Source organism: Perissodus microlepis, chromosome 8 (genome assembly GCF_051167445.1).
Source record: "Perissodus microlepis isolate ML-2025 ecotype Zambia chromosome 8, ASM5116744v1, whole genome shotgun sequence".
Lineage (NCBI taxonomy): Eukaryota > Metazoa > Chordata > Actinopteri > Cichliformes > Cichlidae > Perissodus > Perissodus microlepis.
Window position 1 is genome coordinate 8,684,621 of NC_140468.1, and position 115,710 is coordinate 8,800,330.

Genomic DNA, 115,710 nt, shown 5'->3' on the forward strand with positions numbered 1-115,710 from the left:
TGACAGGAAGTTCACTGTACTCAAATGGCCACCATAGTCACCAGATCTCAATTCAATAAAACAGCTTTGGGATATGATGGAATGGGAGATTCTCATCATGAAAATGCAAGAACTGTGTGATGCTTTCATGTCAGCTGGATCAAAATATTTAAGGAATCTTTTCAGCACTTTGTTTAATCTATGTCATAAATAATTAAGGCCATTCTGAAGCAAAAAAGGGCGTCCAACCTGGCACTAGCTTAACTAATAACAAACAAAAAAGCTCTTGCTGTTAAGCTGTACCACATCAGCTTCATCTTCATTTAAAAAAAGGAAAAGGAGAGAAAAAAAAAGTCATCTAATTTGAATTGGACTACCACATTTTTGTTTCCAGGTAATAACTCTCACTGGGATTATATGCTGGTGAAGTCTGACAAATTACATCTTTGGCCATGCCTGTGGTATGCTCCTCCAAGGCGACTTCCATTTAGACTGAGGCAGTCAGATGGAGATGTGAAGTTATAAATGTGTTTTCCCCCCTCAAAGCATGACAGATAGCTGCAAGAGATTTGAAAAACACAAGAGTACAAGGGAGGTACACATGTGTGTGCTTATCAGCACGTGTGATTAGTTCTGTGTAAATAAAGAGAGCCTTTCTCAATATAGATACACCCACCAGAGCTATCATGGTTAATAATGTGTCAGGGAAGATTGATGGTCAGCTAAACAGATGGGACGGGCTTGTTCATGTCTGTGCCTGTGTCAGTGCTCATGGTGGCGAATAAGTATGTAAAAACGACAGTTACATTTTATTCTTCCCTGTCGTCTGCCTGTTAATTATTCCTTATCCTCTTTCATCTCAATTCTAAATACGTACCATGTACTTACATCCATCTATAAATGGCAAATGGACTTTAAATGAAATCAGAGGACATATTAAATGCTAATTATAATGTAGTCCAATCCCAGTGCACTTCAATGGGGAACCCACTGAATACGTCTGAATGGGGTTTTCAAAGTGTTGCAGCACAATTACGCAGAGTTTGAATACATAATCAAGACACATGTCAGCTTTTGTAAGAAGTGATTGTGAACACATTTTGCTGACTGTACTCTGAATGCAGTTTTCTTTATCCCCATTTGTTCTTAGTATTTTCTGTCTTCACCAAAAATGGCCCTCCCCTCCTCACTTCTCCTGGATTACATCTCTCTTCTTTGTGTGCTTTGTCAATAACCGCTTTCAGCATCGTCAAATAAACACAGACAACACACTGCTGGTCACTTTTCCCACAAGTCCTCAGCCAATAAAAGCTGACCACGAGTGGCTGAGTGAATAAAAATAACTGCAAAGCAAATACAGATGACAATTGTTTGGTTATTTGAAGTGGCATCAAATCCAGTTTTCAGTCCAAACACAGTCTAAATATTCAACACCGCTGGTCACACAGATGCCCAAAGTGACCTTGTTGTGTCTGTGTATACATCAGATAATGTTTGTGTCTCAGTGTGAGTGTGTGCCTTGTGGAGGGAATTTTGTTTATTTCCAGGTTGGATGTGCTGGGATGAAAAAGACGACTGTATATTTAATGAAATCAAGCCAGGTCACCTTTATTTATATAAGACAACCACAATTAAAGTAAGGGATATATAAAATATATAACATGAACACATAAAAGTGAAATCAATGCACAACTGGTTTTAACCTGGATTCTTTCTAGTTGCAAAAAAGGTCTAAATGACTCTGCTTACTTGATGCATGATCTCAGTAAGGATTTCTGATGGTGGTCTCATTCACCAGTTTCAAATCTTACATGCAGCATAATGGACAACAAAGCTAAACATACTTTGCATGTGGCTAATTTTTGATTGTCAAGTTGCTGCCATATAAGTGTGCAGTGTCATTAGTTTCTCCGTCTTAAAAATGTATATTTCTTTCTGGAGATATTTCAAAGTTTTTCTTTCTGCTTTTTCATTCATTTTCAATCCAGTTCTTGAGCCCGAACATTTTCAGAGGAATGTTTTCTCTACTTGTTAATCCACTTAACGCTAATCTATGAATCATTCATGCATAACGATTTGTTTTTCTACATAGCATAGCATAATCCCAAAGCATCCCTGGATAGTAAAACACACACGGGCATTCTGTACTTAAGCACAAGTAAAGATACTAGTCTTAAAAATGCTCCAGTAAAAGTTCAACTTCTTTACGCAAGTGAAAGTGAAAAAGTACCAGCTATGAAATGTACTCAGAGTAAGAAAGTCCTAGAAGAACATTTCTACCATCAGTTTTAATGCAAAGCTAACTGAAACTTGTGCTACATTAATGTAATAATAAAATAATATTAGTAGGAATACAAACTTGTTTCAGTCTAAATATTAATTCTAACAAATGTACTCAGGTAGAATCAGTTAAGTAGAGCAGAGAAAAAGAAGGTTTGTTTTCTGTTGCCTACATTGTAGAGGGTGACTTTGCCTCTAAACAGGAAAATGAGCACAGCAAATGGGGTAACCCTAAAAACAGTTGTAGTGGCTCAGTGCGGGAAAAGAAAAAGAATCACAACTCAACAATATTTGAGTGTCTGCATTTGGGTTCATTCTCCTGGTCTGGTCACTCTACTGTTAACACCGGCCTACTTTAATCCCTGACTATGGCACACTTCCCTCCCCCCTCTTTAATTTATTTTTATGCAACATCCCCTGATGATTAATACATGAGCAGGATTGACTTTCACGTGTTACTGTTTAGGACCAAATGGGCTTGATGTTTGAAGGCTCGCAGTGACATGAAATAGTAACTCCCCCTCAAACGTAACGAGTCTGATTTGAAAATGTAAGGAGCAGAGAGTACAGATATTTGTTTTAAAATGTAGGGAGTAAAAAAAACTACTCAAGTAAAGTATAGATACCTGAACTACCTAAGTACAGCACCTGCCTTAAAAATTGATCTTTCAATAAACAACCTCAATGTTTCAGCAGCACTTGAAGTGGCCACACTCAGTCAAGAGCTAGCTAACGAGTGAGTGCCTGTGCTGTGACAATGTGTCAATGACGTCGCATTGTCCTACCAAATTCTTAAAGAAAGCAGGTAATCCATGCTAACTGGTCAGGGTTGCACAAAATTGTGCTGCTGAAGGGCAAATTCCAAGTTCCCGTTGAAACTTAATGCATCTGTATAAGGGAGTCAAAATATAATACAAGAATTTAACGCATAATGTAATGAAGTTTGACCACAAAAACAATTTTAGCAGGCCACACATGTTGTATGAGCAAACTGCACGTATTTGTAATATATATTGAAATTAATTGTTTTGCGGTATTTTTATGAGAGTCACGCCCTGTATTGCACGCTTAAATAAACTGCTCCACCTATTTTACATTTTTCTCGCGAAACATTAAGAAATGAGATGTGGCTCAAGACTTTTGCACAGCACTGCGTCACAGTACACTCGCACAACCAACAATTCAGTTGGGTTCATTTGTAAACATATTCTGACTCATGTTTGTCTAATGAGAACAAATGTAATTGCCTTGCACTCGTTACTGCGATAGCGTTTACTTTTGTATGCAAGTCATACACTGAAGTATCACTACATGCAGCCAGGAAGGATGACAATAAAAAACTTTAGCTTGTCACTGTTGACTCTATCATTTCTTGGTGTTCATATCACAAAGACTAAATTAAACATTGCCAAAAGTGAACTGCATCAATGTAAGAGGGAAAATTAATCGGTTTTATAGGAATACCTTGTTTGTATTGCATCAGTAGAATTCTCTATACAGATGTTTCCTCTTCAACACAGTATTATTACTGACATCTGAAATACATTTACTATTGTATCTGACTTAAATCAATCCCACTGACCAATTTGTTGATGTGATTTTGATGCTATAACCCAAAGACAACTTTTGTTTTGTCCTTTGAGATACGGACACTCTCACCTCTTCCCTGTTGTCTGTCTCCACCTCTCTCCCCATTTGAGGGGAGGATCTGTCCTTGTTACATGGTGGCATATTGACTTTTGCTGGAAAATAGACATCATGTATCCTTGGGGTCGCATTTGTCTTCATAGATACCGTGTTGAGACACCGAAAGAGGGTACGAGACAGAGTGACACAGAGATGGTCAATAAGCAATGAATGGAGACGACTACAAGATGGAAACAGAGTGAAGGACGGGAAAAGAAAGAGACATACAGGGAAACAGGACACAGAAGGACAAGAGAAAATGGAGGGAAAGCTGGAGAGATAAAAAAATGATCTTCAGATGTTGGCCGGCTGCTTTGGGCATCTGGGATAGGAAGAGAGTGTGAGAGTGTGAGTTGATTAAAGTATTGTGTTAGCCCCATGAGTACTGACAGCCATCTCTTCTGTGATCATATTTTCCTCACCGAGGAAATGCCATCCCACCTCTCCTCTAGATTTAATCACACGAGAATTTGTAGAAACAGCTGGCCTCAATGTCAGCGCAGGGCTGCTTCTCTGGGATCTGTGGAGGGATGCATTGGGGAGACAGATGCCGATAACTAATGGCCATCGCTACACACCCGTCATCCCCCAAAGCTGTGCATGTAGGGAGAGAAAGACTAGAAAAAGTTTTGCGAATTCCTAAAAATAACCATTTAAAGGTCAAATCATGTGCTTGTTTCTATGAATAGATGCCACATTGCAAAAAAGGTTATTTTAATGTGACATTTTGTTGATTCCACCAGTATCAGCCTATTTCTTTCACACCATTTAAACCTTTAAACTGTCCCAAGAGTATTCAGTGTAGCATCTTTACTAAATGAACTTCAGTATATTGTTTACATGATCAAAATAAATTAATAAACAACAAAAACAAACAAACTGAAGCTTGCCTAGTGTTTCTAGTCTCATTTTTCCAAGTTATGGACCCAAAATTCCACGTCCTCCAGGTTCCCAGATAAGGCCCTCATTCAGACCTGCTACAATCCCACCTACAGCTACTGTGTATCGATTCTTGACCCCTCTGGCTTCACCTCTGAGACAGTTACTACACACTTCAAGTTTCAGTAAACATTGGTAAACACTGACTGACAGTTTGGGTAATCAGTAAGGTTAAGAACCCCATCTCTTCCATGTTTGCTAACATGGTTTCTGCTCCATTATATCACAGGGGTCGACAGGCCATGGTACTACTAGTCTCAGTCCAGAGCCTGGATAAATTGGGAGAGTTGTGTCAGTAAGGGCATTTAGCGTAAAATCTTTCCCATAACAAACATGTGGATCCTCACTAAGAAGGAGGAGGATGATCTTTTCTAAAAAGAGAAAAGAAGAAGAAGAAGGAAAAGAAGAGCTTCTGTCATAGCACGTACTGTTCTTATCAATTCTGGTTTAATAAAGAAAGCATGTATAAGAACATCAAAAGCAGGACCACAATGACAGTCACTGCTGAGCAGACTCTGGTGGATGACACGACTGGCACAAGATGGCAGCAGTTTCTGCTCTCGCTTACGTAGGTGGAGGAGGTGGGAGCACATTGCACATCTCTTCTTCTTCTTTTTAAGACCAGGGTTGCATCAAATGAACAAACAGGTCTACACAATGTCTTGCTTCAATACACATGCAGTAAATGTCAGATTGTGTTCAGGGACAAATGAGCAACATACAAAATTTGAGTGTGTGTGTGTGAGAGAGAGTGCAAGCGCGAGAGCGAGTGAGTGCGCGTGTGTGCGCGCGCGTGTGTGTGTGTGTGTGTGTGTGTGTGTGTGTGTATGTATTCTCTGCATGGCAGGGCAATTCATTCTGTTGTGACAGTAATTCTGAGAGATTGTATTGATTGGTCCTGATGGAGGATGAGATATCAAGCAGAAGGACACTTGTCTCTGTCTGTCGTTTCACTCTCTCTTTGTCTGACACACACACACACTCACTCAGGCACCCGTCTAGAGAGGCCGCATGAGTGGATAGAAATGGAAAGTAATCACACAGTTAAGTGATTACACAACAATTTTAGTTTCGCAGTCTTCGCTCTATGAGTCGTTCTTTTTCGTGCCCTTCTGAAGTCCACCGTATTTTAACGACAGAAAAGGGAATTCAGTGGCAGCTCACTTCATCACTGCTCTGCACGACACTGTTTTTCTTCATTCCCTGGATGTGCTCCACTGCAACTGTGGTTTACTTTATGTCACAAGAACGCCTTCATTTAAGGTTTATTTTCTGGCAGATCTGCTTCGCCTGTGTGTGTGCGCGGGTTCGGGTTGGTGGGAGGTTTAGCTTATAAAAGAGAATTAGTAGAAATAGATATCATAATAAGCTGCAACCCTTTGTATTGTCATTGTGCCCTGTCAGTACAACCTCAGTGGCTGAGCAACATGTGGCTGTCCTATAAAACAGCAGTGCTCACATGATGCGTCTGCTTTATCTCTATTGATTCTGGCTGGTTCAGACCTAACAGGTATCATTCCTCTCATTACTCAGTAATAGTCCTTTAATTGGTCTATTATTGGCACTTTTTTTTAAGAACCTAATTGGTGTTTTGCAGCGTAGCCAGCAGTTCCTTCTGGCTGCCAGCGAGAGTGAGGGTCCTCAGGGCGCTCTCAGGTGTCTGAGCTGATTGCCTGCCTGGCTGTTTGCTCTCAATCTGTCAGGGCTGTGGCCATTCTGGCAAAAAAGGAAGTGAAATTGCCAGACAACATTGTGAAAGTGTGTGTGAATGTGTGTGTGTTACCTGGGAAGGCGTCGGCATGGCACACCATCCTTCAGGCGGCACCATGACAAGACCCATCTGCCAGCCAAAACAGGGGGACTGGTCGGAGCGGTTCTGGCACAGAGTGGCACAAAAACAGCTCCTCTCCACCTTCCGTTAATAAGCCTCATCTTCTCTCTGTCATCCTCGCCTGCTTTCGCCCCGTTATGATTCTCCTTTATTACCTTTATCCGACCCTGTGCTGTCTTCGATTCGTCCCCTTTCTTTGAGAGCCGAGTTATCCAGCTCTCTTTAAGCCTCACCTTGTCTCAGTTAAACTGATGAGCTTTTTCTACTGACTATATAAAATGTATATTAATCACACTTTCAACAGAAATCTGTCTTATATTTAATTTTTGTATTAAATCCTGTCTCATATCTATCCCACCTACACCCTGTACGAAATAGGTGGGTGGATTAACAGAGTATTCCTATTGATTTATCTCACTGAAAAAGAGACTGCCATAGATATTTTCGCTCACCGCTTGGTATTACATTATACCTGCAGATTTAAAGTCTTTCCACTGCATATTCTAACCCTGCAGGATACTAATTTGACCTCTGCTGCACAAATTAAGACGTGCCAATAGCAGGGAAAGGTCATTTGGATGCAACAATATTAAAAAAAGCTTTGATTAAGCCCAATATGTGGTTGTTTTGTGTTTGTATGCATGTTTCTTGGTTTGCCCGACCTCAGACTTGGTAATTGGAAGATGTTTATCAGCCTGTTGCTGCTGCTGGAGTGTGACTGACACCAGGTCGCAGTGAGTCATTCACACAACAACAAACACAAACATGTAGTAACAGAGAACACAGCCAGATCCCATCAAAAGAAACAAACACACAAGCTAATATACACACAGGCCACACATGCTGCCATGCTCAGATACATTATTCTGCTTGTGTGTGTGTGCTTCCTGTGACTTTTCTCTATGAATTTTCAGCCATGCTGAAAGTCATTTTCTTGCAGAGGCTAAGTTCATTGAGGGTGAGGATGTCCAGACTTTGCAGGATATGTTGACAGCAGCCGCAAGGGCCAACATACACACAGACCATGTTGCTTTCAGCAGGACTGTCCACCTGGGAACGCCGTAGGGACTTTTCACTGACTTCACTTTCTTCATTTAGCTGCTGTGACATTATGACTGTGCCACAGAACACTGTCAGGTCTGGTTTGGGAGAACCAGGCCCCTGTCCAGTAATTAGCAAGCTGCTATAGAAGCACGGTGTCGGGACAGGGCTGCCAAAGTGACACAGCAAAAATTCAGGGAAAACTAATTTGTTGGGCTGCTGGTGTTTGTTTTGAGCCTTGAGTAATACACGGCAGCTGTAGCAGCAAATTTAAAGAGTGGCACTAGAGGGGAGAGTATGCATGCCTTTACGCTTACATTTATATTTACATTTTTGAAATCCTTTCACATCCTTTCTTGTATCTATTGCTTATTTTTTTTAACTTAATCTTTTTTTATTTGATATCTTTGGACAGTAGGGAGTTTTAAAATTCAGATTATCTTATTAAACACAAATCAGTCCAATTGTTCCCAGTGCAGCAGCACACTCAAAACGATCCTGTCTTATCTATGAAGCGCCTTGAGGCGACTTTTGTTGTGATTTGGCGCTATATAAATAAAATTGAATTGAATTGAATTATACACCACAGCCAGATGGTATGAGATGACACAACACATCAAAGGCTCTGATTGACAGTGAGAAGGTTAATAAGAGGGAAAACAGATCACAGAAAAGAACATGTAAGCATCAGTGCAGACGACCCATCGCCTCAAGCAAACAAGGAAAATGAACGTGAGGCAGTATTGCAAAAGCTACAGGTTTTATGGCTTCAGCTTTACCTGAGATGTCTGAAGCTGTCAGGTTGGGAGAATATGGTACCAAGCAAGCTAAGAAGGCATTCGAAAACCAAACATCACTTTTGGAAGAATATGTGCTTCAAAAGAGTTCTAGATCTCAACCAGAGACTGGAAAATTGTCTGCTAGGACCAGGTAAGTCAAAGCTAAAACAATTGCAGGTGTCCTGGTAGGTTCAGAAAATAGAAATGTGTTGTCAAAATGACTTTCTCTGACTATAATATCAAAGAACTGTCAGTATGCCACATGACAGTGAGGCTATTTTGTAAAGATATGATTACATGTGTGTCCTCACATTTTATGTCACCCTTTGGTGTCACATAATGATTTCACACAGGAAGTAATTAAATAAAAATACATTTAAAAGAAGAAGAAGGCAGAAAGGCAAAGCAGTTTTTCAACTAACAGCAATAACAGGTGAAAGACAGGTGAGTACTATATGCTCTATTTTTGGTTGGACAAACACTACGCCCACACATGCATATCCACTCAATCCACAGGTGATAAAAGGGTCGTCTTCATTAAAATGTCACTCTCCATAAATTAATGCCCATATGTTTCTGTGACATACAGGGTCAAATGCATATATGAGGTCAGCGTGGCCTCCTAATGAAGGCTGACACAAAGCAGACGTATGGACACATCATGCACAAACAATTAAAGCAAAACGCTGCAAAAATGGTTCGCAATGGTTTATGGGAGCTAGATGACACTGATTCATCTGGCTTCTAATTGATTTGAAAATCACCAGTGGTAATTCCACATCAGTCTTAGTGAAATATATAGTGTATGCTATTACCTTTATACTGATATTATGCACTGGCTAAATGTGATGATATGGTGGGTTCATTATATCTTGCTGTGGCTAAGACTGCAGGCAAAGCTACTTTGCTGAAGTTTCAGGTATTAGCAATTCTGTAATTATCATTAGCATCATTATGTCCCTTCCTTTCCTCTCTTCCTCCTCTCACCCATCCTGCTCTTCCCCCATCTCCCATTGGCAAAGTGTAATCATCTGAGTTATCAATCACAGTGGACTGCCTAAGGCATAGAAACATAATACCTGCAATGACTGAAATAACTCATATCTATAGTATGACTGAGAGAATGTGTGTTTTTTGAGCCAATGAAACGTGTCTGTGTTTGTGGAACGAGAAGAGTTGGATTCTGATTTGCAAATGTGTCTTTTTTTTAATCTAAATCTGAGGCAGTGGGGATAAAACATTGCAGTGAGTACTGCGACAAACCAGACTGGCTAGCTAATACATATTTATACTCTGAATATTATTGTGTGATATTTGTGATTTTTATATGTTGTTGAGAAACACATTTTTCAAATATTAATGCTCAATTTTTTCCCAGTTGTTTTTTTAAAGTGTGCTTGGAAAAAAATGCATTCAGAAGATCAAGCTTTAGAGTTTACCAAGAAACAATCAATAATGTGTAACTCTCTGAGAGAAATTTAGTCAGCATGGTTTCTGAAAAGGAGTAATTTCAGTGTAAAATTGCTTTGGAACAACTGATCAAAGAAATTCAGAACTTTTAGCAACTTTTATGGGAATGTGTTTGTGTGTGTGTACACGCTGGGGAGGGATGTGCTATGTTGCATTAATAATAGCAATGATACATGTAAAAAATAAATAAATCTGTTTTTAAAGCTGCTCAACACAACGCAAAGCTCACCTGAGGCAGATGCAAATCTCTAACAACAGCACATTATTAATGGCGAAGAGAAAACACGTTCCTTTGTGCAGTCTTAAGCATATGTTGGGTGTAGAATATTCATGTGGAAAAAGCATTATGCAACAGTGCCATACCCTACGGTGATGTTATAGCCATATGCAGAATACTAGTGGGTATGTACTGTAGACATGCAGCAGCAGCAGCTTGTGCACATTAACAGTAAGACCAAGAGCAAGTTAACAGCAGCATCTCTGCTGTAACTTTCAGATTGTGTTTGTCATGTACCGCTTACGGGAATAGATGGGGAGGGGAGTTTGAAAGTTGGACTAAGAGGTAAACAGCACTTCAAATGTCTGTAACATCTGGTGGTGAAATAAGTGTTTAGAAAGCTTCCTCGTAATTGTCACGGGCTGCGATGGCAGACCGTGGAGTTGCAGTGAAAGTAGGGCCCAAACGCGAGACTCTTAGTGAAGGACAGTGGATTTATTGACAGCGGGTGGAAAACACACAACTATATACAAAATCCCGGCACTGTGGTCCTGTGGCAATTCTCCCTGAATCCCACACAGTGCAGATGTTCGTGAAAGGCGAAACAGTGGCGACTCCAAAAACTCCCACACCGTGACTTCCAAAACACACTCCGCTCCAGATTCTTGGTAACACAAACATATTCAGGTTAGCAGGGAATCTACTTTCTCAAAGGTTTATACCAAGTCCACGGCTGTACTGACGGGTTCTGACTCAAGGATCCGGCGTCGGCCTCAGCTCAGCTACAGTCTTAAATGCCGCTCCCTTGACGAGCGTAATCTGCTGCAGCTGGCAGAGGACGACGAGCGGCAGGTGTGGCTGTCTCTAGAGCAGAAACGCTTCCGGGTTTGCAGTCTCCTCAGCGCACCAAAACCTCTGGAAGCTCACACGGAGAAACATGGAGAAAAAGGAGAGAAAACCAAAATACCACACGGAAAATATAAACATAAACATACACTAAAATACATGAGCCCTGGGTCCCTAGACTGCTCATTTTTGAGCATTTTGTTATGTAAACCTTAAAGTGGACATGAAACACTACATTGTGATGCCATCACATCAATATGGACTAAAATCACAAAAGTATGTTTCCAGCAGCTTGTTTAATCTATGCCATGAGAAATTAAGACTCTTCTAAATACAAAGATGGTTCAACTTAATACAAGCAGTGTGTACCGAATGAATGGGAGTGTATGTGACAAAACATAACACTCAAAAATAACAAAAGAAATACTCTTAAGTCAGTAGCTTCAACATAATCTTTTTTTTTCTGCAGGTTTATGTTTCCTCATGGTATCCTGTAGCTTATCAGTGTAAACTGATCAAACTCTTATCAATCCTTAATCCAGCAGCAGCAAGCAGCTGTATCTGTCACGGTTTGCAGGTTAAGGACCCAAACACGGGCTCAAAAGGCAGGCAGGATTAAACAGAAAGTAAACTCTTTAATGTGGCTGTTTGCAGAGTCTATAACACACAAAGTCAAAAAGGTAAAAAAAGAAAAGAAGCCACATGAACACAGAGGAAGGACCATACACAAGCTAACCAAAAATCAAAGATGGGCGGGTAACACACTGATAAATTTAAAAGAAAGTGAGAAAGGAAATCATCAGAGGGTAATTGGAGAAATTGGGAACAGGATGGTAACGAGGCACAAGGTGAAACCAATAAGACTAATGACCCATAGGAAGTAAAACTAAACACACAGGAGACAAATTAAATGAAAAAGGAAGAAACATTTAAATGCAGAAGTTCAACACACATATACAAAGCAATTTTACACTAAGGGACACTCTGGGAAAGGTGAGAACACTTATATGAGAAAGTCTTGAAAGACTAAGATCGCGAAAAAAATACCTAACAGCAATTTAATATCTAATAGCTCTAAATAATCCCAAAATCAAACAAAAACACAAAGCACAATTTCCTGCAGCCCAGTCTACGATCTTTACACGACCAAGCAGGTGATGCTCAAAGTTGTAGAATAACATTGTGTTGAACATAATTGAGCATTTAGCTACTAAAGATGGTGTTATTTTCCTCTGTAGTTGGTAAAGCATAAAAAACTCAAAGAATGATCGATATTCAACTGACAGTGCTGAGGAATGCGACTCATATTGAATGCTAATGTTGCTCCCTACCTGCTGCGTGTGTTACCGAGCATGTTGATCATAACATCTCTATATAAGTCCGGATTTGAAAGAAGCTGTGTACATGTCAGCTTCTGGTCAAAAGTCAAATAATGATGCTTTAAATATTTAATGTCACAGCTTCCATGAATACGGCAAAGAAACAGCCCTGCCTGAAATTGGATTTTCACAACATTACTAGAGCAGAAGAAGAAATAATACTATATAATAATAATAATGCAAGGTGACCTCTAAAGTAGCTTTCAGATCAAGCTGATGTTCACGCTGGTGTGAAGTGCTTAGAAGGTAAATTTCATAAAAAGCCAAAAGTATGCTCTAAATTATGCAAACATGCTTCTTCTTTCTTTACTGCTTTGCCACTCCATCACTGGAGTCCACCTCTGCCCGTTTCTGTCTGTAGACGTCTGATATAGTGACTCATCAGGTGAACTGCACCCTGAAGTTTATCTGTTAGAGTTGCTGTTATGCACTAAAACCAGGGTTGTGTCACCGCTGAAATTACAGGTTGCAAAGAAAGCCTCCAATCCTCCCAGTCCCTTTCACAAGGAGCTTTTTTTATGATTAGCTTTTCAGTTTTCACTCTGTGCATCAGCTTTTAAACGTCAGCCCACAAATAAAACCCCAGAGCCTTTAAGACTTCACACAAGTGCTAAACAGACATGCACCACAGAGCCCTGCTGGACTTGAATCCATATTTGAAATATTTCGTATTCTCAGCCCTTGCTGAGATGCTATCGTTTCCTTGTTTCTTAGGCCGTTTGCTGTACATTTACACTGCTGGCCAATAAAAACATACAAGCTGCTTTTTATAGGAAATCTGGACACATGACACCTGCACAGCTCAGGGTTTTCATTTTCAGCCATTCTGATGTAGAGTTGCTGCTCTGCTTGGGATCCTGTTTCATGACCTAGTTTCATCCAAGCTTTAGTTGTTGGACAGATGGCTTCACATTTGACTCTAGAATACTTTGGTATACAGATGAGTTCATGGTTGACTCAGTGACTGCAAGTTGCCCAGATCCTGTGGCTGACAACTGAGACAAAATCATCATCCCACCATCAACTTTGGTCTCGTCTCTTCACTGGACATTGTTCCAGAGGTGATGGGGTTTGCTCAGATGCAACTATTCTAACCTAAGCTGTGCTGCCATGTTCTTTTTAATGAGCTAAGACTTTCTCCCAGCAGCCCTTCTAAACCAATCGTACTTGTTCATTCCTTTCTTAATAATGCTGCCACAAACTTTAACATGTTAACTGAAGGTTTTTGCATTGCACAGCCTGACCTTGGGGTAAATGGGCTAGGACACCCCCTTCTGGGAAGATAGTGACAACGGTCTGAATGCTCCAGACCAGCAAAACTGCCAAAACTTATTTTTCTACAAAGGGAGGAAAACCTGCCTTTTTAAAAAGGAATCAATTTTTTAAATTCCTACTGAGGGAATAAGGGTGCACTTAATCTTACTTTCTTTTTCACATGACTGACAGGTAAAAAAGGCCTGATAATAAAATGATGAAATATTTCATCATTTTATTAGTTTTTTTTCTCTTGTTGCAAAGACTTTATTCATTGGCACTTACGTTTATATTTATTGTAAAGGGGAGAGAAGGATAGCTTTACTTTATCTGTGTCTGCGCAGCCATTCCTCAAGTGGGACAGGCAGGGTCAGGAAAAGATTTACTGTGTCCATTCTGGGTCACACTCACTGCAGAATTCAGTGTTGGTGGATAACACATGCTGGATGTCACGTCTCAGTAGTAGCAGAGATTGTAAAGATAGTTAAAGGAGCCGGCAAACTGATGTGCAATTGAAATCTAAAGATCAAATGAAAGAATCATTTTATTTGAAGTGACATCAGTTGGCTCGAGTGATGTCGATGAACCAGACAAGAATGTCTCAACAATTGGACAGAAAAAATTTGGTACAAGCATTCATGATCCCCAGAAGAATCCTACTGACTGTGACGATCCCCAGCCTAGTCCCTAAGCCCCAATAGCATCTAAAACTGTTTACATCTACTAGACTGGCAGTTAAAAAAGACTTTTTCCAAGAGTCCTAATGATTTGGTTGATCAAGTGACTGAACCTCAAACTTAGGCTTAAATTTCTATAAACTACACTGGACTTCTAAAGGAAACACATGTAGATAAACCAGTTCATGTTAAACTAAAATGCATAACCTGCAAGTGCCATCTATCTATATATATATGTATTTTTGGAAGGCTTCAATTTTTTTGCACTTATTTCTTGTAATACTGTAGTTTGTTAATTAATATTAAATCTAGAAAATTGATCCAGATTTTCAAATTATAAAAAAGAGAAGCTTCCTCACTTTTAAAAACTCTGGAATAATTCTCATGCTGGCTGTTACCTGTAATGCCACAGAAAGCCTGGAAGAAGTCATTGTGCTATTTGTGATTATTGAGCTAAAACTTACTAAAAGAGCAGTATGATCATCTAAAACTCCCCCATCTGCTTCAATCAGTCAACAGCTCTGTGGTGGACTCCAGGTTGGAGGTCATGTCTCCGGACAGGTGGGAGGATTTTGTTTTTGGAAGACCCCCCCTTCTGGGTTCCCATCTGTCTGGCAGTGAATGGAATTAATGTGTCCCATAATCTGTAAACATAACCTAAAATCTGATTCAGGCCATAGAAAGCAAAAAGTCTGCGCGGTAATCTGTCCCATGATCTGCAAAACAAGCTACATATCCTCTTTTGTAACATGCTTCTTTTTCCACCAAAGAATTCTGACGTCTAAGTCGGCCTCAGAGAGCTTTCCAGCATAAAACTGCAATTTCAGAGCTTCAGTTTGATTGTAATGGAGTGCAGAAATCTCTCCAAACTGTACAGTGATTTCAGAGATGAAATGTTAAGTTACTTCATGCTGCAAGAAGGAAAAATGTAGAGGGGGGAAAAAGCTGAAATAGCTGAATGACTTTAAAGCATCAGAGGCTGAGATGTGCTGCGATAGATAAAACCCGTGTAGCAAACTGAAACTCTTTATATTACTAAGTGAACGATGTGTTCAGTGGATGTGAGTTCCCTAATTTTTTAATTAAATTTCATAATATTGTTAAGAGAAGTAAATGCACTGGGGAAAAAATGACATAACTACTCATCACCCTGAAAATGAGAAAAAACCTAAAGAATATATTTATTCTCATGTTAGACAAGCTACAGTTCTATTTATCAGTTTGTAAAGTTGCTGACTTTAAAATGACAGTTTTTTAGAAGATCGTGAGTGAACAGAGAGTGAATGCAGAGAACGTCTGAGATGAGGCCACTGTGGGGCAGGCCTGTAAAAAATGAACTGCCTGTGACTATGTTTGTGTGTGTGTGAGAGAGAGTCTGAGTAGTCAAGCCCGCTATGTAGATCTTCCAGTTCTGCTTTGTGTTTGCTATGATGTGTTTTTACATGGACGAAAAACACTCAAGGGTCATCTGGGCGAGAGGAGCTACTGTTTAACACTCCTGCTATGTTATTAGATATTTTATTTTATTTTATTTTATGCAATTTCTGATGTAGTTTTCGGATGCCTGTCAGTCATTTTGGCTATTTGTTGGCTGTTTGTTGTCCCCCAGTTAGAGAACGCTGTGTCTTCAGTGGCAAAATTTCTACCTAAAGCAGAGACAATGTGAATATTCTTCTCCCCAAAATGTGCCTTTTTTACATTCTGACTATTTTTGTTTTTTTCTTTTTCCTTCTTAAATACAAATATTTCATGTGACATTTTCAGAATATTTGTTGAGATTAAAGGGAACCTTTAGACGTTTTTACCATGAACCAGTTGTGTTTGTTTGTCTGACTGAGAGCAGGTGAAGTTACACTGTCCAGAAAACTGATCAGCCACCACAGTCTGAAGGCAGTTAATGGAAACGCACAACAATTTTTTGGACAGTTACACAGCTTTAGTATTTTTTTCTCTCTTTCAAATAAATCAGTGACCATGTGAATACAGAAGAAGATTTCAAGATTAATCCCCCCATTTTCAGAGGTTTTAAAAGTAATCGGACAGTTGACTAGTTTGATTATTAGTCCTATGCACATGTGAGTCTGTTTCCTGATTATTCCATAACAGATTCAATAAATAAAAGACTTGGAGTGTTTCTAAGTTTTTAGCTTGTGTTTTATAGCTTTTGATTACAAAAACTTTATGAGTGCATTCTTAAAAGAGAAGAATTACAGCTCAGGGCTCTGGGCAGCTCAGTAACTCAGTAAAGACCCCAGAAGACAGTTAATGTGGATGATGACAGAATTATTTCCATGGTTAAGAAAACCAACTTTACAACATCCATTTCTTTAAGTCTAAACACTCTTTCGGATTCATTTACAAGCCCAGTTTTCTTCCCTGCTGGGTGAAGCATTGCCTTCAGAGAATCTCAGAAACATAAATGATAAATAAAAGAAACTTTCTACATTGAAATTAATGAATGAATTCTCTTTCTTTCTTTCTAACCAGGCTGAATCAGCAGGTACAGTAGTGAAGATCAAGAACGCCCTTCGTCACATTCATGCTGCGATGTAAAGTCACACTTCTGCATCTTATGTTGCAGGAACTTTTACAGTGGCAGTTTCTCCAAACTTCCAGCAGATAAAGTCACCTCAGCTGTTGATAAGCTGACTTCTCTCACCTCGAGGGAATACTGACGCCGTTCCACACATATTTGTGCGAGTGTGTGATCAGGCTCAGAGTTCTAATATTTGACAGTTTTGGAAATGTTTTGGCTGCGAGCAGCCCGAAGAAAGCAGAACTGCCACAGATAAGCAGCTGAATACACTGCCACATCTCAGCTGGCTTCGGCAGCATGGTGAAGATGGTGTTATTTGTACCCTTGTGTGCAAACACTTCATGTTCTAAAAAGGGAAAAAAGGAACTTGAAACTTGCACAAGCATGAAAAGCTTGTCTGTGGTGCTGTATGAGTATCACATACTAAGTCAGTTAATGTCAGCTGCATATGTACATAACCACTTTTTGCATTAAATACATTGTCAGAGTACTAGCGATCTAAATGATAAGCTATTTATCCCCCAGCGTTTACTTTTAGAGCTCACCAGGGGTTTTAATGATAGTTCAATATTAATATTTAAGTTGACACAAGTAACACTGTCACAGTGTTTGCCTTTTTTATTTAATATCTATTGAATAAAAAGCAGCTGAATCAGTTTGGTCTAAAAGTCTATTTTCACTCCAATCCCCTACCCTGCAGCTTTTCCTCTGCTCCACTCTCACATCCCCCTTGCCAGCCTGTGATCACCCTGTGATCTCGCTTGACTCCTGTTCCTGCAAATATAGCCAGTGTCCCAGTAGTGCTGCTCTGTGGCAGCTCATCCACACATTACAAATGTGTTTGACCCTCTGTGTAGCCTTAAACAACACCCTTCAATTGTATCGCTGTGGCATTTTTACCAATGCAAATGCTTTAGTCTTAGTTTGTTCCTGTTTCAAGCCCCTTTTATACTGTAGTGTTTTCAAGGTAGCAGCTTGTTAGTACATATACACACAGTGTGGAGGAGAGAGAGTGCTACATGTTTTCCTTTTGGGAATTGATGGTATTGTGGTGTTTTCACATGAGTAAGTATGCTAGAAAAACGTACAACTAAAATAGCTCAGGTGGTAGAAAAAAACAAGAATTACTTGTTTCATAAATTAAATTGTGTGATAACAACGTGAACAATGCAGAAACACCTCTAACATTTCCCTGAATGTAACACTGGCACCAGCTTTAACAGAAACTCTACAACTCTTACTACTGTTTAAACAAGGCTGTACTATGACAACACATAATTGGCCTCAGTTTGCCTGTATCAACAATATAAAGTGCAAGTTGTAGTACCAGATTAAGCTCGTGAAAATGTTACTGACCTTTTCTTCTCCCTCATGTTTTATTCTGAAATGAAAACTTTAATTTAATAAAACAGACAAGGTCGATTCTCCCCTTCTACACAGCACAGTACTGCACTGACCTGTCATATCCTCTCATACCACTCCTGTCACACACACACACACACACACACACACACACACACACACACACACACACACACACACACACACACACACACACACACACACACACACAGTCTCGCGGACACAAAAAGTCTCTTCTAACCTCTCATGTATTCCGCTCACTCTACAGACATGCAGCATTTGTTTCAAGGTTAAATTGTCCCCGGACAGTGGGTAACAGGAGGCAACAAGAAAACATTTGCTTTCCCACTTATTTTCTGCTTTCCTTCATTTTGCTGTTTTTGTCATTTATGCAGACGATCCCATTTCAGTCAGTTTCTGCATTTACAACTTTTTCCATGCGCACTTAATACAAAAGGTCTTTATATCATTTAATTATAGCAAGTAGTCTTTTTCTAAAAAATAAGTGTTACTATTGAGAATAATATATATAATTTAAGGGGTCATCCATTGAAGCAAAATACCTCCACAAATTCCAGATGTTTCTGCATTCATGGTTTATAGCAAAAGGCCTACAGATGTCATGCGCTGAACTACAAAAACTACCATAGGTCAGTTTTGGCATGCTACTATGTTCAAGGACAAAAACAGTGAACATTTGAAAAGGCAGACATCTAGGCACTGCTTCAAAGCAGATAACTACTGTTAGTAGTTATGTTTCCAATATATAACAAGTTCACTGTGTTAGCAAGCACCGGACATTGGGGTAGAGTATTGCATTGCACGGTCTTGCTCACAGCAACAGAGTCCTGGTTTCATGGACTAGTTGGGGTCTTTCTGTGTGGAGTTTGCATGTTCTCCTGCGCCTGCGTGGGTTCACACTCGGCTATAGGAAAAGGAAAAGGCATTCTTCTACATTATTTGAACTTATCCTCTGTGTCTGTACACAATAGCATAGCAATACATCTGTGAAAACAGATAAATACAGTAATACACTTTAAAAATTACCTCTCCTAAATGTAAAACTGCAAATGTCATTATTAATCATGCAAGACAAACAATGTTTAACTTCAAATGCATGTGAACAGTTATGAAGGAGGACTTGCTTCATGCTGCTCATAATCATTAGGAAATGAAAAATCATCACTGGTCACAGGAACTTTTAGAAAAAAAGAAAGGTGAAGCAACCTGACAGTGCTTGTAAAGCCTGACTTTCACGGCTACTGCATCTGTTAAAACAACAGCAGGCGTTTCAGCAGGTGCAGTTCTCCATCCCATAACCACGCTGGACAAATGACAATAAAGTTTCCACAGAAGATTCTTTATATTTTATAGTTTTGGATTAGGTTTGGTAAGAAAAAGGACAATCTGAGTCCTTAATAGCTGGTCATGGTGACATATGACAGGTTTGTCATAGTTGCAGCTTTGACATTTTGCTTGAAATTAATAACATTTTAATTTACATCTACAATTTTTCTCTCATTTCAGAAAAAAAGAAGAAAAAACTATCTCATTTTTAGTTTTAAGCTGGAGGATGAAGTGTGGTGTGTGTTGATTTATGTGTGTGTTTGTGTGCTCAGCGGCACAGCCAGATGACACTTCCTCCTCCTTGTTAACTTCTTAGTTTTCAGCTTCCCAACAAGCGAAGTGTAAGAACGATGGCGAAGAGGAGAGGAAGAGAAAGATGGACGAGTGATGTTCCCTTTCCCATTACTGCTCTGTTCATTTGAGCCCTGGAGGGAAAACAAAAGAGACACCGAGCTGTAATAGACACTGTACATTTCTGGACAGACGAGTGGAGTCTGAATATTATTAGTCTGTGTCTACCTACAGGAAAGAAACATTAGAAAGCAGGAGTGATATTACAATCCTCACACACTTCATGCACAGAGTGTGCTGTCAGGAAGGCGTGGGAATTTATAGTTTTTTTTATATTATGCTGATTTAGTTTGATCTAAATCTCCTGCGGGTGAACAATTAATAACATTTTCTTCACATCTCTGGTTTTGCATAATGATGCATGACTTGAATAAAGATGAAACTTCACATGGTAGATGATGGCTCAAAAGATACAGACTCTCCGACTGGCTCGACATGTGGCTTTTGATAGACACCGATGTTCATTTAGCGCAGATTGCTTTTCATAAAAAAGGATGTGGAAGGTGTTTCATGTCAGTCACTGGAGAAGACGGCACCTTTAAAGCTGCAGTTCTGAGGGTCAGACAGTTTCAGTCGTCTGATTATTTTTAGAGGCAATTATGCCCTTGTATTTGTCTCTGTTTATAGTAAGTAGAGCTATTCTGCGTTAGACTTTCATGGCCTTGTCAAGGTATAAATTAATAAAGGCTCAGGAGTAAAAGCTGTTTACAAAAAGACTAAAGGGTATTCATCAGAAATATTTCAAAACATATGATTAGTTATGATAAAAGGTTACATGGACACGTGAGATGTTGAAATTGTGCATGAACATTAAGAAAGAAGCAGTTATCTGTAATCTGTCTTCTTCTTAGATCATCATTGAGTTCTTTAAACCTTCCCAATGCTCTGATTACTGGTCAATCCAGTGAGTGTTGTCAAATAAAAGCCTTTTACTACTAGCTGTAGTCAATCATGACCACAAATGAGAAGTTAACAGACGTTTACCTTGTTAAGATAGAACCTTCAGCACAGCTTATTAAGGTATAAGTGAATGTATGTATACTTTTGAGCCTGTGTGGGCTAGAGAACATGGAAAATAAATTCAAATATGAACGAACAATTTAAAGAAATCATTAGAAGCCCAACATTACAATGGCATCCACGTCCGTGATGAGCGTATGTACACTTCTGACCACAGCTGTACCTGCAATCGCACCTTAGAGTAGCATACTTTAATTTAAAGGCACTAATTTAAATTCTTTCCCTGGAGGATCAGCCTTACCTTAACCTCAAGTACTAACCTTAACCTTAACAATTAAGACAGAAATCACTTTACATCTGCTGAACGCTGGGGTAAAACTCAAATGAGGACATCAATTTTGGTCCCTAATTAGACGCACTCTCCCAGAGTCAGTTGCTCAAAATTACCCCAGAAAGCACACACAGAGAGACAAGTGAAATGTCCAGGTATATCAAGGGGAAACCTCCATTGGGCAGAGTTTAGTTTGACTTTCATTTTCAAGCTATTGCATACACCCATTTTTTTCTCTCTTTTTGTGAGGTTGTAGGGCATGAGAGATGGGAAGGGATGTAGAGCGTGAAGACATAAGTAAGTGGGTTTGGAAGTCACATTGACAAGCTACAAACCTCAGAGATGTTCATTACCTCCCCTAGATGCTCCTAGAAACACAAACTGTCCCTCCTGTATGTACACATGCTTGTGTTTCACAGATTCAGCCATTATATGATCCTTCTGTGAGTCTGCCTTGAAAGTGAAGCACGTGACATATTTCTTGCAACAGTAATAGACAAACGTTTTTACATCAATTAGAAGCGGATGTTCTTGATTATCTTAATCTGGAACGTGATTCAGGTGGACTATTCTGTGTTAAGAGTTACTGAATCTTTTCATCAAAATCTAATATTTTTACTGAGGTAGATAAAAGTCAATCAAATGTTTCATGTAGGTGGTCACAATAGTTATCACCTTTTTAAGAAGGTATATGAGTTTTTTTTTTTTTTGCTGTTCATTGCAGAAGGGGAATGGGTATTAGAGTATTAAAGGCATTTTATTTTTCTAGTGAATAGTCTGGCAAAACGTCTTTCCTATCTAGGAGTCACATCCACCTGCTGCTTATTGTTTATGATTGGAAACTTAACAGAAATGATAAAGCTGCAGTTTTGAAACCCAAAACAATGAGCCAAAGGAGACTAAATTGCTCTGCAGAGTGGGACGAGTTTAGCAATTTTTCCCAACAGACAGGTTAAGACAAACAGACACAGACATACCAGCAGCACCTAATATGATTACAGTGAATTAAAGAGTGTTTAATGCTGCACTGCAATTACTCCCTTACCGTGTGAGCTTTTGTAACAGATGAATACATCAGGGTTTATTTAAACGCAAGCAAGGCGAACGTCTCTCACATCAGAAATGAAATCAGCAGGAATAAATAAGTAAACAAGAACAGCCGGCTCTGTGTTGATGAGAAACGTGCGCTCACTGGGTATTAATCGATAGCAGCAGTTTTCATCTTCGATCCAGCATTGTTTAACAACAGGAGGACAGCAGAATGATTTCTGATTGTTCTTTCTAAAACTTTGTGTCCCAGTTTGGCATTCGGTCTAATTAAATTGTGAGCATTGTTCTCTTTTTCTTCTTCTTCTTTAATTTAATTAGAATTTTGTTTTCATTTTCTTCTATTTGTTTGTGTTTTGCCTGCTTTGACCCATTTAACAGCTGCCTCCCTCCTGCTCTCTCGTGTTGTTCGGTCACTGTTGTCACAGTTTTGTTATATCAGGTGAGGGTTTCATGGCATAAGGTGACAACAGGCAGGTAAAGATGAATGGAGCCCTGACTGGGCTCTGTGGGCTAATCTGGCATTTTGCGCATGGATCACTGGCAGAGCTAATTCAGGCATAAACAGATTCAAAAGCACACAAAGAAAGTAATGAAGCGTAGCTGGCCAGACAGCGCAGACAGAGTCCCTGCACATCTGAACTCAGACAGGCACACATGTGCCAACACATACACACCAGCTGAGAGACACCGACTCACATTAGAGATATAAAAAGGCTGGCAAGTTTGCAGCTCTCCACTGGGGCATGCGTATGTTCGCCTGTCAGTGCTTCAGGGAGAACTGACCAAGTGTGTACATCTGTCTCGACCTCAGGCTCATCTCTTACTTGTCTTCTTTCCACCTTTTCTCCTTTCCTTTAGCTTCTTTTTCAGTTTTCATCATTTTCTATCTCGTCTTCTTTCATTTCTTACCACACACACTATCTTCTTTTCTCCTTTCCTGTTGTTGTGCAGCTCATCCCTTGTTTATCCCCATATCTTTTCATCCTTTGCCTATATACACTAACCTTTCTTATAAATTTTCTGGCACTTTAAATCCTTGTCCTCTATTTTCACACTTCTCTTTTCTGTTCCATTACACTTCTCCTCCTGTCCTCCAATTTCATTTTTGGTATCCGCTGTCTTTTTCCCGATCCTGCTTTCTTTTCCATTCCCATTCTCTCATTATGTCCAAAACAGTGAGTCTGGTTTGATCTCTGGCTGACGGTGATTCCTCTCCCTGAGCGCTGACAGGTAGGATAGGCTTCACATCCTCGGCTCGGCGCCCAGATGACTCAAGAAGGGGGCTTCTTAAAGTGCAATGTTCCTTCCTCCGTAAATGAATGTGCTCAGATACATGGAGAGTGAAAATGAAATAGGGAAGTGCAGGCGCAGACAGGAAAACAGGTACAAAGGAAACATGTACAAGCGTGTTTGCCTGCATGCATGCAAGTGTTAGAGAGCGAGGGGCATAAAAGCTGGTAAAAAACAAGTAGAAGCAAAATTACAGCAGTCAGTAATTTCTGTTACCACTGAATCAAATTTACTACAAGGTATGTAGATTTGTTTGGGGGAATTATTATGTCTTATTTTGTTAGAGTACATACAATCCTTGACCCTTCTAACATTATTTTCTCCCACCTGGTGTTAGTTTTAGTCTTTTTAATTATTATTGTATCAGTGGCATATGTCAGAGGCAATATTTAAGAAAATCAGTACAGGTAATGCAATAAAAACTTTTTGAAAGTTGTAGACACCCAAAAGTCTCAAGAAATATGTCTATCAGTGTCTCATCGGGCACATTGTGATAGCATTTTTACCAAACAGATACTAAAACGAAGCACTCACAAAATTCACAAAAATCTGTCAGTTAGTTTACTTTTTTCAAAAGTCTAGTATTTATTTTTTACATTAGTTAAGTAAAATATTTGTTTTTTTCCACACGTAGTTTTAGTTTTTAGTTTAAAGGTGGTTTAAGCAGCATATGGGTGGGGCTGCTGCATAGAAACAGCTGTGTGCCTAATATCTACACTCTGTATGACATCATGAAGCTACAAATAAAGAAAAAACTGTCTGAAACTGAGTGTTTATCACAGTCTGAAACATCCAGTTTGTTATAGTATACTGTATATATGATATAAAAGAGGAAAAGCATAATAGGTAACTTGTAAATATAAAATAGTGATTAACTTAGGACTCAGTGTAACAGGAGTTACTGTTTGTCAAAAACAACTTGCTGCCATGCTTTTGAGTAGCTCATACATGGTGACACAATCATCTTCTTGTTTTACAATCTTTTGACTAACAGCAGAAAAAAAATGACTAGAAATACAGTTTTTGCATGCAAATCAACAGAGATGATGATGAGGTAGAGGGACTTAGGGTGGATGCAGTATCAGTAAAACTGACCTGAATCAGTATGTGAGTGAGTGTGTGACACACAGACACAGAGAGAGCTGCTCAGGGAATCTGTACACAAAACCAAATCCTGACCCTCAAACAGCTGTCTAAAGGACTGTTCCAAAGTAAGGATTTGCTGTCCAAATATATTCTCAATTCTCGAAACTTAAATTGTTCCCTAAACCCAACCTCTGTTGGTCAGAGGTGGATTGTGCTGACTCAGCTCCTATCTCACCATCTCCCTTAAAGTGCAAACTTGTCGACAGTCATCTGCTCTCCTCAGCTCTGAGCACACACGCACATTCTTATGTAAGACATGACCTTCCCAAGGTTTTTCTGATAACCTCTTACATATTGAGAGCTCTCCTGTCTGATGTCACTGCATATTATCAGCTGGTAAAGGCTGATGTGTTAGGCATAAATCATTATGAAGGGGTAGAATTGTTGGTTTCCTGTTTGGGGAAAAGGAAGCAAGACAGAAGATATCCTTGAAAAACTAATTATATCTACTAAGATTTCTTTTGTAAATACAACTTAATTACATGTACTAAAGTAAAGTATTAATTGTTTTTTGAGTGTTTTTTTCTTCGTGTATTGATTTTGTTAAGACTCAAAGCTAATCCTGTGGCCGCGCTGACTGACAGGTGTGCCAACACAGACACCTGTCGCAATACTAGGCGTCACCTTCACTAAGGGGGACTCAGGAGGTGGTTACTCCAGGGCACGATTAGCACAAAGTGTCTAGGACACAGGGAGAGTTCAGTTAGTGGCAGAGCAGGGCAGAATATCAGACGGAGGTTGTGTAAGGTGTGACTGCATACTTGTAGCAGAGGTGCAGTGAATCTTGGGGGAAGCTGTAGGTCCGAGTGGGAAGCTTAGTGGCAGGATTTCCATGAGGGGAAACAGGCAGCAGGCAGGGTGAATGATACTGATCCTAGGTCCTTTTACAGAGCGGGGTTGCAGAGGTGATTAGGGGTTCCTGGCTGGAGGCTGCTGGTGGAAAGACGGTGTGAAGGTTTGTGGTAAGCTGTTGACACGGAGAGAAACTTGTTAGGCAAGAAATCTACACGAAGGAGACACAAAGGAATAGGGCCTGTTATCACCAGGAGTAGCTGATCACGCCAGGTTTAAGAACCGCCTCCTGATTGCTGCTGACCGGGCCAGGTGCGAGAGATCGCCTGCCTCCACCTCAGAGAAACTGCTGCCAGCCTTCAGGCACATCCACCACTCACTCAGACCGTGACACTATCTTTATTTTAGTGCAAAATCCAGCCTAAAGAGACTTCAAAATGATCACCACTGCAATTCTACAAGTGTAGGTGCAGATAGAAATGGATGCTAAATCGCTAAGGGGCTCACTGTTCATTACTGCCTTCATTACCTGTTGAAGATCCAGCTCTGGCAGCTGGGCTTGATTCGCCATCCACTCAGCTTTAACATCACTGATCATGGCTAGCTTTAGATTAGCATGCTGTCCGTGCAGATGTTTTCAAAGAGCTGCTGTCTTAGCAGTATACTGCGGTTGTTTCTGTCCTGGACCCAGTTTACACGTTACCACAATGCTCTTGGCCTTTCACGCAAAAAAAAGAATTAAAAGTAATATTCATATCTCACCATTGTCAGGAGTTTTAGACCATAGAACAGGAACATTTGATCATTTTCTTTCTATCAGTCTTTGTAATAAATATTAACAGCATTAACAACACAAATTATATGTGATTTCTGAGTTTAGCACATTACTGAAAAAAACGTAAAGTGATTAAGGTGACTAAAATACGAAAGTACTAAAATAACCTACTCTGTGATACAGATCGTCCATTACTTCTGTTCTCAAATTTAGGTAATTGAAGCTCTATTATTTTTTTAGTCTAGTACTTACTTATTAATCTGAATGTGGCACCTGTACAGCTTACAAAACAAACTTTCTTCAATCTGATGACAAGTTAGGATGAAATTTTTGGGCTGTAGCAGAATTACAAATGTGTTGATAGCACGTTTACTTTTTTGTGCATGCACAGTTGATAATGCTGCGGTGCATACAGTTCACCTAGTCAAAATTTCACCTTTGCAGGTGACTTACTTGGACCCCAACAACAAAGTGTTTAATAATACAGGGGACCGAATGTGAGGTACACCTTTCATCTTTGCATGGCTACTTCTGCTTCTGTGGTTTCCATGTAATAAATCAACTCAGTAAAGAAGCTTCTGAGAATGTAACTGGAAGGTAACAAGTAGCAACTCTACAGCAGCTTGTTGTTTGCTTGTTGACCTTTGTGATGAACTCTATGTACTCTTACAGTGATGCATAAAGAACTTGACTTTCTTAAAAATGACAAGTTTAACTATCCAGCTAACCTTGACAATACATTTGAAATGCATTGTGTGTGGCCAGAAGAAGAGGAAATGTTTTTACCCAAATGTGTAAGATGACATTAAGCCTCTGGAAGACAGCTGACTCAAAGTCTGAATCCTGAGTGGCCAACAAGGTTGTGTTCATTTCACCAACAATCACACAAATTGCCCCAGCCATCTATTGACTCATGCCTAAAAACAATTTCTATCAACAAAACATACGAGTTAGGGCGAGAGTGAGTCCATGTGATGACAGACTGTTTACGTAGTCCTGAGAAAGGTCGCTGTGTCCCTGTACCCACTGGGCCGGAATCATCGTTCCAAATTTCTAATAGTTGCCGCATCTCGGGTGTTTTCCTCAGGGGTGCAAACTGAAATGGACTTTTCTCAACTCAGGATACATCATATGTTTTTCCCATTTCCTCTTGCTGGTGTGATTTTTTTTTTGATCCCTTTACACAAAAGTCATATGTTCTGGTTAGAAAATATGGGTTGCTGTTTTGTTAAATAGACTACAATGAATATATTATTAGTAATCAATCAAATAGTATGAAAGGAAATGCTGTTCATGGAAACCGCTTCCTGAGGGGTTTTTTTTACGTCTGATATTATGATGTCGTCACGTTGCCTAGGAACCACTGTACTGACCCATTTTTCATACACAGATAATTTTATTAAAAAAATATCATTATCATTGTCACTTTCATGACAATAACATCTAATTTATATCCATAAAGACTGAATATTTAGATGTTATGACAACATTACATTGCTTATCAACCACCTTCTAACATATATATGTGTGTGTGTGTGTGTGTGTGTGTATATGTATATATATATATATATATGTATATATATATATATATATATATATATATATATATATATATATACAATTTTTTTTTTTCTATGAGAAAAGAAAGAAGAAAAATAAACAAACAAACACTTGTTTTTAGAGCTCTTTGATGGAGGGACACTTCAGACCGTTGTCATGATTGTTGGTGAAACTACAGCTATGAACAGCTCTGGTGCTGTCGCTGGTAGAAAAATGTAGCCAAGGTCCAACAAGTATGAATTAAAAATAATAAACAAAAAAACAACCACCAAATGTAGGATGGAATGCAGGGAACGGACACGTTGATTTTAGAGGGAGAAAACCCAGCTAAGCTACATTTGCTGATGATCCTCTCATTTCCTGTCGCCTTCCATCGCATCTACTGTACAAGACAGCAGAAGGAGTGACACGCACAACATCACTAAACAAAGTATGAAAAAAAAGATAGAAACAAGCTGAGTTTTTGAATGGATGTCAAAGAAAGGAACTCTGTTCTGTCCCATTTCCAGCTGTGAAACCATCACACACTGATGCATTAAAAGGCATCAACAGCTCTGAAAACCATCATCCCATCATTAACAACACCCTGATGGATATCTTTACTTCTTATTCTGGGCTCCTCCACCAGGAGAGCATAGGACTTTACCTCATATTAGTGGAGGAGGGAAAGACTCATAGAGGGAAAAAGATGTTGAAGATAATAAGGCTGCTCACAGGTACTAGGTCAGGAGGGTGGGACTGGTTAATTAGAGGGCTATGGTTTGGGCTTCTGTAGCCTGCAGTGTGTGTGTGTGTGTGTGTGTGTGTGTGTGTGTGCATGTGTAGTTATGTGTCTTCCTGGCAGGATGTGAGGCCTCGTTCCTTGGCTGTGCCATTGGCGGCTCATGGTGAGGCTTTGTTAATTTGCTGAAGTAAACGCTGCCAAAACACCCCAGGAGCTGTCACCTTGGAAGGACAAGAGGAGAGGCGACAGTGTGTGCTTTATACTGTTGTTCACAGGATGTCAGCAGCGTGACACCTGCTAATCACAGCTGCCACTTTCATGTGAGGAAATCAAGATCTTCCACAGAGCTGATTTATTCGTCAGACAAGGTGGAGCAGAGCTTGTGTTTACCTCTGTGTTTCTTGGTGAGGTCGCATCTGATGATATATAGGCTGTGTACACACAGGCCAGACCTTGATGTGCTACACTGAAATTACTCCCCAAAAAACTCATTGAGAAACTGGTGTGCCTCAGGATTGGGGCTTCTGGTCTAATAGATACTGGTGACAGTTTGGGAGGGATGAAAAATCCAGCTGATCAATAAGAAGCTGAGGAAAATGCCGTGTGAGGTGCAAGACATGGTACCACACTCCCATTTTTCCACCATGTCTCCTAGAAAGTACTTATTTCTTATCTAGTACTCATTTGGGTTGGTAGGAAGTATAACTGTTGCTCAGATTATGTTTACAGGCAACAATTTTTTCTTCGTTTTTGCTCTTTTGAGCAGTGGTAACAAGGAGTCTGGAGTTAATGGGGTTAATATAAACAGCAAAAGAGTTTTACATCCTGCAAAGAAAGTGTGGGTGTGTTTTTAATATTGTAGCTTGAATTAAGGTTGTAACCTAAGAGATGTAGCCACTATGGAGTGAGCTTACATTTTAAAGCCTTGGGTAGCATTTTGGCTTCATAGTGTCTGATGTGTTCCCTTGTCTTTGTCATCATGCTTGTTGCTGTGGGTTTCATGTTTTCCTTATCATCCTGTTTTAATATTGATTATTATTAGCACCTACAGCTACAGCAGTGTCTGCATACACTCCGCCTGTCCCTCAGAGCAGCCATGTCTCTAACAATGCAAAACTTTAAGCTTTCCAGATCTAGCTATTTTAACATGGTTAGACTCACTTTACAAGAGTCTGTAAAAAAGTCAGAAAAAAGGACAAGCAGCCTACTTTGATTAAAAATGATTAAAGAGCAGAGAAAAAATGCATTTCAGTAGTTTGTTTAAACACTAGATAATTGATCTGTTAATTAGGTTGACACTGATCTAATTCAGTTACATATCTCTGTGTTTAAAAATTCCCTGACCAAAATTGATCTCAACTTAAACAGTAGAGTTACTTTTACACCAAAGCATTTATTGTCTATGATTGTACCAGCTGTTACAGAAAGTAGAAGCAAATATAAAATTTTAAAGCCAAAACGAAACGTGCACATCCAAACGTGCTCTGGCCTCCATCTGTATTGTTCTGCTTATTTGATTTCCTTCTCCCTCAAAACAGATTTGAATCACAGCCTCGGCCTTCCTGAATGGCCGAGCTCATTCCCCTCCCAAAGATGGGAGTGATTGTGGGGAGTGAGCCTGAAGATTGCTGAAGTAATTAACGTTCGTGCCGGCTGGCAGATCCAATCGTCTCGTCTCGGATACAGCGGGAGCTGCTGCATGCCCGCACATTCACGCACACGAGCACGCACAGACATGCGCGTGGAGTCTCAAATTCAAAGTTTAATTGCATACTGTAGCACAATAAAATATGTCCTCATATGCACAGACAGCTGTCACACTCAGAAAGCTGTACTGCTTTGATGATTTAGTTAATATGAAAGCGAAAGTCAAAACAACCAGAGCGTTTGTCATCTACAGCATGTTCTTGCATGTACGTATGCCAGTGAAATAGCAATGATGTTGTTTTTCAGTGCTTGTGTATCTCTCTTTAATTTTAATAAGGCCATCATTACAAAATTGTACTCCTTCACGCAGCTGTAATTTCACCCAAGATTTGAAGATGCTTGGGATCTTTTCACTGGAAGGTTTTCCACATTTCCTGGTTTTCCACATTGTCGTCCTGCAATTCAAATGATAATCCTTCCTCTGTCAGACACAGAGAAATAAATCTTTCCTTACCTCTCTTTGCTCTCCTGCACACTTCCCACCTGTTCTCATATCAGCTGTCCTAATATTTTTCTCTTATCCTTCTCCTCTTCTCTTCTCATTCCCTCCACCTCCCCTACCTTATTCTCTCCATCTCCTCGCCGAGCCACCTCATCTCGTGCCCTCCTCCTCGCTTTCTGTCTCTCCTCCTGTGACAATTCTCAGCCATCTCCTTTGCTATCTCTAGTTTCCCTCGACCCTCTTTTTTCCTCCCCTCAACTCTTGTTCCAAATATTTTTCTTCTCTTCATTTCTACCCACACATTTTGTCCTCTCATCTCATCCCCTCTTCCTCTTTCCTTTTCCTTCTTCTCACCTATCAGGGAGGGCAAGCCAGCCTTTTGTCTCAAGGTGACTCAGAGCATCTGGAGCTGTTGCCGCGATATGTGAAGCAATTTATTCGCAAGCGGGAGGTGTGAGGAGACCGGACTCCGGCTCTCTGGTGACTCCAGACGTTGTGGCCGTCGACCCTGTCAAGGTTGCTGCTCGTTTATATCCGTATATTAAAAAAAAAAGAAAAGCATATGCATAATTAAAAATTAACTGGGCTGCCAGATTCAGTTTGTGCTTCTTGGCATTAATTTTATTTAAAAAGAGGTCATAAACAAGCAGATTTACACACTGGATGAACGAGTCGAACATCCCAGTGTGAAGTGAGGCGTGTCAGTGCAAATGACAAGATGAATGGATGAATAATGTTTTACCTTCAAGGGTGGTCTTTATAGACTACTGTGTCCTGACGTGAAAATTAAATCAGCAAGCTGTTAAAGGTGCCTAATTGTTCTTCATTTCTTCATGTGCTTCCCTCCCCTTTCATCTGTGTCTGGGATTGAGATGCCATATGTTTATGTGTGTCGGTATGTATTTATAGATGGAAAAAAATTATTTGAATGTGTAAATGTTGCGCAAGTACTTCATATTAAAAACATGTCAATGTGTTGGTCTCTGTGTGTGACGTCGGCAGCCTGTCCCAGGTGCTCCATTGATGTTTTCATATGCATGAGTCACATCTTTCATCATTTGGCAGGACAGGTCCTTCATCAGTACTGATGGAGCCTCTACACACATGTAATCAAGACACAGGCACACAGACACACACACACACACACACACACTGGAATACATCCAGGTTTCCAGGCATTTAGTCACCTCAAGGAATGCAAATGACTGTGCTTATTTTTTTTTTTTAAATTCAAAGCACTCAAGTAAAACACTGAAATGATTTTCTGTACAGTGTCTCTCACAGTTATTCTGTTGCTATTACCATTATCTGCTAGCTGTGCCAGCCTTTTCATGCTGTGCAACAACAACAAAACAGAAGAGTCTGCAGCCGTTTTTGCTGTCTTTAGGCACAGTGGTTCATCGAGCAAGTGTCGCAGCCTGCAGTTTGTGTATACAAAGACATATGACTTGTTAAAAAGAAGAGAATTGTTGGAATTAAAAATAATCAAATGACTGATCATCAACAAGTGTGACCATCTCTATGAAATCTGTGGTTTTCACAGTGTTAACGCAATGACACAATCTTCGCGGAGGTGAAGGCCCCAGCATATACACCCTAAGATCAGATCATGAGATACTGGGCTACATCTGAGACTCTGCAGGCTTCAGTTAGTATGTTAAATGTTAAAATGAATAACAGTGCAGTTATAAAAAGACTAAAACCATATAGGTTTGTTTTCTTTTGTGAAGGATTTCCAGGAAAAATCTTAATCTGTTTAAAACATTTTTTGGCCATAATGTGCATAGTTCAGCCGAAGTCCAGATCTCAGTCTGATTGAAATGCTATGCAGGACCTTTAGAAAAATGTCTATAAACAAATGTCTGAAAACCTCAATGAACTGTAAGAAGAGTGCGCTTATTGGTTATTGTTGCTAAAGGTGGTTCTGCAAATTACCTAATTATGGGATTACTTAGTTTTACTTCGACTGCAAAGAGTCCAGTGAAGATTTTCTTTTCCACATGCAAGTAACAAATACAAAATGCAGTTTTAAAATTGTTTTAGTTATTAGGGGGAAAAAGCTATTCAAACCAACAAATTTAAGTCCAGACTAGGCCACAGCCACACCAAAATCTTCATTTTGTCTTTTTAACCACTCAGAGGAGACTTGCTTTTATGTTTCTGGCCATTGTCTTACTGAATAACACAAGCAAGGCTACGCTTCAAAGCATTTCCTCCAGGATTTTCTAGTAGACAACAGAAATCATGATTCCATCAATTATAACAAGTCGTCCAGGTCCTGAAACAGCAAAGCAGCCCTAGACCACCACACCACCTCCACCACATTTAACTGTTAGTATGATGTTCTTTTAATAAAATGCTGTGTTAATTTTATTTGGGCAAGTGTGACATTCAGATCTTCAAATGTTGTTCCGGGTTCTTCTGTGACCTCTTGGATGTGGTGGGCTCTTGGAGCAATTTTGGTGGTCCAGTCAATTTTATGAAGGTTCACCCGTGTTTCTCGCTGTGACTTTTGATTTTTTTTTAGATCCATACATGCATAACAATCCATAGATCCATGGAGATCAGGACAATTTAAAATTCAGACTCAATGAAAAACAAAGTTTTGACAAAGAGTTTTTATGAGTCATCTTAAGGTTAGTTATTAGTTAGTTATATTCATGCAATAGTTGAAACTTTTCACTAACAACTAAAAAAAGGGGAACTGTAATTTAACATATGGTAAATATAAAAACAATATGCAAGAGTTAAAGAATGGCCAAAAAAAAAAAAAGAAAAAGAAAAAAAAGAATGGTGCTGATGTGTTACAGTTACATAAATGTGGAGAGATCTGGTCACAGAGCCCCAGATGGCCTGATAGCATGTAGAGGGTGTTTACTGATGGCTGGGATGAATTACTTTCCCCACAGCAGAATGGAGAAGCTCTTCCAGATGTTAATGTGTAACAAAGAAGTGAAACGTGCAGTTCTTAAAACCTCCATCTGAAGAAGGTTATTTTAGATTATGCTATATTTAGATTATGTTTTTATTAGCATAAGTACATCATTCTCCACTGTATACATTGCTGCTTCATAGATTAAAAGTTCAAATTCAGAAGCATCCATTTTTTTCCTTCTCACCAACAAAAGAAAATGACATAGATGCTTTATGATATAGAGATGGGCATCTCTTCTAACTATACTTTCCTTTTGCACAACAATGCTATCAGATAGTTGTACCCAAAAAGATAAAATCCACCTTCACCTGTTCAAATCCAGGCTTTTTATCTTGGGCCAAAAAGCATGTCTTAATTACATAATTACCAAAGCCCGCTGAGCCTCTTTCTGATCTTCTAGGATGAAAAGCAGTCCAATTACCTCAAATGCTAAAAATATGGGATCAGCAGCAGAGAAGAGGATTAAATCAATATTATGGTCCAATCTAAGGCAATGCTCCAATAACAAAGAAGAAAGTAATGGAAAAATCATAGTGCTCAATGTTTTTGCTCCCGAACATTACTCATCCGGCTTCCTCAATGGAGTCTTATCTCGTTATGACAACAGCATGGAGTAAAAGGTCACCTTGGACTGAGGTATGTTATCTTTGCTTGAATTTGCTTCAGGCAGGGGTTACTGGAGAGTTAACAGCGTGCCATGATCGCCACTCTGTCAGGTTTGGTAAACGCTGACAGAAATTATGTCAAAAGTTGAAAAGTTGACAGCAGATTAGAAGTGACAGAAGAACATCACTGCCAGTTGATGGTATCTTTTTTTCTGCCTTGTATTTGTGTCACCAGCTGACATGTGACCCAAACGCCAAAAGGATATTCCTCCCGGATGCTGCAGCAGATGATTGACCTCCATATGACAAGATCAGCGAAGGAGGCTTTGATCTGTGACCAGATCCTCATCTTCGTCCGCTAGTCTGTCTTTCCTGTCCTTTCTAACTTGTATATTTTCTTAGTTCTTAGTTATCAGATATCACTGTTGTGCCATTGTTTGATATTTAAGTATGTTTAACTGTATTTTCTACACATATGTGTTGATTTTTGATATGTGATCAGAGGTTTGGCAAGTTCCAAATAGAGAAGCTAGTTCAAAAGTCGTGTATGTATTAACAGATGTGTATTTACAGAGAAGTCTGAATTAAGACACTGAACAGCAGGCACTTAGCTGTGCCTCATAATCTACCACAAAATCTCTGTAACATACACACAATGACATGTTTGTATATTTTCAACATGCAACAATTCTTTACAAAAACAGTACTCACCCCTCAGAACTTGATCTTTTGTCACAGCAAAGTCACTGATAACTCAGATCCGAGGTCCTGGTGACATAGTTAGCCTGCTCTCTTATCTCCTTCCTCCTTTGATCACTAATACAGCGGTCCCCAACCCCTGGGCCATGGACCGGTACCGGTCCATGAGTCGTTTGGTACCAGGCCACGAGAGTTGAGGCTCGGGTGTGAAATCTATGGTTTTCAGGGTTTTAATCATTTTTTGGCGTTATTTCTTTTTTTATTGTTTTTATCGTTAACTCCCTGGATCTTTTCCCGGGTGTTATGAATAAATCTTCTCTTTTTTTTGTACTGGTACTGGTTTTATGTTGTTGTATTTATCTGCGACACCTTAAAGGCTGGTCCGTGAAAATATTGTCGGACATAAACCGGTCCGTGGTGCAAAAAAGGTTGGGGACCGTTGCACTATTATATCACTTTCCCTGCTAAACATAATTTATAATGCCACTGTGCTGCCAACATTTACTATAAACAAATTATTGCATCGTTGACGTCAACTGGTTCACGAGCGTTTTCTACAAATGACAGGAAGCTAAATCAAGAAGTACAAGTGATACATTTCCCAGCATTCCCGTCCACCATCAAAACTTTCCTGAGGCGATGCTTGTTTTAAATAATTGAGTGCAAAACGCTTGAATAAATATTTGATGCATAAAAAAAGGCTTTGGTTCACAGTCTGTCCACCTTAACATAATAGTGAACAATGTATTCTGTGTAACCTGAAGGATCCGTATGATATTCCTTTTGATTTGACCCCAGGGCTGAGTAAGATTTGCGATACTAATGTGTAGCTAACCAAAATCTCTAAGGAATGTTTCCAGCACCTTGCACTATGAAACCTTCTATGCTGTGAAGAACTAAGGTCATGGAATCAAGTATCAGGCTACCCAGTTATATGGCTTTGTATTCTATTAGAATACAAATGTTCCTCAACAAAATAGGAGCAACAAAGAAGAAGTACACATGCATATTCTTTCAAAAAGGCTCTTTAATTGGTCTAAGTGATTAATTACAGGGTGAGGGAGCCAGGTAATATAGATACTAGAATAGCTTTCAATTACCTCATTTAAATTTGATCATTAAACAGTTAGAGGAGATGGGAAATAGGGACAATGAGGGAATATAAAAGAGTGGAAAAGAGGGAGTGATGAAAATCGTAATATAGGCAAACTGTAGAGTTAATACAGTAATAACAAATGTTTCAATAAATCAGCGACAGCTTTACAAAAAGAAAAACTAAGAATGTGCCAGAGGTGTATTTAGAAAAAGAGTGACTATAAATTCCTATCATATGTAGAATACATGAATATGACACTAACAGCCTCAATTAACACATTTCTCTATATTGATATAGTATTTAGGATATAGAATTGATTTAATGTCAGGCCCTGTGCGATGTTGTGCTGTACTGTAGCCTCACAGTGAGACACAGCGAGGAACGAGAGTCCATAGTTTAAGACACCTAGTGCTGGTCAATCCTGTCCTGTCACTTTCACCAGTTTGCAGATTGTGTTCACATGGACTGCTTTCACATAGTCAATCCCTTGTCTGCCTCATCACTAAATGAAGATGTGAAGATTTTAGCTCCAAAACATTATGAATATTTAATTAAGTTACCTGAAAATAACAGATGTCTCAAAATGATTATTACTTCAGTTTAGAAAACTGCTGCTGCTTTGTGTTTCTGGAATACAAGCATTTTAATACTGAATGTTTCATGTTGGAATAAAACTCTCCACGTCTGCTTTGCATCTCTCTTAAAATATCTTGCTACAATGGCTGCTTGTTTTTGGTGGTTGTGTTTAAAGATAGTCCATCTATTCGACACCCAAGACTAAATCCCAACCATCCACAATAAAATATACACAACACACACAGCATGAAAACTCTGGTTATAGTTTAACCATGCGCCAACACCATAGACTGCTGTAAATTTTGGTGCACATTGAAGCACAGAAAACACATAAGCGTTGTTCATAAGAAAGCACCTGCCAACGTCAGATTTCGGTAGCTTTCTTGAGGATATATTGGTAACAGTGCAGTCTTCTTTCTGTACTGATTATCGCGTCAGTTCAACATATCGGTAAAATCTGGCGAGCCAAAACTTTTTTCTTTACCACATAAAGTCACATCGAAAATCAACAGTTACTTCAAGTCACACACTTTACCCTTTTACGTTAATCTAACCAATAAACTCTCTCCACAGTGGTAATGTTTTAATGTCCTGTCAACTGTATAACCACAATTTTCACCTTTTGAGGTCCTAGAGGTGTCCAATCAAACTTCAGATTCCAAGCTGGACACCCGTCGCCAGGGCCTAAGTACACAGGGGCTCCCCATAGGCTGCCCCCCTGCTCCCTGACCTACCTGAGCCTCTGATCCAGTCTGGGACCCCTGATAGACCCCGTAGGCTCCATACACACTGTCCTGGTACAACAGAGCCCGCTGTCCCCCACACCCCCCACCACCACAAGCCAACAGCTGGCAAACTGGGCTGGATCCTGGGTGATTGCTAGCAGTCTGGCTGTGGTGCTGCAAGTCCAGAGGACCATGGTAGAGGGGGAGTCCAGGGTATGAGTTCAGGTAATGCGCATACTGTCTGCTGAGCAAGCTGGTGGCTCTCCGTACCACACCCCGCCCTATCCCAGTCCCATGTTGCACTGCTTCTCCATATGTTGGTAGGTGGGTGGAGTGCGAGTAGCGCAGCCGCTGGCCCTTACGCCCATTGGGCTTCCTTTGGTCCTCCCTTATATGGAGGTAGGCCTGGTTCCTTGGGAGGCACAGGTTGTTTCGAAGATGTGCAGGATTGTATGCCTTAGCAGGTGTGGTTTGAGTAAGAATACATGGGAAGAGGTCTGGAAGGGTTGAAGGTGATTGACTGGACAGGGAAGACTGGGATTCATCAAGCTGGTGAATCTGCTCGCTACCCCATGTTGCTTTGAGAAAAGAGGGGCGTCTGTGCCTGCGTCTGCCTCTCAGAACAAGGTCCTCCGGTGGCCAAGAGCCGTAGTTCTCTACACGCGGAGGCATCGTCTCCCCTGCGTAAATATTGTCAACGCTCGGGGACGACATGTGGTTGTCTTGGAGGTGGTTGACTTTAAGCTCACTCAGACACACAGGACTTTTGTCACTCTTTTCCTGCTCCCTGTGTATTCTCCTCTCCACATCCCCATCGTCAAACTGAAAACTCTTGGACCTCCTTTTCCGCCGGGAAAACCCCAGTTGAACATGCTGGTTTTGGGGCGAGGAGGCTGGGTGAGAGGTGTAGATGTCAGGTAGCTGGAGATCGGTGCAGGGAATGAAGGACGAGTGTGAGTGGGTGTCTACATAGAGTCTCCCAGTGGTTTGGTAGTGGTGTGGATGTTGATGAGGGAGTGGCTCTCCAACGGCCAAGTGGGGACTGCTGAGGCTGGAAACAGGAAGTGGTCTGTCATACAGACATGAAGTAGAGCGTGTTGGTAGTGTGTAGCGCAGTGGTGTGGGCCTGCTCACACCCCTCTGCTGTTTCAGAGAGGTTACAGCAGTCAGAGGTGGGGTTAGAGACCGCTGAGGAAGAGAGCAATGATTCTCTGTAATATAAGCAAACCCTGCTGGTACAGCTTCTGTGGCAACTTGTGGAACACGAACAGGCAAGCTGCCACCATGTCGACTCAGCTGTTCAATGGTCTTGGTGGCGTTGTCCAGGGAGCTCTCTACATTAGCGGTGGAGACCAAATCCTTTGCAGTTCGAAGCATCTTAAGCATATTTGCTTGCGCGTAATTGGAGGTCAAATCAGGTTTGGCCAAACCAGACGAACGCCCAGTATCCTCCACTCCATTGAAGCAACTGTAAATACCCTGAAAGATAAACGAGAGGGACAAAAAAAACAAATAAAGAATGAAGACAAGACGTGAGAAAAATTCTTTGCCCCGAAAGATCTTTTTAAGGACTACTTTGGCATTACCTTGAAATACTGTTTTGTTTCTCTTATATGTTTGTATTTCATCTGATCTAATGAGAAAGGCTGAGCTGCATTACAATACAATGTTGTGTGTTATAATAGACCACTGCTGGTTATAACTACAGTGAGAGTTGGTGAATCCTTATTTATAGCTGCTGTCTGTGTTTCTAATATTAGGAAGAAACAGGGAACATAGTGGTGGTTCAGGCAGGGTTCAGGAAGTCAATCTCTGCAACAGTCTTGGCTGATCCACTGATAAGCTTCTCCGATGGAATTGGTAAATCTCACATAGGCCACACTACTGAAGCTGCTTTAGGCTACTCTCAGCTGTGGTGTGTCTGCAAGCAACTTTGCAACCCACCTCCATCTCAGCTTCTCCTCTTAATGATGTCAGTGATTCTGGCTGTAGCTGTGCATTGGATGTTAAGCTGACATATGTTGGTTGCACATATCTGAGGGAAGCACAACAGGTTCAAATAATACTAGTCCTATTCTAGCTGGATATGTCTTTCACAGATTGAACCAACGGCACATATCCAGCCACAGCTTCATCTGTCACAGCAGGAAGAGAAGCTACCGTTCTGCTCACATCCAGATGTCTACTGTCTGTACTGCATTACTTCTCTCAATTACCACAGACAAGAATGACTCAAAAGACAAGAAAACAGAATTTAGGAATAAATCAAGAAATCACTGGTTAGCCACAAACTGTTTAACTTTGAATCGTCCTAGTGGGAACAATTTGACAGATGAGATTTCCCCCATCTTAAAGTGATGACCCACCTCTTATATACTAAACATCCCATTGGCATAAAAATAGATTTCATTAATATCTTATCTTGTCACCGAGGCAAGTCTTAGTCACCAGTAAATTATGCATTCTCCCCGAACCCAAAGAAAAACTGTTTAAGCTGAGAGGATTGAACCAATAGAGGCACATGGGGACACATGCCTAAAGTCCCTTACAGAACAAACTGTCTCTAACTGCATGGACAAACAAAGAGCCAAATCCCATGACTGTTCTCTGCTTACAGTTAGCTGAGACATCCTGAAAGAGCCAAATTTAATTTGGTCCTTGGGGCCGCCCCATATGGATTAATGATCAGATAGTCATTTAGCCGTTAATCTGATAAAACCCAGATCCAGGCACAATGGTATGATTACACAGTAGAGGAGGCTGGAGTCCATAGACATTTTCCTGGCTGTAACTGAGGCCAGAGCATTTTGCCTCAATAACCACATTCCAAAACAACTGCATCAACAAACTGGGTAGTGATTTAGGCTAATTGAACATTAGGCAATCAAAGTTAAATGCTGAGTAAACATCAGAATTAGAGCTGCTTTTCATCCTTTTTTGTCTCTCCCCTCTCATTCTTAATAAGAATACTGTACCATTTTAGCTAACATTATAACAAGGCCTTTCAATAACGCAATGTAATTGCATGCAAATACACAGCCATTTGCATTAATTTATCATCACATAAAAGCCACTTCGTGTAAAACAACATGTTAAATGAAGAAAAAAACCAACCAACCACTTAGAGCCAAAATAATATACCAGCCAGTCTTTCAATCTCTCCAGCAAGCTGTTATACAACTAATCAAATTACAGGGGGCCAATCAGTCACTTAACTAAATGATCAATGCAAAAATCAGCGAGGCAATTTCTCAATCCCCCTTCTGTAAATCATGCAATCAGTTATCAAACCAACCGAGGATGCATAAACAACCCAGCTCTCTCACAAAAACAACTTAATCAACTGACAAGAGGCAACCTGATAGCTGAGAGGTTAGAGCACATAACAGCCATCCATCCATTTTCTTCATCGCTTATCCAGCCAGGGTCAGAGTGAGGCTGGAGCCAATCCCAGCTGACACTGGCCAAGAGGCGGGATATACTCCGGATAGCTCACCAGTCCATCTCAGGGCTAACACAGAGATAGACAGGTGTTCGAGCTAACATCAACACATACGGCCAATTAACCTGAGGCAGGAAGCCTAAGCACCCAGAAAAAAGCCAGGTGGGCACAGGGAAATCATTCAAAGTCCACAAATAAAGGCCCCAGCCAACCAGCAGGTCGGAACCCAGCGTTAACCTCTGTACCAAAGAGCCATATCAACTGTTAAAAAAGAAGATTTAATCCAATATATGTAATATATTCATTATATATATTAAAATCAATATGTATGTCTAAATCTTTTTTGCATTTTCTGTGTCCTCACTGGACCACAGTGCAACCCTGGAACATACCAGATGTGCACAAATGCCATCAGCAGTGATCCCATCCCAATTCCCGCTTGATTTTTGCTGCCTGCTTTCTTTCTATCCTGCCTGTTTTTGTTGCTCCTATTTCCACGAAGGCAATAAAACAACAAAAATCAGTGAACAAACTTGCAAATCTCACCCTGCTGATGGCCAACAGGAAGTCAAGTTTGTGAGACTTGTGAAGGGAGTGTCTTAGTTTCCAGTAAAGCAGGTGTTCCCAGGCAAAGACCAGCAAGCTGAGGCCCATAGCCACCAGTAGCATGTAGAATACACCTGCCATGTTGTCGATGTCCAACTTGCTGCTCATTACTTCGTTCTTCTCATTCTGGCAGATGCCTGACAACCAAACTGTCTCTAAGCGCTCGGTGTCTCCTAAAAGGGATGAAGATTTATGGGAGTTAGTCAGAGACATGACAGCTTTATAGTAACCTGAAGATAACCATTTCCATAATGAACATGCCATATGTTTTAGAGGTTTTTACACTGTAGTTGGACAGTCTAAGGACAGTTCTTGTGACTCACACAGGACGAGGGCTGTATGACTCTAGAGCTAACTTCAGGCAACTCTGAGTTCCATAGTGTGAATGCTTGTTGTAAACAAAGCAAACAATTATTCTGGATAGATGAACTTTTTAAGGTGTTTTAAGTTTTTGGAGTAGACCAAAAGTTTTTGTTTTGTTTTGTTTTAGAAAACAGCTTTATTTATAAAAACAAAATATTCAAATGTCATAGGTTTCAATTTCTCATAATAAACCTATGATAATTATTATTCAGTTTGCATGACTCATTCTGTATTGCGGCCTAGGAATCGTAACAATTGGGGCCTCGTCCAATATTCCCACCTTTAATTTTGGGAAAATGTGAGTAAATATAGTCTAGTTGTTGGTTTTGTGGACTGTATGATTTGCACTTGTCTTTCCACTTTCCCTGGCCACATTAATGGCCCAATCACAGGGCAAAGGGTTATTAAATTTTGATGATTTCCTTCTATTAAATTAACCCTACATATTGGGGAGAAATGTGCTCAGATTGGAGTGTGTTTAATTTGGGTTATTGTTCTTTTTGCACACACATCATATGCCACACACTTGCCAGCTCATCCATGCACTGCTTCACACCACTGATATGAATTTACACTCATCACGATTATTATTAAGTTTAATTAACCTGTGGTAATCCTTATTCATTTGGTGGTGCAACTTCATTCTTTGTTGCCTATGAGCTGACCATATATAGTGGAGATCTGTGTGGCTGGAACACAGGTATGTCTAACTGAAGTGAATATTTCCATCTGTGGAGATACTGTATAGCTTTAATGTGAATATGTGAATTATAAAGGGAGATATTAAGTGCATATTGTACTGTATATTTAGGTAATTATTAATGTTTTTGAAATTCAACAAAGTTTTGGACCAAAACTCAAAGATATGTATGCGTAAGGTGTACACAAAAGCTTTATACATATGCATATTTTGTCTTCTTTGTTTTTCTGGTCATGTTAATGCATTCCCCTGTTCCAATACAGCACCCTTTATATCAGAGAATGTAAGGTCCCTGAACATATCTCCATTAAATATCATTACCACATAAGCCACCCCTCTAGGCCTCTGAACAGGTGGCCACCTCTTGAGCTGAGCTCTCACCAGCGGCCCATTTTATCACCCAGTTACCGTATGTTGACCATAAACACACTGTTAGTTACATCATCACGGAAAACTCGGAGTGAGTGTGAGTGTGTGCGTATGCGGGGAGGGTGCTCTTAAGCTCTCAGAGGAGGGAGGATATTAACTCCACACCGGCGGCAGCCACCATGGTGAATGTGTTTGTGTGTATGTGTAGGTAGGACGTGTATATAGGTGTGTGTGTGAGTGTGTCACAGAGATAATCATATCCCTAACATTTCCTGCTGTTCTGCAGGATATTAACTCTTCCCTGTAAGCCCACTTCCCTGCTGATACAGCACACACTGAACTGGACTGACTCCAGATCCATGGTGCACATACAGTATGCCACAGAGACAGAAATAAACACAGACGTTTACAGTTGAGGAAAATCTAAAAGTGTGTGCAGGTACGAGATGTACTTTTTAAAATGAAAGATTTGGATCTGTGCCTACCATCTCCAAGGAACTGCAACAGTGCTAGATCAATAGGTCGTTTCCAGCGTGAGTCTTTCTCCAGAGCGATGCCATACCCCGTGGTGGCAAACACTTTCCCACTGCCGATGGTCACCAGTTTGCAGCCCTCATCCTTCCCGGCCATGTAGTTTAAAACAGCAGCATCATAAATGAAGGCGTCCAGCTTCCTGCATGCAAATGGAGTATCTTAAGTGTAGTGGTTGTTTGATGTTTTTATATTCTCTCTCTCTCTCTATATATATATACATCTGTATGGTTTTATTTCCACCCTGATGAAGCTTCAAATCCAAATGCATCAGTCAGTCAATAAAGTTATTCTATATATTACAAGTTCTGCTGGATTTTTCCGACTGTAAGCTCTCCTCATGAACCACAGACGTAGGTGAAGTTGTTCCAGAATCCCCTGCATCGTGTGTTTCACTGCCTAACTTTGCCCTCCTAATCCTTCTGATTTCTCTTTTCCTTTTTGCATATTTGTCATATTTGCATGTGTTAGATCATGAACACATTTTAATATTAGACAAAGATTACAGAGTAAACACAAAATGTAGTTTTTTTAAATAATGACTTCTTTTATCAAGCAAGTAAAGTTATCGAAACCTACCTGGTCCTGTGTGGAAAAGCAGTTATATCCTAAACGTAAGTAACTAACAACCTGGCTGTGACAAGAATTGCAATCAAGTGTTTGTGAAAACTGGCAACTGATGGCAGCAGATGGCCACCCCACCCTGAGCCTGGTTCTGCTGGAGTTTATATCCTGGTAAAAGGAGTTTTTCCTTCCCACTATCGCCAAGTGCTTTCTCCTCGGTGGTCTTTGGCTGTATTATTGCAGGATCTTTACCTTATAAATAAAGCGCCTTGAGGCAACAGATTAATTTTGTGCTATTTGAATTGAATTGAATAGATGACGGCATCTTGAAGCAGCAAAGCAGCCCCAGGCCATTGCACTACCACAGCCATGTCTGACTGCTGGTACCATGTCAGGACTCAGAGCTTCCAAAATGTTTGTCTTGTCAGGCCACTGAATATTTTCCCCAAACTCTAAGGGATGATCAAGATTTGGCAAATGTGAGAAGAGCTTTGAGTTCTTTTTGGTCAACAGTGGTTTTCGCCTTGGAACTCTTCCATGAATATCATTTTTGCCCAGTCTCTGAAGGCCCAGTGAGGCCTGCAGTTCCTTAGATGTTGTTCTGGGCTCTTGGAATAACTTTGCTAGACCAGCCACTGCTCCAAGTTTTGTCCATTTCTGGATAATCACTCTCATCGTGGTTTAGTGGAGTATCAAAGCCTTAGAAACTGCTTTGTAAAACTTTCCAAAGTAATAGACATCAGTGTGACTTCAGTGTCATTAGAGGGTGGCATAATATGATGCTTTTTCAACAGGTGTAGCAGTAATCATGCCTAAGTATGGTTTGTGACATTTAACTCAAATTAAAACAAAAAAAGGTTAATCGCAGTTAATTCATGTTCCAACAAGAGTTGGGTATATATTTTCACAAAGCACCAGCATCAGATTGGATAGAATTTCTCCCTTAGTGAATTTTTTTTTGTACTTACTGAGTTGTGTACTCTGTGTGTAGTTTGGGGTATTTTAGCCTATCAAATAGGAATGTGGTATTTTACTTACTACAGCCCACATTCTGCCTTCTAGTCCGACATTACTGTCAGTTAATTTAAAAAGCAATCATCTAGTTTGAATCTTGCTTGATAGTAGAAATTCATCAAAAAGAAGCTTTACTCAGCTTTTTTTAAAGTATAATGCCAAATTTAAATGCACCAGTTGAGAGCCTCTCTCTTACAACACGCTGAAAAGTCTCGAACAGAAACCCAGGCTGTCGGATACAAGGATATTGTTGGACCCAAAGCTACAGCTACAGGCTCTGTGAGGCTGAATTAAGATAAAAAACACTTTGGGCAAAGAGGTAACGTCAACGGGTTCACAATGACAGGCAAGTATTCACGGGCTAATATCTGTTCCCTGCAGACAGTGACTGTCTGCAACAAAATTGAGTTGGTTGGATAAAGTTAGGACATTGCATTAGATTAAAAAGTCAAAGGATCAACACAATAGTTACGATTTATGCGCTTGGGCTCATGGATACCTGCACTAAATTTAATGGAATCTATCTCACTACATTAACCTCCTATCTATCTTGTACTTGATCGTGACACCAAAGTATCTGATACAATTACTTCATCATCTCGCCACCGTGAATGCTTTTGCCGAATTTCAGAGCAGTCCATAAGTAGGTGGCCTTTTACGTCTGGAACTGACTGACAACACACTCCATCAGGTGCATTACTAATTAAAGGTAAAAAAAAAAAAAAGAAAGAAAGAAAGAAAATGTTGGATCAGATGTCTGATAATCTATTTTTACTTCAGAGGGAAACCAAGAAAATCAGTAAAAAAAATATAAAGAGCGCACAACTGGTTTATAAAAAATGTCCCAAGTCACCTGTATGGTTCTTCAAAAATGATCTGGTCCTTTGTGAAGTTGGCATTCTCGACAGCTCTTTTCTATACAAATTAAGCTCTACTAGAAATGACTTTAAACCTAAAAATACACCCATCAGATTGGCCTAATTTAGAAATAGATACATAGAGCATCGAATCTCAACTGTACTATACAAATTCTAATAATTATTACTATGTCTTTACTTGGATGAGGGCCAATTAAATATAATTTTCTATCAAAATGTGTAATATATTTAAAATGTAATTAAAACTTTACCCATTTTTGAGGCTTTCTAGGGCTTCCTCCACCCCTTTCTGGTTGTATTTCATCATGTACGTGTGCATGTCGGGGTAGTTGCTGCGGATGTTTCTCTCTGTGCTTCCATTTGGGACGGTCCCGAAGCGGAAAGGAGGGTAATGCTCATGTGGTCTCTGGAACTGCAGGGAGACGGAGGAAGAGAGAAAAGGGAAAGGGGAGAAGACGCATGAGATAAGTGAGACATAGTGAAATAAGAGACTTTCAGTGAGGAGAAAAGCATAAAGAGAGAAGGAGTAAGCAGTGACAAGAGACTGACGGTAGTCAGGGAAGAATATGGAAGTGGGAGAGAACAAAAAAATGCTGATGAGGAGAAGAGCAAAAGGGGAAAAAGATATTTTAAAATGTAGACAGGGAAAACTGAGGAGAGTAAAGAAAAATGAAGACATGAAAAAGGAGTATGGGCTTAAATTGTGTCATAAATATTTTGTACTTGTAAATCAGGATTTCTATGTGTAAAAAGAATTTGTATGTGTAAAAAAGATTTGTATGTGGACTTAGCCAAAAAAAAATACGTCTGAAACTCTGCAAGTTGCAAGTACGAATTTTGACCCTATTTTTCTTCCTTTCATCTGATTGGTCAATGTCATGTCAATCACAAATTTAACTATCCAATCAGAGAACAGATGGGTTTGGCTATTGGAGGGGTGCTTTATGGAGCTTCAGGTCCTTGAAGGGAATAAATGCCCTAAAGGAGTGTCAGAGAACAAAAAACAAAGGAAAGACCAAAGGATGTGGAAAAGAGGAGGCAAAAGACGAAAGAGCAGAAGAAACAGGTGAAATAAAAAGAAGATGAAGGATGTGCAGAGGAAAGAATAAAAAGGAAGGAAAGGAGAAAGAAAAAAGAAAAAGAATTCAGAAAAAGGAGAAAAGGAAACATAAAGGGAAATTAGGAAGAATCTTAGGCAAGAAATTGTGAATCAATAAATGGAGAGGGAATTAAAAATAAACTAAAGAGCAGACATAAGTGTGAAGTAACATGGTAGAAAGGAGCCAAAAGGATGAGGGACTACTTAGATGAACTGAAAATAATTTATTTCAATTTGATGAGCTGGACCACACCCCAAACACTTAAATTTCTACAAATGCCTGCTGGCACCACGTACTCTCTGCTGACATTTTCTCTGGCTCAACGTCTCTCAAAGGTATGATGGCGATTTGCTAGGCCCAGAAGCCACCACCGATCCTTGGTAAAGCCTCCTCCAAACTACAGCCTCTGCCCAAGCTCCCTGCCTCATCTTCAATTAGCGCCTGTCATTCATATTTCAGGTTGAGGTTCTTGCTAATGAAATCCATCTTAAAGTCATTCCATTTTTTTCCAAAACTGATCTTATCGGCGACTAAACGTAACGCTGTATAAATGGAATGGAAGCCACTCAGTCACCTCAGTGTTATTAAAATCTGATATCAACATGCATGAGTTCGAATCATTTCACTGCACAGAGATGATCCTAGTGTGGTTCAATCTGTGGCTGATCGAAGTTCGCGTTTGATTAGATGATGCAGAGACCAGAATGAAGCCGAAATATGTCTGTTAACGCTCAATTAGACTGTAAACAGCAAAGAGCTATTCATCTTGGTTACAGCGTTGACCTTTTGTGCTGAGCACGAATGAATGGGCCAATCAAAATGTGAGCGTACGAGTAGATGCGTCTATGTGTGTTCATATAATCACGCTTTAGCTGCATTGCAATGGCTTTCGATGAGAGGCTTTTTGTTATAATGAGCTATTTGGGGGAAAAAAGGCCACATCACAGCCAGAAGATTAGAAATTACAGGATAGGTTCACATTGTGCAAGTCTATCTTAATTTGACACCCATACATACAACTGAAGAATTATTGGTTGCTGTAATTGCTTCTCCCGTCCATGCTGGCCATCAAGAGATTCCCTCTAAAAGCAATTTCATTGTAATTGATGGGGCGATGTCCTGAGCTCCTCTTGTGTACAAAATTGCAGAGTGTGTTTAAGTTAATAAAATAATAATATGTAGCATCAACAGCCTTTTAGTGACTAATTGCAGCTTTGAAAAACAGTTTCTGTGGAAGCAAAGGGCAGAATTTCACACAACAATTCCTGAACTTGAAAGGTTACTGCAATTTTATACAGATCAAGGCCTACAGAGTTTGTTCCCATTAGTTTGAAATTACTTTAATAGAAAAAAGGGCAGTTATGCATGTCTCATATTGTATGTGGGCATTAAAATACACTTATTTTAGTACATAATGACTGTACAAAAAGTCCTCTTACTGAGGAAACTCTTTAGGTTAAATTTTAGGAAATAAATTTCTATCATTAGGATTAAGCCAGTAATCTCGTTCAGCAGTGCGTCCTATGACCTTTTCTTTTCTTTTTTTTTAAATCAAAAGTACACACAAGTATCAAGTACAAATGCCTCATGGTAAACTTAAAACCTCATGATTGCGATTATAATCACATCACAATTATAATCATCCTTTTACCTTATGTATTATCTGTTCTTATTTACAGCATCAGAAGATTCCCATTTCATCTGAGCTGGAGACATTTTTCCAAACCTGAATATGAAACACCTACACTACAGTGATGTGTATAATAAATCCACAGCTCACAAATAATCCCCCCCAAAAAGTATTTCATCCTGTTTGAGAAATTTCAGAACTTCACGGGTGGTAAGGTGGTGCGGTGATTAGCATTGTTGCCTCACAGCATGCAAGTTCGGGGTCCTCCTTAAATATTCTGTGTGTAGTTTGAGCTCCCTGTGCCTGTGGATTTTCTCTGGGGATGCCAGTATCCTCCCAAGGTCCAAATACATGCTTGTTAGGTTAACTGGTGATCTGAAACTGACTGTAGTTGTAGATGTGTAATAGATAAAGCACTGCATGAATGGCTTTAGTGACTTGTTGTGTAAAGCGCTTTGAGTGAACAGTAAGACCACAAACCTGCTATGTAAGTGTTGCTACACTTTATTATTATTAGCCAGCTGTTTAAGAAAATTGAAAACTTTATTTTTCAATAAAAAAATGTTCTTGTGATCTTTTTCATCACTGTGAAGTCACCACAGTACTGCAAACTAACCTGTTTATCATGCACTAAATAACACAACATTTAAAGTTATTACAGCTTAGTTTGTTTTGCAGGATGTTTCACAATATGAAAATACATACTTTATCCAAATGCATCATATACAATTCAAATATATGATGATAATTATGGCATTACACATAAGCTTCAAATCTGCAATTTAGTGCTAGCTAGATTCTGGAGTACTGCAAAAGACACCTGCGCTTCTTCCGGCCCACTTAAGCTCCAGAGTTAAACCAAAAGTAACGAGTCCATTTTTAAAATGTAAGAAGTAGAAAGTACACATATTTGTTTAAAAATTTAGGGAATAACAGTAAAAAGTTATCTGAAAAATAAATACTCAAATAAAGTGCAGATACCTGAAATTCTATTTAATTTAATTTAATATTTGCACTTTATTACTTCCCACCTGTGGCTATTAGCAGAGATGGACAGTAACTGTAATCTGATTACTTGTTTCAAGTAACAAGTAAAGTAAGGGATTATGATTGCAAAACAGTAATTAGTAATTAGTAATCAGTAAAGAAATGGCATTACTTTCTTGGAGAAGTAATCAGTAATTAGTAACTAATTACTATTTTCAAGTAACTTGACCAACACTGGCTCTTAGTAACTTAAACCCTATTTAGTCTAATTGGCTCATGATAGAGAATAAATAATAAAGAATGATCATATAGTTATGCATGCTAAGAAACTAAATATTGAGATATATTTGGGTTTAAATAAAGCTCTTCTTTTGGATAGATTCATATTTTGTCCATAGTTAGTGCCACAGAGCAGATTTCTTTCTATTAATTTTCTTTGGAAATTCTAGGAAATTATGATGTTATTTTCAGAACAAGACATATTTCAAAGACTCCTAATTGTGTGTCCTTTAAACCTGCAACATGTAAACCTAGCGAGGGTACGATCTAAACCTAACCAATCTTTTGTTGTGCTGAATTAAAGGAAGGTGCGGCTCTATGCTGTGCAGGCTAATTAATATCAGTTCTGGAGCATAATGCATTTGCATAAAGTTAATATAGTCAGTTAATACAGCCATAGATCACTGAAGTGGCTCTGCTGATCCCTGCCTGGGAGATGTTTATGCTATGTATGAAGACAGGCTTTCTTGTAAAGCTCCTCTGAGGACCTGCTTCCAGGTTGAGTGTATGTGTGTGTGTCTTAGTATGTGCATGCACATTTAAGTAAAGTATGTGGGTGTTCTTTTCTTCTGTTGACCCTTTTTTGTTGCTGTTTAGTTTTTTTTTTTTAAAATCATTTGACATTTTCCGATCTTGTTTTAGCAGTGTGAGCGAGACGAGCGATGGAGACGGCACAGAGAGAATATTGATGGACAGACCAAAACACTGACAGGACAAGTTGAGACTCAGACACCATCTGTATTGACAGAAGGGAGTAATTGATTAGTCATTCATGCCACTGGGCTCCCCAGTGATAGGAAAAGGACAGAGACATTCACATCAGAGTCTTTTTACTTGACTTCATCTTAAAGGCTTTCTGTGAGTCTTTTGTCTCTCCTCCATTCACGGCTTATTAGTCAATGCGGAGTGACAGCGAGCAGATGATGTGGTATAAGCTGGATTTGAACAAAAAGACATGATTTTCTCCATATCTCACAGCTCCACAAAAACCCTCTGTGTTTGGGAGCAACTGTTCCACCTCATTGTTCCTCCAAGTGAAACTTTTTCAGTGACTTACCTTTTTGTCAGAGAGCCCAGACACGGTGTCGATATATTGCTCCTGGATCATGAAAGCAGCCAGGTTGGCAGTGTAAGAAGCCAGGAAGATGACGGCAAAGAAGGCCCACACCAGGACCATGATCTTACTCGTGGTGCCTTTAGGGTTTTCAATCGGGACAGAGTTGTTGAAGACGATGCCCCACAGCAGCCACACTGACTTCCCAATAGTGAATGTTGGACCACCGGGAGCTGATGAAATAGAAACAGGAGACAGTATCATCTAACCATGCACGTTTTATCTTTTAGAGTAAACTAGTAGGACCTTGAGCTCATCTTCCTTTATTGGATTTGTAGAAATAAACAGCGAAGTGGGAAAGCTGTGGAACTGTCCCTGGATCAGTTGCTGCAAATAAACGCCACTATCTTCATGTCTGTGAAGGTTCTCAGTCATCCAGGTCATCGTAGTCAAAGGAGCTTGCAAAGAAAAGCGTCTGGACTTCTTTAAGTTTACTTGAAGACTCACATCCTGGGCCATCTGACCTCAGGAATTCGCATGATAAGGTGGGGCCAGGTTTCACAATGAACACACCCGAAACTCTGGCTGATTGGGACCCACACCCAGTTTCACACCTTGGCTCAGGCGATTAGAGGATCATCAGGGGGTCCTTTTGTCCCTCTGTGGGGGGATACTCCCACTAGGTTTATATCTGGGACTCTCCACCATTTGACCTTAGAACTGAAGAAGCTTCTCGGATGAGAGGTGAAACGTCTTCAAGTAAACTTAAAGAAGTCCAGACGCTTTTCTTTGCAAGCTCCTTTGGCCACTATCTTCAGTTAGCTGTCTGGATTGCACTGTGGTAGACATTTCATATTTGTTTCCACTTTGAAAAATGACATTTGCCAATTATGTGATGTGATGTAAAAGTAAAGGCTTTGCTTTGGCTTAAATACCCACGTTTCAATGGTCAGAGAAAAAATTATTATCTGACGTCAGAGTTTTCTTGACCAGTACCTCTACCCAGATCTCATCTTACTGCAGACTTTGTCCTTCCATGTTCTTTCCTTCTTTGCTCCTGACAAACTAAACTAATACTTCCTGCAGTTGCTTCCAGGCTTTTTTCAGTTACAAAACCCACTGCGGCTGTCATTTCCTCAGCAGAACAGTCTTGTTTTCATTGGGGAATGGGGCTTTCTTCAGCCAAAATATAATATAAAAAAGAAATCTCTAAGCAAAGCTAAATTATCTGCATGGTAAAATACCACCAGAGTTAAGGGGAAATTAAGTTTTGTTTGTTTTCTTTTTACGTGGATGAATGGATTCTTTAAGTGCAGTATTTGATGACAGTGTTCAGCCCTTTTTCTTTATCTGGGTTCTTTCTTCACACAAAATATGTCTACTGTTCACTGTGTAAGTATTCATCAGCCATCTCATGCCCTTCTACAAACTTCAAGATGACAGAACAATTTCACAGCATCAGCCGGTTTCCATCGCTCTCTGCCACCATTGCTCATGTGCAGCAACGGAGGGTGCCACCGCCATCAATCACACTTCGATTAGTGAAGCGACGAATGCTAATTAAAACAGGAAAATGACCTTTTGGACCTGGAGACGAGGCACGCTCTGTCAGCGCTGAATTCTGGGATTGATTAGTCCTCCCAAACCCAACCCAAAATTTCGTTAAGGAATTTGAGGTTGCAGGACATGCTAGCGGGGAGGGGCGGGATTTAGAGGCCTGTAGGCAGGCTTACTTTGAAATGCTTGGTGGATTCAAATTGAATAGCTCTGAGCTATTCTGTGGATAGTTTTAAAAGAAGAAAATACTAATTGACTCCATTTGACACATTACACTCTGAAAACAACAGACTTTGCCTCTGCTTTAACAATGATCTAGTAATTATGAGTCCTGTATTATCCATCATAAATTCTTCCAATAAGAAGATGTAAGACTCACCTTTGGCGCTCACCAGACTGCGATTGTAGCCAGCTGGGCTGAAGTATTCAAACACAAACACCGTCACAGCCACCACAGTCAGGCACATCACAAACATCATGACCCAGACTGCTGGGCTATAAGGCTCTGGAAGAGGAGGAGGAGAAGTGAAGGAACAAACATGGGTTGGCGTGAGTCTCTTTTGTGCTTCTGTTTCAAAACCTCAGCCTGAGATAGGCGGGATCAACGTGTGTGATAACAGGATAACAGGAGGGAGAATGAAGCTGAATTTTGTTGTTTGGTAAAGAGATTTAGGTGTGTGTGTGTCATGCATTAGGGGATTTAGTTGTAGGCTACAGTCATTGGTGGGATAAAAGCTTAATGAGAAGTTTCCTAAAGCGTCTACGGAGACAGAACTCGTTTAAGTAGGCCACCCTGCAAGAAAGTGGTTTGAAAGACAGCAACATCGCACACCAAAGATAACAAATGATACAACCAGCTTGAACAAAGGAAATTGTAAATGTGAATGTGCTTCTCACCAAGAAAAGCAGACGGAGATACTGTTCCGTTGCTGCGCGCAACCATGACGCTGATGCCCGTCTCGACAAATGGCACGGAGAAGTCGATGATTTCAGAACGCTCCTCGTTGATAGTGAGAGAGCCAATGGCCATGTCAGCCCGCCTGTACAGCACCTGAGAGAAGAAACATAAGCAGAAGCAAACAAAACCAACACAGAAGCAGTGAGCCAGCTGTAGTGGTCAACAATTTCCCCCTCTTTATCCTACATGTGCTCTGCTTAAAATTGAAATATTTACACATTTTACAAGCAATCCTTTTAAAACAGGGAAGCCACAAGCAGCAAGCAATAAATGAAAAACATTTCTTTCATCATTTCAGAATCCACAAGGAGAAAATGCTGCATCTCAAGAGCTCTCACATCCAAGCCAGTTTTTCTGTAAAGCATTTTTTACACACATACACACACACGCGCGCAATTATACAGTTCCAAAGCACGACGCCTTCAGGCACAAAAACACAAGCAAATGTCTCTCCTGAGGAACACCTGTTCAGGTGCTTCACTTTCAGATGCAGCTGTGTTGGACGTGGCTTGGTGTGTGCGGGGAAAATGATGTATTAGCACCATATGCATATGCATGACATCACACCACTGATCTAAAAAAAGCCCATCCAAAAAACCAAAACTCTTGACTATTTAATGCTGCTTGTCCTAGTGTGCATCATTACTTGAAACTGTATTTGTGCAAAAGTAGGAAATCACTGCCTACAAATGCTCAAGTACTGTTCTCAGGTACTTTTACCCTGACATTTTTAATTTTAGCTGGACTAATGTTAAAATTTCCAATTTAAAATACATAAAATATAATGGCTTTAATATTAAAAAAGTGTACCTGGTGTAAAAACATTTAAAACTTTCCAGTCTTGTTTTAGTTTCATCACAAATTGTATTATCTGACAAGTATCTGAGAGGAAATTATTACTCTGATCCCGCACTACTTGATGGGACTTACTCTGAAGTACTGTTTAGTGAAAATTTATACTTTGACACTTTTTGGTTCTATTTTTTATATTAACAGTGAATAAAAATTTTATTTAGTATGAAAAGACTGACTTGTGGTGAAAAACCCACAAAGAATCGTCAACCTCTCTGTACTTTCATTCACTTACACAGAGTATTATAGTGTCTCAGTTCAGTCGTCGGGTTTTATAGCCTGTGGGTTTAACCTTTTACTTTATTCTCATTACTCTCATCAGCCTTGTTTCCAGCTTTAGCACGCAGCGCTGGTTTTAAGTGAAAAAGCTTTTATAATAACCACTATACGCTAAGTGCACCAGGGAGCAGCTTTTTAGCAGCTAAAGAAGAGGAGGATGGTAGAAATTAATGTAGATCTACAAGAAGAGTGAGTATTGTAATTAGATGTATTGGGGGGGGCATGGAAACTTATAATTGTCAGTTACAGCTTTCTGCACTTCCTGCAAGTAACCCTGAAATCAGCCTCATACATATTTAAATGGTTAAAATGAATGTTACTTTGTGTGTGCCATGCTTCTAAATACAGGAGTCTCTCCTTTTAAAGTTGGACTATTTCTGAATTCAACAGAACTGCTTTGGTTGAAAGGAGCAGACAACTAAAGAATAATTTTTGCTGTGTGCTGTATTTGATATTCAGTGCTGTTTTTGGCTGATGTCTAATATGCTACTCATAAATAACTTACATTTATGTTACTAGGGCAGGCTGTAGCCTAAAACCTCCATTTATTGTGGTTAGATCTGTGACTGAACATCTTCATACACCTTTTTTATAATAATTGTCTGTTCAACGCCAGCAGGCAGCTCAAGAAAGCTGTAATGTCTGCTGGATTCAGGGACTTCTTGTTGTTTCAGTAGACATATGTCTCACCTCTCCAATCATCCCGTTCCAAACGCCGCGGACCAGCTTGCCATGTTTCCCATTGGTAACCAGGTAAAGGTCATAGGAGAACTTGATGGTGCGGGACAGCTTCTTCAGGATGTCTATGCAGAAGCCCTTACAGCACAGCTTTGTGTAGGACTCTGAGTGGCCAATAATGCTGCAAGAAGGGTGAGAAAAAGCAGAGTCACACACACGGTTAGTACAACTTTGCTTAACCATCCTGTGATCAAAGATCCTCGCTGGCAGCTGGGACAGTTGCTATCTTTAGCATCAAGACCAATGCTGTTGTTTTACTTTGCTTCAGAGAGCGAGTGCTAAATAGTCGCAGGCTCTCATGCTGACAGACACCATCGTCTACAGCAGCAAAGTGAAGGGCAGGCAATGGCTGCTTCATTAGCTAGAATCAATGTCGGTTAACAGCATGTCTTTCAGTGAGATGGAGGCGATGCCTAAAAATGACAAACAAGCACAAATACACTCGCACACTGTGTGACAGAGGCCACAGTGAATGGTTGACTGACTGTGATGGCCTCTAATCAAAGCCCATTAAGGTGTGTAGCATGTGTGGGGTGCACTCCTTTCCTCTCTGTGGCCTTGCTACTTAATGGGGCGTTGAAGAAGAAAACAGAGGGAAAGGAAATTGTGGGAAAAAAAATAATAGAATAAAAAATAATGGAAACCTCAAAAAGTGACACCAAACAGGGAAAGTTAAAATCAGACAAAGTGAAAATGGAGTTGACACACTTCCTGAGAAAAGAAAAACTCTCTTTTTCCCCCTCCGCTCTTTCATCTATTCAGCTGCCAAAGAAGAGGGTCTAAAATCTACGAGGGCTGAGTCACTCGGTGTGTGTGTCTGTCTGCGTGCGTCTGTGTGCGTAACTGACTGATAACCTCGGCATGTCAATGAGTCAGCATACGAGCTGAAGAACGATAAAGAGACGACGTGAGTGAATAAATGAGCAAGTGATTGAATGAAAAAAGTCAAGTGAGTAATTAACATTAAGGTGATTATTTTCCAAATCTTAAGAGTTCATTTTAGAAACATTTTAAGTGCATTTGGAGGGCTTGGTTCTTTCACGGGAGTCTAGCTCTGATAAATGCCGTGTTAATTAATTGCTTCAGGAGCTGGCCACCTGTCGTCATTATACACACTCCACTAACAATTCACACACAAACACACACAAAAGCATGCGTAAACTGGGCCGTCTCTCTCCGTTTCATACACGAACACATGCACGCATACAGTACAATGTCCCCTGGGGATGCGCAGCAGCAGTTGTGTTGTGCTGTGCTGTGCGGTCTCCACAAATGCCCAGAAACTAGTGCAGCGTGGAGGGGAGCATGTTAGACCAGAGAGAGTGAGAGAAAAGGAAACTGTCAGCTGAACAGCAGACAGGAAACATATGGACCAACAGCCAGATGATGCACCGATGGGGCAGCGGATTCAGTTTTGAGGGAAATGAGGGCAAGTGCAAAGGAGGACAGATGGAGGAGGAGGAGGAAGAAGGAGAAGAGATTGTGAAATTACCATCACTGTGATCCAGTTGAAACGATGAGGAAAACACTACAAAGTTAATGCCCAACAGTATTGCACCACACTGATCGTCCTCGTTGCTGCGCAGTGCAAACTATTAAAGTTTGTATTTCCATCAGATAATATAAATCTTATATTATTAATCTCATCACTGTTTTTCATTTATTTTCTTTTAACTGATTACCTGAAGCAGAGTACAATACATTTTATCAAACCAACAGTCAAACTCCAGAGGCACGCTTTGTAACCATAAGTATACGGATACTAAAGCTTTGTGATTCTTCAACATTTTATTACTATTTTAAACCTTTGGATAGAAAGCTGGACGTAATCTAAAATGAATAATAAAATATTTGTCTTATATTACTTTACTGGTTTATATAAGGATATTCAAGCAGAGCTAAAGCTATTCAATGAACACTGTGCCTCACAAGGACTCGTTAACTCGCTTTGGTTAATGAGCCTAATTTGAGCTCAAAAGTGTAAAAACATTGAATAATAACTTAATTTTAAGAAAAGAAACACCTAAAAAAAATGTTTGCTTTCTTTTAATCTGAAAAGGTGTAAGTACTGGACTCTTTGGGAAGCTGGTTTTTGCATGTGGAGTAGGTTGATATCCCTGTCACTGCAGGTTAAACATTTTTTTAGAAGGTACAGAGTATCACTGAAAAAGCACTGACAGGTTATGTGGAATTAAAGGACTGCAAGTCAGGTAACATTGTTTCGCATTACTTATGAGTCTTGAAGGCGTCTGTACTTTTATGTGTGCTCTTTATGCAATCGTTAATAAACTTTGAAATGGAAAGTGGATTCATTTTCTCAGAAAGACAAATCAAAGACGAGCCAAATGACAGAACAGATGCATAAAGTAAGAGGGAGGTGGAATAGTCAGACATGGACATGTAATAGCCTTCACTCTTCTGGTTTTAAGCTTGCACTGATACTGGTTTACTATAATGTTCCAGTTCAGGTTATAGTGTTAGATGAGTGCAAGGCCAAGAGAAGTGAATTCTTCCATATCAAACTCAGAAAACCATTCCTTTATGGACTAAACTTTGAGTGGTCATACTATAATGGTCAATTCTAGCTGCCATGAATTTAAATGTGAATAGTTTACTAAAAAAAAACCCTGTATTCTAGAGTAATGTTATTTGTCAGTTTATCTTTGAGCAAAAATGCATCATGGTAGAGGAAGACCAGCACCTCCAAATGACCTCATTATTAGATACTTCTGCTGCACACAACCAACAGTCATGTGAAAAGGAGCGTTTTCAGAGTATTCTGAGCAGTCCGGTGAAATGCCAAGTAAACCCTATGATTCAGTAGTTTGTAGATTTTTACCAGCAATAATTTGAGGTAGTCTCACATATGACTTCATCTGTCTCTTACAACTTGTAGAGGAATTCTGGTCCTCTTAATTACAATATTTCTGAATTTCATTGAGGTGTGTGTTGATGCACAGCTTTCACACCACAGCATTTCAATCAGGTTGAGGTCTGGACTTTGACTGGGCCATTGCAACACCTTGGTTCTTTATTTTTCAACCATCCTGTTGCAGATTTGCTGCTGTCTTTGGGATCACTGTCCTGATCCACTTTGGGCCAAGCTTTAGCTGTAGGCCAGATGGCCTCATATTTGACTCAAGAATACTTTGGCATTCAGAGGACTTAATGGTCGACATAATGACTGCTAGGTGCCCAGAAAACAAGCCAAAATGATCATGCCTCCATCACTGGGCTTAACAGTTGGTATAAGGTGGTTGTGTTGTGTATATGATCAAATATCTCCACTTTGGTCTCATCTTTGCAAAGAACAGTGTTCCGAAATATTTAGATGCAGATTTGTAAACCTAACCCCTGCTACCGTGTTCTTTTCTGCAACCCTTCCAAAGAATTAATACTTTCTTCTTCTGATATTACTGTCATAAAGTTACCTTCCAGTTTCCTAATACTGACCTTCCAAGTTACTATGGAAACAGTAAGGATGTACTTCGCTTTTCTCAGGACTTCAAAGAGTCCTGTGATCATCATGTGACGACATTGTAGACAATAATCTTTGAAAATAGCGTTTTCAACAAACAATAACTTTTTGGTACGTTTTGTAAAAATTGGGACCTATCAGAGTTCAAAGGTGTTTATAGTATACAATAAGAGAAAAACATCTTAAGATAACATAAGCAACTCTTGTCAATTTTGAATAATCAGTTGTCTAAATTATTTATCAATTACCTCAAATAATAAATTATCTAAATTCCTATCTGTTAATTTTCTGCCCCAGATCTTATCTAATTTAAGAACTGCTTCCCATTAGCAGCTGGTCGCTCAGTATTGGGTTACACCATACTATTTCAGACAGCTGAGATTTGAGACGCTGGATTTTAGTGTGGAATTCCTACTCTTAATCAGCCCGGAGAGGTAGGCTTAGCCTTTTGGCAAAAGAAGCTATCATCTGTCCAAAGAAAGGGTTTTTAATGAGCAAGACAAAAAGTTTTAATCACACTAAACATCTGCTCTGCAGGGAAGCTGCTCAGACCACACAACAAGATTAAATGATTTATAGAGCATCAGTCGCCTCTCTCCCTCTCTTTCCTGCTCCCTATTTGTTGGTCACCGTCCAAATGGGACACGCCAGCCAGAGAGAAGTAGAGAAAGAGAACCAGAAAGAGGGTAGGCTGGGATAACATTGTCCCACTATGACAGATGTCCCCATGTTAGACAGATAAATCTTCTTTACTAGCAATCAATGTGCCATTGTGCCCAACAACAGCCGCTACATATCTCATTCTATAATTAATGTGCCAGCCATAGCCAGATCTGCAATCTGCATAAATGATACATGCACCACAGACACATGTACACACATACGTGGAGTCATTGAAGTGAGCATGAACACAGCATTAATTAAAATAGTTTATCTGCTTACAATCAGATGATTGAAGACCGGTCAGTTTGTGCAGACTGCAAATATCATACCTAGAAATCTTCACGTTTGGCTGTGATATACAGATACAGATTCCTCTTTAATGCTGAGAGTTAGATGAGAAGATAGACACTGCTCTTGTGCCTATATATTATGCTACAACCTGCACCCAGTTAGCTTAGACTGGCATAAAGAAGTACGTAAATGCTGGACACGTAACATCATTAAAACCATAGCAAATGCTGGTTTTAGTGGATATTTAAAGATTAAACAAACAACCGATCAACCAAAACCTTAAAACCACTGACAGGCGAAGTGGATGTTGATACAACACAATTTTCTGCTGGGAAACTGTGGGTTCTTTCATGTACCATCCAGCTAAACATTGTGGCTGGCCAAGCACACATGCAAGCACGGTGATAACACCTCCCAATGGTAGTGGCCTTCCTGAGCAGGACAATGATGTCCGCCACACTGCAGAAACTGCTAAGGAACCGCTTGAGGAACATGACAAAAAGGCTGAGGGTTGACCTGTTCTCTAAACTCTCTAGATCCCAATCTGATTAAGCATCCATGGGATGCACCAGAATGAGCCCAATCCCTGCACACCCGACCGTATAACCTGCAGGGCCCAAAAGCTCCACTGCCAAGATCCTGATGCCAAAAGCCACACAACACACCCAGAGCTCCCGTGTCCATGCCATATCGCTCTCTGTCTCTCTCTCTATATATACAGTTTTGAAAATCATTTCAAAACTGGATAGCACTCTTGCACTCAACCATGTACCAAGCACATGTCTGATGGTCAGACTCTACCAAATGGAGCAGACCTTACAATCAATAAGGTTCTACACTTGAGCAAACACTGCAAGCAAACATACAACAATGAATAAATTGTAACATAATCAATAACAGGCAGTGACATTCCAGTTAGCGATAACAATACTCCCAGAGTACAGGGCTAAGAACATCAAGGAAACTACAGTTACATCCTTTTGATACATTATCATACCAATGCATTGACGTAGCTTGTTTGCTGTTAGTTGGGATAGTGCATCATGACATCTGACTTAATATCCTGCCAGAACTAGTTATTAAAAGGTGCAGAATAAACAGCCAGCAGAAGCAGATGTCTGCACTCACTTTGCTTCCTGATTCTTTTAGTATGCTGAGCAAAATGCTCCCCAAATCACATGATTAATAGATTCCTCTGAACGAGCACTTCTCCTCTGGTGCTCTGTCTGTCATATCAGAAAGCAGCTGGAAAAGTCATTACATTAACAGCATATTGTGTGCCTGGGCCTTTTAGTTTGAAGTTCATAATCTAACCTATTGTTTGGCTGTTTAAGTCTCACACTTCAATTTCAGTTTAACAATGATGAACAAAGCGACTTTAATTCAGTAGATTGTTTATATTCACTTGTTTCATTGTGGCAGGTTCTTGAAGAAAACACATAAATATGCCCGTAATCAAAAACAAGCATGACATTTATGACACACTAATAACTTCCAGGACTGAACAGCTAATGCAGAAGTGCCAAAAACTGCACTTCATGTAATGGTCACTACTGTCTCAGTCCCACCAGAGTAAAAATAGAACAGCTATACAACTATAAAAGCAAATCAGCGGTTGCCCAATGATTGCATTAAATAATTTTTGCTGTCAGTGACCAACTGCAAGGAGTTGCATTGACAAACAGGTTAGCCAAAGGCAGGACATGCAACCCCTTAAATCTCTGGGTAACCACGTTTGATCACAAGGCAGGTTGCCTGGTGGGAGGCAACCTTTTTAAAGCCAATGTATCAATCGTAACTTCATTGCACACAGTTGCAATACTTTGGCTGTACAGTGGTCTTTAGCTACTGTTTTCCAAATGTGACTGTAGCGTTAAAGATGAGTCCAAAGGCAAGTCAGTGCCTATAGATAGTGAACAAGTGGGCTAAATATGTTTATACCTTTCTGAGCATGTTTTTAATGTGATTAACTTATCACCAATACAGCTTGCTTTATTATACAGCCTGTCCAGATGTTTGTGCTCCAGTTTTTTGTGGGTGAAATTCTAATATTTTATTAATCTTGTTGTTCAGCACTAAGTAGCATATATCTATCTGTCCGTTGCATCCCTACAGTTTATGTACCCAAAGTCAAAATGCAATCAATGCAGTCTATGCTTGTGGTTCATACTAAAAACATCAACATCACTGACAGATTATGAGAAAAAAATGCTGGATCAAGATACAGTTTAGTCATTAAAACATAACTTTAGGAAATAGAGGAATTAGCAGAACACGAAACAAAGACACAAACACATCCATGCCCCAAATGGCTAAATTATTGGGTTTGAATTATTGGATTGACCTGCCAATTCTTAGTCAACATGGAAAACTTCAGTCCTTTTTCTCTTTCTTTTTGGCACTTAGTAAAACAAACCAAAACATCTTACTTTAAGAGCTAACAAACTAAAAATAATCTGTTCCTGTTACACATGTTCCTTAGATGTAAATTTTATATTCAACGAAAAACTGGTAAGTAAGCAAGCAAAGGCCCTTAATAAAATTTACCAGCACTGTAGCATAGGAGCTCGTGTAAAATAGCTAATCCAAGACACACAGAAAGATTTTTATAAAAATAAATAGTGTTTGTAAATATATTTATAGTTTCAGTTCTCCCCTCATCAACTTGATAAGTGAGATGACAAAGTGGTAAACACTGCTTACAAGACATATCTGTGAAAAAAAACAACAACTCGTGATATAGTTTCATTTCTATTGTGTGTGAACATGATGAAGATAGTGTGTATTCTTAATGAACACTAGTTCAGAGGTAATAGCTGTTTAATGGCTGTTTTCTTCCATGCTGTGATCTGTGTTTGACACTGAGGGTGTGATTTTAAAGTGCTTAGACACTCAGCACACACAATTACTCTGAGTTTAATGAAGTGTGGAGGTATGCAGTGTCTACTCAAACCTAAACTGGGGCAAAGGAAAAGGGAATGAGGGAGGGTGTAGATGTCTGAGTGTGGGACTGCAAATTTTCTAGAAATAGTGCCAAGATGATACCTTTGTTATTTACTAAGTATTAAAACAGTAACAAAAAGAGCTCATTTAATGACTTTATAAAGGAGCATGTGATGATGGAAGTTCATAATTATGACCAATTCAAATCTAGAGTCATTGAACACTTAGGTACAGCTTTTCAATAGCTTGTTAACGCAAACATCTAATCAACCAATCACACAACATCAACTCGATGCATATAAGCATGTAGACAGCCTGCTGAAGTTCAAACCGAGAATCAGAATGGGGAAGAAAGGTGATTTAAGGGACTTTGAATGCGACATGGCTGTTGGGCTGGTCTGACTATTTCAGAAACTGGTATTAAAATACTTTCTTAATGGCAGAGCAGAATGACCTGACTGCTTTGAGCTGAAAGGAAGGGAAGAATAACTCAAATAGCCCATGATTACAGATAATATATACATATGAGCATCTCTGAACACACAACGTCTTTAAGAATGTTGGGCTACAGCAGCAGAAGACCACACTGTTTGCCACTCCTGACAACAGGAAACCAGAGATACAACTCACCAAAATTGGAAAAGTGAAGACTGGGAAAACATTGCCTGGTCTAACGTGTCTCAGTATTTGCTGCAAGTCTTAGATGTAGGGTCAGATTTTGTTATAAACACCATGAAAGTATGGGCCATCCCCTTATCTCAGTGGTTAAGGCTGCCGATGGTGCAATGGTCTGGGGGATATTTTCCTGGAACTCTTTGGGCCTTTTAGAACCAACTGTTGCAGACAATCTCTATTCTTTTATGATACCAGTTTACCAGCAAAATAATGCATCATTTATGCATCACCTCAAATCTCAAAGTGGTTTCTTGAACATGGAAATATTCTTTGTGTTCACAGATGGGAGATAAAATATATAAACATGTCATCAAAACATATGGCTGGTTGTATTTTGGTTGTGTAGCCCAACATGCACATTGAGACACAGTGTCTCAGTCTCAGTCAGGGTCAAACTACTGGTAAGTTCTGCTATAACCAAAAAACTTATTTTGTATTTTATGAATATATGCTGACATATGTTGTCCTCTTTTCATTGGCCAAGACCACTGCTTCTGAGGGTTTTTTTGAATGCATACTGAAACAATGCCACCAACACTGTGTCACTGGAATTGCACAGTTTTCATCTATTTAGAGCCACAGCACTACATTTCATGAGACAATGCTGTGGTATAAACATCTGTGACCATGTATTTGCTTACATCTATGTATTTATTAAGCTGTGCGTGTGTTTGTGTTGCCATGTGTACCTATCTGTGTAATTGGACTGACGCCTGCAGGGCACAGTGTTTCGGACACAGGTACCCGTGCCTGGGTCTACATTCTCAACCATGACGAACGGATGCTCCTCCAGCGTAGCCACGGTCAGGTGACGATCATCAGACACATGCTCCAGGAAGTTGCCATACCGAGGCCAGATAGGGTAGCGAACTTGGAGGACGCCCCGGGCATACGTACCCACCTGAGCAAGAAGCGTGAGAGACAAAGATCTCATTGGTATCACATGTGAGTCCCGACCTTCGTGTCAACACCTTCCCTCTTCACCTACCCTGCCATTCCTAACTTCACAGGATGAATAATTTTTATAAAAATTTTATAATGAAAAAATGCATGCGCTGACCTGGAGGAAGAGGATAAGAAGATCAAAGGAGAGTAGGGCTCATTAACACATGCTGAGGAGACTTAAAAGTGTTTGAGAAAGACTTTTACTGGGGAGGAAAAACCCCTCAGAAAATAAAACAAAGAGTAAACCAACTGTATCACATTAATAATACAGCCCAGCATGTGCTGCTTTCGCTGTGTGTTCATTTTGTTGACTGATTATTTAATTAATAATTTTCCCTTTTTTTTAAACTAATAAACATTTCGAAATGTCACTATTCATAATGGTAACTGTTCAAGTGATTACCGCTATTTATTTTGTGTGTTTTTTCTGCCTTTTGTGTGTTTAAAAGATTTGCTGCATTTGTAGAGCCGGTGTAAGTAAAGCTCACTGAACTGAAAATAAATGAACAAACTGAGATTCTGACAGATTCGTTAACGAGATTGCTACTGAAAGAAAGGAATAGACTGTGTATTTTAATGTCACGGAAGCCACTTTTGCACCAGAATTGCTGTACAATGTCACATCACGCAATGGATAGTCCCATAGATGTCGGCGCTAAGCTCAACGAAACTCTCCCCATGAGGAGCAAGACTGTTTGTCACATCAGCCAACCTAATGAGGCGTGCTGAGCTTGGCCAGCGCTGACTTACTGCATATGAAACTCACTCCCTTACAGAGTTAATGAGACCTCTTTTTCATACCAACTCTTGATTCTTTCTTCACCTTAGTCATACTAATGTTTTTCCTTCGTCATACATGGGCGACTTAAGGATCTGTATAAAGGTGCAGCACGTAAGGCTGTGATTTGTTTCTGTGCGCCGTCTGTGAACGACAGAATGGCAGAAATGCCAGTTTTGAAGATCAGTCATTTGAATTTATGGGATCCTCGTGTGTCTGAGCATCTTAAGCAAAGTGCTTTCACTGCCGTTCGGGCACTCACTGGACCAATCATTGAATACTGGGTTAAAATATGGTGTGATGATTGAATGTGCCACACTCTTATCTATCAATCCGGTCAGGTTTTGACAATAAGTAATGCATTTACCTTGCTAAAAAAAGAGTCTCTTTGTCAATGCCAAGACAGCACTAGGTAGTAGCAGAGTAGTTTTATGTTTGGAGTTACTTTTGTCTTTGAAAATACATTTTTAAAACACGTCAGTCACCACCCCAATGAAAAGTGGGTTTTTCTCTCTCTCTTTTTGGCTGTTTCTGCAGCTATTTTTCTCTTTTTTTACACATTTTATTGTCTATGAAAAGTGACAAATAATGACCTCTTTCTGCTGACTTCTGTTAATTCAAAACCACTGCCAAGAACCAAAGAGTCATGATTCTAGGATTCACTGAGCGAGTGACAACAATAAGCTGTGAATAACAGATCCTTCAATTTTTTGCAACAGAGCCAGAGAAACTTTCATTATTCTCCCCTATCCTAAGCTTCTTGTTTAGTTTTTCAAATTCAGAAAAAAGGTGCTACTAAACAGTAAAATGTCTACTGTTAGAGCTTCCTGTTTTGCAGTTCCTTCAAAATAAAAGGGTACTTATTGAGCCTGAAAATGAACTGTCATTTTCCATTGTGTTTGCCATTTGTGTTTAGCATCTTGTGTTTTCCTTGTATTGTAGTTTATTATTCTCGCCTCCTCTGTGTCACTGGAATCTTGTTCACTGTAATTTTTCATGCGTCTTATTTTAATTAGATGTTCTTGTTATTTCCTCATTTATTTTCACAGTCATTTAGGAAATATTTCCTGATTTATCTCTCTGTTAATTATCTTGATTATGTGCACCTGTACCCTGTTCCCCACCTGTTTCCACTTCTCTAATCACCCCTCTGTATATAAATAGCCCCATCTTACCTTTATTGTTTGTGTACCTCACCCAGGGTGTGCTTTGCTTTCCTGGCCAAATGATGAATGATTACTTGTTGACTTTTGCTTTGTGGAGTTTTGAATTTAGCCTAATAGAAGTTTCTTTTAGTTTGGCTCTGGATGCCTTGGGTCCTGTGTTTATTTCCAACTTTCTGCTAACATAAAACTGTTTTTTTTTTTGTTTTTTTTTGTTTTTTGGGACAATCTCACTTTAGGTCAGTTAGAGTCAATTTCAGAACAATGGTGAAGTGAAAAAGCTATACTGCACATAGCTTGTGTTTTTGCCAGTAAGTCATATTCGGGAGGTGCTTCACCCCTACAAATTCACCATACAGTAGTCAGGTTTTCCCAGAATTAGCTGGCTTCACAAAACCTAAAACCCAAGTTGGAGATAATGGATAGCAATTTCCTTTATCAAGCTTCAGGCTCTATGTGTGCTCATATAAAATGAGGGTGTCCGATACATCATTCGACTCTTCCTATGCACAAAATGGATCGATGGGGCACAGTCTGTTCCAGTCATACACATTATCAGTGGAAAAGGTGATGGTGCTCTCTAAAGAATACAACACTATTGCTGCAAGTGAGATTAATGTTACAGGAAATCATTAATCAAAACTTCAGAGCAGTTAAATAAATAATTATTAATGTGAGTTACTGCTCTGTGCTGCAGCAGATTAGAGTTGCGAAACTAAACAGTATATATTTAAACACTGAATGTTGTTTGGTGTGTTCAGTTCTGACATTGTCCCATATCTTAATAAAGAAAAAACAATTAAATCATTTTATTGATCAAATAGGTATTTTTAGTGATAAATAGCCTACAAAGCTAACTGATCAATTTCAGTTGCAGATGCAGCAGTGTGAAAAATATTAGTTTAGGACTAAACGTAAATCCTTTAATTCAAAGTCCTTTAAATTCCTGAGACACTGGGATACCAACAGTTTGCACTACTGTAACAGAGGGGTTAAGCTCTACAGGTTGCACAAAAAAAAACCTACTCCTTCGGCAAGTATCATACCAACAGGATACTGTAAATGAAACGATATGCAAAATTGTGGCCTCCCAGCCAATTTTAAACTGAAACTCTGAGGATAATCAGCTCCAGATCAGATTATGTGTTCGCTGTAAGTTACCATGGTGATCTAGCCATGTTAAAACAAAGGAAAGAGGAAGAAAAGAGATCCTCCTTCACGACACTGAAAACACTAACTCTATATTCGACTTACCTCACTTATACCCCTCTTGTCTACTCTTTGGGGTTGGGCAAGAAGTCTGTTTTTCTTTTAAACATTGCAGCTCTATTGTTAATAAAAATAAAAGGCAGAAAGTAGCAGAGCTGTGTGACAATTCACATCTCCCATGTATATAATTTTATTGATTATCGCTGCTTTGTATTTACTGTGTTGAGTCTATAGGTGTAAAATTGATACAAGATAAGACCTGGGAGAGGATCCTGGCAGTGAAAGGGGACAAAATGTCACCCAGCAGCAGCCTTCAGATGATGATAAGGAATAACAGCATGTTAAACTGTCAGGCTGTCACAATGAAAAGAGAGAAGCTTGAAAAGAGCAAGTACTCCACGACATGTCGTTATAACGGATGAGATACCTGACACAAAGAGGAGAGGAAGAACAAGCGGTGAGAGATCGGGCTGTAATGAGATGGGATTGAAAAGGAGGGAGAGGATTCGCAAAATTTAGACGCTTGTATGGCATCTTGTCAGATGTCTTGTTATCTGTAACTTGTGTGAACGTCAATACCTGTGCTCGGGGACTAACATGGGGAGGGAGAATATGTGATTTTAGGATCTACAAGCACAGACGATCCTAACCCCACTTCAGCACAATGACATGTCCATGTTCATACACATATACACACATGCACACACCAGCCAGGAGGTGACATTGATAAAGTAGGTTGGTCTTTCCAGGGCAGAAATAAATGAGTTCAACTGTAGCTGTGAGATTACGTTTAGGTCTCTCTGTTCAGTCTGTTTTTCAATACACCCTCAGGCTTTGACTGCGTGTGTGCGCTTGTGTGCGTAAAAGGGATTGAAAACACTCCCTAGGCTGCGAGGCATGGTTATGAGGAAACGGGAAGGATCCATCCTCACCAGGAAACAAAGATGCACACTTCTATTGATCTGAAATAATGATGTCAAACTTCAAGTCTGATGCAGTTTTTCAGGTGTAAACTATCAGCATTTATCCAGATTAGATGTTTAAGTTGGATGCTTTCACACTTAGAGGCCTATGGAAGTAATGTCCATCATTTTTGCTAAAAACCTGTGCTCTTCTCATGTCATGACAAGCCTGAGCACACAGGCATGATACACATACCCACACCAACTCTTATGATGTCTGTTAAAAAGTACGAACATTTTGAAGGAGAAACAAAATCCCAGATTTAATTTTAAATGCATTTTGTCTTGCCCTGCTCATGGTTTGTTTCTGTGCCAGTGTGTGTAATTCAGTTAAAGCTTCTCAGTACCTTGTCCCAGATTCTGTCCCGGTCCAAAGAAATGATAACCATAGAAGGGTTTGAGAGGAAGCCTTGGTTGTTGAACGACAGATCTCTTCTCTCCCAAGTCACATTCAGCATGTGTCTAATCCCAACAGAAACATAAACAGTATGCAATCAAGGAAGTTTGACTTCTGCTTTCTAGAAATCAAAATATGCATATTCATTCACACGGATGGATGCACATACAATGATCACCTGCTAATTAAATCTAAAGCTCCCCCTGGGAGCTTAATCTAATGTAGGAGACTGGAAGTAGCTCATTAGGCGATGATACCGGCAGGTGATTGGTCTGACAGCCTAGTGTTCCCACTGAGTGATTTCACTGTCTCTTAATACATTAATCCATGACAGACTAGACTGTTTATAATGAATCCAAATTAATTAGCATTTCAGACCACATGCTAAAGAGGCGCTATACTCGGTCCGTGACGCACAAATTTCAATGAGTAACAAAACTGTTAATTCCTCTAGAAGTTAAATAAGTTAAAAGTTATAAAGATTCCAGGCAATACTAATGGAAAAGTCATACAGACAGGCTTTACATCAATCATCAGCAGATTAAATTCTGCTTATTAAAATCTGCAATCACAAAAAAATTACTACTATGATACATATTGAAGCTTTTGGGAACATAAGGAAAACAAGTAACACCTGCATAGTGTTGCTTCACCTGAACAGAGTGTAGTTGTCTGAGTGTTTAGCCGGCTTGTTGCAGTCACCGTGTCCCTCGGGGATAAAACCATATTGCCGCTTGAAACTGTCTGCCCCTTTGGCTACGATGGCGACACCCTCCCTCACTCTCTGCCGCAAGCTTTTCCTCCACTGGTCGGTAATCACACCGATTACACCTATAGGAAAGCTGGCAGGTGGAGAGCTGTCAGGGTTGCCCACGGCCAGACTGGGGAGGATCCAGATGTAGCCTGGCCCCAACAGACCAACCTCAGCGGCATTTTTAAAAAGGTACTGCGCCTCTTCGTGTGAGCAGTACGCCAGCAGAACCTGGGAGTCCAACTGCAGATGGACAATAAATCAGAATATCCTGAGCACGCTGCACTACTAAGTCATCAGAAGCAGCTAACTTGGATAACATAGATGTTTACTAAGTTTACATACAACAAAAGAAGCAGCTCTCATTAAAGAGGAAAGCTCACGGTGTCCACAAGATCCCTCGTCTCCCCAGCTGCTGCAATATTGAACACCTAGAGCTAACTTCCCTGTTTTAAGCAATATTAGGGTCTGCATATGGAGGCAGGAGGGATGCCTGTGGCAAATTTTCCAAGTCTGCCACCAGAACACAGCTTGTTTCCCATTTGGGAGGTTTGTGTTTTGCTTTGTTCTCGCAGGCTGATTACTTTCCTTTTCACTCATTTTGTACTTTTCACTTTTTACTCACTATTTGGTCAGTTCTGAGCACTGAAAACGACTCCAAAAACATATTGCTTCGTGTTAAATTACACGTTAATGTTAAAAAGATTAGTGCTGCAACATTATGCTTCAGGGTACCCACCCTGAACCAGTGCCATTACTTCGAACAGAGACAAAATGTCATAGCCGTCTGGCAACAGACAAAGCTAATAACATTTTACTCTATCTCTGTGTGAAAGCCTTACAACAGATTGGTGACCTGGCCAGGGTGTACCCCATCTCTCATCCTATGACACCTGGGATAGGCTCAACCCCCCCCCCCCCCCCCCCCCCCCCTCCCAAAATCCAAGTAATCAAACTATATTTCTCTCTTCCTTATGGAGATCTAAATATTACATCTACATTTGTTAAATTTCCTAAAATTGCTACTTGCCTCCTGCCCCTGCGTTTCATGCATACTGCCCATTAAAACAGGAAAACAGTAGCTTGTGATTTAATCTCCCAGATAATATAATCCCTTAACATTTCAAAGTGACTTGTCGTACCTGCTGAAGCATGCGTTTGAGCTTCATGTCACTTGCTCCAACGGACATTTCCAGAGACATGATATCCTGCACATTCCACAAGAAGTAGGAAGTATCTGTGTAGGACTGAACTATATCCACAAAGGTGTCGTAGCCCGGCATTAGGCTGGTGATCACAGCAAATTCGCCCCAGTCATACTCCTCCATCATCTGAAACAGACACATGCAGAATTATCAATATCTGCTGCAAGAAAAAATATTGTCACATCCTCTAAGGTGCAGTAAAAGTAAAGAAGTAGAGTAAATGGTAAACCCTAACTTAGACAAATATATTATGTTTTAAAGAGTAGATTAATATATCTACTGTCCTAATATCCATTCCTGGAATTCCGTTCTGCTATTATGGGTCATCAATGTCTGAATTTTGCATCTTAAAAAATCATGTTCAGTTCTTCCAAATGATCTCTCCTCATCCTCAGCTACCAATCACAAGGGGAAAAAGGTATAGTTACAATTAGTGAGTGGGCCCTGGAGCTGTTGCAAGGTGAAACAGGTCACAAAGAGGGTGCTGCTTTAGTCGCTAGCAGATTGCAGCAGTCAGCTGTAATTTGCATAAAGGTGCCGACATGTCTGAAAACACTTTTGAAAGGCTAAAGGTTAGTAAAATTGGCTGCAGCCAGCACGTTTCCAAAAACACAACTTTTGCTCTGTAGACAAACATTCTCCGTTTCTGGTTTTTCATTTTTCAGTCTCAATATTGTTTGGCGAGTACCTTATGCGTGTCTGCAAACATGATCTATGCATGATAGGTGCAACTGCTGCAAGTTGCAAGTGACCAAAGCAATCACAAGGAGGCTTTTGCTTTTACCCTCAGCAACCACTGGTTTCAAGGGGTAAAGGCAATTGATTGCACAAAGTGTCATGGAGCTGTTTTTTGGACAAAGGTTTTTCTGTTGTGAACTCTGAATTCTTGTTGTTGTTGCTGTTTAACATTATGTTGGTTTTCAGAAATGTGGCAACAAGAATGAAAAAGTATCTTGATTCCTCGATGTTTCAGTTTCTGGTTCTTTCTGTGTTTTCTTTTGATAGTCTGTTTTCACCCGTGCTTTTTGTTGAGTTCTTCTTCACTTGTCTCTTCATCTTTTATTTGTTCCTGCTGTGTACTTGTTTCCCCTGGGCTCATTACCTCAGTCTCCTTGTTTGTGTATTCACTTCTCATTGCTCTATGCTTCCCTGTGATTTTTCCTGTGTTTCCTTGTGGCTAAAACTTTAGTTTACTACCATTTCGATTAAACAACTAAGACAAAGTGTTAACTAGTAAGCTTCAGAGGTGCAGAAAGGTTGTCATCTGACTTCTGGGTGTACAGAAGTCTATGGTAAAACGGCCCACAGATGCCTGCTCTGTAACCTTAGTAAACACACGACTTTAAGGTCAGCTGGTGAAAATAAGGTCTACAGGTTTCAAAACACCAAGATGGCAGAAACCACATTACTTAGCTTAAAGCCTCACAACAGCACTTCACAGACAAACGCATGAATTCACAGTGGTTATGTCCAAGTAATTTGAATACTGTCTGTGGTATTGAGTTGCTTTTGGTTTTGTTTTGATTGTACGGCCAAAGTGATTCCTCTTTTTATTTAGAAATGTATCGAGCCTAACTTTGGGTTTGACATCAAGACAGTAATGACAACATCAATCAAAAAATATACTTGTCAGCCTCATCCCTCTTAAGATTTAATGAACTACAATTTTCTTTCCCCAAAACTGAAAGAATTAAGTTTTTGCCAGCTTTAACATGATGCACTTCCATACCTTGAATATGCAGTTGACCTGCTGCTCCAGGGAGACTCCCATCTGCAAGAAAGAGGATCCTTCAGCCTGCAATGAAAAAGAGTGCTTCATTCAATGCTTGTGGTTGTCATGGTTCTGAAGGTGGATGATGCAACAGCAGCTCAGAGCAGACTTCTTTAGCGGGGCCCATGCTTGCTGTCACAGAGGTTTAAAAAAAGTGTTGAGATCGAGTACCCGACGGGTTTCATTTCATTTGTGTTGTGAAATATTTTCACCCATGGAAAAAAACTAAAATGTTCTGAGTAAATCAGCACACAAAAAATCCGGGTACAGTGTTGAACCTGTCACAACAGAAGCCAAACTGACAAGATATTCACATGAACTTGCTCGCTTGTCCTCATTTTAGCAACATCTTAACATTGTTACAGCTGCAGAACAGTCTATTTAAATAATTAGTTCCCTTGTTCAGCTGTAAAACGGTCCATGTTAAAAGTCACCATGGAACAGTCTTACATAACCAATTAATTAAGAGCCAATAAAGACAAAGACAGGACTACATTTTAAGTGGGTGATGCACGGGTGAATGCATTTGAATTACAAGATCTTTAGAGATTTCAGCAGTGTCTTTAAAAAACCTTAATTGGGCAGTTTAAAAAGTGACCAGAAGCACACCTTTATAGTTTTACACATATGACAGCAACTAGTTAGCAATAGCTCCTTAACACCAGATAGCTATCAAATATACCTGCACCCTATAGGAATAAATGTTCTATAAGGAAAAAATGCTTTTATTTTTTCCAGGGCTTTGATTCCCCAAATTGGCTCTCAATGTCTCTGAAGTGGAAATATTCAGTCCTGCTGCTCTCTTTATGTTTTAGGTGTTAGCATACATTTTCACACCTAACTTAAGTTTACCTCCAAATGAACAAAATCCCTCTTAGCAGTGCACTCATACACAGACTAAGCATTGGCTGCACTTTGATTCAAACAGCCAAACCAGACAAAAGAGTTAACCAAAAATTTCCACAGTCTGGACACTGTGCCCCTATCTTTTTTTTAGACCCGCATCTGTGATAGTTAAAAGAAGTTGGAGATCTAAGTGGCCTAATGGTGCTGCAGGGCATAAGCAGACCTGTGATGTAAGCAGGTGCAAGAATATGCAGGGTCTTGACACAAGTAGTGATATGTTTTAATTTAATAATGGGTGGAGATGGGGAGGTTGGTGCAAGAAACGCAGATCAGGGCAATATTGTCTTTTTAAAATATGTACATGGTATAGTACATGTACATATGCTATGTAACGCACAAGAGAAGAAGGCAAACAGAATGAATGAGAGAGAGAAGAGCTACTGTTAAACTGTCAAGTGCCATTAGGGACCAGGTCTCAGATCTTTTCAGTCTGTTCTCGTCTCAGAGGTGACTAACTGTCATCGCTCCTTCCTGTTGCTTTTCCCTCTCTCACAGCTCAGAGCCTCTGCAAAGCCCAAGAGAGTTCTGCAGCCTGAGGAATACCACAGAAGTATCACAGCCAGACTCTTTCACTCAATTTCTACCAGTTTTATCTCTGTCTGTGCTTGTTTGAAACTCACCTCTATCCAGAGTTGAAATGCTACCAGACCACGGACTGGGCTAGGCATCAAAATAGCTATAAAAATAGCAATACTGAGGCTGTCAGTGAATGAATAAAAAATGGCTGTGGATTGGCAGTCCTGGTTAGCTATAGTGCTCCACTTCAGCTAGTATGTCTATGCAGCGGTGAGGTGCATCATTAGAAGAGAAAAATACAATTAGTTGTGTCCGAGCTATTAAACAAGCTAATAACACGGTGACCTCCTCGGTCAAGTCGGTGCTTCATCACTATTCAGTTTGTCACATCAGAATCAAACATGTTTGAAGACATTCACTTTCTCCTCCATAGTGAAATCAAATGAGAATTACAACAAAATCCTCTTCTCGACTAACTCTCACAGTGACACACCCACACAAAGAGACAGAGTTCACCCTCCCTCTTTTCATCCTCCACTTCCCAGCCGTCTTGTTCTCACCACCTTGGCAGTGCGGCTGTCACACACAAGCGTAATTAGCAGTCCTACTGCAGCAGCGTATGGTAATATGACAGGGAGACTGTGGACATGGTGGCTGCTCACACACTCCTCTCCTTCCACGGGGAGAACTTTGTACTGTACCGTCCCTCAGTGGAGTGACTGGTGTCAGTCAAGCACACACTGCTCATTCACATATGGACACAAATGTATTACACAGTAATACCCAGACAGGTCTGCTAGATTTACCATTTTAATTGCTTAGCAAAGCCCCCTACCACAAATCACAGCCAAATATTAGCATCCATTAATGATCTGATGGCCACAGTTAGTTCACAAATTACATCAATATGTATAAAAATAACGATATTCTTAGCATGTATTTACACTCAAAAACCACTTTATTAGGTGTTCAACTGCCCATTAACGCAAACATCTAATCAGCCAATCACATAGCAGAGACTCGAGACATGGTCAAGACAATCTGCTGAAATTCAGATGGGGGTAGAAATGGGATTTAACTGACTTTGAACATGGCCTGGTTCCTGGTGTTCCATAGGCTGGCCTTTTAGAAACTGCTGGTCTCTTGGGATTTTCCCACACAAACATTTTTAGGCTTTACAGAGAATGGTCCAAAAAAAGGAGAGAAAAATCCAGCGAGGGGAGACTACTTTGAGCTGATAGGAAGACAGCAGTACCTCAAATAACCACGCATTACAATCAAGGTATGCAGAAGAGCATCGCTGAATGCACAACAGCTCAAACCACGAAGCAGCAGAAGACCACTTCTGTCAACTAAAGAAAAAAACAGGAAACTGAGGCTGCAATTCACATACCTCACCAAAATTGCACAACCCAGTCCAACCCAGGAACTGAAGGTGAATCTAATAAAGTGGCCAGTGAGTGTATAGTGCACTCTTAACAAAAATGAGGCATGAAAGCCAGCTCTCCCCACAAAATCTATAGTTTTTAAAGGTCAAGGTCAAAGGTCAAGGTCAAATTTATTTATATAGCACATTTCAAACAGCTGATGCTGCACAAAGTGCTTAACAATATAAAAACTACAGTAAAAATAAAGGCACTTTTCTGGAGGTACACCAAATGTGTAATATACTGAATGTGACAATTTAACAGGAAAACCCAATAATGGTGTTTCTGTAAATGGTTCGCTGTCAAACACCATCTTTAAACCCTAGCTAGATTATAAAATATGATTCTCATCCATCCTTTCAAAGGGCAATAACAACATGCCAGTGATAAAAGGTGCTTGCGTGTTAGCAGGAGCAACATGGCCCTATATGCCTAGCCCAAGGACACTTACATTGGCACATGGAGAGGCCTGGGATTTAACCACTAACCCTGCAATTAGTGAACAACCTGCTCCACACAATCCAATGATTCTCCAAGTCTCTGCAGTGTCACGGGGGGTATGAGATATTCCCTCTTTTGGCGTTTTAATGATGCAGTAGTGATAAAATGTGCTTTCTAACATGTTGACTCCAAAGACAATGGCATATAATTAACATTATTTCTGAAATCTGAAATTCATACCCTCTAGAATGATAAAAAAAAAATTCATCACCAAAAAAAAGACGACTTTGTAATGAGTGAGCCGTGCGTATGAAAGGACAAACAGGCACAAATCACGCCAGTAAACTGCAATTTTTTGTTTAATTTTTCATTCCATGAAAAATTAGTTCCTACCTGACTCCCTGAATTTATGATACATACCATGGTACTTTTGCTCGAAGTTGGTTAAAAAATGTGGCAACATTTAACACCCTCTTGTCTGGGTGTAAAGTTTTGACAAAGCGTAAATGTGTTTTTCAAATCATTTCAGTCTACACCTTTGGGTCTTTGACACGGAAAATTTTTTATTGTAAGAAGGTAAAAATTGATGTATCTTTCTAAATATGCCGAATAGGCCGATGCACAAACAAAAAAAGGAAAGAAAGGAGGCTCTCGTCAATTTTTTTTCCATCAAGTTATCTGACATTAAAGCCACGATAATCACAGATATATTTTTGAAGACATGGTCTTGGTAACAGCTTCTCTCTTGAAAGGGACTATATCTTCAAAAGAAATTATCTCAGGCAGTATTTCAAAAGTAGTTGTGATGACTTGAGCATTAGAGACAGAATCAGATTATCTTTTGGTGCACTGGGGTTGGTGGAAGAAATCAAGCACCGTTAACACATTCGATGGAAGTTGATGGAAATGTTTTTAGGGGACTTACTTGTCCTTTATATAGTGACATTTATCTCTTCATGATGTCAGGAAAAGTATTAAACTACTGAAATACTTTTATTACTACTTTGACCGACTGCCTTTTAGAAATTATTGGGTCATACTCATTAAATTTGGCCATTAATGTGATTTTTATTCCCAGCAATGGAAAACTGTATCCAGCGTGAATGCAGCAGCTCTGCGCTTCTCGTGACCTGTTTATAGAGTGCTGTGGTTTCTGGATCATGAGGCCGAGGGAGAGCCAGGAGGGAGAGAGGAAACAGAGGTGCAGAAGGACAGACAGAGAAAGCGGGTCAGTCTGGCAGCAGAAACAAACCCCTAAAAAAGAAACATACACTGTGATCCAGTGACAGTTGTCTGGCTCACATCATCACTTTGAACCAAAATCACGACCAGCGTGTGACCTTAGACTGCAGCCAGTCCTCAGACGGTAACCCTTGAATATAATCTTCCACTGACAGCCTCAAATTGTAATAGATGATCTTATATGCTCGAATGCTCGAACTCAACGCTTTCTTTGCTTCAAAAATCCATCATGTTCACAGTTAAAAGGCACTTTTGTCCGTGTTTACTGGCATCCACATAAAGCTGTCAGCGTATCATCGCCTGCCAGCGCAGTCGCTCATTATTTGATGTTTGCAACTGTAACAAACAAAAGCTTGTTTGTGAGTGATCAAACATTTATGGCGCAAAACAGAGAGATTTAATAGTGCTTCACGAGAGCAGATAAGAGCTGTCATCTGCAGTTAATTAATTCCTCCTTTCCCAAAATGTTTCACGGCGGCTATTAAAATAATTTACTATCCTCTGTCATTATTTTAAGAGTGAACTCAACCCAATTTACAAAAGCAATGATGCTCTTTATATTTATGTCAAGTGAAAACTATTTGTTGTTTTTTTCAGAAAGACATTTTTTGAGATGAGGTGAGGTGATGAGGTAGTTTTTCTATCACGTCATTGCTATTATGTCCACTTCGCTGTGGACGTAATATGTTCCTCATGTTTTTTTTTTTTAATCTTTATCTCTTCAACTGCTTAAGTCTTTTCTTTGTAAGGATCAATTTAAAGGTTCTGAAAATTACGTGAATCATATATGTAGCCTACACAGACTCTAACCCATTAACACCCATAGTGGATTTTGAACTGACTTATTATCAGAATCAGAATCAGAAAGACTTTATTTATCCCCAAGGGGCAATTAACATACAACAGAGCAGCATAACATTGAAGATAAGAACAATGAGAACAGGCAATGAGAGTGAGATAACAAATACACAGAATATACAGTATATACACTTTTAAAATTACACAGTTTTAAAATTAAAGTGACTGAAAGGTGAATAAATAACTGTAATTGAATATTGTTATTGCATGCTCTCTACTATCATCTTTTCAGTGTCATCCTTTCAGTAGATTTCAAGATACTTGGAGAATTAATGGTTAAGTAAATTACATTATGGGGATTTAATAATATTAAATAACATTAAATAATATTAAATAATAATTAAAGTAATGTTAGAGATGTGATGATACCAGAAATAGTGGATCACCTACTGGTGATGGCCAGATGGTGCGATATGGCAGCCTCGCCTCTGTCAGTCTGTCCCAGGGCAGCTGTGGCTACGACTGTAGCTGCCTCCACCAGTGTGTGAATGTGAGAGTGAATGAATAGTGGCATTGTAAAGTGCTTTGAGGGTCTCGAAAAGCACTATATAAATGCAGTCTATTATTGTTTAAACCAACTGTTAACTGTATATTTTTGTACATTTAAGTATTATTATTCATATTGCCGCATTCATTGACCTTGTTTATAGGTAATTTCATTGTTTAATCACATTGTTTAATCACAGCACTTGGAAAAGGCAAAATCCCATGTAAAATTAGGGCAACAAACTGTATTGTCATTACTGAAAATAACCGTATTTTTATGAGAAAGTTATTTTCTGTTATTTTATGGTATTATTTTGGTGCCCCAGCTGCCGGAATATAACTGTTTTTTTTAGGATTTTTTTTTTTACGGTGTATCATGGCACGCTGGTTACAATCTTCCACTGGGGATTTTGCTATGGTTATGTCTAGCATTTCTTGTGAATGCAGTGATGACAGACGAGAACACGTTTTAAAACGTATCAAGTATAAAAAAGTATAAAAAAAACAAACTCTGGTGACATACCTACTGCAAATTGGGAAGGAAATTGGGGAGTTGTAAGTAAATACTCCCCTGGTGCCTGCATGTGGCTGCAGGGTGGTGGAGGGATTGAAATAGCAGGTAGTGATGTGGAGCAGGAGAGAGAGGGATGGGACATTTTGCAGCTTTAATTCACCACCAAAGTGGGAGAGTCAGGCATGTTACGTGTCTATGACATAATGCAGCTCGAGCGGTCTGACCTAGCTAGCAGGCTTCGCTTCATTATAGACAACAGTGTGGACAGGCATTGAGCCCTGACCTCAACCCTATCCAGCACTTCTGTGATGTACTAGAACATCAGCTGAGAGCCAGACGCCAACATTGAGCTCCGACGAGGGGCACAGCATGCCACCAGCAAAGCATTCAGCTGCTTGCAGCTTCTTCATTTGCAGTGAATGACGTTCAGAGCCACCATAGAGCCCCACCTGAATCCAAATGGGAATATGTGTGAAAGAATATAGACGCTAGTACAGCGCTAACAATATAACCACTCAACTTGGCCTTAGGCATTGTTGCTGAACTGAAGAGGGTCTCTGCCATTTGTAGAGTAATGTTTTACATCTTTTTCTGTAGGACACCAGTAACTGAGTGATTTGGAGAATGAAAATTTTCTGATATCTTTTTTTAACATTAAAGTTGCATTTGAGCTAAATGTTAAGGTTTGACAGAACTTATGAAATTTAGATGCAAAGAAATTTGGACATGTACTCTAAGTTACTAGGTCTAGCCATGTAAATTATAGTGCTATATATATACATTGTTGTGTGTGTCTATTATTGTATTTTCTGTATCTGTAGTGCAATCCCCAGCACATAAGTTTGTATCCTTTGTACTGGAACTATTACAGTTCTATCAAAAAGATGCAAAAAGTAGAGCTATACTGTGAATGCTGTGCCCAAGAACAACATTCAAAAGTTTAATTTGTGCTCAAATATAATTTAATGGTATTAATATGTTACTGGTATAAGAATCTTATCCAGTGTCTCTTTGTTATCTTTTCTCAGAATCATTACATTTATAACACCAGCAGCAAAAGCGAAGGATAGGGTGCCCCCTCCAAATGATTGATTATACTATATGTGCACTCTGAAGATTCCAAATTACCTGATATGCTGCTTTTTTTTGTCATTTTCTGTTAAGCCAAAAAAATCCCTTACATTTATTTTATTTATTTAGTTAGTTATTTAGTTATGTATTTATTTATAACACAAATGACGATGAACTCTGGTTGGAGGACTCCCCTGTGAATTTTTGCCTTGGCCCCCAACAGACTCTACTGGCGTCAGTAACACTGACACCAATCGGAGCAAACCTCTGCCCCAGGCTTCAAAATGTTATCTAAATCCTCAAAACAGTTAATCTCCTGATCTGCTAATTAATTAACCTATACAATTAATAGTTATTTTATGAAGCCGATTCATTGTTTGCAGTGGAATAATCAATACAGAATGCTTTTACGTGGATATCACCATTCCAGTAATCATCTCGTGTCGTTGTTGCACAGGGTCATTTCAGAAACCTGGACAAACTTTCATGCTGGAAATTTGAAGAGTATAGCTGGAGAAACCAGATTACTGTTGCATATACATTTGCAGCTAACATACAACTATTGTGTAGTGGCAGTGTTAGGTGTAACACATACTGTAATCACATTACATTTTTAGTAACATAGTAACGTTACTGAACTAAATTTAGTAATTACATATCAGTTAATCAGTTATCAAGCACGCTGGGCAGATAGAGAAAAAGAGAGAAAAAAGTCAGACATTTGCAGCTATTGAGGATTGGTGATACTGACATTACTTTTATTTCTATTGCCCAAAAGGATCAGAGCGGGATTCTAAAGTGCAAACTGCATCCAGAACAGAAACAACTGCATTATACTGCTAACACATTGGCTCTTTATAGCCATCTGCACAGACAGGATGCTAATGCAAAGCTAGCTGAGAGCTCAAAGTCATTGTAAAGCTGAGTGCATGCCGACCCCGGCCCAGCAGCCAGACCCTGAACTTCTCTTTGAGCTAGTTTTCATATTTGCTTTGTTTCCCTTTTGTTCATACGTTTTACACTGTAAAAGATAGTTTAACAAATTGCTTTCTCTGGTAAGTAATTAAATGACATACTCCATTACTTTTAAGAAAAGATTAATGTGTAATGCATTACTCGACAACCCCAACCCTATGTTTTGGGGTACTCATAACCATACTTTGATAAAACACCCTTAACAAAACCCTCGTTTAACACTTGGATTGTCTGATATTTTGGTGTTGTCTGGATACTTTTGGCCAAGTGACGTTTCTGAAAACATAAAACCCATCAACTCTGAAGATGCATCTTTTCCTCAGACTGAATACAATTATTATCGCAATCACTGCCATCATAATTAGAATATTCATATATCAGATGTTAGAATTTTATTCCAACTGAATTAAAGTTTTGTTATTAAAGTTTCTTGTTGTTCCCCCTGCAGCCTCGTCGGCACCGTGCTCCTGCCCCCCATCCTCATCTCCTCTCTCTCCTCTCTGTCGCCTCCTGCTCCACTGCTCCCACGACTCGACATCTGGAAGTAGCACCCTCTAATGATCGCCCAGCACACTGCAGTGACTGACAACCGGCCAGCCAAGAACACACAAACAGAAAACATGCTCAATCTCTGATTTCTAACTCCTCCGAGAGACACGTCACTACATTTTTTTCCCTCCTTCCCTCGCAGGCCCTATTGAACAGCCTTTATGCTGTTTTTCAGCGCTTCCTTAAGCTTTAATTTCCTCTTCTTCGCTTTTGCTTGATGTATGTGCCGTCTGACAAAAGACACACTTCCTCTCCAGCCTTCAATCTTTTCATCTTTGTCTCATTCCCTCCTTCCTTGTTGTTCACCATAGAAAGATCACTGAGACAGGAACCATAAATAGGCGGCTCGGGCGGCTGCTGCTTCTTTTTAAACCCACTATCAAAGATATTCATCATCATCAGGCCTATTGATAATCAAGCACTATTGAGCTCTTTTATCCCTTAACAGAATCATGCACTCACGGGCATGTCTTTCTCCATCCAACCCACCTGTCCCATTGTACCAGACACCTCTGACAAGCTTTTTTTTTTTCTTCCGGACAACAAAGGAGCATATAAGAGAGAGAGAGACTGAAGAGGAGTATGAGGGTAAGGGTAAAATAATGCCTTCGACATGCAGGCCACAGGAAAATGCTTTTCTCTTTGTGCTCTACAGAGAACCACCACTCAACACTTTGGACTTCTCAGGGGCAACGTCACACCTGCTTGTTTGTGTTTTCTCGCTGTCAAGTTGACAGGTTTTGTGATTGGCTCTGCAAATTACCAACCAGAGACCAGTGATCGATGATGAAATTTGACAAAAATATTCTGGAGGCAGCAGAAGAACTGTGTGAGATGTGTGTTAAAAGCAGATCTGAGGTAAATGGCTTGGAGAAGTTTTCAGAGGGACAGAAAAAATTGAGGGAAAAGATGGTTTGAATGGTTTGGATTCGGGGATAAATGGTAAGCGCTACAGGGTGCTTCAGCCTCCTGAAGGCTCTAATTAACAGTTTAATGCTGTCCTAGAGCTCCAAGTGAGCAAAAAGGAGCACAGGCCTCTGGCTTACTTCAAGCCACAGTCTTAATAGACTCTGCCAGCATGCAAAAAAAAAAGAAGTAGATTCAAGGAGCGAAGGTGATGGAGGAAAAGAAGAAAGCAGTGAAGGTGTAGAGAGACCAAAGCAAAATATGAAATGCATGGGGGAAAGAGACAGGGTTAGAAGTGAACTAACCAACAAGGGGGGGAGGAAGAGAGAGAATTATGGAAACAAGGAGGACTATTTCACTCACAAAAGAGACTCAGCTATGAGACAGTAAAACACTGCCTTTGGGCACCTGTCAGCCAAGCTTCATCGAGGCATCTTTCTCTTCTGTCTGTCTCTTATTCACTCACTCTGCCATCAAAATACAGCAAATCAATCACTCTCCTGCAGTTACAACTCCTCCTGTTTAATGCCTATCTATGACGTGACATCAACAGGAAGATGATAAAAACAATTACTGTGGTTTACAAAATGTTGCTGGGGGTGGAATTTATAGCCACAGGGCTATACAAGTTTCGATTGGTTGATAGGTGTAGGAATGAACCCATTTGACTGTGTGTATGTGTGTGTGTGTGTACTTCTCATATGTGACAGTATTCATTTGCATGTGTTTGAGAGTTGTTTCTATAAATACAAGGTGTTGGAGATAGCAGTTAAGCAATTAAAGGAAGGAAGGGGAGATGAGCCGAAAGCTTAGAGTGTGAAAGGAAGAAGAGACGGAGCCACATTCCCACCACAAAGTGGAGAAAAAGTAAAGATTAAGAATCCATCTGGTGTCATCAATCTCTTCTTTACAATCTAACTACACAGCTCGCTGCTCTCCATTTCTATTCATCAATGAGATACATGCTAAATCATAGCGGGAAAAACCTGCTGGTCTTCGACTGTGTAGACATGATTGATTGAAGCACAGATCACCCGTAGCACTTGTCTCCCCTTACGAAGTTTCCTTTCCCACAACTCAAGACTTTTCCCAGCCACGGATTAGACGAGATGATGAGGGTCGAAGGCTCTAGTCATCGCTGATAATTCACCCATCTGTATTGCTCATATCCAAATATTTGCATGCAGCGAGTTGCTTGCCAAAGTAGGTTTCACCGCTCTGACCTACTTAAGTTGTTTTAAGCTGAGTGATGCCGGTGCAAAAGAGTTCTGACTAAGACAGGAGGCTGTGAAGAGCGAGTGCTGCTGCTGACAGGATTTATATTGCAGGTTGTTGTTCATCTTATACCAAGAAGTTGTTTTTCCCTCATTATACATATGTGACTAGTATTATTTTGATACCTCTGACTGAAATGCATTCACGAGTGTGGTGCGAACGTCCAATTTAGGCTCGATCCTGGTGGTGGGACAGTGTTGAGAAGATTGAAAGTCTCATTGTTTTCACAGTACCTTATACGGTATGACGACTGCAGACCCACCACTGATGCCCACAATTGGCAGAGCTGTCTGTGTGGAGAGGAAGTCCAAGATCTGTGCTACTTCTGCCACCTGAAAGATTAAAACAAACAGATTTCATATTTGAATAAAAGAAGATGAAAGTGTTGCACCAGAATAACTCATATTCATTAATATAGTTTTACCAATTAGTAGTGGTTGAAAGACCAGGATGTGAAATTCATATTCAATCCAGAAACTGATCGATTGCCAGTTTAATGGCAAACTAAGCACCTTTTGTTGTTTAAATCAAAACAGCACTTGAAAAGCAACAATTTTTTCAGGCAAACCTGAACAGGCATTAATAACATAATACATAAAACATAATACATAATAAAATTAAAATAAAATAAAATAAATTCAAAATAAATTCAAAATAAATAAAATAAATATAAAACATAATAACAAGTCTTTCAGATGTTTTAAAAAGGTAATGGTTTCAAAACTTGTAGAGCTCCAGTTTTGTTTTCATGTAATTATTATTGTACTACACTCAGAATTTGTATTAAAATTACTAATAGGGGAGGTCACAAAATCTGCCAACTCAACCATGTGGAGCTTTCCGCTGTGGTGACTTCTTGTAGATAGGGTGACTAGCCGAAACTTGGGGGGCAAATGAGCAACATGGTGGCAAGAAGGTCCTGGGTTCAAATCCCCCAGGAGCTTCTTTATGTGATTGCACAGTTCTCCCCGCGCCTGCATGGGTTCTCTGGCTTGTGTGGTAAAACAGTTGGTGATTCTAAATTAACTATTGTTGTTCATTTTAATGTCACAGGCTCCAACCCTATCACAAACTTGACTTGGATGGATGGGTGTTTGCAAAAGAAGAAGAATTTGACTGTGAAGTGCAAAGTTGCTCAGCGATCCAGGCATCTATGAAGGGAAAATTGTTGCATTAAAATAGCAGCAACAAAATCCAAAACAGAGCATGTAGCGGCCAAAACCTACATGTACCACTTCTACCCATGCGTGCTTCCATAGTAGATTCTCTATTGCCACAGTTTTCTTTGAGGTGTCTGGTTTTTACTGGCTGTTGTTGGAGTTATGGCAATAGTTTAATGGTAAATGAGAGACCTTGCTCTTTATTAGTAAAAAAATATGTGCTAACAATTAAATGCAAGCTTTAATTCTATGGTATTAACATTAAAAGGCATATCAAATAATAAACCTGTTTCAAGCGTTTTACTTCTAATGTTTAAATGTACTCATAAAACATTTCACTTTTTTCAGCAAAATTCTTTTTAGGAGATTTCAATGATAAAACAAATCTTTGGATGATGTTTTTGGTAACTCTATGCTAGCTATACTTTTTCCTACGACTTGATTTAAGCTGAGAACAATACCTTTTTCAGGTTAATAAATCCTCTAAAATACTGCTTTGATTTAATGCAACATCTCTTCGCCTTTACGATCTGAAACCCTACCAACGCCATAATTTAATTTCTGCAAAGACAGCAAGTAAAAGTAAGCATTTAGTACACGCTTGGCATCTCAATTTGTTCCTCTTTGTGATTTAGGACAGGACAGATACTTTTTTACATAAAGTCTTGCCTCGTGCAGCTTTAGGAAATGGATCTGGGTGACTGAACACCATGACTCTGGAGAGGATGTCGGATCAGAAAACACAAAAATGCATAAATTATTCTTACCTGAGCGCCGGTACCCGAGCCCACATCATCCTCAAACACCACACCGTGCAGCTTTTCCGTTGCCATGGTATCGCAGAGACGTGTCAGCAGGTCACGAGGGTTGGTGTCATTGACCAGCACCGTTACAGGGCTGACCACTACGGGAAGGTCGACAAAATTCTCTCCACTGAGACGACCTCTAACCTCATTCTGGTAGCTAGAGCCGCTGAACACCACGGCGACATTGATGGACGGGTGCAGGAGGAGCGGCCGAGCCTGCAGAGGAAGCGGGGAGGAGATAAGGAGGAGAAGGAAGAGGAGAAGGAGGAAGAGAGGGGGCCATGGGGAAGGAGGAGGATGTCCCCTGGGAAGGGCCATGCTGGCAGGCTACTGCCTGGAAAGGAGGGTGGGAGAAGAAGAGAAAAGGAAAGGGAAGAGAGCAGCAGTCAAATATACAAGCTGCTTTACTTTTGTGATGCTTTTGACATAATGCCTCATCATCCCTCAGTACATATCCATCCCTTACTTCCCTCTCCTGGTCTGTCTCCCTCTCTGACCCCTTTGTATGACAGTATTAGCCCTGCATTTAGACTTGTGTCGTCAGGAAAACTGTGTCTGTGTGTGTCAGAGTGTGCGTGCATGTAATCCTCCAAAATCCAATCCCCAGTGTCATGACTGTAATCACCTCCCCATCTCTATACATTTCTGATTTGGTGCACACACACACACACACACACACCTACACACACACACCTACACACACACACACTGCAAGCAGGATTCCAAAACTGTCACACATGTCCTCAACTCTCATTACTGGGATTACATTACGTTGCACCACATTACTTCAGCCAACCTCTCTCCATGTGGTGTGATGTCATCAGACTAACCCCAGAAATGCGAGATGTGAAACTGCTACAATAACTCTTGAGTGGATTTCAAATAATGCACTTATTTCAACAGCACATCGTCACTAAGCACATTTGAAATATTGACCATTGACCTGGATTGATATATGATTTTAATTCAGAAAACGTGGGCTGTTGCCCCCTTCCCATTAAGATACAGGCAGATTAAAAATAAGATAAAGTCAAAAACTGGCATTTTGTTTTTAATTATGCCCAATATTAGCCTAAAATGAACTGATAAAATAAAGCCATAGAACTGAAATTACATCAAACTCTTCATTTATGCATATTGTCATTACAAGGAAGAGTAATAAAAGCAATACATATAATATAATCCAAAAGTGTTGAAATACACTCATTCATCATTTTGTTAGGTACATCTGTTCAACTGCTCAGTCACATGCCAGCAACTCAGTGCATTTAGGTATGAAGAAATGCTCAAGGTGGCCTGTTGACGTTCCCATTCTAAACCATGATTTAAAATGGAGAAGAAATGTCATTTAAATTACCTTGAACAATGCATGGTTGTTGGTGACAGACTGGCTGGTTTTTATCATTATAGAAAGTGCAGATTTTGTTTATTGTCCCACACAATCATCTCAAGGGTTGACAGAGAATGGTACAGAAAAGAGAAAATATCCAGTGAGCAGCGGTTCTCTTGCTGAAAAACCTTCCCTATGTCAGAGTCAGACTGCTTTGAGCTCGTAAGATGTCAAATGTTAATCAAATAACCACTCATTACAACCAAGGTATGCAGAAGAGCATCTCTGAATGCACAACATATCGAGCCTTGATGCATCTCTCCTGTCAGCTAAGAACAGGAAAATTAGGCTATAGTTCACACAAGCTCAACAAAATTGGACAATAGAAGATTGAAGAAACATTGCTAGATATGATTAGTCTCAATATCTGCCCGGACATTAAGTGGTACAGCAGGGTGAGAACTTAGAAACAAAAAACATGATTCATCCTGCTTTGTGCGATTTTCTCAACTTCAATTTTCTCGATACAGGATGGGCTCCTTAGTAACAACTGAACATTGTTTAAACACCACAGCCTACCTAAGGATTGTTGTCCATTTCTTTATGAACATAGCGTACTCATCTTCTGATGACTAGTTACAGCAGAAAAACAAGCCAGTCTCAAATTTCATATCATCTAAAAATGGCTTCTTGAACAGTCCCAAAGAGCAGCTTTGGGATGTGATGGAACAGGAGAGTCACATTATGGATGCACAAATCACTTCAGTTCAGATCAGTTTTATTTATATAGCACCAAATCACAACAATAGTCGCATCAATGACCTATAAATTGTAAGGTATAGACCATATAATAATAGAGAGAAAACTCCAACGGTCAAATAATGCCCTTTGAGCGAACTCTTGGCAACAGTGGGAATGAAAAACTCCCTTTTAACAGGAAGAAACCTCTGGCACTTCCAGGCACAGGGAACAGAGCAATCACAAAGAATTAAGGATGTTTGGAAGGCAAAGGGGCGTGTAACCCAGTAGTAGCAAGGTGTACCAAATCAGTGTCAACCCACTGTATATCAATTGAAGAATCAATTTTAAAATAAAAGCCTTTTTTTGAAAAGTAAAAATTAAAAAAAATAATAAAATGTAAAAAACATTATATTTCTTTGTACTTGGTCTTCTAAAATGGTCGTCGCTTTAATTAAAACCTAATGTTTGGCATGCATTCACAGTACAACTCAACTTTGCATTTGCTGTTTGAAGATCATTTCCTATTTAATCAATAACCTTGAGCCTTTGATTAAACCAGGTGGGCTTTCATATAGCAAATAAGGATCTCCACACAAACACTCACCCAGTACTTAATAGGTAGGACAGAATAGATAGCGTGTTGGTTTCATCTGCGGCCATCAGAGACACCCTGATAATTAACAGCACCTCTCAGCTTTGATTCAAAGCAACACTGGGTTAAATGTGTCCCATCTCTCCAACACACTTCATGCTCCTGGCATATCAATCATTCATCTTAATAAGTTTGTAGGCTCCTGGGTTTTAGGTGCCCATAGCAATAAATATGCAGTTTGACCCCTTGAAAGGCAATTTATCCTTATTAGATTTATTCCAGAAATAAACCATTGTGTTTAAAATGGGACTGATGGACAATGAGACTTTTTTCTTCAAGTTTTGCTTTATATTTGTCAGTTTTCTTTTATTCTATTGATTGTAATGGTCAGCAGTCCCACACTGGCCATTTTACTGACATTTTCTAAGCTTCCTTATATTTACAAAAGCTCTGCGATGCTGCATGTTTTTAATTTGTGCAGCACATATTACAAAATTATTATCGAATGTCATCTGCATATTGTGACATTTTTTCAGTTCATTTTAGCTAGGTCAACAATTTAACAAATCCAACAAATCCAAGTTTTCTGGAGATGCCCAGAAAGCTACAGGAGGTGAAACATGAACCGGTATCAGACCTAAAGTCACCCTCAAGTCTTTCAGCCAATCATGTTAACATTCAGTTTCTATGGCCCGCAAAGAAAAGTGTTTACCGCCTGGGCGCAGCAGCCTTTTATCTCTTGGTCAGAGAGTTGAGGTCCGTGGCGCCATTAAAAACAAATTTGAAATTCTTTCATTTTTAAAATAAAATGTGAATATTTATAATTGGAGCATATTTGTTTTCTCTATTATAAAAAACCCTACACTATTTGGATCAACTCAGTGCGGCTCGCCACGGTTTGGGGGGGGTTTCCATTGGGTCATAGTACCTGGCACCAGGTACTTTCTTAGTACCTGCTCGCCAGGTGTTGCAAGCAATCAGAGCAGGTACTAAAATGTGACGTCATCAGGCTGCATGCCACCGATTGGTTGGACAGTAGCCTCAGTCATGAGAGCTTCTCCTTCACGAAAATTAAACAGAAATTTTTTAGGCCCGACAACAAGCGAAATAGCCACAAAAAACAACGCGATGTTCATCTGAGTCTAACGAAAAGCCACAGACCGAGCAGCAGGGATATTCTTGCCTTGACGTTAACCTTTTTTGTAGCTTCATGTCGCATATTAATGACGTCGGTGGGGCTGGGATGCATTGCTTTCACAACAGCCACGCAGGTTAGGTATCAGTGGATTGTAATGAAAAAGCAATCGATCAGTGGCGAGTCAATCCGATTAGGCAGTAGTAGAAAAGGGGCTTTTGTTTCCAGTGAATAATTATATGTTAATGTAAATTGTTGTTATTTGGATACTAAAAACTAGCACTTTAGTCCCTCAAGCAGCATACTTCAACTGAAAGCCGTAGACAAAGAACAGCTGATTATATTTCAAATATGTGAAATAAAAGGCAAATAAACAAACACATACTGACCTTCGTTAACATCTGAAGCAGAAAATGTAGGCAATATTCCTAATTATCACACATAATGTTCATTTTACAATTTGGATGTTACACAGTAAGATTAATATTGTACTGAGAGAAAATGTTATATCTTCAAGGGTAAGAGCTGTTTTTTGCGTAACATTATTAAAGCCTGTGGATCAAAAGACGTTCATATTCTGGTGCATATTTGTCATTTAAAAGAAATTACACCGCATCCCCAATAGCTAGAGGATTAAAAGGGAAAATTAGAAGAAAAATTGTGCAGCTGGATAGTGTATTGGTAAGACTACACACCTTCGGAGCGGGAGTCACAGGTTCGATTCCCACCCGGTATCTAGTAAGGGTCCTGGCTAGACCCCCCCATGCAAAACAAACAAACAAAAAACAATCCCTGGAGTGGCGCTGCTATGTCTGCAGCCTGTCTGCAGCTCGGACATAAGAATTTCACTACATGTTGTACTCTGTATAATTGTGTATATGACAAATAAAGGTTGTTTGTTGTGAAAATTAACAATTCTTTAACTCTTAGTTTTGCCATAACTCAATGCTTTATGCATGAATGTGAATGTGAATGTGAAATTAACTTGCAAATCTGTCAAAAACTTTCATAATTTACTTTTTCATTTCCTTCTACCAGAGTGAATAATAAACTGTTTACACAATGCTTGCTGAATTTTGCTTGAAATGATATTAATTCAAGCTCACACACACAAAGTCAGTAATGGGTTTAATGTAAATATCCCTCAAAATGTTAAATGTGGTGGAGGGGAAACCAGAGGATATCTGCAAAAGATGGAAATAGCCTGTGTGGCTCATATGACTAGAGAGCAGGTCAAGTGTTCATTTACCAGTGTAATCTCTGGAAAAAGAGATTAGCAGTGTGTTTGTGTGCGAGTGTCTGTGTGTACGTGTGGGTAGGAAGTTGAGGGAGTGGGTGTCTCTGCTCTAGATTGGCAGCAAGGGTATGATTATGACACACAAAGGATGTGAACATAAGAGAAGGCCACAATGTGTCTAAACTTAACACACAACAACTGACTTGTGGTCTTTTTAAATGAATTATAAAAATCACATGGCTTGTTTGAGAGAAGATGCAGTCAGTGAAAGATAAATGTGAAAATGTGAAGATGTCAGACAGCAGATTGTCAGTAAGTGTGCACACACATTTTCCCCAAATCCTTGGATGTTTTGCCCTTTTTTTAAGGTTTATATTCACATGCACAGTTTGAGCGAATGAGCATGGTAGTGCATGCACAGGTTTTTTTATTATTATGGAAATTTCCAGATGGAGTGCAGCTCTTCATGTGTGATAAACTCTCTCACTGGGACTTAGGTAGGCATGCTTCAGCATCAACACGACAATGTGAATCCAAATTCCTCTTGCCATCACTGTTAATAAAAAAAACAATCAAACAGCTGCGAAATACAAGAACAATGACAAGTATAAAAAGAATGGTTTCTGGTTAATTTGACTATTAAACAAACAAACAAAAACAAACAACATACCTAATATACAGTGTCTCATATAAAATAATCATTGGTTTTTTTGTGGGGTTTTTTTGTTTGTTTTTTACGGTTGTTGTTTTTTGTAATATCTTTGCCTAATAAGTACAGAATATTTCAAGCCTGCCGCCCTCTGAGAACTGATCAAATTAATCATAGCTAAAGTAGGAAGCTACTTTTTGTACTGAACTTTTCACCTCTCTGTTCCACTATTGTAGCATCAGCAATCAAAACTCTCATGTGGCATTTTAGCCGATTAATTGCTGCACAATCTGTCATCACAAATTAAAATGTTATTTTTCTATGTAATTTCTCTATAACAATGGGGAAAACACTGACACACATCTGAGTTCTCATAAGCCTATAAGTGGGCTTGTTTCACAGTCTGCAGTAATGTTTGTTTTTAACATTATCAATCAAATACTGGACTACATGTTAAGCTGATGTGTAAGTCAGTTCTCTCTCTCAGCTGGGATTTGACAGCGTCCCTCTATTCTCGAGGGGAATAAGCAGATTGGAACTAGTTGATGAGATGAGGATCATCATCATCAGAAAATTATCAGCATGCCTTGTTTGTAGGGTTCTCATAATACAAGAAATCCAAGCTCAATACTGATACCCAGGAAATTATTCAATGCTTAATACGATTTTTCATACCACAGGGACAAAAAAATGGTTTTTTAAATTGACGTTACCAGTGGGTAGCACTGATAGCATTTTTGCCTAGCTCATTTGTTTTTGGCCGCAGCCATCAGGCACTGCCTAATGATAACTTGACAGCTAATGTGGTTATTGGATAAAGATACTTTCAGCTGTTCACTTACTTCTACAGGACCTTCCATAGCAATTTGTATCTGTATGTTTGATTTGGCAAAGATTTTATACCAGATGTTCTTACTGATGCAAACATCCCAGTTATCTGGGCTTGGGACCAACACCATAACTAGGAGAACACTGGCTTGTGGTTAACACTTATGATAACTGATAATTCAGTGTTGTTGGAACACAGCATTACTGACCTCCCCTAAATTCCTCCTAAAGTGTTGTTTCATGTTGTGAAAACTACTTAAGCTGCTAATGAGGGAAGAGGCTGTGTGCTTCCCTGTGTGCAAGTGGAGGAGGTAAAAACAACATTATTGGTATCATTACTGAGAAAAAAGGAATATCTAATCCAATAGTCATTTTTATTGATTAGCATGTGAAAAAATGTTCTAAAAGCCTTAGTTTCGAAGGTGTTGTTGAAGAAAAAAATCCACGGCACTAATTAGGGAGCCTGAATTAGTGGGTAAAATTAATCTAGTAAAAACGAACATCCTCTCATCAACATACAGCATGCACGGTGCTCTGACAGCTGCAGGAAATGTTAGGAATCTCTAGAGCCCATTTATACAGAGCTAGGGTCCAAGAAATCCCAAAATGAGCCTTTATTCTGCAGAGTTATTTCATTTCCTGATACTGATAATCTGACAGTGGAAATTCCCAGTGAATACCTGATTCAAAGAATTTTAGATGCAATATTGATTGCTCTAATTGCAACACCACTGACAAGTGAACTTAATAAACGTGATACTTTTGTTACATGAAATACTAGAAAACCTTGGGTCCTGACATTGATGTGGGTGCCACCTACGTGTTGCTGTAGACCAAGCATATCTGCCATGGTAGTATCTCTGCAACCTCAGCACTGGCCTCATTAAGTGGGACAATGCCCCCGCCCAATCACACAAGTGCTCTGGAATACAACAGAGACCCAAGGCTTTGACCCAGCTCCTGAACTCCCCATCCCAATCCGATCAAAAAAGCTCAATCCACAGAGACGCTGTCCTGCAACCCACAGGACAGGACATCCCACTGGATGTTCTGTCAACAACCTGGTGCCAGACACCACGGCACACTCCCAGAGTTCCCATGGCCATGCCCCAAATGGTCGATCAAAGGACAATCTAGAAAATATTTGGGGCGTGATGTTATGGCTTTTCAGTGGTGTACAGAGTGGCTATGCCCACTCTCAGAAAGATATTATGTACTGTCGTGGATTTTACATGTTTGCATCACATACAGTTTATTTGGATAAGCTATGTTTTCTTACTTGGAACAAGTAACCCTGTATTTCCGATTCTAGATTAGGCAGATAGGAATTAGCCAGTGTAAAATAGGTAAAATGATGCTTGCAGCATGACACACATCATATCCCCAATCCCCCTAAATCAGAAAGCATATCAAGCCCATGATGGCTGCCAATTTGAAACTCTGCAGCTTTGAAACTGTATAAGAGGTATGGCTTTGTTAAAACTTAGGGAATATTTTGATGACACACAAATTCCACCTGTAATCTGTTGGTGTGCTCAGGATTATGAGCCAAAGTGTCAAAATTTAAAAGTTGAAAATGGAGAAGATAAAAGATTCACATAATTTACACTAAAATTATAATAGAAAAATATAAGTTAGAGAAATAATTCCGATGGGTACCTTATGACAATTATTTTACTCCAAATACTTTGGACAAAAGCATCAAACAATGGATACCAAACCGAATAACAGCACCGTGTAATGTAATAGGACAACCAGAGCCCTTTAAGATACGTACAAGAGATTTTTATAAGTGGGATGTAAAGCGTCCCTCTTATAAAAATTTTGAGAAAAAATGGCATAATTACAACCATATTAGAAGTCTACAATTCAAGTAATATTGGGCAATATCTACATTACATCAAGCGTTATGGAAAAGAAAAGGAATGCAGCACTTCATGTTGAATAGAAATGGGAAAAAGAAATGGGTATGAATATTTCTGAATAGTTGCACATATGGCAAAACAACAATCTACTACATCATCACGTAGTTGGAAAAAACACTGTTGGGAAAACACATCAGTAACACAACCATGCTGGAGCGGTAAATGTAAATTTTTTGGTTATTATCAACATTCTGGGTTACGATATTCTATGGTCACATATGGTGTTGTGGTTAGGTAAGATGGCAAAATACTGTGCCAAGAGAAGACACATATTTGTTTAAAATGTTATCAGCCTGTAAATGGCTGAAAGTAGCAAGTGAAATATATGTTATGGAGTAATTGACTCATAAGGTACCACTTCATGAGGAACTGTGTTGAGAGAAACGGAAGAAATGGACCATGTTCACATGATAATGACAAGGTGAAGGCTGAAATACTGATGTCACAGAAACAGACTGCAGAGACAAAGTAAATCAGACTGTTCGTGGGGTGATGTGGTGATTTTTATTGGTTTGTTTTGTTACTCTCCGTTCTTTTGTGTATATCTGAAAGGGAAATGAACTGTTAACAAAAACATGGCTGCCAAGTGAAAAGACTTGAAGGACTCAGTCATGTGCAGATTATTGAGAATCCACTCAATGAAGCACTTCCATTACCATTTCCTGAAGTAACAGCTATGTATATGACCAATAACTGTCCACTGGGCACAGCCACTCTGTCAACATCCTTTCCCTTATCCCTTCATTCCTCCGTCTGAATGACTTAAAGAAGTTAAGTTGATATGTGAGCTCTCTCATCCTGATGTTCACATACAGTTACTACAGCCAATCAGCCTTCCACATACAAACCAAGCTCTCAATATGAATAAATTAGTGTGTCATGCTTAACCTCTGAGCTTATTATAAAACACATCACATGTCTGCCACTTAAAATTATCATAATAAGGATTTTAACAGCTAGCTTCAGAGCCTCATTTCTCAGTAGGTTCCCGATTTCGCACATAAAGATTTGACAGCTTTAAAAGGAAATCGTTGCAAGCCAGATGTATCGGCAGACATGACTGACGCTGACATGGTAAGAGCGTGTCTAAATCTGCTTAGCCCTCAGCTGCTCAAATGTATAGCAATCAAAACCTCAGAGACACCCAATCTGCATGCCACACCTTCTTAAAAGAGACACTGTCACTCTCACAAAACCATACATGAAATTGTATATATTAATATTTACATAAAAAGATTTGTCAAAAATCACAAGAAATATTACAGTAGTATGGAACTTTTAGGGTCCTCTTGTGGCCTAAACCCCCAAAAAGGAACCACAGCGGTAACTGTTCGCAACACAAACTTTGTAATGTAGTGTTTTACTCAACCTTTTTCAGAAGAATTATAGTATTTCAGAAATACTTAATTTTATTATTACTTCTGTTTGTACTTGTTTAAAATGTCTCTTGCCACACTGTGGTCCTCAGATTGGTCAAAGACCCCTGAGTACCACTGGTCGAGTAAAAATCATGATAATACATTATTAACATACATTTTATTTACTTTCCAGGAGCTTGTGATCTATTAAATTTGTCTGTAGAACTCTTCCAAATTCAGAGATGCCATGCTGAGAACAGGTATATATATAGCTCAAAAACCATATGCCACCATTGTATTTATAGACCCAGTGAATCAATATTAATAGAGCAGGAAAAAAAAAAATTTATTGTCTGATTAAACATCTTGTGGCCGTCAGATTAAATTTATGAGCTTTCGGAGGGCCTCAAACCCCTGTTTGGGGAACCACTAGCCTGTGGACTAAGTAGTTTTAAACAAACTATGCTAGATTGTGCTGCTCCACGATAAACTGAATGCAAACTGGAGCAGAAAGCCTCTGTCACTAATGTAGAAGAATGAGTCTCTACCTACGGCTTATGACACAAATCAATGAGCATTACCAAATAAGTGACACAGCAGCAAAACTCTGCAAGTGAAACATTCATAATCCATAAGTAAATGAGTCATTTTGAGGAAGCTTGCATACAGGTGGGGAGGAATTGCACACACACACACACACACACACACAAGTACACACATACAAATACACCGAAACACATGCACACGCACATGCACATCTACAAAGCTGCTAACCGCCAAACCCCAGAGTGAAAAATGCTAATATGTCCTCTTACAGTATTTCTTCTTATAGTAACAACTGGCTGCTCTGTTTCTGTCAGCAGCAAACAGGAGCTTTCTCTCAAGGAAACTCTTCACTTATCATAGTATTCCTGCATCCATGCAGTGTGTCTACACTCTCACTTGCTCCAGGCTTTTCTTCAATCTTGTATCTATCTGTTGCCCCACATACATCCCTGCCACTTCTATTTTTCTGTCAGAGGATCAGATTAAGAGACATGAGTGTTAGCGAGTATGTGTGACTTGCTGACTTACCTGTGCTTTCTGCTCTGGGTGAACTCCTGCTGCTCCATCTTTTCCCAGATGTTTTCCTCCAAGTGTCTTTTTCTGTTGCTTTCCTTTTCACCTGCTTTGCACCTGCCTCTCTCTCCTCGCAGCACCTGTAGGAGTATGCATTTAGACCAAGTCTCCGCGTGAGTGCAAGCCCGAGCAGGTTATCAGTGCTTCTGTGTATGTGAGTGTATTTGGCAGCTTTGGATGTCTGCACACTCCCCTGGAGGACTTCACAACGTGACAGTAAGTGTATGTGATATCCCCAATTTTCCAAAAATCTCTCTTTGAAACTGCTCGACTTCTCCTCTCACTTCTCTCCTTCTCCTGTTCTGCATGTGTCACAGTCAACGCATTCGCGAGTGGTCATGAAGGTGAAGACAGGACATCAAAGTGGGACAGGAAAGGAAAGTGAAGGAGAAGGAGGGTGAAAGAAGACGAGAGGTGTGGGAGCCCCTAGATGAGCAGCAAGCCTGTGTGTGTGTGTGCGTTTGTGCGAGTGTGTGCATATGTGCATAAACCCACTGTGTTTAGCTCTCTGTCTATATCCCTCAGGCTTCCCGCTGTTCAGATGAGAAGAAAAGCAAAAGAGGAGGGGGGAGAGTGATAAAATGCCTCTTCAGTGAAAGGGGCACAGACGCCGGTAACACTTCAGCAGAAGAGACGGTGACGCTTCCCCGCCGTCTTTTCCTTCCTCCCCCCCTCCGCCTCCTCGTTCTGTTTTTCCCTCTCCCTGCTGAGGAGTGAGAAACATGACAGATCCACGGGAAGTTAGTAAATCTCACAGACTTATAAGGTAGGGTCCTGTGCACGCATCTGCATCTTTGAAGCAAAAGTTTTTCCCTCCTCCGGTCCAGTTATCAATTCCCTCAGAGATGGTACTCCACAGTAAGGGATCCCCCTCCCCAGTGATGATGACTCTCCTCAGGTCCTGTGCGATCAGAAAAGGTGAGGAAAGAAGGATAAGATTTGTGTTGGCTTGCCTCCCCCCCTCGCCCCCTTTGCCATATGGATGAGAGGTGATCCAGATGTTGGCTGATGGGAGCGTCTGGAACACGGAGAGAACAGCAGGGCAGATGGCAGGTCTGTGGGGTCGGGCCGGCTGTGCACTAGCAGGTCCTCATCCTGTTGCACTGATTTTTTTTTTTTCCCACCAGAGTTTCTCTCTCTCTCTTTCTCTCTCTCAGCGTTGTGCTGCCGCTCATCTGCCTTTGCTGCCACACCAGTAATCCTGCTTTCCATTTCCTCTATAACTCCATCTTTTCTGTATCTCTCTCTCTATCTCTTCTCACTCCATCACAGGAGGGGCTGCCTGTGAGTCCTGATAATAATGGTGTGAGGATTTAGCCCGCCTCCCTTCCTCTCCTCCCTCTCGCTCACTTCAGACCAACCCCTCCTCCTCTCCCAGCCCACTTTTGCTCCCGTTTTCTCGGTATTATTCACCTTCATCCTGTCACATATCCTGTCGTCTTTTCCCTAATCACCTCAGTGTATAGCTCAGTCACTTCACTCCCTCCTTTGCCTTTCCCCCCCTGTTTTCCCTTCCACCATCAACAGGTCCAAAATGAATCTCATCACAGTTTTGTTTTCCTGGTCAGGAGCCCAGAGCCTGTGCCTGTTGTTTATCAGTGGGAATACAGTTTTAAAATGTCAATAAGCCAACAGACCACCATACAAGCCCGCAGCTTTTAAACAAGCATATAAAGTGTTGAAGCAAATACTCCAGTAAAGGGACTGTGCACCTATTTTAGATTTGTTCAGTTTAATTACCAGCCGTACTGCTCAGGTGGTGAAAATAATTGAAAGAGGGTTTGTTTTTTAACTGTCTGGAGTCCTGCAAATTTAATGCAAATATTCCAAGTAGCAGAGAAAGCAAATCTTTGCTTTGTATATAGTCTGTGTCTGTGTATAATCAACTCATGAACCAGCTGTACAGGCATTAGCTCGAAACATATGGACACACTGTAGGTGGCTGAAGTGTTTTTGATACCAGAACCCACCAGGGAATCCAGCTTTGTCTTCCAGGATCTCGCTTTTTGTGTTCCCATCTCATTATGTTCATGAAGTAAATTCACGGAGCTGCAGAGTAAGGATTTGTTTTCTAGTTTTCTTAGCTTTCAAACCCGCCTTAATGAACGATGCTATCGGTTTGGGGCTTTTCCTTTCATAACTATCCCAAATGTGTGGAGCAGCTCCTCGTTATCAATATTAACTGAATAAAAGAAGTGGCCAAGAAAAACATTTGGATATCATTTTTCTACTTGTTCCCAGATAAATGTTTTTATATAACTTTAAAATATATATCTATGAATTCAACTACATAAATATATTTGCTTAGTATTGCAAGCGCATTGCATATACAGACAGGCTGCTGTTGGAAAATGTGCAAACCATTAAAAGGCTCCAAAATCTGACAAGTGCACACCTGAGTAAAAATTGTTTTGCTACTATTGCTCAGTTTGAGTTGGCTGTCAAAGCTGCCTTTCTGTCAGATTTTCCCTCAGTTTACTTTCCTGTCCCACTTTTATGTTCTGTCTTCACCTTTATAACCACTGTCAGGTGGAATTACAGGCAAGGTGTCATTCGGTGTCCGTGGAGTGACGGACCTGCTGCAGCAATGTTGAACATTTAGAGATGGATGGAAGATTGCTGATTTTTTTTTTTCATTGTCACATGTTTTTTTATTTTCACTCTGACTTGCTTGTTAGGTTTAGAAAGGTTGGATTTTGGATTAAAATATGTCCCCTGCACCTGTAGTTTACCCAGTGTGCTTAAATGTTGTGTTAGGAAGTCCTTTATTATCACATATATGTGATGTGTTGAGAGTGCATCATGCACAGATGCCAAAGGACACCTTCTGTTAGTAATTTAGAGATGCCAAAAAAAGGCTATATTTGATACCTTGGGAATGATAACGCACGGGCTGGATATCGCTTCAACTAATTACTGGCATGTATTTTTAGTTTCTCCTCAAAACTCTTAGCATTCACTTGTGTCTGTTATACTCTCAGTAGTTTATGCATTTGTTGCTCTGTTTTTCACCACCACATCTTGAAACTTCAATTAATAGATGGATGTCTGATAATTTTTGATCCACATCAATAGATAAACACAAAAGCCCGTAAAAATAAAAGAGGTGCACCAAATGGGACAATGGACCTGGAAGTGCTACACCCATACAAATATGGTTTTCAGGATTATTTGCTGTGCGTCTCATTCACAGATTAAAGAGCATGCTACAAAGGCAATCATCTGCCTGCAATTACACTGAAAAGCAGGAGAGAAAAGAGAAAAAAAATCAATCCATCATAATTCTCAGACCTTTCGTTCTGCTAGAGGAAAACACTTTAAGTTATGTTGAATGGAATTATGTTGACACGCATAAGTGTGTATCGCTGTGCCAAGAGGAGAAAGTAGTGAATAATGCTGAGGGCCGGAGAGATAGAGGGAAAACAGTCTGATTGCCTCTTACGTCTTCCCTTCTTCATGGCTTACTTTTGACATTACTTCAGCAGAGGAAGGAGAAACAATTTAACTGTGCCCCCCTCCCTTCTCTCACTCACGCTGTGGGACAGGCGTTTCATAGTTTTACAGAGTGCCGTCTTCTGCAGGTTACCATCACTTCTAATAAAAGCCGTTTTCTTCTTTTTCCTCACTCGGCAGCTTGGTCAGGTGACAAGCCTTTCGACTCTGCTCTATAAATACAGACAAGTGTTAAAATAGAGTGCTTCAGATGTAAGACGGGTGACAGAGGTGTTTATATCTGTGCGGGATGTGTGTAGAAGATACAGCAATACCTCTGGTAAATGGAAAGAGACAATAGCTGACAGATGTTTTAAAGGATAGTCTGTCTGTGAACAGCTGGACAGTGTGTAAACCAGCCAGTTGGGAACATATGTTCTCTGGACAGCAGCTTGATCAGGCCCTCAGATTAACTCAGATTGATTCAGTGAGTAACAAAATTGTGTTTACTGAAAGAGAAAAGCTTGCTGGCTGACAAGCAAATAATTAATTCTACTATTTTGTGTGTTGCCACGGAGGATTTATGTTATATGCAGTTTGTTCTAATACAGTACTCATTCTCAGGGATTGTCAACAGACCGATTATATAGACTCTTTAGTAACAGATTAATTCATTGTGGTACTTTTAACTGCTCTGTTATTTCCCAAGCGGTCGTCACAGTGGATGGATTCACATTTTTGATTTGGCACATTTTTTTATGCTGGATGCCCTTCCTGATGCAAACCTCCCACTTATCCGGGATTGGGAATGGCATGAATACACTAGTTTGCTCATCAAATGAACATAGATCATTTAAAGCTCTATATCGGTCAGAAGATTTTAAAGGAAATCTGGGAGTTTGCACAACAAGTCTACTTGTGTTTTGTGTACTCGGAAAGGGTCTTTAACCAAGTCCCCTTGGGGTGTCCTGTGGGGCGTTCTGTGGGAGAATGGGGGTACTTGGCCCATTGTTTGAAGCTGTTCTCTCCCTGTATGGTGACAGCTTAGTTCGCATCACCAGCAGTAAGTCAAACTTGGTCCCGGTAGGAGTTGGACTCTGCCGGGGATGCCCTTTGTCACAGATTCTCCTCATAATTTTTATGGACACAGTTTCTACATGTAGCCAAGAGACAGAGGGTCTCCGCTATGGTGGCGTGAGGATCACCTCTGCTTTTTGGCTTTACCAGAAGGCGACTTCCCCCTATCACTCCTGTGGTTTCCAGTCGAGTATGAAGTGATAGCAATCAAAATTAGCCTCTCCAAGTCTCTCAGCCAGAAAAAGGTGGAGTGCCCACTTTGGAGTGGGGATGAGCTTTTACCCCAAGTGGAGGAGTTTAGGTATCTTGTGGTCATGAGTGAGCGGAGTTGAAATTGGAGACTGACAGATGGATTGGTGTGGTATCAACAGTGATGAGGATGCTGAGTGAAGCGTCAACCTCTGAGCAGTGGGTACTGACAGAAAGAAAAAAAATGTGGCAATAAGTGGTGAAAATAAGCTGCCATCTTTAGGTACTGTTATTATTTTTATTATTATTAATCTCATGAGCCAAATTATCAGCAATAAAGACTGTTTACATATTTTTTCGTCATAATTAATAAAACTGTTTTAATCTGATTTAAACCTTGCAAGAACTTTATTGTCAGGTAGGTTTTTTTGTTTTCTTTTTTGCAACAGTGGTTTGTAACAAATTTACCAATGGGATTGATATAGGGTGGCATGGTGATGCAGTTAACACCGTGACGTCAGACTGTTGTTTTCAAATCCAGGCTGGGGCCTTTCTTTGTCAAATCTGCACATTCTCGCCTTATCTGAATAGGTTCTCTGTGGTTTTTACCCCCATACTGCAAAAACATGGGTGTTAGGTTAGTTGGTGATTCCAAATTGGCCATAGGTGTGAATGTGCATCAGACTGGTAACCTGCCCAGGATGTACCCCATCTCTTTCCCTATGATAACTAGAAGAATCCCCCCTGCAAGCCTAACTTGGATAACCAGAAGAAAATAGATGGAGGGGTTGGTATGTCAGAAGGCCATATGCAATATAATTTGTTGTATAATTTTAAAGGCTCATTGAACAGTTTCACTGTCTGTTGGTTTTCAGCAATTTCCAGGAGAATCCTTACCATTATGAAAATGTTTTTACCCGTAGTTGTCATCATGTTGAAAGAAAACTAGAAAACAATGAAGCACCTTGGACAGCGCTCTTAAAAAAAGACCTGAAAAAAGGCAACAATCCCAAGGTCTCTGCAGGTTTGGTGAATCAGCGTCTTCACTGAAAATTCTCTTTTTGTGCTGGAGGCCAAACAGTTTTGGGGGTTAGTTGTGCAACTTGTTTTTCAATGACGGTCTATAAAAAGCAGAACAGATATTTAGTTATAGAGCCAAGCCTGTGAGTCACTTGATGCACTCAACTCAAGCTGTGGAGCTACTCTCATAAATGACACACTCTACTATCTGCAGCACATATCCACTGTACATGTGGACTATCCACCCAGACCATCATGTACACCTTCTCATGATAAGTGGATCCTGAAACACCACCAAAATGCTGAAAGTATTGCACTGGCTTAAGAAACAGCCGAGCAGATAATAGTCAAGCATTCTCAGCCAGTAGAGCTGACCATCTACTAATCAAAAGGTCTGTGTTTTGGACGCCCATGTTTAAGTGTCCTTCGGCAAGACAGTGAACCCCAGATTATCCCTGATTCTTCTATGCAAGTGTGTGCATCATAGTTATAAAGCACTCAAAGGCATAGTATAAAGAGCTGTGTGGCTTGGTGAACATGAATTCTGGTTAAAAGCGCATTGGGTGCTCAGTTAGAATAAAAAGGAATTATATAATTTCCAGTCCATTCACCACTTGAACTCTAAAAGCTAATAAGTGTACTTCCAAAAAATGTGTTTCCCTGCGAAAATCATACGCTTTGTTAGGGTTTTTGCTACAGTCTGAATGATACATCGATTAGCTGATATTTCCAGCTAATACTGGGCACTCACATGAGAATGAAGCTAAAATAATTATTTATACCCGTATCAATAAAAAAGCAACTTTGTAAATAAAGCATCAATAATGTGTTCTTTAGTTTTTTCTTATATGGAATAAATAAAACACTATAAAACACTAGCATCTGACTAATGCATGCTGATTGGTTGGTTAAGGATTTAAAACGAGGAAGGACTTTTTTCAGTGGCACCCATTTATATACAGTAACTAAATTAATATAAGCGTAGTTAAACCAAAACAGAAACATCTATGTGTAGGAAAACAGATCGTTGCCATCAGGAGCTCAAAGTTGTATGCTGTTGTTGTGACGACCCTCATACTTGCAAAGAGGTATTCTACTATTCTACTACAAACAAAACTTCTAAAAAAAATCCTTCTAAGAGTAGAACTGTATCTACTGTCTTCTATCAAAAACATCAGAGTGAGACTTCACTGTTATATTAGAAATTCTCTGAACCTCTTATTCTTCTCTTAGTTATGCTGTAATAAGCCAAACCTGCTGTGGGCTACCTGTGATTTACTGAGCATTTCTTCTTGATTGACCTCTTTTACTTCCGTTTGTGTTTACACCACTCTCTTAATCGTTAGTTATTAATAACCACTGACTCTCTCCCAGTGTGTCTTTTGTCCTGTCTTCCTCCCATTACCCCTAACTGGTCGTGGCAGATGGCGGCCCCTCCCTGAGCCTGGTTCTGCTGGAGGTTTCTTTCTGTTAAACAGGAGTTTTTCCTTACCACTGTCACCAAATGCTTACTCATAGTGATGTCCTCTGATTGTTGGGGTTTTCTCAGTATTATTAAAGGGTCTTTATTTGACAATATAAAGCACCTTCAGCCAACTGTTGTTGTGATTTGATTTAAATGTAACTGAACTGGATTGAATATATATACTAATAAGACGGCACTGCCAGCAATGCCGGCAGCACATGTAGCAGAGTGTAGATCTGCAAATGGGATGTGGCAGCAAGCAGTTTCTTTTCTACCTCTAATGTCATTTGGGGTCTAATGTAACTACCGAGCTAATTTCCTGCATCTTTATAAGGCAGATATAAGCATTCAAAAGGCACAATTTAGGTGGCCAAGTCTTTGTCAGGTTAGTTTAAGCACCGGTGCTTTCGAGTATTTGAACAAATGACTAATGCGACATAAAATTTGCTGTATTCTGCCGATACCGCTCATTGCTCTCCCCACTTCTCTTAGCTGTCTGCTTAATATTAATCAGCTCCACCTCCATCAGCATCCTCGTGTATGTTCCAGTAGTCTTGGGAGAAAGACATCTGTTATCATCACTCAATCTCTCTCTTACTGTGCGTAGGATTGCATCCATGCTTCAGGGTGTGATTAGGTCAACACCAAGACACCCACTACTAACTGTTCTGCTGTGGGCTATTCTCATATCAATAATCTTTTCAGACTTAACATTGTATTAAAGACAGAAACACCTTTACAAATTGAGTACAACCTCAAGCGTAGGAGCTTATGCTCTAAAAACTTGAAAAAGCTCAGCGAAGTGTTTTATAATAATAACAAGCCTACAGTAATACAACACCAGACATGTGGGTAAATAAAAAAAACCCTAAATATACTTTAAAATGACTTAAAATGGAGGAAAAATGTAGAACTACAATAATACTCCACCAGCTAAACTTGAGCCACTCTCGACTCTAAACCTACCTCGAAACCAGATAATATTATCCATATAAATTTAAATGGTAAATGGCCTGTATTTGAATAGCGCTTTACTTAGTCCCTAGGGACCCCAAAGCGCTTTACACTACATTCAGTCATCCACCCAAATTTAGATAAATACTTCACAAGGATGAAACGGCTTGCGCAAAATAAATGTCAGGAGTTAGAATAACTGTTTAAAGACTGAAACACAAGTAACCTTCAGAGATGGTTTAACTAAAAGTGGACTAAGCAAAAATACCAATATGATTAAAAAACACCGCTCCGAGACTAGAATGAAAATAGAGCCTTTGCCATTGAGACTGCTGCATATACTTTGTACTGATAATGTTGTTAGAAGTGATCTAAATCTTTAATTTAATTTGCTTTGCTGGAGGAAATAATATCCGGGTCACAGTGTCAGTGAAGTTGCCAGCATCTCTGTGTTCCACTGAGACACAAAGCTGTGTCGTCTGCATAGCAATTAGATGCAATTTTACGTTTACAAATGATCATGCTTACAAATTATGCGCCCTGAAGGAAAAATGCAAAATTAAAAGAAAGCAACCCAAAAAAGAGCCCTGTAGAACAAAGACATAGCAGGATGAGCAGAGCAAGAGAAGAACTCACATGTCAAATGCTTTTTAACAGAAACGTGTCCACTAGAAGTTAAAGTCTGTGTGGTCAGCCAGTTTTTTTTGTAGATTGTAAGCAGCAGTGGCATTAAACTGAATGATTAAGCAGCAATCAGAAGATCTCTGGAAACGTTAATGAGAGCAGTTTCAGGAGTGTGGAGAGGCTTCTGAGTGGAATTTATCAAGTTAGTGATTTTTATTCACAACATGACATTGCATGCTCAAACATTTCAGAAATGAGTATCACATCTGAAATGAAACTGCAGCAAGAAAAGGAAAACTTCACTTCCAAGTAGTTGCAAATTACTCAGATCCAAAGGCTAGTTTCCTTTTAGTTGGGTTTTAGGTTAAGCTTATTTTCCTCCTTTGCTATACGTTTATTTTGTCTCTCTTTCACACACTTAGGAGCTATAGATTGCACTGTAAAAAAAAAAAAAATCCTATAAAAACAGTAATATTCCAGCAGCTGGGGCGCCAAAATAATACCAGAAAATAACAGAAAATAACTTTCTCATAAAAATACGGTTATTTTCAGTAATGACAATACAGTTTGTTGCCCTAATTTTACATGGGATTTTGCCTTTTTCAAGTGCTTTTAAACATTAAATTGGGAACATTTTAATGCGATTAAACAATGAAATTACCTATAAACAAGAAATATACAGTTAACAGTTGGTTTAAATAATAATAATGGATTGCATTCATACAGCGCTTTTCGAGAAACCTCAAAGCGCTTTACAATTCTACTATTCATTCACTCTCACATTCATACACTGGTGGAGACAAGCTACAGTCGTAACCACAGCTGCCCTGGGACAGACTGACAGAGGCTGCCATATCGCGCCATCGGCCCCTCTGGCCAACACCAGTAGGTGGAAGGTGAAGTGTCTTGCCCAAGGACACAACGACCGAGCGTGTCCGAGCCGGGGCTCGAACCGGCAACGTTCTGATTACAAGGCAAACTGCCAACTCTTGAGCCACGACTGCCCTAAATAACAATAATAATAATAATTATTATTTGATGTAAAAAAAAGTTTATAAGAATCATTTTATATATTTTTCCATAGCATTACATTTGAATTTAACAGTTCAATCTTTCAAATAACGGACAAATATTTGTGAAATTATGATACATTTGTGAATGTTTTTAACGATCTAAATATGCATATGTACAGACAAATACATTTAAAAAACAAGGAAATTATGTTTTATTACATTTACAGTGATTTTACGTTAATTTACATTTGAAATGTAAAATCACAGTCTATTTATGTAAATTTAATGATATTCTAGAAAAACAGTACAAAACTGTAAAATACACAGTAAAATACTTTTATATTACTTTTTTTTTTTTTTTACAGTGTGTGTTACTCACATTCAGAAGGAATGGAAGTACTAACAACTCTTAATTAGGAGTACTGGGAGTCTCTTCCTCAAAGTTAGATAGAATTGTAAATGGGCTTCCTTTTTCTACTCATATCCAAAGCACTTTACTATTTGCATTTACACCCACTGGTCACTTCATTAGGTACACCTGTTAAACTGCTCAGCCCAAATTTCAAATCCGTGATATGGGCAGCAATGCCAGTAGGCATGTAGATGACCTTCTGAACTTCAAACCTGCGTCAGAATGGGGAAGAAAGGTGATTTAAGTTGCTTTGAAACAGTTTTAATTTAGCTGACCAACAATTTACATCATAGTTTTTGTTAATGGCCTAATGCACAAGGACAAAAACTATGATGAAATATACAGACACTTTTGTTAACAAATAAAAACGAGATAGAAATATTCTGGAGAGGCAAGATCCAATCAGAACTAATTAAGGCAGGATAAGTTTTGGAATTGATCCAATCAGAACTAATCTGCAGTAAGATTAGAAAAGCACAACTAGCTCCCTCACTCCCTGTTTTGCATAAAAACACAACAAAATGTCAACTCTTGGGAGGACGAGAAGTGTAGACATGTGGACATGCATCAGGTTGGCACATATTTCACATCTGATGTCAAGGAAAATAAAATGTTGAAAACATGATGAACATTTATGCTTTATATTTGAGTCAACTTGAGATTTAATCTGCTGTAATCTTAAGATATCTAAGCGACTCTTTTAGACTAAAACTAAAAGTCTATAGATGCCTAAACTACGACTAAAACTAAAACGTTCTAGTCAAAAGACTGTGACTAAAACCAATTTGCTGTCAAAATTAACACTGCTTTTAAGTTGGTTCAGGCAGTCCTTCAAAAACTGCTGATCAAGGGTTAACAAAGAGTGGTATGAAAAAGAGAAAATCTCCAATGAGTGGCAGTTCTTTGGGAGAAAATACCTTGTTGATGTCATGGATATTTCCAGTACTTGTTGAATCTGTGAAATGAAGAATTTCTGAAAGTGAATTAATAATTAATTTTAATAAATGAACCCTCTCTGATATCTCAGAGTTAGCAAGTGTGACCAAAGCTGTTTTCAGGCATGAGGTCAGAGTGACGCACGAGGCGCACATGGTGCTCACTCTGTGGCTGTGAATTCACCAGATATTACTTGCGCTGTTCTCACAGCTTAATCAGAAATTACACTGACTTTTGTGGTAGGTGGTCTGCTGGGTAAGAACCATTTAACATCCAGTCCAACCGAGTTGGAAATTTACTCTCTCACATGCACCAACATGTGGTAACAATAGTAGAAAAGTTCGGGACTTTGCCACATGTGTGAAAATGGCTGCACACTGTCAACTTGCAGCCTAAAACTTTCAACATTCTCCCATTAGTCAGTGCCTTCGACTTTCTGTCATCTTGTGTTGGGCAGGTATTGTATAATGAGATTATCTGAACTTTTCTACTTGCAGCCTGTCACTACCAATGAGAGTCCTACCCCTGTAACACTAAACAGACTAGCAATAAGACAATTCCCATAGAGCTGCGGGGAGCATTGTGGAATATTTCAAGTCATAAGCGGTGCATTTATTAAGCATTCACTTGTTCTATTGCTGAAATTATATATATATATATATATATATATATATATATATATATAGATAGATGAGTGCAACACTGAGTAACAGTTTTTGTTTTATATTATTTTATTTCAATCTGACTTATATATATATAGAGAGAGAGAGATAGTTAGGAACACAACATGGAAGAATTATAGCAATAAACAGATCAGGTGCATTCAAGAATCAGATACCCGACTATGTGTCTAATTGTACTGAAGATTTACTAGATTTACTGAAAGAGAATATCTCAAGTATATATCTTTAATCCATAGAGCCCATTGGATGACAAGGCTCCACATAGACAACCAGTTGTGTGTGTGTTTTGTATGTGTGTGTAGCTGTGTACACTGGTGAAGACAGATGTTTAAACAGGCAATCATCACTCAATGAGTAAACGGCTCTGGAGATTGAGCTAGTGTGTGTGTGTGTGTGTGTGTCTGACTGGAGGTGAATACCAAGAAAGGAGGACAGGGAGTGCAAAGACAAGAGTAGTACACAAGAGGTGGAGTAAATAAAGCCTATCAGCTCATATTAGAGAGTAGCCATCAGGGCTGAATGCAGATTTGTGATTAGCCCACATTTGTGGTATTTTTATCTCTGAATGCAACTCTTTGATCGCAGCCATGTGTCAGAAGTGGAAGAATCATCTTAAGGGACACTTTTCCCCGAGTGTTGTCTAAAATACCACCTCCTCAGGGTTTGACTGGATGATCTCTTTGGCTGCTGGCTCGCACACCTTTCCTAGCATTTGACCGTTCTGTCTGACTGCATCTTCATCTCCCCCTTCCTCCTCCTCCTCCTTTTCCTCCTCCTCTTTCTCCTACTTCTAAAGACACACTTTGAAAGTAAAAATATCCTGAGTCCAGAAAGGCATGAGAAGCGATAGATCCATAAATAACCTGGGTCTTGTTTGAGATCGGCTGACATTTTAAAGGCTGCCAGGTATTAATAACATTTCTCGTGAGACAGAGATTGTCTCTCTAGAAGTCTGTGCGTGTTTGTGTACTTTAGTGTGTGTTTACACATGTGTACAGTGCATGGGCATGACTGTGCATGTTTCTTTTGGGGGGGTTGGTGAGCGGCAGAAAAAGAGACATAGAGACAGCGCTTGGCTGGTTTGTCATTCTTATGAAATTTTACCCCAGGCACAGCTGACAGAGATTTTACAGTTTTATTCTGAATGAAACTCCCCTGACAGAGAAGCATGTTCATGAACTAACCAGTCACATCAGTAGAGAGCATCCGTGACAGAGGCTCCTGCATACAGACGATAAAATAATCATATGATAGAGTTTCTAAATATTTTACTGAAAGGATCAAATATTCAAAAAATATTTTTATTTGAAATGTATATGGTTTTATTTCTTTTTGTAGTTTTTATTGGTTGATTTTTTTTCCCCTGGAAGTTGCAGACCCTCATATTTCTGTGTGTTTAGCTTTACCCTGTGTCTCCTGTGATTCCTGTGTATCCCAGTTCTTTGTACTTCTTCCTGTTTTCTGTCGTGTTTTATTTCATTTCTTTTTTTTTTATATTTTTCCTGTTTTTGACATTCCCTCCCTCACAGCATTTCATTTTACCTGAGTATTCTTTCACAATTATTTTCCTTTTTATTTCCAGTCGGTAATTTATCTGCTGTCCACCATCCTCCCCTGCATATCTTTCCAATAATTAATTTTTTGTTGTCAGTTTTTGGATTCATTTTGGACATTGGTTGATTTTCCTTCTTGAACCCTTCAGTGCCTTAAGTTTATTCTCAGGTTTAATTAAATTTCCCCTTAGTTTGCCTTATCTGCACGTCTGAATCTTTTGAGGATCGACTTCATGTTTTATTTGAGAGGACTGTGACCTATAACCTTTTGCTTGTGTCTCAATATGAGCTATTATTTAAAGGAATAAGCCCAGCTCATCCTTTTACCCAGTTACCCAGCTCTGTCGTCCATTGCCTGCCTCTACCTAGTGAATCTCCAGATTCAGCTTGTCACTAATCTGCAAACAAATCTGCTAGCCTCCAGCTTGAGGTCTGAGATCAGGTGTTTGTTTTTTTTTATAGAGCTAGAATTCCTAAACTTGTGCAACCAGTCTTCACAGAGTTGAATCAGCTAAATATTTCTCAGACAGTGATCGCAGTGCCACACCTACCGAGGAAGGGATGAAAAATTAGAACAGATTAAGAATCTGTGTCGGAGGTTAAAGACCAACAGAGGGAGTCGGGTGAGGAGCTGCGAGTAAATCCATATAGTTTCAAGGTCATTCCTTCTCACCACTATCTTCACTTTTCTGCCCTTGTTTGATTTTACTAGGTGGGAGGTCACTGGTAATTATCTGCTCTTGTCAAACCTAGGAGACTCGGTGAGAAGCCAGGTCACCTGTGATTCTGATTAAAGTCCTGGGCATGCACACCATCACATACACATGTGTGCACACACGGGCTGCATACACAGAGAAGCAGCAGGCGATTGTGCAGCATTTCATTACGCTTCTGATTTGGTCATTCATCATGTCACAGCGAGGTCACAAAACAGCCGACACATGTTTATGTCTGTGGAGACTATTTGAGCCTGTGTGTGTGTGTGTGTGTGTGTGTGTGTGTGTGTGTGTGTGTGTGTGTGTATTCAGGCTTTTTTCCTCTTTTTTGATTATTTTTTCATCTCAAGCTGAAATGACAAAGACAGCCTTAGATGACTCAAATGAAAAGGGTAGATTATTAAAAGAACTTATTCTTGACTTGAGTAATTTGCATGTTCGCGATCTAAATAGACACACCTTTTTCTCAGGAGGCAGCGGACATCAAACTGGAGTAAATATCACAATTAACATCTTCTTTTAATTACTTTAATCTTTAAATGTTGATTTTTTTCTACTTCCTGCTTACTAGGATGTTGCATTTTTACATTATGGATGAAATATCTGAGTTGAAAAGTGTTTTGTTTTTGTTTTTTTCTCTCTTTCATTGCAGCCGAATAATCCAGCAGTAGAAACGGAGAGATCAAAGCATTGAAGGCTGCAAACAAATAATGAACAAATGTACAAATGTTGTCTGGCTGAGATTGTGTGACAAGAACACTGATTTCTATTCTTAAAAAACAACAACAACACAAGCCATGATTATGATGTGTATGATGTGTATGATACGTGTTTTTTTTTTTTTGTTTTTTTTTAAACATTCAGGTGTAAAACCAAACTCCAAGGGCATCATTAAAAGATGCTTCCACACAAATGTATTTTAATATATGCACCCCTCAGATGAATGTTAACCATGCTGCATAAATTCCCTCTTTCTTGGTGAGCTAATGAATGAATGGACTGCTTGTGAATGTCCCACTGTGGGTATTGTGAGACAACAATCAGATGGTTCTGTTCAGAGCGACCAACACCAAACACACAGACAGATCAAAGCTCTGCTCCAGGTTCAGTTCAGTAACCTCAGTGATGCTCTGTCTCTATAGATCAGTCAGGGAGCTGTGCAACAGATGGAAGGTGGTGTCTCCCACAAGCAAACATGCTTATATAGCAAATAGCTTATAGTAATGTCTTGGTAACTGCGATATGGTCCATACATTTACCAACATTTTAAACTAACAGGAGGTTTATGTGGGAGTTCATAGCAGAAGAGGTGTTTCTGCATAAGGCCTAACACCCAAGTCCCCTATGTTTAATAACACTTACATGCATAACATGCATAATCTAAATATAGTATAAAAATACTCTCAGAAATAGTGTGTTTTCTAACAAAAAAATTAAAAATTAAAAAATTAAATTAGCTTTCAGAGACCTAACATGGTTCCTATTGCCATTGCTGTACTGCCTCCCAGTGGTTAAACAATGTTATGAACACTTGTTGAGGCTTTAAGTTTACATTACAGTTTTTTTTCTGAGTGCTTAAACCCTAACTGTGATTCTTATAGCACAATTTCTAAAACTATTAATACTAAAACCACTCACTGAGTTTGCAAAACTAAAAGCACAAACACTGCTTTGCACTCAGTTTGCCATTTTGTAACACACACTTTGCAAAACTGTAGGTACAATCCACTGCACAGCGCTCTTTTTGCAGAACTGTAAACACAACTCACTGCTTTACACTCAATTTCCAAATGATCAACACACTCCTAGCAAAACTATACATATTTATGGCTATTATTTACACTACTTTGCCAACTGTCTGGCGCACTGTCACATGTGAAAACTGTTTTAGATAATTAGTTCACTTTGCAATCAGCCTAAGCACTATAAATAAGCTACAGGTAAGCTGTCTGTGTGGAGTACAATGGAGGGAGAAGGAAGAGTGAGAAGAGTGAGAATTAGAGGAGGCCAAGGAAGAGGATGTGGAGGTGAAGAAGTAGGACGAAGAGGACGACAAGGATAAGGAGGTGAAGTTAGAGGAAGAGGACAAGGGGGAGCAAGAGGAGGATGAGGAGGGGGAAGAGGAAGGGTAAGAAGAGTAAGAAATAGGATTACTGATGACATCAGAGCTACAATAGTGGACCATGAAATCAACCATGGAATGACCCTGAGGGAAGCTGGCCAACGGGTTCAGCCTAACTTGAGCCGCTACACTGTAGCAAGATCATAAGGACATTTCGAAATGAGAATCGGTTAGTACAGTCACTTTGCACTAAGACTTGTAGCACTGCCATATGCTAATGAGAAACACAACAATACCATAGATGTAAAAATACTGAAATTGTTACTTTACAGAATTGCTAGACGACCAGATGCTGGGGCAGAGGGAAAATGTTCACTGCAGACCAAGAAACCCATATAGTCAATATGGTGATTGCAAATAGTTCCATAAGGCCACGCGAAATTCAGCAGCGCATAATTGAGGATGACACCACCTTCCAAAACATACAAAATGTGAGCATTTCTGTATTGGGTCGTGTACTTGCCTGCAACAAAATCCGAATGAAACAAATCTACAGAGAACCTTTTGACGAGGAGACGTGGCAGAAACATTAACTATGTGTGCAGCTATAAGTCAAAATGGTGTTGTTCACCATCATGCAACCCTGGGCCCATATAACACTGCACACATTATTACATTCCTGGACGCCTTACATGACATGCTCACTAATGTTCAGAGACCAGAGCAGACCAGATACGTCATCATATGGGACAATGTTAGTTTCCATAGGGCTGCTTTGGTCCGCAACTGGTTTACAGATCACCCATTCTTCACTGTACTCAACCTCCCCCCATACTCTCCATTCTTGAATCCAATTGAAGAGTTCTTCTCTGCCTGGCGCTGAAAGGTCTATGACTGCCATCCCCATCAACACATAGCCCTTTTACAGGCAATGGAGGAGGCATGTGGGGATATTGACCAGGCATCATGTTAGGCCTGGATACGCCATTCCAGAAGATAATTTCCCCGGTGCCTTGGACTAGAGGACATTGCATGTGATGTAGATGAAATTTTGTGGCCGGACCCAGAGAGACGACACGATGTAGACTGATTTCTTTTTTTTCCTCAGTGAAATTACTATTTTGTTTTGACTTGGAAATAAACACTTGTGTTTGTTTTGATGTGTGTGACTAAACACCAGCACTTGAGGTTTGGATCCCTCTGTGTTTACGGACCTATGACAAAAGTATGACCTCAAACTGACATGGCCTACCTTGTGCACAGAAAAGCAAAAGCCAGATGTGGTTTTTATTCATACCATCAGTGTGTAGTTGGTGCATTGTGTGCTTATTAATGTGATGGCTTGTGTTAACTGTTTGATATAAAAATACAATTTTTACGACGGTTTGGAGAGTTAAGCAAGGTTTATTAGCTTTTACAAGAAAACTACAATGTTTTGCTGATTTGGTGAAGGGTTTTCTTAGTTGTGTGTAGAGTTTTGCAAAAATAGCCAATAGTTACAAAAAATGTGCTTAAGCCATCAGAAAAAACTGTAATGTACTTTGTTTTAGAGAGCAGGGGTTCTTATGAGTAGTTTAGGGCGCTTTTGGTTAATGTTTGCAAACTGTTTGTTTAGGTCAGTGATTGGCAACCTTCAATATCAAAAGAGTCAAAAAAAATATGTTATACAAAAACAAATCACTTTTTTAAGCATACATGAACATATTGACAACACAAATAGGTGGAAATCTTTAAATCTTCCACCATACTCTGCAGGAACTGTTGATTTCTGAATTATTTTCATTACCACTAGAACAAACGATTTGTTTAGTGGAACAAGAAAATACCTTTTAGCATGTTTAAGGCAACATCTAAACAGAGGAGCTATAAAACTGTGCAGCTACTTTTAGTTCTGCCTTTGTTCATGCATATTTCCCTTAATAGTAAATGAAACAAATGGCAGCATAACAACTTTAATCACAGTAAAAGTAAAGTCAGTGGCTTCAATTTAATTTTGACTAAAGTCCATCTGCAAATCAAGCACATCGGTGAACTGAAACAGCTCAGTCACACTAGAATGAAAATAGAATAACAACCTTGCGGTGGTATAGTGATTGATTTTTGTGCTGTAAGAAACCTATTGCATGCAGATGCAGCAACCAACTTATCAAGATCGAGCATGCAACACCCTCACACTCTGAGCAACTATTTTACATTTCAAAGGTTTCATTGTGGGAGGCAACCTGTTTTCTCAGTCACAGTCTGACTCACACTGACTGCAAATAATTGTCATCTAATTTATAAATGCAGATAGGCCGATGACAGTCTGTGCTGTTTTTACTCAACTGGTTGTAATCTGGTTATATTCTTATATAAAAGCAATGTCATTTTCCAATTAAATTGCTGTCCTGCCACAACTAGGTCACTACATGTGCAACAATTTTATCACAGTAAATCCCCATATTATCACAAACTGATTGCATGTAATTGCCAACTTGACACCTGTTAGAAGACTGATTCCATCTTATTGCCATTTTATCAGCATCTTGATGCACCAAAAATGACAACTGAGTGTGAGTGGTTGCAGACCTCGTCCCCATCTTTGAAAAGACCATATAAAGTAAAATAAGGGTTGGTATAATTGCAATAGAAAACTCTTGTTTATTTTTTTGTAACAACATTTCTTCAGCTTACTTTAACTTGATGTTTTCCCATGATTGTCAAAGCCCCACCTACAAGTGCTCTGCAGCATACAGATTAAGAACCACTTGTTTTAAGAATGGTGCTTTTTTTCTTGTGCTTTTTTGTGCAGATTTAGACATGAGTGAGGCGGCTATTGAAGTTAGTTCTCTTACGCTCATCCTTTTCAGGGTCATGGGGGGCTGGGGGGCAACCAGAAAGACGACCATTCACACTCACATTCACACCTATGGGCAATTTAGAGTTACCGATTAACCCAACCCCAATAACTGCATGTTTTGGACTGTAGGAAAATGGCAGTGTGAACCCACACAGACACAAAGAGAGTGT

The 115,710-nt window shown here is 39.7% G+C and overlaps 1 protein-coding gene across 1 annotated transcript; it reads right to left on the reverse strand.

Annotated features, from left to right (window-relative positions):
* Positions 1 to 35,999: 35,999 nt before the first annotated feature.
* On the reverse strand, positions 36,000 to 97,875 carry LOC146381326 (glutamate receptor ionotropic, NMDA 2C-like). Its single transcript, XM_084937308.1, has 17 exons — positions 97,061 to 97,875; positions 96,521 to 96,645; positions 85,613 to 85,985; positions 83,919 to 84,017; positions 72,478 to 72,543; positions 70,686 to 70,874; positions 69,446 to 69,786; positions 68,743 to 68,857; positions 64,028 to 64,239; positions 55,241 to 55,409; positions 53,359 to 53,512; positions 52,841 to 52,966; positions 50,908 to 51,137; positions 46,106 to 46,266; positions 43,353 to 43,540; positions 41,376 to 41,608; positions 36,000 to 38,866 (listed from the first exon to the last, which is right to left on the reverse strand). Exons 3-17 carry the CDS (start codon positions 85,967 to 85,969, stop codon positions 37,307 to 37,309), a joined length of 4,200 nt encoding a protein of 1,399 aa, XP_084793434.1. The 5' UTR covers positions 85,970 to 85,985; positions 96,521 to 96,645; positions 97,061 to 97,875; the 3' UTR covers positions 36,000 to 37,306.
* Positions 97,876 to 115,710: the final 17,835 nt, after the last annotated feature.

Excerpts from the sequence above, each read along its gene's own strand:
- LOC146381326 (XM_084937308.1), bottom strand. The coding sequence starts at position 85,969 with ATGGCCCTTCCCAGGGGACATCCTCCTCCTTCCCCATGGCCCCCTCTC. Across the intron at positions 64,240-68,742 it reads GGGACAGAATCTGGGACAAG|GTGGGTACGTATGCCCGGGG; the intron begins GTACTGAGAAGC and ends CTTCTTGCTCAG. Across the intron at positions 43,541-46,105 it reads CTAGAAAGCCTCAAAAATGG|GAAGCTGGACGCCTTCATTT; the intron begins GTAAAGTTTTAA and ends ATTTGCATGCAG.